At 36.0% G+C, this 144,179-nt stretch overlaps 4 protein-coding genes across 12 annotated transcripts; 1 reads left to right on the top strand and 3 right to left on the bottom strand.

Annotated features, from left to right (window-relative positions):
• Positions 1-299: 299 nt before the first annotated feature.
• LOC101901272 (uncharacterized) lies at positions 300-6,466 on the bottom strand. The gene is made up of 5 exons (XM_005189012.4): positions 6,448-6,466; positions 6,172-6,269; positions 5,691-5,773; positions 786-919; positions 300-602 (listed from the first exon to the last, which is right to left on the bottom strand). Exons 2-5 carry the CDS (start codon positions 6,233-6,235, stop codon positions 515-517), a joined length of 369 nt encoding a protein of 122 aa, XP_005189069.1. The 5' UTR covers positions 6,236-6,269; positions 6,448-6,466; the 3' UTR covers positions 300-514.
• Positions 6,467-14,475: 8,009 nt separating this feature from the next.
• Positions 14,476-44,378, bottom strand: LOC101901435 (neprilysin-3). 3 transcript variants are annotated; one of them, XM_011296480.3, is made up of 8 exons: positions 44,101-44,378; positions 32,743-32,859; positions 27,126-27,279; positions 26,959-27,067; positions 26,581-26,895; positions 26,031-26,525; positions 24,999-25,971; positions 14,476-21,495 (listed from the first exon to the last, which is right to left on the bottom strand). In XM_011296480.3, the coding sequence occupies exons 2-8, from the start codon at positions 32,857-32,859 to the stop codon at positions 21,319-21,321; spliced, it is 2,340 nt and encodes a 779-aa protein (XP_011294782.1). In that variant the 5' UTR covers positions 44,101-44,378; the 3' UTR covers positions 14,476-21,318. The 3 variants fall into 3 exon arrangements, with proteins under 3 accessions (XP_011294782.1, XP_011294781.1, XP_005189070.1); XM_011296479.3 differs by lacking the exon at positions 44,101-44,378 and adding an exon at positions 43,955-44,093; XM_005189013.4 differs by lacking the exon at positions 44,101-44,378 and adding an exon at positions 33,147-33,838.
• Positions 44,379-47,812: 3,434 nt separating this feature from the next.
• On the top strand, positions 47,813-60,530 carry LOC101901601 (transmembrane GTPase Marf). Of its 5 annotated transcripts, none has more exons than XM_059122922.1 (12): positions 47,813-48,003; positions 52,414-52,521; positions 52,801-53,179; positions 54,445-54,734; positions 54,817-55,155; positions 55,311-55,322; positions 55,449-55,565; positions 55,628-56,189; positions 58,727-58,974; positions 59,054-59,215; positions 59,292-59,488; positions 59,557-60,530. In XM_059122922.1, the coding sequence occupies exons 3-12, from the start codon at positions 52,906-52,908 to the stop codon at positions 59,756-59,758; spliced, it is 2,403 nt and encodes an 800-aa protein (XP_058978905.1). In that variant the 5' UTR covers positions 47,813-48,003; positions 52,414-52,521; positions 52,801-52,905; the 3' UTR covers positions 59,759-60,530. The 5 variants fall into 5 exon arrangements, with proteins under 5 accessions (XP_058978905.1, XP_058978906.1, XP_058978903.1 ...); XM_059122923.1 differs by having other exon boundaries at positions 47,813-48,061; positions 55,314-55,322; XM_059122920.1 differs by having other exon boundaries at positions 47,813-48,061.
• Positions 60,531-74,000: 13,470 nt separating this feature from the next.
• On the bottom strand, positions 74,001-142,246 carry LOC101901769 (plexin domain-containing protein 1). 3 transcript variants are annotated; one of them, XM_059123001.1, is made up of 11 exons: positions 141,968-142,246; positions 89,223-89,773; positions 84,572-84,694; positions 84,305-84,497; positions 81,699-81,908; positions 81,479-81,630; positions 81,344-81,416; positions 81,208-81,279; positions 80,897-81,138; positions 80,779-80,793; positions 74,001-74,858 (listed from the first exon to the last, which is right to left on the bottom strand). In XM_059123001.1, the coding sequence occupies exons 1-11, from the start codon at positions 142,059-142,061 to the stop codon at positions 74,790-74,792; spliced, it is 1,794 nt and encodes a 597-aa protein (XP_058978984.1). In that variant the 5' UTR covers positions 142,062-142,246; the 3' UTR covers positions 74,001-74,789. The 3 variants fall into 3 exon arrangements, with proteins under 3 accessions (XP_058978984.1, XP_058978982.1, XP_058978983.1); XM_059122999.1 differs by having other exon boundaries at positions 80,897-81,279; XM_059123000.1 differs by lacking the exon at positions 80,779-80,793 and having other exon boundaries at positions 80,897-81,279; positions 141,968-142,245.
• Positions 142,247-144,179: the final 1,933 nt, after the last annotated feature.

Genomic DNA, 144,179 nt, shown 5'->3' with positions numbered 1-144,179 from the left:
TAAATATGGAAGACGACAAAATTTACATATGACACATGAGGTCCAAACTATCCTTAACAGGTTGAAGTGTAAAATTGTCAATTACCCTTCGGAAACTGGGTTTGATAGTAGTTTGAAAATTTAGAGAAAGCTCAACTCTTACCAAATAATAAAGGAATTACCTAGCATTTTCACATTCCGACCTTCCCAATACTATCATATCAACATTTAATCACATATGAAGATGAACCAAGGGTTTGCCAGGTTAGTCCCTAAAATGAATAAAAGTTTAGACGTCTAGAAACCAACCGTTTCATATCTTCTACAAAAAACAAATCAATTTATTTAAAATTAATTTGAAAAAAAAAAGGCCTGAGACAATATATTTCAAAAAAAATCTTTACATATTGCAAAGGCGAAGAGAAAACTAGAAATTATTTTAAAATAGGTTTAACAATTTGAAAAAAAAAATACATTGTCATCATCTCCATGACCGGCGTAATGATCCATTCGTCATCAGTTTCCAAGTTTCCACTTAGAAGATGCCGTGTTGGGTATTGTGGTAGACTTGACCATTGGTATCGATGACACCATCAGTGTGAACAACATGGCCGGTACCGTAGCTGAAAGAGCACAAAAAAACAAGAAATAAGTAAATAAAAGCGGGAAATATCAACAGCAAAAGAAAATAAACAATTCCAAATAATTTGCCAATTTTTTGTGTGTCAAAAGCGAAAAAAACTTTAAAAAATAAGATTTATTTTTTGCAAATCATACTCACGTTGGCAAGACCTTTGTTTACTTACCCAGCTTCGTTGCCGTGATGGTTGACGGTGTGAGTGCTGAAATAAGCTGGACCACCATCGGATGACACCGACGACGATGACGAGGATGATGAAACATAGGTTTGTCTGCGCAAACGTCTCAAATAATGAGCGGTCTAGATAATTCGTCAAAAAAGAAGAGAAAAACAAACGAAATATAAATTAAAATAAACGCAAATAAATTTAACAAGGTAATGTTTATTTTTATTGTTAGTAATAAAGTGAGGCAATGTGTGGCAATAAACAATAAAAATGATGGACGGGGGTACATTTTACATCGATGACATAGTTTTAAATGTGGAGGAGGTAGACGTTTTCTTTTTCGACACACGTATTCAAACAATTTAACATTAATTGGGTTACTCTAAAAAATTTGGAACAACTGAATTATGAGGCAATAATGTCGATTCATCCATACTTTGCTTCATAGACATACGGCAGATAATATAAAAATGTGATCTAATACAGAACCTGCAAGAATCTACCAGTTTTGCAATTTTTTTTTTCGAAGGGAGCATCCGATTTGATCCAAACTTGATACATGGTAATATTATTTCCAAACTTATATCGAGTTCGGAGATGGCCAAAATCGGCCCACTCCTTCTGGTACCTCCGACTACTAAAACAAAATCTAATGTGAAGATGGAATATATATGACCACTCCTTCTGGTACCTCCCCCACAAAGGGTGCAAATTTTAAATAATCATTTGGAACGAATATGGAAATTTTCAACAAAAATAAAATCCGTTAAAAATTCTGTTTAAATCTTAAATATACCGAATATAGCCGTTATATTGGGGTCTATACGAAGACGTGGATCTTTTGTAATAAGCCATTATAATATTTAAATATGAATCTTGAAAAAAATCCGATGAAGGATGCAGCTAAAATCATCAAAAAAACGAATATAGGGAGTTACCCTTACATTGGAGCTATACAAAGACCTGGATCTGCATAGGCAATTTTTAGTCACAGGCTGTAGTACCTATTAGAAACTGCAAATACGAAATTTCAAACAATTTCGGTGAATATTGTACCTAAAATCAAAATACCGAATATAGGGAGGTACTGATATATGGGACCTATACGAAATCCTGGACCTGGACCTGGCTGTAGTACTCATTACGAATACTAAATACGAAAATTTCAAACAACTCTGATGAATAATGGCCCTGAAATCGTCAAAATATCGAATATATGTATGTATATATGTACACTATGGGCATATGTAGACATTTCTCTTCCAGGGGGTAAAGTGCTTAGAAAGAACTCCTCTTGTGGATTTTCAGAAAATTTCATTGGCAAATTTGGCTACAATCATCAAAACTCGGAAGAGCCCTGTTCGTCCGTCCATCCGTCCGTCTGTTCGTCTATTGTAGCCACGCTAGAGTCAAAATGAATAAAGATAGGAAGCTAAAATTTTGCACAGATCAGTCTTTTGTCTGCACGCAGGTCAAGTTCGAAGATGGACAATATCGGTCCACTCCATCAAGTAACCCCCACAAAATGTCAAAATTTTGAATGATTATAACGTGATGTAAGAATCCGACTGTCTTCAAATTACACACATCAACCCACGTTCCACGAATATGGAATACATCGGTCCACTCTTTCTGGTGCCTACCTCTCAAAAAGTCAAAATTTTGAATATCCATGAAGCTGATAAAACGTGACATTCAATTCCTTTCAGAGTTGGTACATTCCAACACTTCCATCTACACTAAATCCGTTATAAAGACGGTAGAGATCGGATCTCTCCTTCTGGTACCTCCCCCATAAAGGGTCCAAATTTTGAGTATCCATGAAGCTCATAAAATGTGAAATTAACATCCGATTTCATTCAGACTTGGTACATCATAATATTTCCATCAACACAAGATCCGTTAGAGAGATACTGCAGATCGGACCATTTCTTTTGGTATCTCCTTCACATAGGGTTCACGATTTTTAAAAAACAAAACGCTCAAAGATATACCTCAGATTTAGCTATCAGCCAGCCAACTATCAAAGCCAGCCATCAATAAAAACATTCCCACAAAAGCTATAGTTCATTTCATCACAAGGATCGGGCTACCGGTATTTTATTTAGAAATTAACATAAGTGTCCGCTTTTTTTTATGTGGGGGAAATTACTACAATTTCGATTTTCGGGATTTTACTTTTTTCTTAAATTCCCTATTAAATTAGATACATATGTTTAATATCCATATAGAAGTTGAAGGTTCAAAAGTATTTAAAAGAATTTACCATATTGGATTCCAATTAGCTATATAGCTGATATAAAACAATACTTTTTAACACAATTTGATTTCCCCTTAAAAAATGTTTCTTCAAGCAATTTGACACCACAGACTGAAAACTAATTAAAACCACAAATTAAGCTTTATAAATGACTTCACATTTTCAAATGCCTTGCAAGTAATTGTGAAATACGGTACACAAAAAAAAAACTTTTTGACAGAAAAGCCTCTTGTTATTGTGTTTTCAAGTGTCATTTTGAAGTTATTTTGGTTTTCTTTGCATACCCTTAGGCGGCCAATTTAAATGACTATGGATGCTACCTGAAATGGGTTAATTATTCATAAGTGGCACAAACACTTGACCAGTAGAATTTTACAATTGATGAAATGAAGAAGTCAATTGTCATCAATATCAGGTCTTTGCTGCCTAGTGACAAAAGTTAGAGTGTGGGAGTTGAATATATTCAATCAATATTCCTTTATAAGAAATTTTTAAGAAATTAGGAAATTTTTTAAGATTTTTTCTTACAATCATTGTAATAATTCCCAACGATAAGACATCTAATTTTCCTAAAAGAAGACTGGTCATCAAAGCTTAACCTATACAGTATTCCGACTGCAATGTAAGACAACCTATCCATATTAGATAAGGAAAAGAACAATCAACTTTTCAGAATTTTTTTTGACTTCAACTGTCTTATATTTTCCATTTCGCATTGGACCTTAATAAATTTGCTATAAATATTGCGACGAGCCAGGTTTGGACTATATTGGTTGCATTCTTCACTTTATATGAGATATGTGATAATTTGTTGAAGATGCGCGTGAGTTACCAGATATAGTCGACTGAAGTATTTCACTTTCATACTTCATCGAATACAGATAAAAATATTGGTATGGGATAAAATTACAAGGAAATCGAACAATTATATCCAATTTTATGCGAAACCATCAATTCCATATTCATCTCAGGTCTCTGGCTGAGATAATATGAAATTTGAAATATAATATGAAAATGTTAGAATGGGTGAAATATGAAAAGAGTTGGATGCTTATTTCACTTTCTTCGAGCGTTTTGTTTTTTCCAAAAACTTAAACCCTATGTGCAGAGGTACCAAAAGAAATGGTCCGATCTTTACCATCTTTATTACAGGTCTTGTGTTGATTGAAACATTGAGATGTGTCAAGTCTAATTAGAATCGGATGTTAATTTCGAGTTTAATGATCTTCATGGATTTTCAAAATTTTTACCCATTGTGGGAGAGGTACCAGAAGGAGTGGACCGATATATTCAATCTTTACAGTAGTTCTTGTGTTAATAAAAATATTGCGATGTATGTAATTTGGAGATAATCGGACTCTTACATCACATTTTGTAAGAGTTATAATTATTCAAAATTTCGAACCTTTGTGTGGGAGATACTAGAAGGAGTGGACCGATATATTCCATCTTCACAGCAAATCTTGTGTTGGTAGAAATACTGAGATGTGTGAAATATGAAGGGAACCGAATGCTTATTTCAGATTTTATAATCGCTTTGAGTTATCCAAAGCTTTGACTCTTTGTGGGGGAGGTACCAGAGGGGCAAAGCTTCACAGCAGATTTTGTGTTAATAAAAATAGTGCGATAAGTGTAATTTTAAGATAATCGGTCTCTTACATCACATTTTATAGGAGTTATAATTATTCAAAATTTTGACCCTTTGTGTGGGAGGTACCAGAAGGAGTGGGCCAATATATCCCATCTTCAGAGCAGATATTGTGTTAGTATAAATAATAGAATGTGTGAAATATGAAGAGAGCCGGACGTTTATTTCGGATTTTGTAATCATTTTGGTTGTTCAAAACTTGACCCTTTGTGGGGGAGGTACCAGAAGGAATCGTCGGTACTCTACCGTTTTTTATAACAGATCCTGTGTTGATAGAAATATTCAGATGTGCCAAGTCTAAATGGAATCGGATGTTTATTTCACGTTTTATGAGCTACATGGATATTTAAAATGTTGACCCTTTGTGGGGAGGTTCCAGAAGGAGTGGACCGATATATTCCATCTTACCTCCAGACCATGGGTTAAAAGAAATATTGGGATGTGTGAAATTTGAAGATAATCGGACTCTTCTTTTGAAGATAATCGGACGCAAATATTTGGATTTGGAACGTTAGAGCAATATCGGTTTGTCCTTTCTCTTTCTTGCAGTAAATTATTTTCTTTGAAACAATTGACATTTTGTGGGGGTCTTACCAGAAGGAGTACACCGATATTATCCATCTCCGAAATCGATCTAATCTTTATAAAAATATTACGATGCACCAAGTTTTAATCAAATCGAATGCTCCCTTCGAGAGTTATCGTGCGCATCAACCAGCCAGACAGACGATGGACGGACGGACACCTCTAGATCGACTCCAAATGCCCTAAAACGAATTTGGTTCAAAGAGACCTATGATCAAAAACCACTATTTCGATGAGGCACGTTTAGGACATATATCAAATGAAATACCCTCTGTAGCCATATAGCTGAGGGTATACAGAGTCTGTACCAATCTCCCCTAACGATTAATTTTCAATTACCACAGTTTTATTTTCTTGGGCATTGATAATCTCCAGTAATTAAAAAAATACTTTTTAATGTTAATGAACTTACATGTGGATTAATGGGATGCACTTGAGATTTATGGCCCTCAGCGTCCAAGGTATAAAAGGCTTTGGGTATGAAATGGGCAGAATCTATAAAAAAAATAATAAAAAATAAATAAATAGAAAAATCAGTCATTGCCCCCTTTTTCGTTGGCAATGTATTCCAGGAAGTTGTTAAGACTCCATGACCAGTGATTAGATGAAGGTTGTGTATATTTTTAGAATAATAATAGCTTATTCATTATTTCAAAACATTTTTGATTCTCTTCTTAACGTTATTTTCCCATCTGGTTTTTGCGTTTTGTTAAATGCCTTTTGTTGTTCTGAGATGACGTAATTCTTTAGAATATTTACAAATTATTTTTAATTAAATATTTAAATATTGAAGGTGATAATGGAGACACGACAACAAACAGCAAAAACAACAAATGATGCCTTTCAACAACAACTAATCACTGGTCCATGGAAGATGACTCAGTCATTCATACCAGCATCAGCAGAAACAGCCAACAAAACGGCCAACAGACACAGGGCGCTCAAAATGAATTTCATTTTTGTTTTTAACACTGGAAGTTCTCTATTTAACCTATAAGAAAAAATGACAACAACAGCGGAATTTTACTTTACACGTCACACAAAAAATAAATTCCAAAAAAAAAGAAATCACAAAATTCTTTAGAATTTTCACGCCTTTCCAATGAAAACGAAAGACTTAAGACACGAACTTTATTCTGTGGTCTAACCACAGCGAGCAACGAACTTACACTGACAACCGGCAAATGTAAACTAAACCTCATCAATGGTGGCCAAGAATTTTTATACACTTCCAAGTTGAAGTTGATGGCTGTTCGCAAGAAACAAAAACAAAACGAAAAAACAAACGTTCGGAGAAACAAACAAAACGGCAAACAAAAACACGAATAAAAGTCTAGTTGAAAGAAAAGAAAAAAAAAACAGCAACACAAAAAATAACTGAAGATCTGGCCTTTAGTTCTACGCCAGTAATTTGTTTAGCATTGACGTGTTTGTTTGTGTGGCAAAACCGACAAAACGACAGACAAACAAACAAATGGGGGACCCATGCAAATACTAAACCAAAAAAATCCTCTCTATTAAAGAATCTATTGTTTTGTGGAGAGTTAAAACTTTTTGCAAAATTTAAAAAAAACTTAAAATTTTTTTCCCGTGGTTATCTGGTTATCTCCAAAACCAAAAATAAAAAAAAAACGATCAACAGAAAAAAATCCCAAAACCGGTTTGGAGAAATTAAGCCATCCATTATGACCATTCATTCAAATAGAGCAACGAAGATGTCGTTCACACCAAAATTTCCAACGCCAGAAAGAAGAAAGTCCGAATGTGACCTGCAATTTTTGAACAGTTTGAACCACTGCCACTTGTGCGTTGGCCTTTCTCTCACTTTCAGAGAGATTTCAGAGATCTGAAACAATTCTCTTTACATATTTGATTTATACAAAAAAGACAAGACAATTTCTTTCAATGATTTATGATTAATCATTTTTGGATTAATTAACCGTAGAAGAAAGACAATTTTGCAAAAAAAAAAATAAAATTATAAAAATAATTAAAAAGTTTAAAATAACTAATGAGGCAATGTTTGAATCAATCGGAAAGTTTGGAATGATTTATGGTTAAGATATAAAAAAGAGTGACAATTTAAATCAAAAAGAGTCGGAAGTAGCTTACAATATCTATACAGATTTAAAAAGAACAAGAAAAATGGTATCAGTCGGATTTGCCGGCAGATGTATATCCCCAGCCTGGAGTTATGATTATTCAAACAGTTGACTCTTCCCAAGCAGTTAGCCAATATTGACCGATTCCTATTTGACCCAAGACTGATAAAATGTATTACAACGCGTCATATTTGGACTTTATCGAAACGGATTTCGTCCAAAGAGACCTAGGGTCTAAAGGCACGTTTTGGCCGTATTAAATGATTTTTACGCTCTGTAGCCATATGGCTGAGGTTATAATTAGTACCATTTAGTACTTTTCGAACAAATATAATACGCATTTCCAAAAGCACCTCATATCTCAATTCCACACACCAACAGATACCTCAAATATAACCTCAATGTGGACTTTGATGATTCTCACCCAATAACCTCACCCAATACCAAGTCTAATACTTTTTGTACAAATATAGGACGCATTTCCGAACCACTGCCAAATTTCAAACACAAATACCATCAGTAATTTAATATCAAATTTCAGACTTTTACCTTTATCTCTTCAGCCAAAATCAAACATAATTTCATTCAGTACATTTCGTACAATTATAGTACACATTTCTGAAAACACCTCCATATGTCCAGGCTACACATGAACATGAATGACCCTAATATTAAATTTCAGAGTTCAAATTGTACCAAATTTTGTACCTTTTAGTACACATAAGTACGAGTTTCCAAAGCTTCCAAAACTGCCACTGCCAATTCCAAAAATTCAAATTTAGTACATTTTTGTACATATAAGTACAAATATCTAAAACTAAATCTATATCATAATCCTTATCCTAATCATACTCTCCGACAGTAATTTTATTACGAAATTTCAGGATTCCAGTTCAATCGGTTCACCAAATCAAAATTGTACCAAATTTAGAACATTTTCGTATATAGGTACAAATATCCAAAATACCTCTATATCCCAATCCTACACTGCTACACTACAATCAATTTCAGTATGCCAGCTCTATTTATTCACCCAAATCCAATTTGTATCAAATTTAGTACCATTTAATACACTTAAGTACAAGTTTCCAAAACCTATTTCCGAATTTCAGCATTCCAGCTCTATCGGTTTAACCAAACCGAAATTGTATCAAATTTAGTAGCATTTAGTACTTCTCGTACATATTAATAATAATTTCGAAAACTACCTCCATATCCCGATAGGACACTTTACCGTTCCTCCAAATTCGAATTGTTCCAAATTGAGTATCGTTTAGTACTTTTCGTGAACGTATACGTAGAAGAACACTTTTCCAAAACTAACTCTTTACATCGACCCTACTCCTCGGCCTTGATTCCCATTCCAAATGTCAAGTTTTTAACTCTGACCGTTCAGTGATATGAAATTACACATTAGTACATGTTAGTGTAGTTTGTATTCTTTAGTGCAAATTTCAAGTGGCTCTCATTCCAAATTTAATAGTTCTAGCTCTACTAGTTCATCAAATTCAAAAGGTCCCATATTTAGTACATTTTAGTACTTTTTGTAACTTTTTAGCACGAATTTCCAAAAACCCAGCTTTATTACACGCCTACGCACCAAGATTCTATCTTTCGCTTCATTTACCCACTTTTTATACCCTCCATATATACTCGTACCCTCCACCATACATAATGACGAGTATGTATGGTGGAGGGTACGAGTATGTATGAAGGGTATAAAAGTGAGTTGTAACTCATCGAAATAATAATTTTATACATAACAAAGTATATGTATTCATGATCAGCGTAAAATTCTTAGACGATTTGCCCTGTCCGTCCATCCGTTTGTTGTAATCACGCTAGAGTCAAAACGAATAAAGATAGGAAGCTAAAATATTGCACAGATCAGTCTTTTGTCTGCAGGCAGGTCAAGTTCGGGCAACATCGGTCCAAGATATCGTATAGCCCCCATATAACTGGACGGGAGGGGGGGGGGGGTACATACATATTCGGTATTTTGATTTTTTAGCCACATTTTTCAATGGAATTGTCCGAAATTCTACTTCTGAGTACTTTACCCCCTGAAAGAGAATTGTCTATAAAGGTCCGCAATATCGTATTTCCCCCATATATAGTAATAGTGACGGTTGTTTATGCAAGATTTTTTTTTTTTAATTTTTCAAGATTCCTCCAAATTTTGGAGAGTATAAAAAGTTCGGCCCGGCCGAAATTAGCTGTTTTTTACTTGTTAGCTTTATTATGATATTTTATTTTGAAAAACTTTTCTATAGCTTTTGAAAAATCACCCTATATATTCATGATCCGTACAAAATTCCATATCGATTTCTGTCTAGCCGATCGACGAAACCACTCTAGCTTCCAAACGAATGATGTGGGTTCATTGAAATTTAGTAAGATGTTTTTAAGATCCCTAGAACTTTATTGAAAATAGGCCAAACAGGTTCACGTTTTGGTATAGGTCCCATAGAACTGAACGAGTACAGGCAAATTTAAAATGTTTTGGGTGTTTTAGTCACAACTTCAAACCGAATTTTCTGTAAATTGTGAGTATGTAGGAAACATCCTTGCATATATGTCAAAGTTTTGTTATAGTCCCCATATAATTTTACCTCCCGATATTCGGTATTTTCATGATTCTAATCACATTTTTCACGGGAACTGTTTCAAATTTGGCATCTGAATGAAAATATGTACTTCATATGACAGAAAAATGCCTGTACAGATCCACGTACATATATGTTTGTATAGCCCCCATATAATGGTATTCCAACTTTCGGAATTTTGATTTTTTTTTTTGATTGATTGATTTCAGCAGCATTTTTCAGAATTATTTCAAACTTAATGGTTGAAGTTTATAATAGACATCACCAGACAATTGGCTACAGAGGTCAATATTTTCGTATAATATGCAACACCTGATGTGGATTTTTTAAAATTTAAGCGAAATTTTTCAATGTTTTTTTTTTTAATTTAGCAAGTTCCATTCACATGGTGGATGTGTATAAAAATTTGGCCCTGCCGAAATCAGCTGTTTTTTATTTGTTACTACTACCGGAAGTTACTTATCTTTGTGCATTTGTTTGAAAGATAGAGAAGGAATCGAAATAGACCCTAAGATTCCTTTAATGATCCACATAGGATCATATTCTGAGTCCATCGAGATTAAATTTTGCACAAATCATTTGTTTGGACCAAGGACTACCCCTATTGAAATTGGAGATAATCGGTCAAAATGTAAATATAGTTTCCATATAGAACTTCGTTCCCTTCATCTTTGATTTGGTATTTGGCACATACGACCAAACTGATCGGAAATAGGTTTTGATATAGCTATAGCTCTCATATGTATTGTTCTCACGTGTTGTTATTTTTGTTAATAGGCACTCCGTAAAAACGGTAACGGAGGTGAACTGACGAATTTGGGTTTCTCCGATGAAAAAACATTCGTTGTCCAGGAGTATGTAAACAAACAAAATGATCATGTTTACTTGCCGAAGAGGTCAGCTGAAAACGTGCACCTTCGGTTGGCCACAATGAGCGCACAATGGCCACCAAAATTTCTGGATATCAATCCGTTGGACTATTGTGTCTGGAGTATTTTGGAAAGCAAGGTTGGCACTAAAAACACCAAAGTGTCGATCACTTCAAACAAGCGCCGGAAATGGGCCAAAATGCCGCAGAGCAACATTCGGGCAGCGGTTTCATTGGCCGTTTGAAGGCCATAATTCGTACCAAAGGTGACCAATTCGAACAAATATAATCTTATTCTAAATAAAATTTAAAAAAAAAATGCAAAAATTATGGCTTCTGACTTTGTTGCAGTTTTTTATCTCACCCTGTATTTAAGTCCACGTTTTCCTAAAGCGCACATATCCACCGATACTCGGTATTTTGATGACCATAATCACATTTGCCCACAAAATTGTTCCAAATTTGGCATTTAAGGAGATTTGGTAGATGACTATCCAAAAAGTATGAAACTGTCTATAGAGGTTCCCGATTTGGTATGACCCTCATATAACGACATATGGTTTTTTGAAAAGTTTAACAGCATTATCCAAACGGTCTTATCCCCCATATATTAGTTCCTTTCGGCTCTAAAATAAACCCATAATATGCATTCAAAAACGATCATAGTTGGAGATTTTCTTTTCTTACTGGTATGCAATTAAAATCTAGAATATTTTGTATTATTATTATTATATATTTTTTGTCAATTATTCAACTACAACGAGTTTGAACTATTATTTACTTAATCTAATTTGACGTAATATTTCCGGTTCTATCATTAGATTTTTAAAAATAAATATCAGTCATTTTTAATCATGACTTCAGAGAGTAGTCAGTAGTGGCAAAAAACTGTGGTTTGTCGCTTTTGCGCAGCATTTCTGGTCCGTGCCCAATTTTATTTTTAAATTCTACGGGGAACTACATTTCATCAAACATTTCTGTGTATATATGTATTTTATTAAATATGGATATCATCGGGAGAATACTTAAGTGGTTTTGCGACCTTTTGGACTCTAAAAGCGGGGGAAATTCTCAAGGGTTTAGAATATGTCCTATATTCGGAAATTGTAAGACTATGACATAGGAAGAGCTCTAAGTAATTTTCCGATATTAACACATTATTTATTTAAAAATCATTTTAGAAAAATTCCACATGGAACCTTTAGGTATTCTCCTGATGCTGTAATCATTCAGTTTTTAACCAATAAAAGTCTTTTTTTCCAATATATATTGTTTACTTTTTACCAAATTTATTGCGTTCAAATTAAAAATATTGAGATGAGTTAATAACCATTAAATTATTTGAGTAATACACGTGCTATTTCCGAAACAAAAAATTGAATATTTATAGAATGGCATAAAATTTGGATAATAACCTGATTTGTATCTTTTTTTTTTTTTTTTGTAAAATGACAACAAACGGTAGCGATTTACCCCCAAAAATATATATGTCTTCTATTTTGAAATTTATCGGCAATTTCAAATTGATATCTTTGTTACAGAAACAAACAAATATCTGGCATTGAACGGAGATTAAGGGTGATCAGCGGAGAAAAACAAACAGTCTAGTTTATTGCGGAATTAACCGGTAATCAAAAATAGTTCAAAGCTAGATATTTAAGGTTTTATTACTGAAGCAAAATATGTAATACATATAACAAAAGCAATATTGGGCCTAACATACTGTATCCCAAATAAATGTAATGACAATTCTAAAAAAATCGACCAAATTAATACCAGAATATTTTGGAATATGTTTGTGGCAAGTTGTATTTACAAGGTGACATAGTAAGACTAGCTGTTGTTATACCCTCCACCATAGTATTGAGGGTATATTAAATTTGTCATTCCGTTTGTATCACCTCGAAATATACATTTTAGACCCCACAAAGTATATATATTCTTCATCAGCATAAAATTCTGGGTCGATTTAGCGATGTCTGTCCACCTGAACGTCTGTGGATATCACTCTAAAAATGAAGTAGGTTGATAAAATTTTACTCAAATGTATATTATGTCCGCAGGACTTTTGGTATTGGAAATGGACCATATAAGTCCTCGTTTTGGTATAGACCCCATATAATGGTACCTCCATATTTTCTGTGTTTTGGTGATTTAAGCGACATTATTCACCGGAATAGTTTGATTGGTATTTAAACAGACAGAATAGGAAGGTAGGCCCAGGTTTTCATATAGCCCCCATACAACGGTACCTCTCGATATTCGGTATTTTGACGATTTAAGCAACAAGAGTTGTTTCAAATTTGTATTTAGAAATGGTAATAGATTCTACATCCTGTGGCAGAATATTATATTATAGATCCACGTTTTCCCATAGTCCCTATATAACGGGACGGTACAGTATTCAGTATTTTGAAGATATGAGTCACATTAAAGATATGAGCATATTAATGAAATAAGAAAAAGGACAAAACTTCCGAAATCTACCACTTAAATGAAAACTGTTATATGGAGACTATACGAAGACCTGGACCTGCTTACGAAATTTTCTGTCATAGGCTCTAGTATTCACTTCGAACTTCAAATGCCAAATTTTGAAACAATTCCGGTAAATAATGTCGCTAAAATCATCAAAATACCGAATATAAGAAGGTACTGTTCTATTGGGGATATACGTAGACGTGGACCTGCACAGACAATTTTCTGCCATAGGTTGTAAAATCCATTACGAACTTCAAATACCAAATTTAAAACGATTCCGGTGAATAATGTCCTTATAATCATCAAAATACCAACTATCGAGAGTTACCGTTATATGGGGACTATACCAAAAAGTGTACATACATGGTCATTTGCAATACCATAAGTCCTGCAGACATAATATACATTTGAGTAAAATTTTGTCAATCTACTTCAATTTGTACGGATGCTAGAGTGATTTCCACAGACGGACAGACATCCTGGCATTACTAAATCGACATATATATACTTTGTGGGATCTAAAATGTATATTTCGAGGTTTTACAAACGGAATGACAAACTTAACCATACTATGGTGGAGGGTATAAATAGTTTGTAGCAAAGTGATACCGAAGTCGCATAAAAGTGATGACATGGCGGCTCAGAGCTCTTGCGTTCCTACAGGCTTAACGCCACAAAACGTCAGTTTGAATAATCTGGTGTCAATAAAATGAAAAATGAATTATTAATTTTGTTTGAACTTCCCAATATTTATACCAAAATAAAGCGTAAAATTCTAAGACGATTTAAATATGTCCGTCTGTGGTGATCACTATATTTTTCGTAAATGCAAACATTTTGGTCATATGCATATTATGTAATTTAAAAAGGAGTATATCGGTACACTTTTTCATATAACCTCCACAGAGATTTATATTTGATTCGAGAGGGGGCCACACGGGTATCAGCGAGCTCGGTGATTTTTTTAGGTCCTTAAGTATTTTGGAGCTTTCTCCGACGAATTGGCTTCAATTTAGTTAATCTGGTTCTTAGAAGAAGTTCATATACTTTCCAATTTTCTCTTGGAATATACTTACCAAAGACTTTTTATTTCAAAAAAAAAATATATAAACAATAAGAAAACGTTTTTTTTATTTTGTTACTTTTATTATTTATTCCATTTTGTTCTCTTAAGTAAAAAAACTCAACACAAAAAATACAAATGCTTGAAATACATTTTACATCGTTTTTGTTTAGTTTTTTGATTAATTTACATTAGATGTACTGTGGTTACTTACTATTTATATATTTATTATTATATAGAGTAGTATATATGTACTAGTTTCTTCTTAGTTTGGCTAAGGTCTAACATGATTAGATTTGAACGCAAAAATGTAAAGGAACACTGCTTACTATTTTATGTTATCGGTAAATTGTGAAAATCACAAATAAAAAATAAATCGTATAAAATATTATAACTTTTTTACAGCGACGGGTGGAGGGGATAAATAGAGGTTATATTGACCTCTTCGAAATAACATTTTTTTTTTATAATTTCTCTTTGGTACGTAGCATCGTAGATAATTTGTTACCTTCGAAGATTTGTGCTTGTCACATTATCCCATCCACCCTATTATACTTATGATTTTTAATTGGTTTTAAAATAATTTCTTTTGTAAAGGAATTAGAGGGGGGAAACCACATTTCAAAACGCATATGAAAGTCATTAAAAAAATGCCTTTTATTTTTATTTAAAAATATAATTTGGCCTTGTGAAATGTTATCCATTACACCGTTGGGTTTCCAGGCTTACATAGAGATTTTCTTGTATTTGTTCGATTTTCTTTTGATTACTTAAATTATTTTTTGTGCATAATTTCTTTGGTAAAATCACAGAAATTATTAATAAAATATTCTATTGAGTTGATATTACAATAATAACAACATGTCCATTATTGTTATTATTTGTTGCTGTTAATTTGAATACGATGATACGCATTAAATATGCATTGATATTATTCAATAGGAAATGGCATAACAGCTTTCTATGTCGCTTTTTGAACAGTAATGATTCTGAAGTTTTAGCAGTAAATTACAATTGGTTATTTCGAAAAAAACGTGAACACAACATTGAGTTCGGCAGACCTCACCATGAGAACAAGTAAAAAAGCTGCAAGTTCGGCAGGGCCGATCTTTGTATACCCTCCACCATTTGGAAAGATTTTGGCAATTTTCGAGAAAAATAAAATCCGTTAAAAATTCTGTTAAAGTCTTAAAAATACCGAATGTAGCCGTTATATTAGGGTCTATACGATGACGTAGACCTGCAAAGGCAACTTTTGTCATAAAACATTGCAATATTCAAATGCGAACTTGAATAAAAAATCGGTGAGGTGAAATTCGGGAGGTACCGTTATACGTGGACCTGTATACGAAATTTATGTAATAGGCTGTAGTGCCCATTACGAACTTCAAATACGAAATTTGTTACAATTATGGCGAATAATGTCGCAAAAATCATGAAAATACGGAGTATCGGGAGGTACCGTCATATGGAGGCTATACGAAGACGTGGACCTGCACAGACAATTTTCTGTCTTAACTTGTAGTAGCCATTAGGATCTTCCAGTATGAAATTTGAAACAATTCCGGTGAATAATGTTGCTGAAATCATCAAAATACCGAATATTGTGAGCTATCGTTATATAGGGCCTTTACAAAGAAGTGGACCTGCACAGACAATTTTCTGTCATAGGTTGTACTTTCCATTACGAACTTCAAATACCAAATTTGGAACAATTCCCGTGAACAATGTCGCTAAAATTAGCAAAGTACCGAATATCGGGAGGTACTTTCATCATCGGTTGTAGATTCCGTTCCGATTTCCGGTGAATAATGTCGCTTAAATCACCAAAATGCCGAAAAAAGGTAGGTAGGTTATGTGGGGCTATACCAAAACGTGGACCTACATCACCCATTAGCAATACGAAAAGTCCTGCAGACAATTTTATCAACCTACTTCATTTCGTTCGGAAGCTAGAGTGATTTCCACAAACGGACGGACATCGCCATAGAATTTTATGCTGATCAAGAATATATATATTTTGTGGGGTCCAAAATATATATTTCCATACTATAGCGGAGGGTATAAAAACTTACAAAAATGACGAAATGACACGTTTTCTTTACATTTTGTATTTCTAATCCCAAAGAGTGTCTTGAGGATCAGCTGCGGCAAATTGAAACCCCACCCTGTAGGAAACGTCAATGGTGAATAACTTCTCTTGATTTTGTCATCAGTACTACTGACCAAGTTTGTCTTCACTGTTTTTTTTCCTATGGATATTAGAATTACGCCCACCAGCGGCCTTTTTAAGGAGAACTGTCGCTGGGCGTAAAACTGCTTATCTACAAAAAAGTTTTTTCGTCCCATAATAACCTATTGCTTAGCCCCTTGGGCAGATATGAAATGATTAAAGGTGAGAGTACATAAGCAGCATGAAGTCTTCACGTGCCGCACTAAAATCTTGACGTCGTTTTTCCAGCATCTGCTACTCGTAACTCTACTAAAATTACGCGACGATAGAGTGCTCTCCGTGCTATTTTGTGCTATTTAGAACTAAGTTATCGGGCACATAATAACATATAGCTATGCCACTTTGACTGATATATCTTCGGCTCAAATGGAAAGATTAAGGATATGGGAAAGAAAGAACTTGACATCATGTTTAGGAATGAGGGCAACAATTGATGAAAATGGAATATAACGCCATAAAATTCAGCCGGATAGACGTCTTCATGATGAGAAATGCGCTTAACATCCTTGAAAAAAGTCACGACATGGAAAATGGGAGAGTGGAACAATTCCGGGACTAAAGAAGCAAGCATCTGCCACCCGCAATTCTACTAAAATTACACGACGATGGAGTGCTCTACGATGATGATCACTTGATGTACTATCATTACAGGTATCACCGAATCTGCCCAAACTGCGGAACTGTCTGCTTATTTGAATTGACCTATATTATACCATTTTCTCATTGCAAACCACAATCTACAACAAAGAGCTTCCGGTGAAACATCCCTACGTTCAAGGTTGGTGACCAACGAATTGGAACTTAAGATAGGATGAAATATCAGAGAATAATCCTGCACGTCAGATTCGACTTCTGCCGTCACGTGGATTATATGCTGTCAAAGGCCAAAAATATGAATTACTCAAACGAGAGACCATTGCGGATGCGAGGAGGACTGTCGCCGGATGTAAAACTGCTCATCTACAATTAAGTTATCTGGCACATAATAACATATAGTTTTGCCTCTTGGAATGACATATCTTCGGCTCAAATGGAAAGATTAAGTATATGGGAAAGAAGCATCGTGTTTAGGAATGAGGCCAACAATTGATGAAAATGGAATATACAGACAACCACGCTACAGGAACATCCATAGAATTCAGCCGGATAGACGTCTTCAAGCAAGACGTGGAAAATGGGATAGTGGAACAATTTTGGGACTACCAAGAGGAAATCCCCAACATACAAAGAAGCAAGCATCTGCCACCCGCAATTCTACTAAAATTACGTGACGAAAGAAGTGCTTTACGATCATGATCACTTGATGCACTACCATCACAGGTATCACAGAATCTATTCAAAGTGTGGAACTAGCTGCTTTATTGAATCGACCTTTATTATACCACTAATTAGAACTTTCGATAGGATTAAATATCTGGGAATCATCCTGCGCAACAGATTCGACTTCCTCCGTCACGTGGATTATATGCTGTCAAAGGCCAGAAATATGAATTACTCCTACAAGAGGCCATTTCGGATGCGAGGAGGACTGTCGCCAGATGTAAAACTGCTTATCTACAATTAAGTTATGGGGCACATAATAACATATAGCTTTGTCGCTTGGACTGATATATCTTCGGCCCAAATGGAAAGATTAAGGATATGGAAAAGAAGTTACGTGTTTAGGAATGAGGCCAACAATTGATGAAAATGGAATATACAGACAACCACGCTACAGGAACATCCATAGAATTCAGACGGATAGACGTCTTCCTGATGAGGAATACGCTTAACTTCCTTGAAAGAAGGCAATACGTGGAAAATGGGATAGTGGAACAATTTTGGGACTACCAAGAGGAAATCCCCAACATACAAAGAAGCAAGCATCTGCCACCCGCAATTCTACAAAAATTACGTGACGAAAGAAGTGCTTTACGATCATGATCACTTGATGTACTACCATCACAGAATCTATTCAAAGTGCGGAACTAGCTGCTTTATTGAATCGACCTTTATTATACCACTAATTAGAACTTTCGATAGGATTAAATATCTGGGAATCATCCTGCGCAACAGATTCGACTTCTGCCGTCACGTGGATTATATGCTGTCAAAGGCCAGAAATATGAATTACTCCTACAAGAGGCCATTTCGGATGCGAGGAGGATTGTCGCCAGATGTAAAACTGCTTATCTACAATTAAGTTATGGGGCACATAATAACATATAGCTTTGTCGCTTGGACTGATATATCTCCGGCCCAAATGGAAAGATTAAGGATATGGAAAAGAAGTTACGTGTTTAGGAATGAGGCCAACAATTGATGAGAATGAAATATACAGACGACGTCATACAGGAACATTTATAACTCCATAGAATTCAGCCGGATAGACGTCTTCATGATGAGGAATGCGCTTAACTTCCCTGAAAAAAGCCAAGGCGTTGAAAATGGGATAGTGGAAAAATTCCTGGACTACCAAGAGGAAATCCCCAACATACAAGGAAGCAATTATCTGCCACCCGCAATTCTACTGAAATTACTCGACGATGCTGATCGCTTGATGTACTATCATTACAGGTATCACAGAATCTGCCCAAACGGCGGGACTGGCTGCTTTATTGAATCGACCTATATTATACCATGTTCGCATTGGAATTGAATTGTTCGATAAAAATATTGGCATGAAGAAAGAATTGCACTTAAGTCTTATCACAGAAACATAAAAATCAACTCCTATGACAGTTTTCGATCTGAATATTTTGCAAACTGACCAATATACCTCTGGTCGGTTTGTCCACATTTAAGACACATCAATGATGGAGGAAATTGCGGGACCTCTGTAACTTTTACAAGATATAGAAACTTCTGCGTATTTCAGGAAGTGATATTTAAGAAGTGATATTTAAGATTGAATACAAATCTTTTTCGAAAGAAATTTATACTCAGCGTGTTTACTGTTCCAATCAAATGAGGTAGCACCATTCAAAACATTTTCATTTTTTTCAATTACCCACTAAAACTCAAATCATTACTGTTTACACGAAAATGTATCCCGATGACACATATTCCTATTGATCAATTTGTTCGTGTTGCGTTGGGATTTGATAGGTTTTTATTTTGACTTAAAAGGATCTTCGGTTTATTTTTGTGTGTGTGTTTTCATTCTTTCTTTGCTGGAGGATATGTTTACATAACTAAATTACTTTAGTATAATACGGTTGGATAGTATTCATAAATGCTAAATGGTAAAACAAATCCAGACATAAAACTGTAAAAAGGGGAATTGTTTGTTTAGTATTACGTTTAAAGTTTCATTAATTCCATTGATTTTTTTTTTTCATTTGATTTCGCTTTTTAGGCACAAATCTTAACTATTAAAAATACACATAAATATTTTGTTTTTTTTTTTTTCAAATCACTTGGACTTTTACCACATTTGAATGGGAATTTTATTTTATTTTTTCTTAATTTTTGTTTTATTTTTCAAAGAAATTATAGTTTAAGTACAAAAATATAATAGTTTATTTTTTCATGGAAGAAATTTGTATACTTATTTTGTAATGTTTTTCTATACGGATGTCTAGGCAAAAAATCAGAGAAATAATTAGGACCAAAGATGGGAAACATTAGTAAAACTATAAATATTTTGAAGTTACAGGAACCCAGATTTGGTTCCCGTTTTCGCTCGACATCCTCATATTTCAATTTATACATATTTGGTTTTTTTGAAAGACCATTCAGCTAATTGTCCCCATGGAAAAATTAAGAAGGTAAAGTCATATCAAATAAGCACTCCCGTCTTTGCATTTTCTGTAATTTACCTTGTCAAATTTCACTGGATAGAAAGCAGGTTCCCATCTCTGATTTGCGAATGTACAATGAATTCATGAATATTTTGACATTAGGATGTTGTCAAATGAAAAGTTTTGAAAAAATTGTAAACATATGATTGCTTGACTTGACCTTCTTAATTATACCACGATTGTCCCTAAAAGCTGCCAATATGCGACAACTTAAGGTGAAGATGCATAAATCCCTTCTTTGGCTGGCTTCTTCGTAATAGCACAACGTAGCGTAGGGTCGAAATTGAACTAAGTAAACCTACATTTTTTTCTTAAGTCAACGGCAGGCTTTTTCATCAAGGAGTAATAGAGCATAGGGTTAACAAGTGTAAATTATGGGCTGAAATTAAAATAAGCTCCCATGTTCTTTTACGAAGAAGCCTGCCGATGAAAAGACGTTTTATGTATTCTCGCCTCAATATTACCAAATTTATTTCTTATGCTACACACCTTTTATTTGTAGGTTAGGTCAATAGATTTGTTCATTTGATTTAAGATTTGCTCTGTGTAGTTTTTCTCTCGCATTATTTAGTTTCTATTCTTGGTTTTTGTGTTTTTTTTTTATAAAAAAAAAAATATTTTTTTTAAATTTCCTTAATATTATAAATCACACGCACACATTTAATATTATTTTTCTTGTTTCTTCACTAGAATCGTTTGAAGGGGTTTTCAACAAAATAAAAAGTAAACACGTTTATAAAAAAGATGTCTATTCACCGACAATTACGCACATTCATACATACATACCTTTGGTTGTTCTTTAATTATTGTTTTACTTTTTGTTTGTTTTTTGGTACTTAGCAGAAGAAAAAGACGAAGAGTTAACATACAGACAATTTGGAGATAGATGTCGAGGAAACTTAACTTTACCACACAGCACATTTCTTATCAGGATTCATTTTCGACCCGGGCTTACACTGAAACACTTCGGCAAATTCGGGCATATTCGACAGAGTGCCAATGACTCGCAGCCGTGACGGCGAATGTGTGTCTTTTTCCAGCTGAAGCATAATTGTCTCTTCAGTATCTGAGGAACACCAAACCTAGAAGGAGATTAAAATATTAACATTTATTAGCAACATTTTCATAGGCAATCCTTATTATCTTTTCTTAATGTTTGTAAATTTAATAAATAAATTTCAGAATTCTGGCTCTAGTAGCACAATATTTAAAATCTCACAAAAAACACCACTGTATCTGCGAGCAGTTTGGCTTCAGTAGTGACCAACATGCTAAATTTGAAGATTTTATTCCCAAAAGTATAGAACATTAAGAAACATTTTTTAGTAACCCATTATCCCACAATCGTTACAGAGTCATATACAAGGTAGGACAAGTTGACCTCAGTCTTGTAACTTCAAAATGTCTAATACAAAAGCAAAAATGTAGTTTCTTTTTCTAACACTTCAAATTCAAAATGTTTTTTTTTTTTTTAATTTTAGAGAAAATCGCGGAAAATATCTGAAACGTCAAGGAGGTTTCGCACTATCGAACCAAGCAAATTATCCTGCCCATAATAACCTATTCCTATTCGGCTCAAATGGAAAGAAAACGGATGTGGGAAAGAAATGAGGCCAACAATTGATGACAATGGAATTTACAGACGACCGCCCAATAGCAATATCTATAACTCCATAGAACTCAGCCGGTTCGACTTCTTCATGATGAGAAATGCAATCAATCCTCAAAAATTAAGATTCTGATGTAAGAAGACTTCGTGAAGATATTTGTAAATTGAATTTTCTTCAGCACACCAAATTGAAAAGGTTAGTTACACAAATTCGGTTTTGCTAAAGCCCAATGATCAATACCATATGAAACGATCAAGATTGTGTGAATCTTCTGAATGTCCACCGGATTCTCAAAAAAACGATTTTCTCTGCTTGGAGGTATTGATATTCTCTTTGAACCATCCGTACCAAGAGATCAAGCATCTCTGGTCTATTCCACTAATGAAACCACTACCAATCGAAATACCAACATCTCACCCAAATGTCAAACAAGCCGTAAAAAGTCTGTCCCCCAATGTTTATACCCTCCACTTTAGTATGGAGGGTATATTAAGTTAGTCATTCCGTTTGTAACACCTCGAAATATACATTTTAGACCCCACAAATTTAGCGATATCCGTCCGTCTTTGGAAATCACTCTAGCTTTTGAACGAAATGAAGTAGGTTGATGAAATTTTACTCAAATGTATACTATGTCTGCAGGACTTTTGGTATTGAAAATGTTACACGTTTTGGTATATCCCCCATATAATGTTTCCTCCCTAGTTTCGGTATTTTATATGAGTTTAGCGACATTATTCACCGGAATTGTTTGAAATTTTGTGTTTGAAGTTCGTAATGCCTAAGACAGAAAATTGTCTGTGCAGGTCCATGTCTTCGTATAGCCTCCCATATAATGTTACCTCCCTAGTTTCGGTATTTTGGTGATTTAAGCGACATTATTCACCGAAAAATTTGATATTTAAAGTTCGTAATGTATAGTACAGCCTATGACAGAAGATTGTCTGTGCAGGTCCACGTCTTCTTATAGCCCCCATATAACGGTACCTCCCCATATTCAGTATTTTGATGATTTTACTAATGGATACTACAGTCTATGACAGAAAATTGTCTGTGCAGATTCACGTCTTCGTAAAGCCCCCATGTAGCGGTACCTCCCGATATTTGGTGTTTTGATAATTTTAGTAATGGATACTACAGCCTATGACAGAAAATTGTCTGTGCAGGTGCATGTTTTGGTATAGCCCCCATATAATAGTACCTCCCTATATTCGGTATTTTGATGATGCAGGTCCACGTCGTCTTATAGACCCTAATATAACGGCTACATTCGGTATTTTTAAGATTGTAACAGCATTTTTAACGGATTTTATTTTTTTTTTTGAAAATTGGCAAATTCGTTCCGAATGGTGGAGGGTATTCAAAGTTCGGCCCGGCCGAATTTACAACTTTTTTACTTGTTAATTTTTATAAAATATGTTAAGATTTTCTTTGTTGAATATATGAAAATTACTAAATAGTTCCTCGAAGCCGGATAAAAGATTAAAAAAAATATACTCTTAACAACTGACTCACTGGATCCAATGCCTCCATATGACCCCTCATTGACTGCTGACCCTCATGGACCACTGACTCAGTGGTTCCAATGTCTCTATATGACCCCTCATGGACTACTGAATTAATAGTAACATTGTCACTAGTGGTTTTCGAATGACAAGCTCATACAAAATGTCTATAGGAAAAAAGCATTGATTGCCTACACTTGGTCAGTAGCACTGGTGACAAAGTCAACAGTAAGTCAGTAGTTATTTACCATTGGAGTTTCCTACAGGGTAGATTAAGCAATTGTCCTATACATCGTTAAGGGAAGTGGACAACAGTATAGGAGGCCGGTGATTCAGAGTGGTGGATTGAATGATAGTCTGGCAGATGAGTCCAGAGCCCTTCGGTAACTCATATATATCTATATATTTAAATCCTTGTGTTATTCAAGTCCTTGTATTCTTCGTTTTTTAACCCCTTGAGGTGTCTAAAGCCCTTTGGCTTCTTCGTTATTTACCCTTTAAAGTTTTAAAGAAATTGAGTTCCTCGTTATCCAAATCCTTGAGATGTCTAAAGCCCTTGGGTTCTCTTTCCGCGACCACAGGTGTAAACAATGGCCAGGAAACCAAGGACTTCTGGTGTACTTACGCATATCCTGCATATGCTGTTATCTGCACATTAAGACAGTTCAGACAATCTACAATCGCCCGGACCTCGGCTTGAAGGATCGTATTATGATCGGGCAATCGGAAAAAGATTACGGTATATGGTTCTTCATTAAAAAAGTCCCAGTCCCGCTCTCCCCCTAGTACTGAGCGGTCTGTATAACAACTGTTTTCAGTCGGCATTTGTGATAGAAATCCGTCGATCGACGAGTCTTCGGTGGGAATTAATGTTTCACATGAGGGAGCTACAAATGTTTCAGGTATTCGGTCCGATACAAAGTTTTCTACTGGTTCTCCCGTTGTTACCTATAAAACTTTTTGATGGTATGTCACGCGGCGATGGCCACTTCATACCTTATCTGAATATCTATTGGGTGTATATATAAATTTATCCCTAAAACCCTAGTTGTTGCTGTCCTCATTGCACCGCAGATTCGATGGACTTGCTATAATATTTTCCTATTACATTGTTTATCCATAGCTGTCCACCAGACTACTGACACGTATGTTAGGATAGGTCTAGTTACACTTTTGAATTTTGTACTATCTTTACAATGTTTTCCAGACAACAAACATTTTTTTACAATTTTCCGGTTCTTCTTGGACATAGCATTTTTCTCAGAGCGAATGTAACATCTCCCTTGCACTAAAATGGCTGCAACTCTGACATCAATAAACATACAGAGATATAAACCTTGTTATTGACATCACCTTTCATATGAAGATTGCGGACACAAAATCGGTTCACGCATTCCAGCGAACATTAATGACTAACACAAAGCTACTTATTTTTATATATGTAGATAAGATTTTTCCCCAACTACTTACCCTTGCAAATGAAACGAAAAATAATTGCTTATGTGTCAAATTCAAACCCGGCAGTTTAAGGACATCCGCCTCCTTGTCCATGGATGTCTTGAGGAACGCATGGTAGGCAGCCTTAAGGCCACCATTATCGGCAATATTTTCACCCAACGTTTGTTTCCCATTTAAATGGCGACCGGATATGGCATACGATCCATATTGTTTCTCAATACATTCGGTTTTCTCATTGAAGCGATCGATACTCTTGTTGTCCCACCAACGATTAATGTTGCCATACTTGTCGAACTCTCGACCTTGATCGTCAAAAGCATGGGTTAGCTCGTGGCCCATTACCACACCCATTGCGCCGAAATTCAAACTTTTCGGATGATGTCTATCGAAGAAAGGCGATTGCAGGATGCCGGCAGGAAAGACGATTTGATTTTTCGATGGCGTATAATAGGCATTCACCATATGCGGAACCATGCCCCAATTTGTTTTATTCACAGGTTGGTCCAGTTTTTCAAGGTTCTTCTTCAAATTGAAAATGTTCGATTGTATGTTGTTCTCAAAATAGGCATCTGCTGTGACATTCAAATCGGCGTATTTTTTATCCAGCTCTGCCTGGTTAAGTATGTAATCCGGGAAGCCAATCATATCGGATATGGCATCGGCCTTTTCTATGGCTCTTGCTCTGGTTCGGTTGTCCATCCATGAGAGATTTTCAATGCTGACTTTAAAGGCTTCACGGATTTCATTGATCATTTGTTCGGCTTCGGGTTTGGAATCGCCGTGGAAGGCTTGGCGCACAAATATGGCACCGACAGCAAAGCCCACGACATTGCCGGTATCGGCAACACAAAAACGCCAAACTTCCTCACCACCATCGGAGCCCATCAAGGCTTTGCGCACACCCTTGTAAGCATCGCGGAATGATCGCGATAGGCAGGGGGTGAGAACGCGCACAGCCTGCCACACCAGATAATTGTTGAGGGTGCTAAAAGGTAGAAGAGTTTATGGAGTAGCACTTTTTTATATTTCGATTACTTTACTTACTTTCTGCCCTCCACGGTTTTTTCCATCTCTGCAATAATCACTGCAAGCTTTTTCAAAAATTCCGGAGCATAGACAACAACCACCTCCCGCTGAGTGACCCTTCTACCCACCAACTCCATGGCATGATCTAAATGTTCGGTCCAATTTATGAACGGCGCCAATTTATCCAATTCCGACAATTTCATGGGATGATACATGGCCTCCTCATTTCGCCTCTCCTCCAGCGGTATGGTGATATTTGCAATTTTTGTTTCAAAATCCATAACCTCTTGCATTTGGCGCCGGGCATCGGTCTCATTGGCGCCCAACAGCACGCATACTTTGGTCATATACTCAATGTACTCCTTGAGAACTTTGCGATGTATTTCGGTGCGATTTTCATAATACTCCGGTGTTGGCAGTGTCAAACCGCCCTGATCGATTTGTATTATGTGGCGCGTAGAGTTCTTGTCATCCTCGCCAATGGCCCAGCCAAAGAGGCAATTAATGTTATATCTAAAAGTATTCAAAATTAAAAGAGAAATGTTTTGAAATTTTTTCAAAATCGCACCTATTTTGCAGAGTTTTCAAGGTTTTCGCCAATGACCATTGACCCATATTGAAGCCTGTGTGTGAAACATTCCAACCACCAATTTTCCATAGAAACGAAACCATGGGTTTGGCGCCCAACTTCTCCAACTGATCGTTGCGATCCAAACAGGATTCATAGTAGATTTTGGCCTTCTTCTCGGCTTCGGAGGTAAACGATTTCATGGGCCTCTCCAGTATATTCTTAATAATCAACTGATTACGTTGTTCTATGTTGCTGAAGGTACCCCAGGAACTCTTGCCATCTGGTATGGGATTGTTTTTAACCCATTGATTGCTGGAAATAAATAAAAATTAACCTTAAATGTCTGTTTTATGATCAATCGATCTCCTAACCCACCATGCATAGCCATAGAAATCATCACAGGGATTGACACTTCGGTCTATGGAATTTAGTATGTCATTCGAGGCAAATATACAATGCTCATTGAGGCATGGCATCTCAGGATCTGTAATAAAAGGATTGTGGTTAATATTTTGGAAAGTTCTTAAGAAGGTTGTTTTTACCTTTGTGTGGCTCCACATGCAGAATACGTGTGGTTTTCTCTGCCTCTCTTTGGAAAATAACTATCAGCAGGGTGATTATAATGAAGGATAAAACTATTGTTGTTGCCATAAGCCATTTTTCAACACGGTTCCTTGAACGCCAGTTTAATGTTGCCTAGGAGAGATAGGAATCGAAATGGTATAAAAAAATATTTTAGGAATAATTTCCAAGCCAAATGACAGAAGAATTATTTTTATACCCTCCATCATTCTATGGAGGGTATATTAGCTTCATTTCTCGAGATATTCATAATAGACCCTACAGAGTATAGATAATCTGGATCAGCATAAAATTCTACGACAAGCTAGCGATGTCCGTCTGTCCGTTGTAATCTTTCGAAGGAATTGAGATAGAAGGCTAAAATTTTGCATACATGCATATTTTCCTAGTAAGGCCATAAAGATAAATGGGCCATATCGATCCACGTTTTCGTATAGACCCGATATATTGGTACTTCCCGATAGTCGGTATTTTTATGATTTCAGAAACATTATTCACCGAAATTGTTTCAAATTTCAAATTGGAAGATCTTAATGTGTACTACAACCTATGGCAAAAAATTCGTATGCAGGTTCACGTCTTCGTATAGCGCCCATATAGCTGTACCTTCTGATACTCGGTATTTTCATGATTTTTGCCATATTTTTCAGCGGAATTATAACAAATTTCGTATGCAGGTGCACCTCTAAGAAGCCCGTGACATGTGACAAAGCTAATATACCCCCATAGAATGGTGGAAGGTATAAAAAATTGCAGCGAATTCAAAAAAAATTCCAAATGTGTCGAAAATAAATATATATAATTTGATAAGGCCAAAATGTGCCTATTCCTCTTTGGACCAAATCCGTTTCAGGAATTTGGAGTCGATCTAGAGGTGTCCGTCCGTCTGTCTGGCCGGCTGGTGAGCACGATAACTCTCGAAGGGAGTATCCGATTTGTTCCAAACTTGGTACATCGTAATATTGCTATTAAACTTAGATCGAGTTCGGAGATGGGCAATATCGGTCCACTCCTTTCTGTACCTCCTCTTTCAAAAAAATATTTTACTGCATAGAAAGTGAAAGGATGATCCAATTTTGCTCCAACCTTCCTAATCCTAATATTTGAATCAGTTCTAGATCAGGTCGGGACAAAATGGACAATATCGGTTCCCTCCATCAAGTACCTCCTCTGCAAAGGGTCGAATTTTTGAATAATAATACCTCTTACAAAAAGTGATGTAAGAGTTCTATTGTCTTCAAATTACACACATCTCCATATTTTTATTAACCCAAGATCTGGTGTAGTTATGGAATATATGGATCCACTCCTCCTGGTACCTCCCCCACAAAGGGTCAAAATTTTGAGTATCCATGAAACTCATGAAACTGTAAATTAAGATCCGATTCCATTCCACTTGGTACATCTCAATATTTTTATCAACACAAGAATTGTTATAAAGATGGCAGAGATCGAACCATTGCTTCTGGTACCTCCCCCACAACGGGTCAAAGTTTTGAATAACCAAATCGATTATAAAATCCGAAGAAGACATATGGTTCTCTTCATATTTCACACATCGCCTTATTTCTACTAACACAAGATCTGCTGTAAATATGGACCATTTCTTTGGTATTTCTAACACAAGATCTGTTGTGAAGATGATATATATCTGCTAACCCCTTCTGGTACCTCAACCACAACAAGAAACCTGAGTTGAATATGATAAAATTTTCTTGTAATTTTGCCCATATCAATTTTTTCTGTTTAAGATGAAGCATGAAAATGGAATACTTCGGTCAACTATATCCAACACCTAGCGCACTTTTTAATATTTTCTAAAAAAAGTTATCACATAACTCATATAAAGTAAAGGAAATAACCAATATAGACTAAACCTGGCACGTCGTAATATTTATATCACATTTATTAAGGCCCGATATGAAATGGACAATATCGGAACCTACTCCATAGAGAGTCAACAATTTCAATAATCATAAGAGAAGTCAAAATATATTTAAATAATCGAACACTGGCTGAGGGTATACGTCTGTCGACAAAACCGACTGATACTTCTTAACTTGTTATAAACTAAAGTTGATCGCTACACTAATTGATATAGCCCCCATATAACGATACCTCCCGATTTTCGGTATTTTGGCATTTGGGGTTCTCGGTAGGTATGTTATCTTTTTGCAAAAAAGATCTTCTCTATTAAGATCTTCCAGAAAAACAAATCTTTTACCCTACAGAAAGGGGATAGAATAGACCTTGCTTCAATTGTTTATTAATTTCATTGTCTGCTCAAATGGCATTCGTATGTATCACCACCTGCATTTGCATGCTTTGCTAATAATTTATTGTGATTGAATTAGTGCAACAATAAACTAATTATACAATGGCAAAATGTCATTGCAATGAATGAAAGAAGCAATCATTAGAATAGTAGCAACAAAATTGTACAAAGGTACCTCGGTTTTACATTTGCTGCAGAGGACAGTCAACCAATGCAATATTTATGCCGTTCATATGGATTTTTTATAGGTTAGGCAAATTATACAATCAACTCAAGGTAACTTCATTTAAAAAACTAAAATCCATCTCTGCATTTTTCTGTAATTTACCTCCCCAAATTTTAATTCATTGAAAATTGGTTTAGAGACCTAATTAGGGCATTTTTTTTTAAATTAACAAGGAGTAGTTTACCAAAATTTAAGAGGAGGATATTGACAAACTTTGGTTGACAAACTTTTGGCGCTACGTGCAACACACCCGAATCTATATAAAGAAGAAAGTTTACATCGCAAAATAAACAAAATAGAGGGGGCATGCGCGCCTCGCGTTTTATGAGCTTCATGGATATTTATAATTTCGTTCTATAAAATATTTACGAGTATTGTCCTTTAAGGTCCTTTCAAGTCCTTTAATAATCTTTAAAATATCAAGGTTTTTTAATTCATCCAAGTGTATTCTCCTTCTGCTGTCTTTTAAAAATCAAGGACAATTAGACCTTTTTGTGACCTTAAGCATATTTTAAAAATCCACTTATAGTCATTTTAAGTTTTTACAAAAATGTATAAAATATTCACGCGTATTATCCTTTTAAAATCGACAAAATATTAAGGTATATTATCCTTTAGGACCTTCAAGAATATTTTAAATATTCATATTAATTATACTTTTGAAAACTTTAAAAATTAAAGATCTACATTCATGATCCTTCTGGGGACCTCTAAAAATTCTTAAGAAATCCAAGTTTATTGTCCTTTTAGCTACCTTACAAAACACATGATTAGTGTCCTAGTAATTGCATATTAAAATTCAGCCTATTGTCCTTCCAGGAACCTTTTAAAACCCACATTCATTGGCCTTGTTGGGACCTTTAAACATCCAGGTTTAATCTCCTTCTGGGGACCTTTGAAATCCCACGTTCGTGCCCCTTATAGGTCCCACTAAAAATTCATGTCTTACATCCTTTGGTGACCTTTTTAAAATCAACGCAAATTGTCCTACTAGCAGCCTTATAAAAACCTATTTTCTTCTTAGATAATATTAAAAAATCCATGTTTATTTTCCTTGTGGAGAACTTCAAAACCCCAGCTGATTGTCCTTTTAGGGAACTTAAAAATCCACATTCATATTCCTTCTGGAACCTCTGAAAATCGTTTAAAAATCCAAGTTTATTGTCCTTTTAGCTACCTTAAAAATCCATGTTTACTGTCCTAATAGTGGCCTTTTAAAATTCACCCTCTTGTCCTTCTAGGAAACTTTAAAACCCCACGCCTATTATCCTTTTTCGGATCTTTAAACATCCACGTTAAGTCTCCTTCTGGGGACTTTTAAAAACAAACGTTCGTGGCCTTTTCAATTCCCTTAAAAAATCACGTTTTATTCTTCTGGTGACATTTAAAAATCAATGCTTTTTGTCCTCTAAAAAACCTTTCAAAATCCACGTTCATTGTCCTTTTGGGGACCTCTAAACAATCCTTTAAAAAACCACGATCATTGTCACTTTTGGGGCCTTTACAAACAACTTTCAAAATCAACCTTCATTGTCCTTGTGAGGACTTCTAAAAAAGTATTTAAAAATCCACGTCCTTGTGGGGACATATAAAAAATAATTTAAAACTCCAGGTGCATTGTCCTTGTGAAAGAAATCCTTTTAAAATCCATGTCCTTGTGGGGACCTATCATTTAAAAATCCAGTTTCATTGTCCTTGTGGACACTTTAAAAAATCAAAATCGTTCATTGCCCTTTTGGGAGCCTCTAAAAATCCTTTAACAATCCAAGTTCATTGTCCTTTTGGGGACCACTAAAAAAACTTTTAAAAATCCAGATTCATTGACTTTATGAGGACCTCTATAAAACTCTTTTAAAATTTAAGTTCATTGTCCTTCGGGGACCTCTAAAAAATCTTATAAAAATTCAGGTTCATTGTCCTTGTGTGGACCTGTAAAACATTCTTTAAAAATCCAAGTTCATTGTCCGTTTGGAGACTTTTAAATTCTTTAGAGAATATGAAAACGGATTTGAAAAATTCGCGTTTATTGTCTTTTTATGGCCTTTCGAATATGCCTGTATTTGGTTCGTTCATGCTCATTTCAGGTCACTTTTCAAATCAAAGTTCATGGTCCTTTTATGTCCCTTTAAAGGACCTCTTTCGTGCTCATTTTGGGAACTTAATAATCTATGTTTATTAGTCCATGTTGATGGTCCTTTTAGGGACCTTTAAAAGATTTTTTATTAATTGCCCTTTAAAAATCATTCATTGTTCTTTTAGGGACCTTTGCAAAATCCCCTATTCTGAGACCCTTAGGAAACCCTCAATAATCCACTTTTTGTCATTTCAGGGGCCATTTCTGGGGCCAGAAATTTTCGAATATAAAGTCCTTGTAGGGACATTTAAAATCTCTTTTAAAAACCCACAAATTATACTAATTGTCCTGCTACGATCTTTGTAAATCTACAAAAATTGCTTATTATTTTCTTTACATTGTCAGAGAAGGAGCACTCTCAGTTATCTACCAGGGAAATAAGACAAATTAATTCTTTTGCTATTTATTGGTATGTTCCAGAACTGCAAGAATGTAACTTGGTACCATAACGGATTTTCCTTTATGATATAAAAAATTGTAAAATAGCAGATTCTTGAAAGTTCTGAAACAGGGCATATGTAATCACCCATTATTTTTCAACCCTGTGCTAATAGAAAAGGTAGCCCCTTTTGTATTACCCTGTAATGACTTGTTCGACACTTGAGTGGAAAATAAAAAATTCGAAAAGCTCTACCTAATCTTAGAACCTAACACTGACCTTAAAATTCTTTCTTCAAACGTACCATTTTATATTTTTTGATTTCGCAAAGATTTTTTTTAATCGTACCTCGGCGCCCAACGTTGGACTGCCCTGCTACAAATTAAAAACTATGTAAATATTATTTATCGTCTTCCCTAAAACATGTGAATTTTTATTTTTATTTGCCTTGTTTAAACATTTTGTTTGCATTTTCAATTACGAAGTATGGGATTAATGTCGATGCCATTGGCTGCCACAGTACAAGGCATAGTGCCTGTGTACGCTTTTTGCTGTAAACTTACCCGAGCGGTATGATAACGTATCTGCATTCCAGTGCTAATGCCGGGCTCGTTCAATTGAACGCCACCCATGGAACTGCTATCTTCCTCCGAGAATTCTGTCTGCTTGTAGCGCGTCATCTAAAAGAAAGAACAAGAAGAAGAAAAGAGCGCGCACCCACAACCAGACGGACGGACAGACGTGTTGTGAGTGTACGCACAAAATGAATATTAATTTCAATTCAATTCAAATCCAATTACAGACATCACTCAAGTCAAGAATTATGGCTGGGCATGAAATGGTGGAAAACGCAAACTGACAGATGGTCAGAGAAACGGATGGATGGATGGATGGATGGATGGAGGATGAATGTATCATCCATGCCACTGAGATAAACTATTCCGCGGTACACATCGTTCATACGTACATCGAAGCGCCGTTGAAAGAAATTGTAAACAAACATGGCTGTGTGTCACGCAGAGGAACAACCACAACCGGCCTTCCCCTTTCTCCTCTTCTCACAAAAACTTTGAAGGCCTGTCGGTATGCAATGTCGTCAATGATTACAACGCTGCTACTGTGAGTAACTCGTGATCACAAAATTCGATTATTTTCGAAATGAAAAAGTTATCCACGCACAACAACCTCCAACCGAATATAGCTGGCAGAGTGGAAGAGAGAACAGCGATGCCTTCAATATGACCAAACGCTGGAGCTATACTGAGTTCTGAAACAATTTTACCAGCCACCATCGTCAGATGTATGAAATCTTACGGGCAAATACCCTCAAGAATATGTGCAACGTAAGAACAGCTCTACAAACATCTTGTCGCTGTCATTCGCCACTGGAAGTGGGCAAAACACAGAGAAAAGCGGAAAAGGGAAGCAACAGATATCGGACATGATGTTGGCATGTTCCTCACTTCGTTTCAACAGCCTCCCATCATCACTGACTGCTGCCAACAACCAACCACCCACCCACCACCGGCATAACAAGAATTTGTGTTTTGTTTACTTTGCTAATGAACGGAGCGGGCCAATCTGCTTGGCAGTAAGTGGGCCAGCTAAAAAAAAATTATGGAAAGTTATTAAAGAATTTTCGGACTTTTTAAATATTCTACGAGTAATAGGTGTGTCTAGTTACCTAAAATTTCTAATAATTGTTGTAAATTATTACAGAATGGAGACACACCTATTTTTTTTCAAAAACTAATTCAACGATTCCATATGTAAACCTAAAAAACCAACGGTGACCTCAATAGCAAATTTCAGAATGTCAGCTTATCCCAGTAACATTTGGTACGCATATCCAAAACAATCCTCCTCTCTTAATCACACATTTCCAAACCCAACTCAAAACAGCAACCAATTTCAGATTGCTGTCATTTCTAAGCCACTCGTCCGCTGTTAAAATTATTCCAGTGACAGCTCATTATATTTCTTACAAGCGTACAAAAGCATTTTGGTGAGAATTTTCCAGGAAAAAAGTTATTCGTGATGGAATTCAAGCGAGATAATGTGATTTCTCTATATTTGGCTGGAAAACCACAAATGGCTATCGTTAGAGCACTCCAGCATTTAAATGTGAATAAATCTTTTGTGTCTCGTACCATCGGTCGTTACCGTGATACTGGTAGCGTAGCCCTATGTCAAGGAAGTAGACGGAAGAAAACAGCAACATCAGCAAAAATGGTTCGAAAAGTAAAGAAGCGACTTGATCGAAACCCGCATCGCAGTGGCCGAAAAATGACTCGTGGGCTGAACATATCGCAATATTCCATTCGGCAAATATTGAAAAATGAGCTCGGGATAAAGCCATTAATTCCAAAAAGTGCAATAACTTACACCGCAACAGAAAGAAAATAGACTCAAAAGAGATAAAGAGTTGCTTCGCTTGGGCGAAAGTGGTAAACTGCCGAATTTGGATTTCTCCGTGGAGAAAACATTCGTTGTCCTGCAGCTGTAAACAAACAAAATAATCGTGTTTACTTGCAAAAGAGGTCAGCTGAAAATGTACACCTTCGGTTGGCCACCAGAACTCAAGCACCGGCCATGGTGATGGTGTGAGGCGCCATATCAGCCGATGGTCGCTGAACTATTGTGTCTGGAGTCTTTTGGAAAGCAAGGTTGGCACAAAAAAATACCAAAGTGTCGATCACCTCAAGCGAGCGCTTCGCCGGAAATGGGCCAAAATACCGCAGAGCAACATTCGGGCAGCGTGTGACGGTTTCATTGGCCGTTTGAAGGTCATAATTCGTTCTAAAGGTGGCCAATGCGAACAAATCTAAACTTTTTCTAAAATTTAATGCTATTTCCGACATTTTTTGCTTTCATACAATAAAATTAAAAAAAAAAATGTAAAAATTACGGCGTTTTACTTTGTTGCAGGTTTTTATCTCACCCTGTAAACAATTTTATACTACAAGGATTGTTATTGATTGTGAGAAATAAAAACCAAATTTCGTGGGTAAATATGCCCAGGATTATCAAAATACCGAATATCAGTGGTTACCGTTACATGGAAAACGTTGACCAATATGGAAAATGTTTTGCCAGCAGTTGTAGAACCCTTTATGGAGTACATGTACTAAATTGTATACAAATCTACTAGAAAATGTGGCCTAAATCCTCAAAATACCGAATATCCGAATGTAGCGTTACATGTGCTCTATAGGAAAACGTGAACCCAGAATTTTAATGTTCTGGTACCGGAGCTAGAACCCATTACGAATTACAAATACCAATTTATGGACAAGTCCGTGAAAAATAGCTACAACTATAAAAAACCGAATATCGATGGGTACCGTTATATGGAAGATATACCGAAACGTGGATCTTCTAAAAGAAATGTCAAAATATCTCTTTTGCCGAACTATTGTGTTAAAAGACGACTTCCAGTAACAATATTTCAACATTACATCCATGGTACAATGAATAGAAGGTAGGCCAACTTTAAAAAAATTGCAAGTATAGAGGTCTACCTGTTTGGCTTGTAATGTCAGAAATAGTATCAAAACAATAACAAAATCAAACAACTTGTTGCATTTATTTTGAATAAATAATTGAAAATCGCGATAAATGAATGAAAGGTCAACACTTCTTTTCAAAATCATGTACTATATATCTCTAAAGGATTATTTCGCTACAAAAACTCTAGATTTTTTCGATGCATACGTTGAAATAAAGATTTTGAAAACACCCGAATTTGAATATTTTCTGAACAATTCTTTTGTTATTGAAAAGAAAACACATACATAAACAAAAAAAAATGACATATTAAGCCAAGAAAATAAAAAAATTAAAATCATATGGTATCATAGCCCTACCTTGATATCATTGTACCATGATTACATCCATAGTACAATAACTACAAGGGAGGACAAATTAAATAAATTTGAAAACACACAACTCGACGTTAGAGTCTCGCAACTTCAAATAAATAATAGCAAATGCACCAAGTTGTTTGGTTTATTTGACACTTTTCTTTTAATATTTATATATAAAAGAAAATACAAAAAATAAGTAGAACACCGCGGATAGTTAACAGTATTGAGCTTTCCAAAAAAAAGCAGTTTATTAGCAGTTTATTATTTAAAACAATACTCGTGCATACACATGCAAAAACTGTGTATGGGCTTTGACATTACAAGAGTACAAAAAGAAAAAAAAATTGTATTCAGGTAATTACTATGCCCTACCTACAAGGCCTATTTAATAAAGTCACACAGGGCATTACTGAAGATTAACCCACTGGGTTTATTAGGTCCAGTGGATTAATCTTGTGTGTTTAGATATGCCCCTCAACGGATGTTGGTTTACCCATATATACACAACCAAAAGAGAATGCAAAAATAGCCAAATATCAAAAAACCCTAAAATATAGAGACAATTGTTGTTTAAAAATAAGCATTTATTCACATTCCAAGGAAAAAAAATATTTTTTTTGTTATTGTTCCAATGCAAAATGTAAAGAACGCATTTGCGGAAACAGAAGATCTATTTTTGTAAGGTAACATTACGTTTACATATAAAGGGGTTAACCCATACACTACAGAAATGCATAAACTACAGAAATGCAGCCCTGAGGCTATGCCCGCTTCTTGACAGAATCATTTAAAATTATATACAAGAAGTTATTTTCATTTTTTTTATATTTTTCTCATCTTTAAAATGAGTTAAATAGCACGAAAAATAAATGAAATGCCTGAGTTTTCTCCCAAAAATATGATCCAAACTGTTCAATATTTCAACTTCATGGCTAAACTGGTTAATAGCTTTAACGCGCGCGCCGCAATGTATTAGTCTTCCAATCATTGGTTTTGAAAACAATATTTTTCTTTTTTTTTTCAAAACAATATATACATACACAAAGTAGGCAGAAGTCGGGCACACTTATTGTACCATAGATTAACTCACTAGATTTGTATAAAAATTGTCATATCTATTACTTATGCTTGAAAAAATCCTCTTCAAATAGGTTAACCCTACATAAAGCTCTTACATAAACCATTGTAGAAGAATACAGGTTGTCGCATTGTCACAGCTGACAATGAACTGTCAAACTGATTTTTAATGAAAATTGAATGTGAAAGTGTTGAATGAAAATTTTTTGAAATTTGTACAAATTTTTGACAAATGTGTATCATATCAAAGTCCGATGTGCATCGTATGAGAAAACATATAAAAATCTACTTATTTTTGACTAAACATTTTAAAAATGTTGGCATATCAATGTTCCCAAGCATTGATCCATCTACCTAGATTCTTTTACCATGACATAAACACGGCATAAAAGTACGTTTAGATTTAGGAAAGCCAAGCTTCTTCTTATCGATAACACATTTTTTTCATGTTTAGAGAATGATTAGACTAGTTAAAACTATTGATTTCTTATTCTAACACATTAAAAGTAATATGCTACATTGCAAACATTAATATTTGAGTATATATGCGAAAATATATATTTGAGTGTGAAAAGCTTGCTCCCGGCCTTAACATTAGCTGGCAGAGCATTTGACGTCTGCCAATTATAAATAATCTTAAAAAATAAACACAATAACAAGTCTGTTTAGGATATGACAAAAAGAGCACTTACAAAGGTTAACAGAGAATGGTTAAAACAAAATTAAAAAAAAACTAGTTGAATAATTAAATACATTTTGGTTAATAATTCGATCGCTTATTACGATAAGCTTAATTTAGGTAAGTTTTAATAAATCAGCATAGTCTTTTAATTACTCGATCTCAAATGTTAATACTACACGTCAAATAATATCAACTCGACTTGTGAATACGATTTACGTGACGTATACGCCATGGAATTGACATTTCAAATCGAGTGGATTTAGTAGCTCTGTAAAGTGAGAAAAGAAAACCAACCGAAAGGTTTGGCTGTAGATTCAATTCTATTTTGGAGCCTGCTTGGAGGATCAATGTTTTAGTGAGAAAAGAGTCCAATCTCTCTCTTCGATTGTCAACTCAATTCTCTATTCGGTGATGAGAAAAGAATACAACCGCTTCGCTTGGGTGTAGATTCAATTCTATTATGGATCCGGCTCGAAGGACCAATGTAAAAGTAGAATAGAGTCCAGTCTCCCTCTTCGATTGTCAACTCTATTCTGTTTTCGATGAGAAAAGAAACACGACCGATTAGTTTGGTTGCTATTTCAATTCTATTTTGGATCCGGCTCGAAGGACCAATGAATGAGAAAAGAAAACCAACCGAATGGTTAGGCTGTTGATTCAATTCTGATTTTATTTAAAGAATATGTTTCTTACGTACTACTGAAACTAATCTAACTTAACCTAGTCGCAGCCACACAATTGTTCTTATCTATTCTAATACTGAATGGAGAACATTGCAGGGCTGCTTGACATCTCATTCAAGTGGTCTTGTGCATCTACTGAGCGCATCGATATATGTGCGTGTGGGTCATAACCTTTATTATCTCTCGCATTATCGTATGCGTCAGCGCACAAGATCACCGAATTCTTCACATGTGATATTTTATGGCGGCTGGGAAATATTTAATTTTAGAACATTTATCTTTTATTGCTACATTTTCCCAGCGCCTCAATCGCACTCAAAAGTATGTACAAAGTATTTTGTACAAGTTCTAAAACCGGTTGTAAAAATCAGAATCAAACAATACATCCTGATAATGTGGGTTAATCCGGATAGCATTTTGTATATCAACGAGCTATTTGTCTTCTTTGCTGTCAAAGAGTTTTCCGCGTGGAATCCATTAGAAGCCCAAAAGAAAGAAGTAAAAAATCTGTAAGTTCTGGCGGGCCGAACTTTGAATACCCTCCACTATTTGGAGAGAATTTGGAAATTCTCAAAAACAAAATCCGTTAAAAATTCTATTAAAAACTTAAAAATACCGAATGGACCTGCATATATAACTTTTGTCATAAGCGAAATTTAAAAAAATTGCATTGAATAATTAAGCTATAATCATTATAATACCGAATATCGAGAGGTACCGTTATATGGGGGCTATACGAAGATGTGGACCTGCACAGAAAATTTTCTGTCATAGGCTGTAGTATCCACTACGAACATCAAATACCAAATTTGAAAGAATGCCGGTGAATAATGTCGCTAAAATTAACAAAGTACCGAATATCGGGAGGTACAGTTATATGGGGGCTATACGAAAACGTGGACCGGCACAGAAAAATTTTCTGTTTTAGGCTATAGACTTCATTAAAAATTTCAAATACCAAATTCGAAACAATTCCGGAGAATAATGTCCTAAAAGCATCAAAATACCGAATATCGGGAGGTACCGTTATATGGAGGCTATACGAAGACGTGGACCTGCACAGACAATTTTCTGTCATAGGCTGTAGTATCCACTACGAACATCAAATACCAAATTTGAAAGAATGCCGGTGAATAATGTCACTAAAATCAACAAAGTACCGAATATCGGGAGGTACCGTTATATGGGGGCTATACGAAGGCGTGAACCTGCACAGACAATTTTCTGTCTTATGCTGTAGTATCTATTACGAACTTCAAATACCAAATTTGAAACAATTCCGGTGAATTATGTCGCTAAAAACGTGGACCTACATGACCCATTTCCAATACCAAAAGTCCTGCAGACATAACATACATTTGAGTAAAATTTTATCAATCCACTTCGGAAGCTAGAGTGATTTCCACAGACGGATAGACGGACGGACATCGCTAAATCGACATAGAATTTTATGCTGATCAAAAATATATATACTTTGTGGGATCTAAAATGTATATTTCGAGGTGTTACAAACGGAATGACAAACTTAACCTCCATACTATGATGGAGGGTATAAAAATAGTATACAAGTGCATGATGGCAAAAATTGTAAATCATACCTCAAATTCAAGGAAATACACATGGATAATAAAATTGACAGAACATGTAAATGTGAAGAAAAAACAAATCTAAAGCGAGGGTCTTGTAATTTAAAATTTTCTGAAATCAATCACAACAAGTTAGTTTGTTTATTTGACACTTTCCCACACTAGTTTTATTTAAGAGATCACGGATTTTCCACTATATAGAGTATATAGAGTCGATCAGTACATTTTTTGGGGCAAGGTCATTGTTCCGGGATCAATAGATATCTGTTATATCCTCTTGATCTAGTAGAGTACTTTATTAAAAATATACCCATCATCTAATAGAGTGTGCAATTTCAATGTAAGTCGATATCAAGTTTTATATTCTGTCATATTTTCGTATTCCGGGCTCTTATTTAATAAAAACTTTTTTCAAAGAATAACAATCTGCAGATTCGTATAACCATGTTCCACTGTTTATCCATTCAATTTGCAATAGCATACAAATCCTACAGTTCCAAAATTAAAACAAAGGTGACAACAATCTGCCTAACGAAAACTTCCCACCACGGTTTGACGTCAGAACGCGGGCCAACGTTAGCACAACGAACATCGCACAACCGTACATAAATATGTAAATAATAAATAAGGCGCGATAAACGCGAAACGATGAAACTGTTGAATAAGTCGAAATGCCTTTCTAAGTGTGTCTAGGTAAACAAATAAACAAACAGACAACGCACTCGCTGCCCCATATGAACCCAACAAGCAAAAAAAAACAAAACTGTGAATATCCCTCTTTGTAGAGGGACTCCGAGTTTATTGTTGCTCTTCTTCGACTTTTTTGTCCATTGTCTCCACACAGTATTTTGTGTGGCTTTTCTTCTTTCGAAATGATAATTTTTCAATTGAAATAAATTACAATTCTCATAAGAATGACAATAAACAAACACTCACACCCATACGTACATACACGAAGGCGCGCACTTAAATCACAGAACTTTCAAAATATACACAAATATTGCACACATACACAAGGACACATGGTTTGGGAGGGGGATGTGGGTTACGACAAAGAGAAGAGAGTCATATAATTGAGTTAATCTACTAATGGGGAACTGCCAGAGGCTGCACGGTTGCCACTCAAAATTTTTTTTCGGGACCAAAATTCATCAAAAAAAGGACCAAACCAAACAAAAAAGGACCAATTTGTTTGAAATTTCTTGCGCATATCCTCAATGCTTACAATATTATTTAACAAAACATTTATTTAACACAAAAAAGTAAAAATGAAGTGTAAAGATTTCTAAACATTAACAAAAAGTGCTTCAATTCAATTTGCACATAAATACATAAAACAAATTAACATAAAATTTATACAGATATATTGATATAAATGTATATAATAAAATATAATAAAAATAATATAATATGATGGTGATTCTATTCTAAGCCCAGCCTATGTTTTTTACTGACCAAACATAATGAGGCTCTGATTTTTGCGCACAAAGTTCTTTGGACAGCATTATATTATTGATTGAACTGAACTCTAATTTATTCCTTAATTTGGTTTTGATAAGAGAAAGTTCAAAAAATTTACGTTCTGCTGCCGCCGAACTATGTGGAAGGCTCATTAAATCATATACAAAATCAGTCAATTCTTGAAAACATTTCCCATACATACCGTTTTTATATAAACTAACTTTTTCCCAAAATACGAAAACGTCCATATCAGGTTTAAGATTACTGTTTAAAAGTCTTAAGAGTTTCCATTGCGTTAAAATAATATATATATATATCACATTTAATTAAATGAGAAAAATTGCTTACTAAAGGCATTATTGAAGTTTCTGTGTCTGATAGAACTTTGTTGGGAGTAATTATGCATAAATTTTTTAAATCAGTTCTTCCAAAGTCAAACCGTTGCTGAATTTGTTTCAAAAATTCAACGTAAAAGTTTAAAATATTTGTTTTAATTGTGATTCTTTGCGAATCCGTAAATTTATCGCTTTCAAGAAAGTTTTCTGCGCTACTTCCTATAAAAATATTTTTAGCTTGCAGATATTTCGTTTTGTCATGTATATTAAAATTTTCTAGACAATCAATATTTTTTACAAAGTCGTTATGCATAAAATTACTCAAAAGTAGTTTAAAATGTACTTCAATTTGGGAGTACAAAAAGGGTAAGCGAACTTTTTCAGATTGAAACTCTTTATTCAGGGTATTAATTATTTTCAATACGTAGGCCAAAAACAACATGTAAACTTTTAGTTCCGGATCACCCATTGAATTCGCTAATTCAAATGCACTAATGCCACTTACTTCAAGACACGAGGATAAAAAATATAGTCGAAGCGCTTCCCACTGTTCATTAATCCGTGCAATCACACTTTCCAGAGCGAGCCAACGAGTAAAAGAAATTCCAAGTATTTTATGAGGTTTTACGCCACAATAATCCTGAAATTCCTTGAACTCGTTGATTCGCTTTGGGCTGTGCGAGAAAAATTTGTATATATCTCTACACAGCTTTTCAATTTTTGCTGGTAGCTGTTTGCTGGCGTAGCTCGAACACAAATGTAGCGAGTGGCAAGTGCATTTAATGTAAAATATATTAGTATAATTTTTTAATTTTGTTTTCAGCCCATTTAATTCGCCGGCCATCGTATTGGCTCCGTCAGTTGCTAGCCCTATCAAATTACTTAAAGGTACACTGTGCTTTCCAAAAAATGACTTTATCGTTTGGTATATTGACTCAGAATCGCTTTTGGTAAGTTCAACTAGTGATGAAAATCTGTCACGAATGGTATTCGATAACTTATCAAAATACCTTACCACCAGAACCAGACACTTTGTTGTTGATACGTCCGTGGTTTCGTCCACAATCAAAGAGAATTTACACGTTCTGAGATCCGATACTATTCTCTTCATTGCTTCGTTCCCTAAAATCTCTGCTAGCTGGGTCGATTTGGTTCTGCCGCAGCTTAAAGACTGCGCTATTTTTGAGTCCGGACAACACACGGCTAGCAAATTTGGCAAATAATCCATAAGGATAAATGGAAGATTATGTGCCATTATGAACACCACTAAACTGAATTCTGCGTTTCGGATTTGCTTTTCTAAAGTATCATTTTGTTCTTTAAGAAAAGAATCTAACTTCACTTGGCCCTTTTTCAAATCTTTCGCTTTATGTGAACCGTGTTGATTTTCGTAAATAAATTTTTAAAGGCGTGATGAAACACTCAAAATTTCTTTGTATCATACTTGTAAACATTTTCATAAAAGGGACCAAATCAGAAAAAAGTGGACCAGTGGACCAAACGTAAAAAAAAGGACCATTTTTGGTCCAATTGGACCAAAGTGGCAACCGTGAGAGGCTGGGCATTATCTCCGAGAGTGCTCCCAAGATGATAATTTCCTTCTCTCTCTCTATCTCTCTCTCTTTCGCTTGCTCTCTCTCCCACCAAATTTGATTGTCATACGAAAATGTTTTGCATAAATTAAAATTACAAAATCACCACCCCTCCCCCAATATCAACACACACAAAAAAACAGAAACGAAAACAACAACAAAACATGTCAACATATGTTAACGGAAAATTCTCTATTCAAAAGGATTTAAAAGCGGCAACTTTTCAATTGCTGATGCTTGTGTTGGGGAGAATAGAAGCATTTTCATTAATTGTTTGTGAACACATTTTATGAATAGTTAATTAGGTGGCGGCCAATGAAGAGAAGAAAACTGCCAATGAGTAGCTGAGACAAGAGAAAACAAGACGTCCCAGGGGAATTTATAGACTGCCAGACGCGTTACATGTCCCAACACAGCCGACGGGACAGACAGTAATTAAAAGTAGGTGATAGGTAAAAGTTTATGTTTTTGCATCAACCTCCCACCACCTCACCTTTGCCGACATAATTTTCTCGTATACTTGTTTTTTTCTTTTTGTTTGTTTGTTAGTTGTTTGGCCTTAGATTCACTACTACTAATGCTTTGTTAGTTATCTCCTTTTTTGGGGGGATGTGATTTGAAGGAAAATTTTTGATTTACTTTTTTTGCGTTATTGCCACAGAATACTTCCTTGGGTTTTCAATTTGTATTTATTTTCATGGAAAATATTTGCACTTTTTATTCAATTTTCGTTGTTTTTTAAGTTTTTCTTTTTTCTACAATTTTAATTTCAATGGTATTTTCATAGATTTTCTTATCACTTCGACTACTGACTGCCAAAAAAACTGTATTACTTTTCTTTTCGATTTTCTTTTTTGTTTGTGTGGTGCGAATTGTGAATTGTGCGAGAGGAAAACGACTTGTGATTACCGCATTTATCTATTCAACAATTACAATTGATTTCCTACCACCGACCAACAACCAAATTGGCAAAACAAAAACACAAGTTCCGTTATGCTCTCACTCTCACACAACATCGGTTCTATGCTATACGCATGACCCTTTTTCCGGTGCATGGCATTGCCAAATCGAAGAAATATCTGGGGGACGTTATTTTGAATTGGTTTTGTTGGAAATTAAAATTCGTTTTTATAGAAACTATAGAATAATATGGTTGAATGGGCCATGGCACAACAATCACAAAGTGTGGCAAATTAATTGGCTTGTCAGAACAAATAGTTTGTGCGTCATAAACAGAGATTAATACAAGGTGGGATAAAAAAACTGCAACAAAGTCAAACGCCATAATTTTTAGATTTTATTTAAATGAAAGCCAAAAATGTCGTAAATAGCATCAACTTATAGAATAAGTTCAGATTTGTTCGAATTGGTCAGCTTTGACATGAATTATGGCCTTCAAACGACCAATGAATCCGTCACACGCTGCCCGAATGTTGATCTGCGGTATTTTAGCCCATTCATGGCAAATCGCTTGCATGTGGTATTTTTAGTAGCAACTTTGCTTTCCAAAAATACTCCAGACACAATAGTCCAACGGATTGGTATCCGGAGACATTGGTGGTCATTGTGCTCTGGATGAAGGAATGAAGCGAGGAACCTCATTTTGGTACCATTCTTGGGTGCGATGGTGCTGAGTCCTGTTGGAATGTCCAAGGTCTACATCCTCCAGAAAATTTAATTTTCGATTAATACGAGCGGAGAGCGACCATCGGTTGTTATGGCAACCCACACAATCATCATGGTCGGCGCATGAGTTCTGGTGGCCACCCGAAGGTGCACATTTTTAGCTCTCTTTGGCAAGTAAACCCGATCATTTTATTGGTTTACAAACTGCTGGAAAACGAATGTTTTCTCATCGGAGAAAACCAAATTGGCAGTCCACCATTTTCGGCCAACCGAAGCAACTCTTTAGCTCTTTTGAGTCTATTTTCTTTCTGTTGCGGTGTAAGTCGTTGCACTTTTTGGAATTTCAATGACCTTACCCCGAGCTCATTTTTCAATATTTACCGAATAAAATATTGCAATATGTTCAGCTCACGAGCCATTTTTCGGCCACTGCGATGCGGGTTTCGATCAAGTCGAACCATTTCTGCTGAAGTTGCTGTTTTCTTCTGTACACTTCCTTGACGTCGGGCTACGCTACCAGTATCACGGTAATGAGCGATGGTACGAGACACAAAAAATGTATTCACATTTAAATGCTGGAGTGCTCTAACAATAGCCACTTGGGGTTTTCCAGCCAAATATAAAGAAATCACACTATCACGCTTGAATTCCATCACGAATCATTTTTTTTTTCTGGAAAATTCTCACCAAGATGCTTTTGTACGCTTGTAAACAATATAATGAGCTGTTACTGGAATAATTTTAACGGCTGTCGGATGAGTGAACACGAACATAACCTGTTTCATATAATTTTAAATAACTCTGCGTGCATAGCCTCAGGTCAGTTTTTCTTTAGTTGTACTAAGCTGTTCTACCTCCGTATTTTACCATGTTCATAAGTACATTGTATATGAAAAATCAGAGTTGAGAACCTGGAAAATCGGTTATGGGAGTAACATTTTTACATTCTTGCAGGATTTGGAATAGGGGCTGGATTCCTGTTATATGAAAATATGAAATGAGAAATATTTCCTTTATAAAATTTAGCATTTGACATTTCTTTCTTTTATAAAAGTTTTTATTGCACATTTTCATAGAACAAGAATTGATACCCATAGCATATATTTTATTTCTCTGATTTCGTCTTTGGTTAATCACTTATGCTAAAGCAGACTAATATTTGATATAAACAGTTTGCGCCTTAAAGTATACTATGGTATAAACAATTATAAGCATCATTACGGTCGTAGTAGAAGAATACAGGTAGCTGCGCTAACGCTAAGGAACATTGATATGTCAACAATTCTAAAATGTTTTTTTTTTTTCAAATCTAACAGTACGTTTACATATAAAGGGTTAACCCACTAGATTTGGATTAAAATTGGCATACTTCAAATAAATCCTCTTAAAGTAGGTTAACCCTACAAAAAGTTGTAACGTAAACATGGCATAAGTAAATTGTTATAAGTTATCATATTCAAAACCAATCGGAGGTTGTTATGATACGCATTTTTCAACAATTTTTAAAAAAATTGAATAATATTTCATTCAAAACTTACACTTTCAAAATTAGTTTGACAGTTCATTGCATGGTACAATAAAAAGGTAAGGTAGAACTAACAGCTGATTACAATTTTTTTTGTAAGTGTGCCCGACTTCTGCCAATTTTGTGTATGCATTTATTGTTGTGAAAAATGAAAAAAATATTTTAACAACCAATAATTGGAAGACATATGAATTGCTGCTCGCGCATTAAAGCTATTAACCAATATAGCCATGAAATTGAATGATTGAACAGTTAGGATCATATTTTTTAGAGAAAAATCCAGACATATTATTCATTTTTCGCGCTTTTTAACTCATTTTAAAAATGAGGAAAAATATGAAAAAATAAAAACAATAATTTTGAATGAGTCTGACAGGAAGCGGGCATTGCCCCAGGGCTGTACTTTTGTAGTTTTACGAAGCTGTTCTACTTCCTTATTGTACCATGGTTCGTTGTCCCAGCAGGTGGATCGATGCTACTACCTGTATTCTTCCACAATGAATGCGCTTAGGAAAATTAATATGTATATAGATATATGATATATTTCAGTACCTCCATGAATCTACTACTTTTGCCATTTTCTTCGATATCATAGAAAGAAAATCGTATACCGTAGTAAAAACTTTAAAATTTTCGAATTTCTAAAACAGACCAAAAAATCAACCATTCCATAATCATGTCTTATATGACGTATGAGGCTAATATTTTAGTTTTTATATCCTTCCTAGACTTTTATACCCTTCAAAAGGCGTGAAAATAAATAAAAAATTTGGTCAGAAATAAATGTAAATTTCTTGACAGCTGTACGCTCATAAGGAAGAACTACATAATTTATATTTGACAATATATGGACATTATATGATTGCATGAAATTGCTTTTAAAATAGTGCCATGCGGTTACATTTACAAAAGGTAGACAATTAATTGCCATATCTCTAAAAAAATCATATATTTAAAGGAAAGATTTGAAAATGAAAACCCGATAATTTGAACTTTTCCTTTATTTTTCCCTATATTAAGGGACGCAAAACTGGACTATAGAGAGATCATATAAGAACGGCTCTTAATATTTATATCCAATATCTTATCATATATCCCCTGTTCTCTTCTACGTTGAACTCATTTGCTGTTCTGAGCAAACAAATCGATTAGTCAATAACTCATTGTCGGCCTACATATCCCTCACGCTATATGACAGCACACTCAGTTGTCAAATTAAATGTCAGTGGGTTTGTCGGGCAACTATTCGTGTTACATCATTTAAGAAAAACAACTTTCCACAAAAATAATATAGTTTTTTGTTTAATTTGTTTTGTAAAAACACCAAAAACGCATTGTAGAACATTAAATGCTGTTGCCCTTTTCAACACGCTTTGGAAACAGCAACAGCAGTGAGTATTTAAAGACAATAAATCGTGTAGAAAAATGACCGAAGAATCTAATAATCAGGTTAGTTGAGATCCGAGAAAAGATGCAATACAACACATCATAAAACGAAGAAAAAGCAATAACAACAAATCAATAATAAATGTCCAAGTAAAATCGCTTATAATGTTAAACTTTTGCGTAGAAGTGAAATTCCTCTAATATCCTTCATTGGAATTAAAAAGCGCCCATTCCCGTTCCATGCAAGCTCGGCAAAAATCTGTTCGTTTGTGTTTTCTTTTTGTGTATATTCCATTCGCGTGTGTATGTGTGTCGCGTATTTATTTCGTATACGTGTGGCTGTGTGTATGACATATTTGCAATTGGCTGGCTATTGTTTGTGGTGCGCAATATGTTTATGACCAGCCAGCCAGCCAGAGGCAATACACCTCAGCAAACTTATGAATTGTTCTATAATTGTGTGCTCAATCGAATACTCGGTGAAATGGATGGAAATCATCTGCCTATATTTTACGTTTTAAAATTCATTGTTGTTTTCCCTCCTCATCCACAATGTAAACGAATTCTAGTACACAATTATTATTAGAATTATGAACAAATATTGCTCGTAAATTCGAATGATTCCTTTGCTCTTCAAGAGGAGTTCGCATTGTTTTGAAAGTGTGGTGGTATAGCAATGTTTCAGTCACAAAACTCACGTGTTTTTTTGACATCCACACATTGCTGGCTCAATTGAGAGTTGTTCTTGGTGAAATCGAGCGCCGCAAGTTGCATGTTTTTAGGCGTTTTTACGCAACCATAGGCAATGTGTTATGCAGGAAACTTGCAACATTAACATTTCAAAATAATGTTTTTTTGATAAGATTCTATGGTGTCAATTTGTGGCGAAACGACTCTAGCTTAGTAAAAACTCTTCGATTTTTTGCGAAATTTTTTTCCAGAGGTAGGTGTTTTTGCCCTGAATACGGGAAACTTATTTGTTGGGGGACGGCCCGGTACCCCAGATTTTTGAACCGAACGTCCGGGTTCCAGACCCGGGCTACAAGTGGATCCACTTACCCGATATAAAGCATATAGATACTGTTTGAAAGCTTATGAAAATAGCTATCCAACAAGTAGTCACATTATTTAAGGCGGTTATGGTCAAATTATCGATTTTTTGGACCGCGATTTTTTATAAAACGTCGAAAAAGGGTCCTTACCTTTTCAAAATACAATTAAAGATTTTTACTAGAGATAAGCCTTTTTTGGCTTCGTATAAAATTTGAAATTTTTTCTTGGCTAAATCGTATAATCACTACAACTGTTTCCATCATGGAATGCATTTTTATATTTTCGTTTGGGGTATTTATTTTGGTTCCAAAGGGAGAGGAGGATAAATGAAGAGAACGACGATAAATAATAAATAAATAGTAATTATGACTATGGGTCGCTTGGAAATCTTCGTTCATAATCCCTAACTCTAGCTTAGTTCCCTCCGCACATTGGCGCTTATCAAAATAGGGTTGTTTAGATATGTTGAATATAATTGTTAGAAATTCGTACCATCCATTCTGGTAGCCAATTTTCCATATACGTATTGTCATCAAACAAAGGAACCTCCAATATTCGATTGATTACCAAAAATTTATCAATGGAATTTGTTGAAATTTGGTATCAGGGCCTCAATTCTTGTTATGTGTTCTTTATAAAGGGAATGTTTTTCATTTCATATTTTCATAGAACAAAAATCTACTCCCAGGTTAGGTACATGCTGCACAGCTTCACCAGAGTCCACAGCTGCTTACACCTGAGACCATTGGTCCCAGGAAGAGTGAGTGATGATAGATTGGTATGGAAGAAAGGAAATAAATATCTCGTTAAATAAAGAGTTGTTTAACCATTATTATTATGCTTTTGGAAAACCTGAGGATAATGATGGGATGAACGTCTAAGAAGAACGTCAGAGTTTTAATTACCCACATACGAAACAGCTATTTGTTTTTTGCTTGACAGCGTGGGCACATTAGGTGTTCAATCGTTTCTGCCTCTTCTTCGTCCTCGCATAGTCTGCAGAAGTCGGGATCACTATCCATCCCATCTAGAGGTCAGATATTTGATACTGCAATGGTCAGTCAATATGCCCACCTATGAATCGTGGTGGAAACGGACCCACTAATTGATAGAAGGGATTAGGTTCTTTTTATCGATATTGACGGCCAAATTGCTTTAGATAGCTTGCCACCGGTTTCCAAGTGCCATCATCTGTCTGCTTCTTCGAAGAGAGCATTTTTAAACCGATTGAAAGACATAATAGCTTTTAGGTGGTTGATAACATCTTCCATCGGGTGAGTAATCGACCACCTCGAGCTATTTCGTCAACCATTTCTTTCATCACTATAACAAGTTCCTGGTAATCAAAATGACATATACCGCTCAAATATTGAACATTGGAATATTTTCATCATTCCTACATTCCAAATGGTTGTGGATATTAGATGTAACTGCTCTTTGACATGTTTTTCTCGTATATGGACAATTCTATTTTCTGGGCAAATTTGACATTTATTGTTATTCTTTCACCGATACTGTAGCTGAATGCTTTATCAACTTGACGAATGTTGCGGCGTTATCTTATATCAATATCACCAAAAAGCAAAATAGTTGATTGAAGTTTAACTGCACAATTTCATGCAGTTCCTTCACTACCTGCTTAAGGTGCTTGCGATATACGTATATGTAGATTATAAACAGAAGGACTTGTACTGTGTTTGGATTTGTATTATTATTCTTTGATAAGATTTTAATGACATTGACAAGTAAACATGTAAAGTATAAAACCAAACATTCAGTTTATTGCCTTGGCAAATTTACAAAGCATTCATATCAACGATACACACAAAAATGCATTTCGTAATTTTAAGAAAAAAAAAAAAACATTTTAATTATACAGGGTGAGATGAAAAAACTGCAACCAACTTCAGACTGTTGTCATTTCTAAGCCACTCGTCTGACAGCTGTTAAAATTATTCCAGTGACAGCTCATTGTATTGTTTACAAGCGTACAAAAGCATTTTGGTGAGAACTTTCAAAAAAAAAGTTATTCGTGATTGGCTGGAAAACCATAAAGTGGCTATCGTTAGAGCACTCCAGTATTTAAATGTGAATAAATCTTTTGTGTCTCGTACCATCGCTTGTTACCGTGATACTGGTAGCGTAGCCCGACGTCAAGGAAGTAGTCGGAAGAAAACAGCAACATCAGCTGAAATGGTTCGAAAAGTAAAGAAGCGACTTGATCGTAACCCGCGTCGCAGTGGCCGGAAAATGGCTCGTGAGCTGAACATATCGCAACCGTTCGGCAAATATTGAAAAAAAAGCTCGGGGTTAAGCCATTGAAATTCCAAAAAGTGCAAGACCTTGCACAGCAAAGGAAAGAAAATAGACTCAAAAGAGCTAAAGAGTTACATCGCTTGGCCGATAGTGGTGAACTGTCGAATTTGGTTTTCTTCGATGAGAAAACATTCATTGTCTAGCAGTTTGTAAAAAACAAAATGATGTGTATATTTGCCAAAGAGATCAGCTGAAAATGTGCACCGCTACACCGATATCAATCCGTTGGACTATTGTGTCTGAAGTATTTTGGAAAGCAAGGTTGGCACTAAAAATACCAAAGCGTCGATTACCTCAAGCAAGCGCTTCGCCGGCAATGGGCCAAAATATCGCAGAGCAACATTCGAGCAGTTTGTGACGGTTTCATTGGCCGTGATTCGTGCCAAAGCAGATCAATTCGAACAAATTTAAACTTATTCTTAAATTTGTTGCAATTTCCAACATTTGTTTGTAGTGTTTTTTTTTATCTCACCCTGTGTTCATTAGTGTATAACGTCGTCAGATGTTGAGTAGCAAGATGCCATCGGATAAATCCCTTAGGATAATCTTAGTTGTCGTCAACCCAATTGTATTCCATTTCTATTTTATTGCGATGTCTTGTTTCGTTCAAAAGTAATTTGATATTTGTTGCGAAATTCTTTCAAATGATTCATTTTTCTAATGCATGCCTATGGTCTGCCTATTCCCCCTTACTGTCACATAAACACACAACAAAATACCCCCAGCTATCTACATATACAAAATGTTTGGCATTTGTGTTAACCCATTTACTATAATTTTCATGGATTTTAAATACTAGAGAAATTATAGACCGTCATATACTGAGAAAAGAATTTTTAAGATATTAACAAAATTTTGATTTGAAAAAGTTAAAATGGTAACGAATGGGTTAATCATCAACTGCGTACATATTTATTATCTCCACACTATTGTTATAAATATTTATTATCAATAATATTCATTGACACCTTTTCTGTTTTTTGTTGTTATTTATACCTATTTTCTTATTATTATTTTTTGTATTTTTCTTTCTTTTCTATTTTCAGTTTTAATAGTAATTTAAGAATTGCATCCATATTCACATTATATTCCAACAAATCAGAGTACCCCAAAATAAGCTAGTGCACGGAATAAATTCTCAACCTATTTTTGTTGTAAATAGAATAGAAGCTGCATAACGTTATCAAATTGGGAAAATAAACAAAGCAAAAAAACATTACCTAAATCTTTTGGTTTACACACTTTGATTTCTATTGTTTATGGAGTAAATATTTAATAATCAAAATTGTGTGCTTTTAATGTCAACTCAAAATTTATAGAAATTTTCAAAATTTGTCAACAGAAATCAGAGTGCCCCCCAAAAAAAAGAGTTCTCTATTATTTAATTCGATTTGATTTTATTATTTAATTTATTTTTTATTTTCACTATTAAGTTTAATTTTTGAGACTATCATAAAGAAAACAAAAGTAGAAGAAAAAAAGATAAAGATAACTGCTCTTTCATAATTAAAACAACAAAACGTTTATTTTCGTAAATAATGGCGGCCTATTTGAATCGTACGTTTTCAATGGTCACTGGTAATGGCGGCGACGCCGGCAACTCTTCCAATAATACGCCCCAAACAAACACAAACCACCACCACAACAAATCCATGAATTACGATCCGACGGCAATGATGTCCGAAAATCGAACAATGCATATCAATGCCGATAAATCCCCATTGCAGGTATTCGTCAGAGCCAAAAAGAAGATCAATGATATCTATGTGGAGATTGAGGAATATGTTGCAGAGACCACAACATTTATTAATGGTAAGTTTAATAAAATTATTTTATTTCATTTATTTTCATGTTTTTGTCAGATTTTACAAAGGAATAACAGTGGAGTTTGTAAATTGAATATGAAGCTGATAATGGATTATGGTTTGGTTTAAGGATGTGCAGATACACAGGAGTCGACAACTGCTTCACTCGGGGACCTTTGGTCCATTGTGTTTATCATAGGAAGAATAAAGTTATTGGTGGTAGGAGAGATAGAGGAGTGACAAGAAAATAATGTATTTATAGAGAGAAGCATCTTTAGCAGGGTAGTGTGCCAAGCCAGGCAATACTTTTAGCAAACTTGTAGATGATGGTGGGATCTATGTTTGAGAAGAACGTAAGAGTTTCTATCTCCCACCTACAGAATAGATGACATGGGTCATGGGTTAAGTAGGTGTTCAATAGCCTAACTTTTCATGAACCTCACATAGTCTAAAGTCAGATATGAGGTCAGATATCTGATACTGAAGTGGCCAGTGGCTACCGCGATTCTTTGGCTTTAAATATCCTGCTGCCAGTATCTAAGTATCATCTTCTTCCACCTGACATAATAGCTTATTGATGGTTTTAAATTCTCATTAATCAGTAGGTTAATCGAATGGGAACCACCTCGTGCTAATTCATCACTTCATTCCCCACTATATTTCTATGTCTTGGTCTATGAACATGGTCTGCGGTGATGAGAACAGAGCTGAATGTGCAGGTCAACGGAAATATAATTCGGAACACAATCTATGCAAAGATTGGGGTCACATCCGACAGCATGTTCAAGTCGCCATTAGGGAGTTTCGTCAGATATAAATTGAACAAAATGTGCGAAAAAACCCACCTTGCGTCATACCCGTTTTGATCTTGGGGTATTTGGTCAATTAGCTCTGAAATTCGACGAGTACTTGCCTTTTATTAAGGTACTTTGAGAGCCAACACTTGACATTATTTGGGAGGTTGGCATTCATGAATTCAAACCGAAGTAGATGAAATTTAATATTTTGGAATCGTAATATGTAGACCATATCTTCCCTAAAATTGTTTAATAAAGATCAAGGTTTTTGAAAGACCCCCATAAAATGGGTCCTTCATTGTCGGTATTTTGAAGGTCTACAATTAAATATTTTGTAAAGAACTATCTGGAGAAAATGTTTAGTACACTTTTCTTTAAAATAAAACCACAACATGATTGTCGGCTTCATATAAAATTGTTCAATCAAATGTTACCTTTATTAAAATTTCTAAACTAAATCATTAAATATTTGCAGCTTTACATGCCGAAGCAGAAATTGTCGACAAAGCAGAACGTGAATTATTCGAAAGTTATGTCCTGAAAGTGGCCGGCATTCGTGAAGTTTTGGCTCGTGATCACATGAAAGTGGCCTTTTTCGGCCGTACATCGAATGGAAAAAGTTCAGTGATCAATGCCATGTTGAGAGAGAAAATTTTGCCCAGCGGCATTGGTCATACGACAAATTGTTTTTGTCAAGTGGAGGGCAGTGATAGTTCAGAGGCGTATTTAATGAAAGAGGGTTCCGAAGAGAAACTCAATGTTGTGGTAAGTTAAAAACAACCTAAATATTTATTTCAATTCCATAATATTAACTACAACTTGTATCGTCTCTTAACATTTTTTGTAGAACATCAAACAATTGGCCAATGCATTGTGCCAAGAAAAGCTAAGTGAAAGTTCCTTGGTACGCATTTTTTGGCCACGCGAACGTTGCAATCTGCTGCGTGATGATGTGGTCTTTGTTGATTCTCCTGGTGTTGATGTCTCAGCCAATTTAGATGATTGGATTGATAATCATTGTCTGAACGCCGATGTCTTTGTTTTGGTCTTGAATGCCGAATCCACCATGACCCGGGCCGAAAAACAATTCTTTCACACAGTTTCACAGAAATTGTCGAAACCTAATATCTTTATTCTAAACAATCGTTGGGATGCATCAGCCAATGAACCCGAAAGTCAGGAATCGGTAGGTATAATTACATTGAATTTAAGAAACTCAAATGTAGTTGATGGCATTTTGGTTTTCTTTTATATATTTTTGACTATCCTTTTTTACTACATTTTGATTTTGTAAACTTGAAAAAAAAAATAAATAAATATAAAACTACAATTCCAACAAAGGAGCTCGACAAGGTAAAGATTAGTATACCTGTTGATGGATGGCTAGCTTTTGATTTTCTTTAGAGCTTCTAAGCTTTTTATTGCTTATATTTTTAAAAACCTATTAAACTATCAATGTTTTTCCTTTAATTCCTCTAGGTAAGATCCCAACACACAGAAAGATGTATCGATTTCCTAACAAAAGAGCTGAAAGTTACCAATGAAAAGGAGGCAGCCGAACGTGTTTTCTTTGTATCAGCTCGTGAAGCTTTACAGGTAAGAAATGAAACATCTTTTTTTGTTGGGATAATATTTAATATTGCATTATTTTGTGACAGGCCCGCATCGAAGAGGCCAAGGGCAATTCCCCCAGCCAAGGCGCCATTGCCGAAGGTTTTCATGCACGCTATTTCGAATTCCAAGATTTTGAACGTAAATTCGAAGAATGTATTTCAAAGAGTGCCGTTCAAACGAAATTCGAAAAACACAGTTCACGTGGCAAAACATTATCGGGTGATATGCGTTCGATGCTGGACAACATCTATGAGCGCATCACAATATTCCGTAATCTAAAATTGGATCAGAAGACATTGCTAAGTGAACGTATCCAAGGCACAGAAACTGAAATGATGAATGTTACACGTGAAATGAAGTTGAAAATTCACAATATGGTGGAGGAAGTTGAACAGAAGGTGTCCAAGGCACTTAACGAAGAAATCTGGCGTTTGGGCGTATTAATCGATGAATTCAATATGCCCTTCCATCCCGAACCATTGGTCTTGAATATTTACAAAAAGGAATTAAACAGTCATGTAGAAGCTGGTTTGGGTTCGAATTTGAGGGCACGCCTCTCGATGGCATTGGCCACAAATGTTGAGGCGGCACAACGGGAGATGACAGGTATGTTGTTTCAGAAATTTATTTTACTCTTTATTCTAATATGTTCTGAATTTTTCCCGTATTCCTTGAAGTTGAAAACCCCATCCTAGAACTCTTCAAAATGATGGCTATAATTCTTTCCTAATGGTTTTGAAGTTCAAAACTGTTTTTTAGCAAAACTTGGGAATTCTAGGGATCTTATCTTAGAACTCTTTAAAATGATAGGTTCGGTTAAAGAGAGCCTAGTTGTTTTAAAACAACTACTCCACTCGGAGAACTTGTGTTTTCTCTAAGAGAAAAAAATAACACGAAGGAGTCAACGTTTTGTCTTTAGCCACTTTAGTCTTCTGGCTAATCGGAGTATTCCTGCCGTTTCAGTGTCGGAGAATGAAAACATATCGTTCAGGATTTGCTTCGCATTAGCTTATATTTCACACCGAACTCCGTTGGACAGTGGCAGAGTAAATTTTCGACCCTTTCAGTTTCCTCCTCATCTTGGCGGAGCCTGCAGTAATCGGTGTCGTCACCCCACTACTAAGTCATGGCCCTTATATAACAGTTACTAGTGATGACTTCCACCACAATTTTAAGATCTGATTTCGGCATGAAGATGAGCAACCTTGATATCTTCCCGGAGAGTGTTGAACTAATTTTCTTCGAGACATTGCATCCCCCTTCATTAGCCAATTTTGTTGAAATCTCCTGGAGTAATGTTAATATATTTCTCGGAAGAAATGGAACAAGGGTGGTTTTACATAGTTGTCGATCTCTAAATTGATTGATTTGGATCCACGTCTTGTTAATTCATCTGCTGTTCCATTACTAGATATATTGCAATGGACTGAAACCCAACAAAACTTAATGGACGACTTTGCTTTTTCCAGTGCATTCCAAGACCCCAAAACTGTCATAAGTTTAACGGTACATGAATTTAGTGCTTTCAGACCCGCTTGACTATCGGCGTACATAGTCACCGAGCCGTTCAGTTCACTGTTCGCTGTTCGCACTTTCTCAGAGTTTTAGCGGGTCCAGACGTCTCTGTTAGGTGATATATAAGCACTGACTTTGACCCCGGCTCATATGTGTTCCACATACCCTAGAATCGCAGAATGTCCAAAGGACAAATAGATTAAAGAGATATAAGTTAAGAAGGGTGCCTAGTGCAGTTTGGGGTGCACTCCGAAATTCACTTCTTATCAATAGAGATACCACTCTTGAATCTTTTTAATGCTTCTGGGATGGGGAGAGAATACGACATACTTGGCTACCGAGATACTTGCCTTCTAGAAGTTTTCGTTGATTGTTTAAAATTAGCACCTTGCATTTGATCTGAGATTGTTTGCAGGAACTTTCCTCCAATCCTGATTTGAATTCTTTTCGTAAAACCAGAAGTGGCTATCATTAGGGCACTCCAGCGATGGTCGCTCTCCACTCATATTAATCCACCGTGGCATCAAAATAAATGACGAATATTATCGTGAAAATATTCTGAAGGGTGTATTAAAGTCTTGGGCACGCAAACATTTTGGCCGCAGACATTGGACATTCCAACAGGACACAGCACCATCTAAGAATGGTTACAAAATGAGGTTCCTCGCTTCTTTTCCAGCGCACAATGGCCACCAAAATCTTCGGATACCAATCCGTTGGACTATTATGTCTGAAGTATTTTGGAATGCAAGGTTGGCACTAAAAAATACCAAAGTTTCGATCACCAAGCAAGCGCTTCGCCGGTAATGGGCCAAAATACCGCAGAGCAACATTCGGACAGTGTGTGACGGTTTCATTGGCCATAATTCGTGCCAAAGGTTACCAATTCGAACAAATCTAAACTTATTCTAAAATTTGTTGCTATTTCCGAACTTTTTTTTACTTTTATTCAATGAAATTAAAAAAAAAAAAAGTAAAAATTATGGCGTTTAACTTTGTTGCAGATTTTTTATCTCACCCGTAGCTTAACGTATAGGAAGAGAACGGATAGTCTGATTTGGTTCAAACTTTGTAGATCGTGATATTTGCATTACCGCAAGATCGGATGCGATAACGGACGAGATCGGACTACTCCTTCTAGTAACTCCCCCACAAAGGGTGCAAAATTTGTAATATCTAAAACGCTCATGAAATGCGAAATATACTGAGATTCTCTTCAAACTTCACACATGCCAATATTTTTAACATTACAAAATCAGGTGTAGAAATGGGGTATAGCGGACCACTCCTTCTGGTATCTCCCAATCAAAGAGTAAAAATTTTGCAGTGAAAATCAGTGAATAATAATTTATAGTGCCTACTAGATCTAAAAGGAACATTCATTGTCATTTAGGCGCAGAGGAATTTATAAAGAAAATATCCTAATTATCCATCCCTCCAAAAAGTTATTATCCCTTCCTCATTAAGTCTATTTCACTATCTTTCAACCACAAATGAACTTTATAAAGAAATGTCAGTTTGTTTATTTTTGATCGTAAAAATAAGATTAGATTATTCTCTTCAAAACTAATTTCATTTATTCATATACAAATCTGTAGAAACAATAATTTATTTATGTTGTCTTCTAGATCGCATGCATGCCCTGGTGCCGAATGAGAATCTATTGCCCCAAGCACAGAAAATCGTTGCACGTTCACAGCCATTTGAAATGCTCTACTCGTTGAATTGTCAGAATTTGTGTGCAGATTTCCAGGAAGATTTAGAATTCAAGTTCTCATGGGGTATTACAGCGATGATACAACGTTTCACTGGCAAAGTGAGAGAGCGTAACAGCAAGAAACAACCAGCCATACTCAATCGTCAAGGCAGTATTGTGGTAAGAACTTAGTGGTGATAAAAATAAAATGAAAACGACTTTTAAATGTTTTTGTATTTATTTTTATTTTGTATCACAGAATCCCGTTTCGCCCCTTACACCAGTAAATGATACACCATTGTGTCTTATACCCACACCGGTGGGCGGCATTAGTCAAGAACAATTGTCACTGATATCACGTTTTGCATTAACCTCAATTGGATCCCAAGGCACTGTGGGTGGCCTCATTGTGGCGGGCATTGTAAGTAATAGCTGTGGACGAGAGTGACTGCAATAAATTGTAATTCATTTTCATTTTTCTCGGCCACAAATTTTAGATGCTGAAAACCATTGGCTGGCGTGTCTTGGTAGGTGTTGGCGCCCTATATGGCTGCATCTATTTGTATGAACGTTTATCCTGGACAAATTCAGCCAAGGAACGTGCTTTCAAATCCCAGTATGTGCGTCATGCCACCAAGAAATTGAAAATGATTGTTGACCTAACATCGGCCAACTGCAGTCATCAAGTGCAACAGTAAGGAGGAATTGTTGTGTATTGTTGTTATTTTTCTAAACAATTTTGTTTTCATTTCTATTTTGCAGAGAATTGTCAAGTACATTTGCCCGTTTGTGCCGCACCGTTGATACTGCCACCACCGACATGAATGAAGAACTTAAGACCCTTGAAGCCCAACTCAGCGTCTTGGAAGCTAATCAAAAACAATTGAAACTCTTACGCAATAAAGCAAATTACATTCAAAATGAATTGGAAATATTCGAAACAAATTACATAGCACCCAACTAGCAGCCAGTTGCAACACATGTGATGTCGTCACTTGCTTAACCAATCTGATCTTAAGAAGTTTATGATTTAAGTAATTCATTCAATGAAAATAATTCATTCATTAAGATTTTGTAAATTAAAATAAGAATTGTGTATGGCTGTAAAGGCGTTGGTGGGAGGAAAAGAAACAAGTCATTGCATGAAGGAAATGAGATTAAAAAAGAGGGAAGAGCAAAAAGGATTAATGATATTGTTGCACATTTATCTCATTATGGCATGGATTTCTCCTTAGAATTACGACTCTGACAAAACACAACAAAAAAAAAAAAAAAACACATCTTTACAAATTTCTCCGCGCAGTTAAAGATTGTCTTTTTTATTTTCTCTTTTTTTCCTACAAAAGAAAAACAATTTATTTTTTGGATCGATTATTATGTGCTCATATTTATATTATTGTATTATTATTTCAAATCCCATCTGAAGACCACCCCCCTACATTTTGGTTTCTCTTTAACTGAGTTTCATATATTTACACCATGCAAACAAAACCAACTTTGGTCCGTGTCCAAAGAACGATGTTGATAACAATAATAATTTCTAATATTTTTACAAATGTATGTAGCTTAATATCTGATTGTGTGTAAAAGGAATTTCGTTTAACAGAAACTTGTTTTGCTTTATTTTTTTTTTCTTATTTACAATTATATTTGAGTAAAATGTTTGTTGATCTTATTTAAATAAAGAAAAAATATGTTGTAACAATAAAAGAAATAACATAACATTAAATTGGAAATCCAATTGTGCGTTCTGTTTTTTATTTCCATAGAAGGCGAATTTCTTTGTATCATTCGATGAAATTGAATAAAGAAACTGAAAGTATTCAAAAATGTGTGAGCGATTATTAGTCTACGTAAACTCAAAATTTACTCTGTTCCAAAACCTGCAAGAATTTTACCGATATCATAAAGCGAAAATCGGTTATTGCTGTAAAAACTTTTCAATTTTTGCAGACCAATTGCCTTTAATGACATAATTTAGTAAGTATTACCATAGATTAAATAACGCATAGACACAGGAAGTGTTGTTTTATTTCCCTACCAGTTGAGTTGAAAACGGAAGATGCCTGGACAAACCTTCGATCCATTGTATTCATCCTAGTAATAAAGTTATTTGTGATAGGAAAGGTATAGAAGCGAGAAGGAGAAAAATGGATTTATAGAGAGAAGTATAGTTAGCAGGGTGGTCTGCCTAGCCAGGGAATGCTTTTAGCAAATAGCCTATGTATCTTATTGGATAAGATGGAATGGATCTGCATAGTAGGTGTTCAATCTTCTCTACCTCTTCTTCATCTTCACATAGTCTGCAGTAGTCAAATTGCAAATGGTTTTTCTTAATCATAACAGCCCAACTCCTTTTTAAAATTTTACTCAAATGTATATTATGTCTGAAGGACTTTTGGTATTGAAAATGGGCCATATAGGTCCCATATAATAGTACCCGCTATTTTCGGTATTTTGGTGATTTAAGCGACATAATTCAACGGAATTATCTCAAATTTGGTATTTAAAGTTCGTAATGGATACTACAGCCTATGACAGAAAATTGTCTGTGAAGGTCCACGTCTTCGTATAGCCCCCATATAACGGTACCTCCCGATATTCGATATTTTGAGGATTTTATCGACATTATTCACCGGAATTGTTTCAAATTTTGTATTCGAAGTCGTAATGGATACTATAGCCTATGACAGAAAATTGTCTGTGCAGGTCCACGTTTTGGTATAGCCCCATATAACGGTAGCTCCCAATATTCTGTATTTTGATGATTTTAGCGACATTATTCACGGGAATTGTTTCAAATTTGGTACTTGAAGTTTGTAATGGGTACTGCAGCCAATGCCTGATGCCTAGCCCTACATACGGTACCTTCCGATATTCGGTATTTTGATGCTTTTAGCGACATAATTCACCGGAATTGTTTCACATTTGATATTATTTGTCTATACAGACAAATTGTCTGTGCAGGTCCTCATCTTCGCATAATCCCCATATAACGATACCTCCTTTTAACGGATTTTTTTCTTTTTTTTTGAAAATTAGCAAATTTGTTCCAAATGGTGTAGGGTATTCAAAGTTTGACCCAACCGAATTTACAGCTTTTTTACATGCTTTAGAACAAAATGTATGCTCTCAGTTTTAGAATGAAATAAAACTGTGATTAAAAAAACTCAAGTTCTCAACAATACAAAATACACACTTTAAATCATAATAAAAAATATTAATTTTTTTATATTGTATTTTTTGTAATTTTAGAATGAATCATTGCTCTACTTACCAAACCTCTTACATTTCTTTCAATAAAAACACACATGACAATTTAATTTGATTTTTTATTACAATATATAATATGCATGTTTGTTTGTATGTGTATTAAATTACATTTCATGTTTTTTTTAAATTATTTTTTGTTGCTTAAATTTTTGCATTAGTCGTAGTTGTTTCTTTATTATTAATTGTAGTTAATAATTTATGTTTACGCAACCTTTGACCTTCTTAATTAAATGGCTAAAAATTATACTTACAAATACGTACAAATGTGTATTATAGGGGTGCTATAAATTTTATATTTTATATTTATTATTTTTTATCATATAGTACATACATATGTAAAACATTGGACCAAAATCTTCATCATTGATGGTTTTTAGATTACGATACCTTTTATCGGGGGAAAACTTGATATCAAACAGGGAGAGTCAAAATAAAACAAGTTAACTCGAAATAAAAATCACGTTTTGAGGGAAAATGACCTTAGGTGCTCAGAGGATAGACTCAGAGGTTTTTTTTTTTTCATTATTATTTTTCAAATTTTTATCATGCGTATTTAAATAATCTTAGTCAGGTTTGCAAAAAAATACAATTACATGAAAGTCACAATTCATGCCAGTTGAAAATAAATGCAATCGGTGCTGGAAAAAATGGACAGAAAGCTGGGCGGATATTCATAAATGAACACTGAAAGTATCGCTTTTTGCATAAATGAAAAAGGTTATATCTGTATAACAATAAAAACTCTCCTAATCCAAATATGTTGAATACCTCTGATATCAGAAATAAAAACAATAATAGTTCCATTATGTAGTTTAGATTTTTTCGCAAAAATTATTTCAAAAAATTCGTTGATGAAAATAAAGGTAATAATAACGGTTAAACTAAATTTAGCAAGTAAAAAAACATTAACATCGGCTAGACCGAAATTTAAATATCCTCCACTTAACTAAATATTCAATGTTCTGCCAATGGGCTAGAATCCATTTTGAACTAAAAATACAAATTTTTATCAAAATATGGAGTGTCGGCAGGCACTGTTATATGGGGGGTATACCAAAACGTTCAATGTTTCGCCACACGAGCTACAACCCATTACGAACTGCAAATACCAATTTCTGGACAAACCCGTTACATAAATGTGGCAAAAATCATAAAATTGCTGAATATCATTAGGTGCCGATATATGGGGGCTATACCAAAACGTGTGCCTTTACATACAATGTTTCGCCGCCGGAGCTAGAACCCATCATGGCCAACAAATCCCAATTTTTAGACAAATCCGTAAAAAAAATCGTGACAAAAATCCTCAACATACCGAATATTGAGAGGTACCCTTATGTATGGGGGCTATACCAAAACGTGGGCCTATACATACAATGTTTCGCCACCGGAACTAGAACCCATTATGACTTACAAATACCAATGTTTAGACAAATCCGTGGAAAAGTGTGCAAAAATCAATAAAATACCGAATATACCAAAACGTGGACCGATATATATCATTTTCAATATCTTATAGGCACAATACAAATTGTTCTGCTAAATTTTGATCTACGTCGGTACCTACGTCAAATAATGTGGGATGTATCGTGATTTCAACGGACAGGCGAACAGACACACAGACAGACGGACCAATCCCACGGCAGCGGGTTCTACGACATCGGATTGACCCGAAACAACAACACTTCAGTTTCGGCCAGCGGCTGCCAACCCAGTGTATACATGTTCGTGTTTGTTTATTTTTCTTTATTAGGAGCAGCACTTCCCAGAATGCTTACTCCGGATTCTTTTGGTCCGTGTCGGGATTGAGGAAAACCGCGGACCATGGTTCTGTACGGTTTGCCAAAACATCATCCACCATAGATCAGTCTCGGTGCGATGTAATGGATGCGGAGGATGGGTGGATTTTAGGAACTGTTCCGGTTTAACCCGGTTGCGAGACTATAGCGATAGGGACTATGTTGCATCGTGCTGTACCAACATCGTTCCCAGTGAGTCCACGACCTCGTCGTCAACTTCTGAGTTGTCGTCGGAGTATGGGACTCCCCCGCAGTCTCCAGAACAGCAACCTTCACCGCAGAACCTAACGCCACATGTTGCTTTTCAAATTCCGGACAGTGCATCATTCTTGCAATTCAATTGCAACGGACTCCGAGGTAAAATTGAGGAGATAGTGGATTTTATGAATCGGAGGAATATTAAGATCGCAGCGGTGCAGGAAACTAAGCTCAATGAAAACTGTAGCTTACAACGTTGAAAAGGTTACAACGTATTGAGGAAAGATCGCACCAGAAGTGGAGGTGGGGGATTAGCGTTCCTGATACACCATTCTGTTCAATACAGACCTATCTTGCTTGTGCTAGTCTCTAGTGACCTGTACATAGCAGTCAAGTGTGGAACTGCCAAGGTAGAGGTGCTTAATGTGTATATCCCGCCGGTTAATAGCTGTGAACCGCGTTACTTGCCTAATATAACCCCACTTTTGGAAGGCAATAACCTCCTTGTACTAGAGGATTTTAATGCCCACCATGAGTTGTGGCATTCCGTCCTAGGTAATGACTAGAGGGGATCAGCGTTGGCAGAGCAGATTGACTGCTCCACATTTTGCACGGTAAACGAGGATGCCCCAGCGGAATAAGAGGATGGTGTCACAGTTCGCCAGATATAACCATTGTGTCACCCGGTCTGATAAATGACGTGACTTGGCAACCCGTCATTTCTCTTGGCTCAGACCATCTCCCGATAATCGTCTCCATAAGTAGGTCGCCCGATTTCATAACCTCTGAACGCCGCACTTTCCTTAACCATGGGATAGCCAACCAACCTTCGCTTCATAGAACTGCCCAATCCCCTACTGATGTTCGTGTAGCAGAAAGGATTTTCCTTGACATCATTAAAGCTGCAGCCGCTCGCTATATACCTGCTGGTCGAATACCCGAAGTAAGACCAAATTTCCCAGCAGAGGCAATGTGACCCTACGGATCCCAGAGTCAGTGAGCTGAAAGTGGAAGACAACAGGTTGATACAGGAGTATAGGCGGAAAAATTGGCTAGACTATCTGAAGTGTTGCAAAATTGGAACCTATTTGAGTAAACTGGGGGTAACGGTTATGTCACTCTCGATTTCTGGGAAAAAGGATGATAGGACAGCAGTCACATTTAACGACGTAACGGTGACTGATCAGAAGAGGTGTGCTGACCATTTCAACCGCCAATTTGTCGAGCACCCCGAGAGTGATAGGGCGAGGCGAAGAGTATAAGAGCTCTTCCTGCCGACGATGTACCTCCACAGTTTACGATGGATGATGTTGCTGGGCCCGGACGAAATATCAATGGTAATGTTGAAGCCACTGGATATGCCAGGAACCAAAGTCCTTAACTTGTCATTAGTCACCCACATCGTTCCCGAAGCCTAGAAAATGGGCAGGGTGGTCCCGCTACTGAAGCCTTCCAAGGAGGCCAGCAAAGACGAATCATACAGGCCAATTTCGCTTTTGTCGCCAGCATTATCAGAGGAAGCTATTCAGTTGCTAACCATTAACACGGTTTGGATGACTGAACGATCATGATGTCGGGTCCTATAGTTCATGAGGAATATAAAAATAACCGCCACTAAATCGACGGTCACAATATTTACCACATGGACTGCGGAGATGAGAACACAGCTGAATGTGCAGGTCGAGGGGCACATAATTCCGACCACCAACTACTAGAATATTCAAGTCTTCCGCGCAAGCCCAGCTATCTGCGATAAAAAGAAAAGTAGGAACAAGGTCCTCAAGGCGCTAGCCGGCAGCACTTGAGGTGCAGATAAGGAAACCTTGTTGACCTCTTATAAAGCGATATGTCGGTCTGTGGTTAGCTATGCGGCTCCAGTGTGGTCTGCGAATACGAGTGCAACGTAGTGGAAAAGTATTCAGACCTGCCAGAATGCCGACCTGAGAACTGCAACAGGGTGCCTCCTCATGACTCCTGTGGACCATTTATATGAGGAGACGAAGGTTCTTCCCTTACGTCAGCATAATCATATGCTTTCGTTGCAGTACCTGCTTAAGTGTTATCGGGGGAGTCATCCTAACCACCATATGGTTGACAGAACTCCCCTTCCAGGCGTGTCAGGAAGGACCTGCATGATCTAGAAAGGGAGGTCCAGCGCTACAAGAGGTCTAGAGGTTCTCTATCAAGAAGCCTATTAGGCAGGTCTGAATGGCATTCATACAGACGCAGTCGCAGATGCTATTAGCAATTATAAAATGAATGCCGTCCTCGGAGTCCACCCTCCATCCATTGAAGCTGAAGAACGTCAGCTGCCTAGACAAACCAGGGTAGTTTTGGCGCAATTACGTTCAGGGTGGTGTAGCCATCTCAATTCGTATTGAGCACGAATTGACGAAAATGTGCGGAATACAACACGCTGCATCTGTTTAATTGTCCAGCCAAGCCTACCCAACTCAGTCCAGAGGATGACTGGCAACAGCACATAAAGGTAGCAGAATTCCCAAACCTGGACATTGAGGAAGAATCGTATTAATCAATATAAAAACAACGGAGCATGTTAACACTGCTTTTCCGCCGTTCGCGGAAGCATAGCTGAGTGCTACCGGACGCGTCCACGGGTTGCGGATAGTGGGACGCCCGGTAGATATATCGGGTAGCTGCGAATCAAATAAGCAGTCGCGGACAGCTCAGCGGTTTCTAGGGGGAGAGTCTCGGACTAAATACCCGAGTGCCTGTGATCCCTGGACTCGACGAGGCGGCACTGGCGCCCCTAAACTATCCAGTCAACGGCCTGGTCCACCGCAACGGACTCCCTAATGCTGGGGTGTTAAAGGTTTGCAGTCAGGGTACCGACTGTATTAGAACGGTTGCCTCGTCGATACCTGGGCGCATCGACGAGTAACAGGCTTAGCTGCCAAGTCCTTACCATGATATGGAGGCTATGTCATGGCGGACCTCGTCACCTCCAATGTCCCGATAACTTATGGAGAACAAAACTAATCAAAAAACAACAACAAAAACACAAACATTAACCGACAATCATTCAACCACCTCTTCGGAGGTGTCGACCCAGGACATGGCCATGGACAAGATTTTAACTTCGGGCGGGGACGTGACTCTGGAAACGTAAAGAGACATAGTATGTGAAAGCATACAGCGACAGAGTGAACAGTTGTCCGCCCTTCTAGAGAAGACCACTCTAAGGCTCAGCCAAGAGAGTGTGCCCTCCGGCTTTGGGAATGACTCACCCCTCTCTGATGAGGAACTTGACGTCACCGTCATACCCTCATCCTTGAGGAGTGAGTCAGCTTCAAAAACTATAGAGAGCACTCAATCTGCTGCCAAGGGGGGGTCAACTCCTGTGGAAGGGGTTACATCGGTACCTACCGATGCGACCAACCTCCGGATCGAGGATGGCGTCGTGGAAAGGGACACTGATGTTCCAACCAACCGCGATGCCTCCGGATCGAAGGAGGTAAAAATAAGGAAGGGTTACAAACGGTCGGTGAGGTACTGTAAGAGCTTCATCGGTCGCGAACCCTTACAAATTACAGAGAGGGAAAAAGCCCTGATTAGGGTGAACATGAAGGCAATAAGGAAGTTCGAGAAGAACCATCCGGAAGTGCCTAAATGTACACTTGAAAAGGACCTTGCCTCTCTCTTTACAGCCCCCGCTAACAAGGTAAGTCCGTCTGAGGATAAGCCAACTAGTGGGGCTGGGGTGAAGGGCAACACCTCTCCCGGCGGTGGAAAGACAGCTTCGGCTGTTGCACCACCAACGGAATCTAGTGTAGCCCCCACCACTTCTAACTCAGGAAAACGGAGGAACAAAAGGAAGGACGCCCCTAACGGAAATCCTGCCCCGGTGGAACCAAAGGAGGCCAAATCCTCTTCTCGGGTAACGATGAAGAGAGGACGGTCAACGGAGGAACCACATCCCGAGGCAAAGTAACCGTTAACGGGCAAACTTCCTCCTCCGCCAACTGCGGCTTCTACGCCAGTAGCTGCAGCTGGTAGGGAGGTAGTGGCAAGGCCGGTGCAAGCAGCCTCAGTGGACCCTAGGTCTGCTAAGGCGAAGCCTGCTACCACCAACCCACAACCTTCAAGCCAGACATCAAGGAAGAGGAAACACTCCCAAACCCTGTACCCGGACAATCTCCGTGTAGCGGTCATCGACCGAGCTGAGCCGGAAGGCAAAATCAGCGAAAGTCGGTGGCTTGTCATTTAGGACCGTCTGAGGGAACAGGTTTTCCTGGGGGAGGATCCTTCTAGGTTACAGTTTGGCAGTGCTACCGTCTACAAGGGAGTGAAGGTCATCTGCTGCGAAAATGAGGAGTCAAAGAACTTCCTCGTGACCGCAGTAGCTGGCCTTCAGGAACTTTGGGATGGAAGTGCACTTGCTGCTGTATCCCTGAAGGATATCCCCTGCAGGAGGATTTTGACAGCATGGGTGCCGCCGCCCTCTGTGGACCCGGCACGCGTGCTGATAATATTGGGGAAGCAGAATCCCAATCTCTGCACGGACGGCTGGCGTTTGGTTGGCTCAAGTACGGAGGGAGGGGGCCTGGTCATAAAGGTTTCTGTTGATACTGCTGGCCAGGAATACCTTCAGGCTCGAGGAGGGAAATTGCACTTCGGCACAGGATGGATTCGGTTCCGTCTAACGCCGCCGTCGCAGTAGGAGAAACGAAGCCACAGCTGCTTAGCATTGTGCAGATTAACCTGCATCACTGCAAGGCAGCTGGGGCTGAGCTTCTCCTATCCCTCTCCAAGCTTGAAGTTGACATAGCCCTGGTCCAGGAACCTTACATTTTTAAGAATAAGGTAACTGGGCTAGGGAGTGAGCGGTACATCACCTATGCCACCTCCAATGGGGAAAAGGTTAGAACGTGTATCGTCGCTAAGAAAAACTTAAACTTAATCTTCCTCAACAATTTCAGCGGAGGAGACGCCACGGCGGTCAGACTGGAGACTAGGACGGGCAAAACACTATTCCTCGTCTCCCTGTACCTTCCCTTCGAGCACCCCGACCCACCAGGCCAAGTGGTAGAGGAGCTGGCCTCAGTACTGGGAGGAAAAGGCGGCCTCATCATTGGATGCGATGCAAACGCTCATCACTCTCAATGGGGCAGTAGTAACACCAATGCCAGAGGTGAGTACATTTTTGATTTTATCTTATCTCATAATCTCAAAATCTGTAACCGGGGAAAGGAGGCGACTTTTTGTATTAAGAATAGGGAGGAGGTCATAGATCTCACTCTCACTAACATGGATGAATCACTTATACTGAACTGGAAAGTTTCGACTGAGTGTTCCTTCTCGGACCACCGGAAAATAACATTCCAAATTTCGGTAGAGGGATTGAATCAAAAACCGCATAGGAACCCGAGAAGGGCTCGATGGAATCAATTTGCGGAGCATACCGCACGGATGCTTAAGTCCACTGGTGATTTTCCAGTGGCCTCGGCATCGGATGTGGACGACTCCGTCAAGTTGCTAACAAAGATCCTGATCGGCAGCTATGAAAGAGCCTGTCCGCTAACCTTCCCGGGTAAAAGGCACCAGCCTGTCTGGAGGTCGAAAGACCTAGCTCAGCTCAGGAAGACTAGTAGACGACTATACAATAAGGCCAACAAGACCAAACTGGGTACGGACTGGGAAGCTTATAAACTAGCCTTCAATAAGTACAACAGTGAGATCAAGAAGGCCAAGAGACGGTCTTGGGTGTGTTTCACCGAGTCCATAGATGATGTCAACGCAGCCTCCAGATTCCGTAGAGTACTTTCAAAGGACCCAAAATCCATTGGAAGCATAAAGCGGACTGATGGTAGCTGGACTGACTCAGGTTTAGAGACTCTCAATCTATTAGCCAGTACTCACTTTCCGAACTGCTCTGATGCGGTATTTGACCGATTGGCAACACGGTCTAGTCAGCATAGTGGGACGGAAGATGTGAATCTGACTAATAGTATTGTTAACACCCCCAAGATTTTGTGGGCCATTAACTCATTCAAACCTTTTAAGTCACCGGGTCCAGATGGCATTATCCCCGCCATGCTACAGCATGCGTCGGCGGAGATAATACCAGTCCTGGAGGTGATTTTTAAGGCTTGTCTGCGTCTTTCTCACATCCCACTACTGTGGAGGGAAGTTACAGTCACTTACATTCCCAAAGCTGGGAAGCCAAGCCATGTTCTTCCAAAAGACTACAGGCCTATTAGTCTCTCGTCTTTTCTATTGAAAACGCTAGAGAGACTAATAGACATAGAGATCAGATCTCTAATACCCCTGACCTCCTTAAGCACTGCTCAGCACGCCTATATGAAAGGCAAATCTGTTGAGTCAGCGCAGCACGACGTCGTGGGTTATATAGAGAAGAACCTGAACAGCTCATGTTTCACGTTGGCGGCCTTCCTCGATATCGAGGGGGCCTTCAATAATGTTACATTAGAGGCAATTCACAGTTCTCTCGAAAGACTTAGTGTGCCACCACTTCTCGTCGACTGGATTGATGTTATGCTCAGCAGCAGAATCATTAACTCTAGCATCGGGGAGTGTTCTGTTAGGAAAACGGTCACTAGGGGTACCCCACAAGGAGGCGTTTTGTCACCACTGCTTTGGCTTCTGGTGATAAATAACATTCTACTTGATCTGGAACACAGCGGAACAAAGGTCGTGGCTTACGCCGACGATGTGGTCCTGCTGATTGCTGGGAGATTTCCGCAAACTATTACGGATCTTATGCAGGGAGCTCTGGTTAAACTCTCCAGATGGGCGCGCTGCAATGGTTTAGGCGTGAACCCATCTAAAACTGAGCTCGTACTTTTTACAAGGAGGCGGAAAATACCCGTCCTCTCTCTCCCAATGCTGGATGGTGTAACTCTAAGCCTTTCTTCGGAAGCAAAATATCTCGGTACCATTCTAGACCAGAAGTTAAGCTGGAAAAGGAATATCGAGGAGCGAGCGAAAAAGGGCTTAAATGCACTTTATTCCTGCAAGAACTCCATAGGAAAGAGTTGGGGGCTTAAACCCCATATTATCCGATGGATATATGAGTCAGTCGTCCGACCAATCCTTACCTATGGCGGACTTGTGTGGTGGCATTCCTTACGGAAAATCACCTTCAGCAAGAATATTGACAAAGTACAAAGAGTCGCATCGCTACTAATTACAGGAGCGGTCAGGAGCACGCCACAATCCGCTCTAGACACCCTACTCAACTTAAAGCCTCTAGGCTTATTTGTAGAGGAACTAGCTGCTAGGTGTGCCCTGCGACTCAACGAATTGGGACAATGGCGGAGTCAACCCTTCGGGCACTCTGTCATTCTTAAGTATGTGGAAAACGTAAGTAATCAGGCTATAGCTAGTGACTATATACTCCCTAGGCACAGCTTTGATCTACTTGACATCCGCATACCAAACAGGGATATCTGGTCCCATAGCACGCCACCTTTCGACGGTATAGCTGTCTATACTGATGGTTCAAAGATGGAAAGTGGAACGGGTGCTGGAGTCTACTGTGAAAGCCTAAGTATCCGAAGATCCTTCAGGCTAAACAGCGATTGCAGCGTTTTTCAGGCAGAAATATTTGCTGTCAGAATGGCCATAGAACTGCTGAATAATAGAATTAACGAACTGGATGGACCGGTGACTATATATATCGATAGTCAAGCGGCCCTAAAAGCTCTAAATTCTTTCACAATCAAGTCTATGGCTGTTCTGGAGTGCAAGAATGCCCTGGAAAAGTTTAAGTCAGTTGTCAAGCTCTGTTGGGTCCCTGGACACTGCAACATATCTGGCAATGAATCTGCCGATGAATTGGCCAGACGCGGATCTGAGTCAGTAGATCTAGAGATCGAGAGCTCAGTGAAGCCACCTTTATGCCACTTCTTTCAAGTTCTGCATAAACACTATCTTGGAAGATTTCAACAGAACTGGCTATCTGGAAGGGGATGCATCATCTCCAAAAAGATTTGGCCGGTGAACTCCGAACGGAGATCACGGTCACTCTTGTCCATGACGAAGTTGGACTTGAAGCTTGTGGTGGGCCTAATTACAGGTCATTGCAACATAAAGGCCATGACTTCAAAATGGGGGGGGTGACGACACTGAATACTGCAGGCTATGTCAGGACGAGGAAGAAACAGAAACGGTGGAACACTTACTCTGTCATTGTCCTACCCTTATCGGAGTAAGACATAGGCTTCTGGGTAAGCACTTACTGCCTGACCTGTCATGCCTCTCCGAAACAGAACCAGCAGTCATTCTTCAATTAGCCAGAAGACTAAAATGGCTAAGGACGACACGCTGATTACACCGTGGACGCAAACCCACTAGCTCTTCTAATTCTTCTAAATCTTATTTTCTACACTAACTATCTTTCTTACCTCACTTCCACTTTTTTCTAGACTAGGATGATCACAATGGGCCAGTAGGTCTCCGAGTGGAGTGGTTGTTGTTTTTACACAGCCACACATCCTTTAACCTAACCTAACCTAACACTGCTACAACAACAACAACGACCATTTAATAGATATAAACCGTTTTAGACCTAATACTGGGAACTTTTGGTTAACTCTCAGGGTCACCAATGCCCAAGAAAAGGAAACTACCTTAACTCTCACTCTTTATCTCCCAGAAGATTCTGGATGATGTGGTTGGACCTTTATTTGAAAGACATATATTTTGAAACTCGTTTGGACTACCGATTAAGGTGGAAGAGGAATATCGAAAATAGCCCAAAATGGGGTCCAATTAGATCATAATCCTGCCATTTATATGTCTAATGAAAGTTTGGATTGGATTGGGTTTGTTGACGATGTAAAGATAAATATGCGTGTAGACAGATTTTCAAAACCACGCTGTATACACGTTCAAATTATACTCAGAAACTTGGTATAAAACATGTATTCAATAGTACTTTTTAGAAACTTTCTAAACTTCCCACCACATCTCTTTTTTCAGCAATACACGTAAATGCATTAAATGATTCAGACGTTCGCCCAGTACCAATAAATTGTAAATAAACAATGTATATATATTGTACTCTATACATAACTACTTTGGTTATAAAAATTTTGTGGACCTATGTGTATATGTTTCATGTGAAAAAAATGTTTTCAATATTTTTTCCATTCAATTCTAAAACTTTAATAAAGACATTTGGTTGACATAGAACCGCTGCGTGATTTAATCTTTCTAATACAAATTGCGCTTTTTATAATATATAGCACAATATAACGCCTGATTTGAAAACTATTCCATAAATCCTTTAACGACGTTAATCCATTGCAATTCATGATTTCAAGTAGGCTGATTGGCTCCATTTGCATGTTTACTGTGCAAAAACTTGCCGAGGCTCACCATGATAATAAGACAAAGCCAACAGCCCGTTGTCTACATGTTTATTATATTCAAATATAACCGCATAGTACAAAATAAGGATATTTTTGAGCTCCCAAACATCTATGGTAAGTCATTTTAAATCTAAAATTCAGCCCCTCAGTAGCATAAATGTTCTCGTAAAAATTAGAATAGATTTTTTTGGAATCATTCATGGGTCGACCCAAAATGAAGCCAGACTAAAATAAATGTGGTTTACCAAAGGAGATTGTATGAGTAAATTGTTTAAGCGCTAAGACGATTGGACACAAAAATACTATTGTTATATTTACGAAAAACTTCGTAACCCAACGTCTGATCAACCGCGATTTAAAGTCATATACCACTTAAATATCCTCACCGTAAATATAATAGTGTGTGAAGTTGTTAATTGCATTTTCACCTCCCCTGGTGCTTTTCAAAACATAAAAAAGTACCCAATTCAAAATAAAATCATGCACAAAAATAAAAATTAACATTTTGTGTTTTTTTGTTTTCAAATATTTTTTCTTTTAATTATTTGAAAAAGTTAACTTAATACAGAGACACATACAGTTATGTTTTTTTTTTGTAGTTGTAATTACATAATAAACTCAAGAGATTTTTAATATTACAAATAAAAATTATAAAAAATCACAATATTTTAACTAAAAAATATTTTCCACATAATTAATTGTTTATGCAAACAGGGACAGAGAAGGAAACCTAACCAAAAAAAAAAGGAAATGGAATAGAGTAGTAGCAAAGGATAAGGAGTACTCATTGAGAAAGTTATAAAGTTGAAAGCAAATTTGCCAATGAGCAATAAATTTTATATGTATACATATATATAAAGATAAGAAAATATTACAATACAAATGATTCTTATAGTTATAAAAATAAACATCTTACACGAAATCCATATTCTTCTTCTCCTTCTTCATTATAATCATCATCATTATCATCATCTTATTACACATCTGTCTCACAATGTCTTTTCTTCTTCTTTGAAATAATTATTACTTGCGTTTGTTGTTCGTTTCTTTGTTAAAATACATTAAAATATATATTATTTTCGATTTTTTGTTACAAATTCCACTAAAGAAAATTCAAAGACTGGGTGGGGGGGGAGTAAGAGGAAAAATAACAATAACATAGATGGGTCCATAAAACGAGATTTGTTTTGAGACCATACAGCAGAATGATTGGTTATTTTGTTTTTGGTCAGAGATATGTAAGGAAAAAACAATAGAAAGAACAAAATATTGCAAAACAGTTTGGTGTCAGCAGTTTTAAAATAAACAAGAAAAATAGTACAAGAACGAGAACGAGAGAGAAAGTCTAAAATTAAAATTGTTTAATTGTCTACATGTGTATCGTTGCAGCCGTGTAACGAGCTTCGCCGCGTCTCCATGACCATTGACTGGGACGATACTGAAATAGAAGAAAGCAAACAAAATAAAATGTTATTTAAAGTGTTTGGAATTAAATTATAAAACTAGATAACAGTAATAAATTATTAAAAGCTAATAAAATGATTGAAAAGTTGTAATTTGTTCACTTCTATTGCATGAAATGTAAATGGAAACATCAATGTGCAGGGGGAATTCTTTGAAGAGTTTTTTGGTACAAAAAATGAAGATGAAAATATTTCTTTCACACATAATTTTCCGACTAAAATAACTTAAAAATATGTTACAACTGCAGTGATTTCAGCAATCTTTTCCTACAACGTTTGCAGACTGCCGGACAAGAACTGCCATACCAGCCCCCATTTAATTACAGAAGGACTATTTAGGAAAAACAAAGTTTGTTCAGTGTTTTCAGAAAATAGGGACAGAAAAATCTTTATTAGTTCTACAATAAAAACTCCATCTAGATTATAAATAACGAACTAAGGTTTAACACGTAAAAAACCCGTAGTTCAGCCGGGCCGAACTTTAAATACCCCCCACTATTTGGAACAAATTTGGCAATTTTCAAAAAACAAATAAATAAATAAATTAAAATTCGTTAACAATTCTGTTAAAATCTTAAAAAACACCGAATATAGCCGTTATATTAGTGTCTATACGACGACATGGACTTGCAAAGGTAACCTTTGTCATAAACCATTACAATATTAAAATGCAAAACTTGAAAAAATTATCAAAATACCGAATATAGGGGGATACCATTATTTGGGGGCTATACCAAAGCGTGGACCTGCACAGACAATTTTCTGTCATAGACTATAGTATACATTACGAACTTTAAATACCAAATTTGAAACAATTCCAATGAATGAATAAAATCATCAAACAAGTAAGCAAAGGCTACAGTCGAGCGGGGCCGACCGTTGAATACCCTACAACACTATAATAAACGATACAGTTTATATATATTTCCAATTTAATTAACGAAATAGTCAGAAGTGCGTCTTTCCTGTATTTGTGAATTCTCCAAAAAGTCACTGGAATGGACATTTTCGTATTTTGACTACAAAAGTTGGCAAACTCCTTCACACATTGAATATTTTTGGATGGCCATCCAAAACTGCTTGGCTTTTGAAATGTCCGGTAACCCCCATTCAAATGTGCGTGAGTATCGGGCGATAATTACGACCTCCTGACAATTTTGCAGTTTTTTGGTCCATTTCAACCCCCAAATATATGGCGATCATCTCCAAAAAGAGTAGGCTTCTATTCTGACCCTCCTCTTATCTCCATGCAAAATTTCGTAAGGATCGGGCCATAAATGCGATCTGTATATGATATCCTGTTATCCTAACTACTTAGTTTTGTTAGCTGTAGAAATATTACCAAATGTTTAATTCAAAATGAAAATATGACAAAATTGAAAAAATATGAGAAAATTTTACAAAATCAATATTTTCATCTTAAAAGAGATATTTTTATGCGATTTTTTTAGACGTTTTTTCTTTCCTGCCAAGAGGCCATTCTGAATTAATGAGAACTGTCGAAATCAGTTCAGCCGTTCTCGACATATATGAGATCTTTCAAGCATATCTTCTTTGATAGACATATATATCGCACATATTTTGCTATATATCCGATTTGTTGGATGTTAACATCAATCTAAAGATCAGAAGTAACCTTGTCATGGCTTTGTGATTTCGCCGGGATTTAAAATATTCGCGGTTTAATGAAAAATTTGGAATTTTTTCAACACAAAAGATATGGCATATTTTACCCGCTAAATATTATCCGATGACCACCCAAATTAGTAGGCTTCTTCCCCGCCCTAAACTCTATCTACATGCGAAATTTCGCGTCGATTGGTCTATAATTGCGACCTGTATAGCTACTGCAAAATTCGACATTTTTTCAGTATTTGGTCCATTTCAACCCCTAAACATTTGGCGATCATCTCCAAAAGCAATAGGGATCTATTCTGGTCCAAGCCCCACCTACATTCTAAATTTCGTGATGATCGGGCCATAATTGCGACCTGTAGAGTGATTACAAATTAACATGGACAGACGGACAGACGGACGGACGGACATACATAGCTAGATCGACTCAGCTCGGCGAGCTAGGAAGATCCATATATACTTTCCTATGTGGGAAACCAATATTTCGAGGTGTTACATAATTTTTGGCCCAATCAAACTTATAATACCCCCAACACATAGTGTTGTAGGGTATAAATACTGAATATCGGGAGGTACCGTTATATTGCGGCTATACGAAGACGTGGACATGCACAGACAATTTTCTGTCATAGGCTTTAATATACATTACGAACTTCAAATATCAAATTTGAAACAATTCCGGTGAATAAATCACTAAAATACCAAAAATAGGGGGTTATAAAAAAACATGGACATACACGGCCCATTTTCAATACCAAAAGTTCTGCAGACACAATACACATTTGAGTAAAAATTTATCAACCTGAATATAAAGAGTTCAACCGTCGCTTTAGAATGTCCAACTCTGTTAATTTTAAAGTAGCAGAAAGGTTTTCCGACACATCATAAAATCTACAGCCGAATACCCTACATAGGCTTGGAATTGACTAATTCCGTCAGCAAAAAATCGCGAGACTAGCCAAAGAGTTTGATGAGTTCCATCGTTCCCACACTACGGATCCCAAAGTCTATGTATTGACTGCTGAATTCAAGCGGTTGGCACAGTAGCATTACAGGAACAAGTGGCTAGACAATTTGAAGTGTTTGAACCGGTATGAGTAAGCTGTGGGAACAGTTAAATCGCTCTCGAACCCTGGGAAAAAGTGTAATGGGACCTCTATCACATTTAACGACATAACGGTGAGTGAATTTTAAATATTTTCATCGACAGAACAGTGTTGGCTTCTTTGTTCGGGATACCGTAGTATTTTGTTGTTGCAAAATTGTCAGGCTTTATCCCTTTATTGTTGTTTTTATAAAAACAACGTTTGTTTATTAGTGGAGAACGATGGTAATGTTTACCAGGGGGTAAGGCAGGGAATACCTAGGTTTGGGGAAGAGCCACCAATCCTCATCAGTTCCCTTGTTTTTTGTCTGGGATATTCTCCCCAGAAGTTATTTTAAATTTTTTTACCCAAGTGACGAGATCGTAGCTCAATAGAAGAGGAACCAAAGAATTAAATAAAACTAAAATTCTTTTGGAAAGTCTTCTAAATCTTACAACCGCACTTATAAACATTTACATCTTTCTCCACTTGTTATGCTTTCGTTCAACCTGAACGAAGTAGCATAACCATGTAAGTTGGTTTTGTCTGTTACAACAAAAACCCCTTCGTCGACCGTGCCTTGTCTATTAATAGAACAGTGTTGGCTTGTTTGTTCGGGAAACCGTAGTATTTTGTTGTTGCAAATTTGTCAGGCTTTATCCCTTTATTGTTGTTTTTATAAAAACAACGTTTGTTTATTATTATTATTATTATTATTATTATTATTAATCGACAATATGTTGAGCAACCCTAGAGCGATAAGGCGAAGTGATCTCTTTCTGCCGAGAAAACACCACCACAATTTACGATGAGTGGTGTTGCAAATGTCATCCGAAACGCTAAGGCATCCAAAACGTTGGTCCGGGTTGAGTATCTCATAAAAGTTACCAGTAGCTACCTACATAGTTCGCGAAGTCTAGAGAATGGGACGGATGGTTCCATTACTGAAGCAAGGCAGCAAATACGAATCATTTGGGCCAATATCGCTTTTCTTGCCAGTAGCAAAGATATTTGACGCGTTATGCTAGGAACACAATTGGAGCGAACGACGAATTTTTTCGCGGCGTATGTTCGTCGTCAAAAATAAAACACATATGTGTATATGGAAGTGCACACAATCACGGCGCCGGCGAAAATTTCGTCGGTCGCCGCGAACTCAATTAGCTTTATTTCTATTTCATACGCCGGCGACCGGCGAACAAAACAGTACAAGGTGGCCATACTTGTACGAATTTTATGTGTTTTAGTAAATAAAGTTACTATCTACTTTAAAATTTGTTATGGTCACTCTACTATCTGTTATTCGTATAAAAAAACATAAATAATTTGTTTATTTATTTGTGCACTTGCGCCTGAGTGAAGATGGATATCAGTGAATTTATAATAGAGAAGATGGACATAACTGAAATTATAATAGAGAACGTAGAATTATGAGTTCTTGTATAATTTTCATTGTAGTCAACAAATGAGCAAAAAGTAAACAACTTCATCAGCTGTTTTATAATTTCGTCGGTATTGTGTTCCATACGACGAATTTTCGCGGCTCATTTTGTCGCCGCGTAGGGCGAAATTCGTCGTTCGCTCCAATTGTGTTCCTAGCTTTACTCCTCCCCAGCATCAGAGGAAGGAATTCAATTGCCACCCATCAAAACGACAACATAGCAGCACAGCAGCACTGCTAAGACTAGAACGGTGTTGGTAGCCCTTAACATATCAAAGGCATTTGATGCAGTCAATCCGATAAGTGTAGAAAGACCTACCTAAGTTTGAAACGTTGTACAGTCAATTATAAGAGTGGACGCCAATCGTAGGTAGAATTCAGGAACAAGAAGTCCTAGCCTCGTAGAGTGAAACAGGGAGTTTCGCAAAGTGGGATGATATCTCTGAAATTGTTTAACCTTGGTCATTCCGGAATTTCGGGACCTCCAGACGGCATCGAGATCGTATACTATGCGCATCGAGCAATGTTAAACACCTATCTCGCAGAATTTGGCGCCTACTTCCACGCAAGGAATATGAAAATATCCGCCATTAAATCAACGGCCACACCTTTTACCGCATGGTGTGCGGAGATGAGAACTGAGATGGATGTGCAGGTCGAGAAACATTAAATTACGACCAGAAAGTACCCTAAGATCATGGGGGGTAACATTCGACAGAATGTTCAAGCCGTCCGCGCAAAATCACTGCTATACGCAATTAATTTAATTTAAATTATTCTGAAAAACGTCGGCTACCTAATCCAGGCCTGGCAACGTTCAGGTTTAAAACAATTGAATGGAACAGAATCTAGGAGACGACATAGAGTTCGTTAGGTAAACGAGTGATTGTGCGATCTTAGCGCCGGGTTTGAACTTGCAACAGCGTACATCGCTATTTCAGAACTCTCTGGTTCGTTTATTAGTTAGCATTTATTTGCGTCCCATATTAGGCCTATACTAGAAAAGGGTTCAGTGTATGTATTATGGCTTTGAATCAGTGCAAAAATAATTTGTACTTGTTGAACAGAGAGATTTTCATTAAAAGTAAACCTATTTTTGTTCAGAACTATTATGAACATTAAAAATATTAAATGATAATTAACCCTTTTTGTTTTATTTAGAATTTATATCTTACTTTGGCGCGAATCTATCAGTAGAATGTGTCAGTAGATTTTAATTCTTTGTATGATATCGTAGATTTTGGATTTTAGATAAAAGAATTGTTCGACGAATATTTCTCATAACAATGTATAGCACACATTAAGTATTTATAACGATAATCAGGATTCTTCAAATGAACCCTCTGGGGTCAGAAGTAGAATACCTCCTTTCAAGCTGTATTTTTAATCAATTAATTTTAAATTTAAATTCTACAAACATAAATTTCTCAGGATAGAATATCACAATAGAATTCGGAAATTTGAAAAGAACAATAACACAAAATGCTTAAATGTAATTACATGCACAGACTGATTGAACTCAGAATGATCAGGTCTAACATCTATGGTGAACGTATAGTGGTGCTATATATAAAAGAAGAACTAAAGCTATTTTTTGTGGTTAGTAGTGATGTACAAATGAATATCAATCAACGAATATGATGAGATAGATGGTGATTATGGAGTTACAACAAATAAACGTTTAACGCGGAAAATTGTAGTTTAGCGTTTTTTTCGCTCGATAGTTTTACAAACCTGACGATATTTGGACTGCATGTAATAAAATACACAAATAACAGTTAGTAATTAATGGCATTTAGAACCCACCCGAAGCTTATAATATCAAAACCGAGTTGTTGTGTTTATCACTCACCTGTATAAGCAATTGTCCACTTTTCGTGTGTGGATTCCGGTAGGCATATAGCACCCACAAGAGAACGCAAGACACCAGGCAAATCGGTATGAAGAGACCCAGCGTTAGGCTCATTTTTTGTGATGGTTCCGCTTCCTCAGCCATGGATTTCATTTGTGTTCCAGCCAGGGGTTTCATTTGTGTACCATTGTATTGATATTCAGTATTACCACTGTCCACGGGTGCGGTTGTTGTTGAGGATTCTAAACCAGAAGGATTATATGGTTTAAATGGATGGGTTGTAACATCTTTGTGATTTGTATTGGTGTTACCATCTGTGTGAGTGTTGTTGCTACCAGCAGCTGGGCAAGTTGATGCCGTCACAATTTGGAAACGTTCACAGGCTTAAGGGAGAGGAAAATGGATATTTGAAGAGAAAATTCCGTTAACAATTATTTCAATACTTACAAAGTGTTTTCCATTCTTGTCTCTTGCGATCGGTACCGGTTGAGCATCTGTTTGCCGTTGGACACCAGAAGCACTGCAAGGTACAATACAAATTGAAGCTATATAGTGAATGGTAAACAATGTTTCTGTACTTACGGTAAAATCGGTGTTATGATTCAAGCACGACGCACAATCGGTATATTGCAAACATGTTGGCAAGGCGGTGAAATAAATGATTGTGGCATTTGTAATCTGTGCATTGCCAAAGCTAACACGATGATATTCGTAAATTGTCTTTCTGCGGGCATCTGTAAATTCGGAGGATTTATTTCAATGAAGTCATATTGTTGGGGCTAAAAGTAATTGTAATACTCACTGCCAACATCTTGATCCATAATATAGGCATCGGAGAGTCCAACCTTGACGGGATGTTTGTCATCTTGTATGGCATTAATGAAAATTGGCACTTTGTAATAGGTGAAAACGATATCGCCATTTTTGTGTAGTGTAGCACTGAACGTGAATTTACCGACATCTTGTTTGTCCTGAAGAGAAACATTTTCCCAGATGACAGTAAATGAAGAACCTGAAAAGAGAGGAATGTGTGAAAGATAAAATTAAATGCTGAGATGATAAGAAATTTTTAGGAAGTAAATGCTCAACTATGTTCAACCTTTGAATAAGGGATTACAACCACAAAAATTGCTAATTCTGGGATTATGTCTATATAAGACCTGTTGGCCACCACCTCCCATTTCTAAACAAGTCTTGTTCAGACAGTTTTCTGTAAAAGATCTATCTATATAGGTCCATTGAAGATTTGCAACATATTGATACAGAAGATTATAATCTACTGTTTAAGAATCATCTATCTAAAGCTCATTTGAAAGTTTTCCATCAGTAAAATATAGTATATTATGGTTAAGATATTGTACCAGATATGTGACTGATTTCATTTCAGAAAAGTGCAAATGGGTACATGACAAACCAGATACGGATAACTCCACTAAAGGATCAAGAATAGAGATTGGAAGAGAGTATTTCCGAATTGGACGTCAGTCTACTTAAAATAATTTGCAGTATATTCCAGTCAAAAATGTTTCCAATATTGAAAGCATTGCGCATGCTTAAAGTGGTCATATTCTGGGTACCTTGTCAGATTACAAATAGCTGACGAGTTTGCTTGTGGAGGATCTCAATGAAATGGGACATTGAGCTATTATGTGAGAAAAATTCATTCCTTTTCGAGGAGGCAGGCCACAGATAACAAACGGATTCTCAATGTAGGACATCAAGGGTAATCTGAACGAGCCTGTCCTAAAGTATAACTAACTCCCTACTCTATGTTAGAATAAGGAGGAATTAGAAACGAAGTGTTATGCAAAAGTTTCCTATGATCTATAGATAGAGATATTGTACAGGGTGAGATGAAAAAACTGCAACCAACTTCAGACTGCTGTCTTTCTAAGCCACTCGTCCGATAGCTGTTAAGATTATTCCAGTGACAGCTCATTATATTGTTTATAAGCGTACAAAACCATTTTGATGAGAATTTTCCAGAAAAAAAGTTATTCGTGATGGAATTCAAGCGTGATAGTGCGATTTCTTTATATTTGGCTGGAAAACCCCAAGTAGCTATCGTTAGAGCACTCCAGCATTTAAATGTGAATAAATCTTTTGTGACTCCTACCATCGCTTGTTACCGTGATACTGGTGGTAGGAGTAGCACGACGTCAAGGAAGTGGACGGAAGAAAACAGCAACATAATGGTTCGAAAAATAATAAAGCGACATGATCGAAACCCGCGCCGCAGAGGCCGAAAATGGTTCGAGAGCTAAATATATTGCAATATTCCATTCGCAAATATTGAAAAATGAGTTTGGGGTAAAGCCTTTGAAATTCCAAAAAGTGCAAGAACTTACACCGCAACTGAAAGAAAATATACTCTAAAGAGCTAAAGAGTTGTTTCGCTTGGTCGAAAGTGGTGAATTACCGAATTTGGTTTTCTCCGATGAGAAAACATTCGTTGTCCAGCAGTTTGTAAACAAACAAAATGATCGTGTTTACTTGCCAAAGAGGTCAGCTTAAAATGTGCACTTTCGGTTGGCCACCTGAACTCAAGCGCCGGCCATGGTGAGGGTGTGGGCCGACATAGCAGCCGATGGTCGCTGTCCGCTCGTATTAATCGACCGTGGCATCAGAATAAATGTCGAATATTATCGCGAAAATATGTATCTGAAGGCGTTTTAAAGCTTGTGCACGCAAACATATTGGCCACAGACCTTGGACATTCCAACAGGACTCAGCACCATCGCACTCAGCACGCCCCACCCAAGAATGGTTACAAAATGAAGTTCCTCGCTTCATTTCTAGCGCAAAATGGCCACCAAAATCTCCGGATACCAATCCATTGGACTATTGTGTCTGGAGTATTTTGGAAAGTAAGGTTGGCTCTAAAAAAATACCAAAGTGTCGATCACCTCAAGCAAGCGCTTCTCCAGGAATTGGCCAAGATACTTCAGAGCAACATTCGGTCAGCGTGTGACGGTTTCATTGGCCGTTTGAAGGCCATAATTCGTGCCAGGGTGACCAATTGGAACAAATCGAAACTTATTTTAAAATTTGATGCTATTTCCGACATTTATTTGTTTTCATTCAATAAAATTTAAAAAAATGTAAAAGTTATGGCGTTTGACTTTGCTGCAGTTTTTTTTTTTATATTGCCCTGTATACACGAAGTGCTATACCCAATTTTTCTTTTTAATTTTTTGATCAGGGATGAACACGTGTAAATCACATGAATAAATTTTCTTTCTATATTCGATTTCCTAGGATTGACACAATGGACCAAAAGTTTCAGAGTGAAGTGGATGTCGATTCCTGCTTAGCTGAACATCTTTTAACCAAATAATTGTAATGTATAAGGAGCTGTTTTTTGTCAGTTTCCAATACAATACATAATTTCTCTAAATAATCTCTTACCTGTATCGTTAAGACGCACAAATGAATCATTCGAAAGACTTGTATCGAAATTTGCCATCAACGGTGCAATATATTGTGTAGCAGCCAACCAAGAATGTACATAATCGCCGGTATAGATGAAGCCACCAGTGGCCACAGTAACATTTCTCACGGGATGGCCATAGAATGGGAAATCAAAACTCAATAAAACAGTCTGAAAAAATAAAACACAAATTTATGTACATTAAATCTGAATGCTAATCATGGAAAACGAATTTGTTTCATTACCATTGCTCGGCGATGAGATTGTGATAACATCCAGTTGGGTGTAATATTTTTAATGTCATTCCAGTATTTGTCGGCTTTATCTTTGTCGGTATAGGTGGTGCTGTTGTAGTATTGATGGTGGTCCTGAAAAATATCATCGGAACAGAAATTTATTACATTTTTTGAAAACAAAATCAAAAGCAGAAATAAATGGGTTAGATGGATTCTTTATTAATGGAGTATGAACAAAAATTCCAGGCAATAAATCTGCATTGAAACATTTTACACAAATATGTGCACTGACATTTCTATAACCCCTTCTATTATTCATAAATTCCATCCGATGAAGCTTTTGCCTAACATTGATTATGATTTTTATGACTGTGGGTTATAGTTTTTTTTTTTTGTTTAATTCAAATGCCGGCCCCTTTAAGGGGTGAATTGAATACAATTGTTATTTATGCGGTTTTGCTGCTAACCATGACATTGCGGTAATTGATGAACATCTTATTGTTTTATTAAAACAATAACAACTACGATGTATTAACTTATTCATTTCCACGTTGTTTGCAAAGAAAAGTACAATGGCGGAAATAAACCCTTGCCATTTTATGTAGATTTTGGCCATGTTCGCAAGGGCAATAGGGAAGGGAGTACCACTCGGAGCCTAAACTTAAAATCATGATATTATTAGTCAAAAATTGAAGAATTAAGGACAGACCTATTTCCTCCAATATTGCTATCTATACCGATTTATCTGTGATAGACAAAGGGAAGAAACAAATATCTGACACTCAGAGCGATCGATGCAGAAAGCTAAATAAATATCAATGAAGGCATACAGATTGCGGATAATTTAATGCAAACGCCAGGCTATAGGTAATAAACGTTAGGTTAGTTCTCCATCTTTTCCAAAATCTTGGATATCTCTCGAAAAAGTAGTATGGTCATTTAGTTTTGTTGTTGTTGTATACAGTTTGGCTGCTATGTAAGGGTCCTTCCTGAAGTTATAACAAGTAAAAAGCTGAAAGTTCTGCCGGGCCGATTTTTGAATACCATCCACCATTTGGAACGAATTTGGGAATTAAAAAAAAAAACGTTTAAAATTCTGCTAAAATCTTAAAAATACAGATTGTAGACGTTTTATTAGGGTCTATACGACGGCGTGGACCTGCATAGGTAACTTTTGTCATAAGCCATTAGAATATTCAAATGCGAAACTTGAAAAAAAAAATCGGTGAATAATGTAGCTAAAATCATCAAAATATCGAATATATGGAGGCACCGTCATATTGCGGCTATACGAAGACGTGGACTTGCTCAGACAATTTTCTGCCTTAGGCTGTACTATCCTGTACTATCCATTACGAACTTTAAATACCAAATTTGAAACATTTCCGGTGAATATTGTCGCTTAAATCACAAAAATACCAAAAAAGAGAGGTACTATTATATGGGGGCTTACTAAAACGTGGACCTACATGACCCACTTTCTATACCAAAAGTCCTGCAGACATATTACACATTAGAGTAAAATTTTATCAACCTACTTCATTTCGCTTGGAAGCTAGAGTCATTTCCACAGACGGACGGACATCGCTAAATCGACATAGAATTTTATGCTGATCACGAATATATATACTGAATAACAAACTTAATATACCCTCCATACTATGGTGGAGGGTATAAAATTATAGGAGGAGCTGTTTTTTTTTAATTATTTGTGTGCATGGGCTGTCAGAGAAACTGGGCCACATCAATAGGATATGCCCACAAGTCTATCCGATGAATACTTCTTGGATTATTTGAAAAACATTTACAAATGCGAATGTCGTGAAGGTTTTGTAGGCAGAGAGGGAATCTGTTAGTGCTACTGGGGACAATTTAAAGACGTTACAATATATACACAGGACGTAGTTGTAGTAGAATGTGTATGCCTATGAAAGTGCCGCTAACCGTCCAATATCGCAGTACGATGTTTGCATCTACAGCCTTTTATGGGTGTGTAAAACGTCCGCTGATGATCTATTTTTTAGCGTTCACTATCGATGAACAGTTGAGGTCCAATGGAATGATGTCGTTTGGGCGAAGATTCACACCTGCCACAATGTAGCCCTGAGAACTGCGACAGGGTGCGGAGGCTAAGGTACTTCTTCACCCTGAGATGTCAAGAAAGACCTGCTCGAAAGGAGGTCCAAGGTACTTTCCTTACTTTAGTATAATCATCATATGCTTTCGTTGCAGTACCTACTTGGGTACTATCGTGGGAGTCATATGGTGGATAAATTCGAATGGGTAATAGGAATTGACCTGCAAAATCTACCCCAATCACTCCTGAAGATCTTCGGTTACAACCCGCGGAGGTAGCCGAATTTTTAAATCTGGAGTTAGAGCCTAATTAGCAGAATTCAAGCAACCTCTGTAATGTGAGCTCTCGAAGGCTCATACTCATTGTTGTTAATTTCGCAGGTGGCTCTGGAAGCAGTTATGGCTAGTCAGCAGCTGCTTAAAAAGTCTCTTATCGATATCGTTGAAGGGTACCCAACTTTAAAAGAAAAAGAAGCTCCCTTCTGTCATTTAGTAGGTCCGATCTAAGAATCATGGTAGGAATAATGACTGGTAACTGAAGTATCAGATAACTGACATCAATAGGGAATAAAAATGTTCCAGACTATTGCAGACTATGTGAAGATGAAAAAGAGGTAGAGTCGTATGAGCACCTACTATGCGGATGTCCCATGTTATCCAATGATTGTGAAAAGCATTTCCTGGCTAGAAACCGAAAATAAGCTTGTAGGGCGCATGATTAAAGGCAACTGTAACTCACGCTCCATGACTTCCTAATGGGCAGGAGATTATACGGAATTCTGTAGTCTCTTTCCAGGTAAAGAATAATCAAAAAGGGTCGAAAATTTGCTGTGTCTCTGTCCAAAGTTGTCTATAAAAAGCTCAGGCTTATTTCCAGCTTATACTCCTTTTCAGAACGAAACCAACACGTGCAGGGTGAGATAAAAGAAACACTGCAACAAAGTCAAACGCCATACTTTTTACATTTTTTGTTCTAATTTTATTGAATGAGAGCAAAAAATGTCGGAAATAGCATCACATTTTTGGAATAAGTTTAGATTTGTTCGAATTGGTCACCTTTGGCATGAATTATGGCCTTTAAACGGCCAATGAAACCGTCACACGCTGCTCGAATGTTGCTCTGCGGTATTTTGGCCCATTCCCGACGAAGCGTTTGCTTAAGGTGATCGACACTTTGGTATTCTTTAGTGCCAACCTTGCTTTCCAAAATACTCCAGACACAATAGTCCAACGGATTGGTATCCGGAGATTTTGGTGCTCATTGTGCGCTGGAAATGAAGCGACCTCTTTGGCAAGTAAACACGATCATTTTGTTTGATTAAAAACTGCTGGACAACGAATGTTTTCTCATCGAAGAAAACAAAATTCGTCAGTTCTCCACTTTCGGCCTCGCCAAGCAACTCCTTAGCTTTTTTGAGTCTATTTTCTTTCAGTTGCGGTGTAAGTTCTTGCACTTTTTGGAATTTCAATGGCTTTACCCCGAGCTCATTTTTCAATATTTGCCGAATGGAATATTGCGATATGTTCAGCTCACGAGCCATTTTTCGGCTGCTGCGACGCGGGTTTCGCTTCATTACTTTTCGAACCATTTCTGCTGAGGTTGCTGTTTTTTTTTCATCCACTTCCTTGACATCGGGATACGCTACCAGTATCACGGTAACGAGCGGTGGTACGAGACATAAAATATTCATTCAAATTTAAATGCTGGAGTACTCTAACGATAGCCACAAATATAAAGAATTCACACGATCACGCTTGAGTTCCATCACGAATAACTTTTTTTCTGGTAAATTCTCACCAAAATGCTTTTGTGCTCTTGTAAACAATATAATCAGCTGTCACTGGAAAAATTTTAACAACTTTCGGACGAGTGGCTTGGCTTAAAATTGGCAGCAGTCTGAAGTTTTTGGCATTTTTTTCATTTCACCCTGTACATTCGCCGATCAGAAGACCATCCTTGTCGCATTCATCCTTATCCCAAATCCAATAAGAAATTTTCTAATTTCCAATATGAACACAATAGACCATAATATGTGGAGAAATTGCCTAACCTAGTGGATTACCTAAAAACTACAAGATCCCTATATGGATATTAAATGTATCCGATATATGTCTCAATATTGTCCTAGACTCTGGGATATAAGGTACGTATATGACTTTCCCAACTTTATCGGAAATACAACGACTTTTGCATATTTCGAAAATTGTATTTTTTTCATGAAGAAGTGAACCGCATTCATTTTTGGTTATAACCAAGACAAAAGGTTCCATAGAGGTGTTTGTTAATATAAATCCAAAATCCTCTTCTGAATGGAACAAAAGTAATTTTTTCCGAAATTCGCAGAAGCTCGTATCTTTCCGCTAACTAAAAAACTATTGGCTGCATTTTGTTTTCATTATTTTTCTAAAGAAGCTCTTCCAGTAGGAAAAAAACATGAACATACAAACATAAATCCCTTACAAAACGATGTATGGCAATGTTGACTTTACACACACACCCATAAACAACACATCACAATTTCAAATCATCGTCCATTTCCGGCCTCTCTCCCTCTCTCTCTCTCTCTCTCTCGCATCAACTTACCGATGTTGTATCCAAAGTGCGATTTGTCTTCTTCAATGATTCCAAGGTATCTTCTTCCGGTACATCAATGGTGTCTATGAGTTTTTCCAAGTCCGTTTCTTCGGTACTATTTGTTGAACCAGTCACGGGCCCTGTTGCTGCAGCAATTGTTCCGGCAACAGTGGCGGCGACACCTGTTGCAGCTACTTTGGTAGCAGACAGCACCTTTTTGGGGAATTGATTTGCATTCTTTTTGGCTTCGTCCGATGATGTGGCGTCGGCACTCTTTGTAATATCTGTGGGAACCGCTGTTGCCGCTGTTGTTGTGCCGATTTTATCGGTCATATCCTTGCGCTGACCTGTTCCATTGACACCCAACAAAGGTCGACTACTGGGAGGCACTTGAACGGATGAGGTGGAGACATCAGCAGCCTTGTCTGTTGCAGACACCGATGTGCTGCCGTTAGCATTTTGTTGCTGAGCAACGGCAGCAGTAGCAGCTGCAGTACTTGAGTTTGTGGTTTGAACACTTTGGTATTGATTTTTAATATCTACAATGGGTTTTTTGTCATCTGCAAGTGAAAAGGTTGAAAAAAAAAGAGAGAAATGAGTTAAAGTTTGAATTTAATAAAAATATATGAATGTATTTAAAAAGGAACAGTTAAATTAAGAGTATATGTGGTAATAAAAGTACTCGTACGTTTTGGAAATAATTGGCACACGGTTATGTTCGCAGCTTTAATTTTTTCGACATTTCTATTTTTAGACTTATGAGATTTCATAATGTATAACTGTACGTATGATGATTGCTGTTACTCATACGCAACATGGGGCAACAACTTTTGCGTTTCATTATCGTAAAGAGTACTTAAATAACTGCAAAACGGCTAAAGCAAAAATCTTGAATTTTAGACGTGATTTTAGAAATTTTGTACTAAAAGGTTACGGAAAGTACTAACATGTACTAAAAATTTAATACTTTGTTTTGAAAAAACCTAGAAATGACCCAGAATTCTGATGTTTGGAGATTCGAACTTTAAGGTAACAAAAAGTTATGAAATGGTACTAAACTTCGAAAACGGATAGAGCTTATAACTTGAAATTTTGTATGCAAATCAAGGTTGGACTTAAGTTTGACATATGAAGGTGGTTTGGGAAATGTTGTTAAAATATTGTGGTTTTGTGATAAAGAGGTGGTTTTCCAAATTTGTACTACAAGTGCACAAAAAGTACTACAAATAAAAAAAGTTCTAAAAATAAAAAAGTAATAAAAATACTGTATTTGGTACAATTTGATATTACGTGAACAGATAGTGCTTGAAAAGGGAAATTTGGTATTGGGGTCGCTGTTCATGTGTAGCCTGGACATATGGAGTTGATTTTGCAAATGTGTACCACAATTGTACGAAAAGTTCTAAATGGTACTGTATTTGGTATTGGGTGAATGAGTAGAGATAAAATTCTGATATTTGATGTAGATGTCACTGTTGGTGCCTGTGATTGAGATATGGAGGTGGTTTTGGAATTGTGTACTATAATTGTTCGAAAAGTACTAATTTTGGATTACTATTGGTGTCTAGGATGGTAGGATAGTTTTGGGTAGAAAAATTGGATGTGGACCATTTTTTGCAATGCTTTTACTAACATCCCCCGGTAAAATTCAAAATGAAAGATTTTGAAGACTTTTTGGAGAAAAAATGGAAAACTTTTTCCTTCCTGCCCTCTGTTTTTTTTTTTTTTTTTTTTGGTTTTTTAATATTCCAGACTTAACTTTAGACAGTGGTGCGACCGAAAGTTTAAGTAGTCATGACCCTTTCAGAGAGATAAGAGGAGGCGGCCACAGACCTTTTCGTGAATTTATCGATCAGAATCGATATTATCTCAAAATTCCTCATGTACTTCAGCCTCAATATGATCTGTCTGAATTTGGCACGACGTCGAAAGTCCTTATCGATCTTGGTGTTTGAAGGAAGATCAGAAACTACTTCAAACTTAATAACAACTGCAGCGTATTTTAGGCAATTGCTGTTGGTAAGCGGAAGCAGTGAGCTGATCTGACTGGCAACTATATATGTCAATGTTCAAGCGGGCCTGAAAGCACTAAATTCATGTACCACTGAATCTTTGGCAGTTTTAGAGTATAAAAATGCTTTGGAAAGACCAAAGTCGTCCATTATGTTTTGTTGGGTTTCTGGCCATTGAAGCATCCCTGGTAATGAATCTGCAGATGAATTGGCAAGACGTGAATCCGAGGCAATCGATTTGGAGATCCATGGTGCCACCTTTTCCGAGTGATATATAAGCATTACTCCAGGAGATTTCAAAAAACTGGCCAAATAAAGGAGGATGTTATGTGTCCAAGAAAATTTGGCCGGTACTCTCTGGAAAGAGATCAGGGTGGTTCTTCTCCACATCAAAATCCGACATAAAACTTGTGTAATCACAAGCCAATGTCACATAAGGGCCATTGCTTCCAAGTGGGGTGACGGCGACACCGATTGCTGTAGGCTCTGTCAAGATGAAGAGGAAACTGTACCGGTAGAGCACTTACTCTGCCACTGTCAAGCTCTCTTCGGAGTGAGACATAGGCTTATGGAGAAGCAATTTCTTTACGATTCTGTTTTCATTCTCCGAGAGCGAACCTTCGGTTAGCCAGATGACTAAAGAGGTGAAATCAAGACGTTAACTTCTAAATGGATATCAAATCATTTTTTGTTTCCTTCTTCTCGGTTTCCCTTTTTTTTATCAAAATTAGGATGAACACAATGTACCAGCAGGTCTCCGAGTTCATCCTAATTTAGGAAAAAAATAAAAAACTGCGCATCCTTAAGACTAACCTAACCTAAGACAGAACCCTTCACCGTCATCATGAGTTTTCCGTCTCAAAATCAGTTGGTTAGAGAAGGATATGTTCTTCTTTGCTTCTGTCAGACAACAAAAAATGTCCCTCATGATTCCCAAGGGAACGCACCCTCGGCGTAGACCCTCACTCTCTATCAGGAATTCCCTCTGTCCCTGTTAATCACTCATTCGGCTCGTCTGCCATTAAATATTTCACAAAAGTTAAAAAATGTTGTTATCCTTGATGGTTGAGGATATGTTCCTTTCTTGCTTGTGTCAGACAAGAAAATGTCCTCCGAAATTCAGCAAGGAAAGCTTTTCCAGCGTAGACTCTTATTTAAATGACATAGATAAAGAGTGTACTCGCAGGAGCACTCCCAAGCGATAGAAATTCGGATCTAGCTCAACAAAAATGACAAAACCTTAAGGATCACCCGCTAGAAGTAGTGTCTGGTCGATTTTGAGCAAAACATACTCGCTCATATTCGAGTGACATAAAAAAATAAAATTTTCTCTATTTATTTTTTTACTCGCAAGAGTACTCCTGCGGGCATACGAGTACAGTGCTCTGGATTAGCGGAACTCTGGATTTAACATAATATCGACTATTAATATATAAATGTATATACATATACAAAATCGATTTTCCTTAATTAATTGCGGAATACCCAATACCATATGGTCCTATTTTTAAAAGCTTTATTCCAACACACCATAACGCATATCCTGCTCCAACACATAACTCAAAAGTGGTGGGCGTCATTTGCCTATTTTCCATAATCTGTGCGAACTTTTACAACGCAATTAATTTGATGCGTTGAACATAATCAAGCAGCTGTGCTTTTCTGTGACGGGGTGAGAGAGGAGGTGGTGGGTCATATTAAGGTCAGTGCGTGTTTATTTCCATTAAAAATGTATTTTGAAAATTATACCCAACCACCACGTTGTCGTCGTCTTCAACCTCTTGGCTTCATTCTGTACACTCTATTCATCAGTCAGGTCGTCAAGCGCCAACCACCAAATAGACTAGCGGGGCCGGCCACCACCTGGAAACGCCATGAGTGGCAACGGCAATAAAAACGAAAAAAAAAAGAATGGTGGCGACATATCAACGAAGACGACGCCGATGACCTTTTGTAACTGTAACTGTGGCAAAAATACAAAATGAAACATGGAATAAAAATCGATTTTCTAATAACATTATATTCGGAATGGACTGACAAAGAGTGGCCTACTAGACCCCAACCAACTATGTTTTCGGTTTGTTGCCTATTTTCAGTGTTCTGGCTTCCCATTGCTCGGCGTGGGTGTGTGTGCGAGTGTATGAATGATGTAATTATAACAGTACATTCACAAAACGGTCGCGGCGCTGCTGTTATTAACAAAAAATCTTTTCATAGTCTTCTAATAATGGAAGACTGGCCTCATAAAAGGGTCACTCTTGAAAACCTATGTTACGGAAATACCTACTGTGCGGTGGTGGTCCGACCGACCGGCACGGCTCAAATGTGTACATAAATTAACTCAGCTGTTTTAATAGGATTATGTTTAGATTTTGCAAACCTCACACACGCACAGGGACACATATTACTATTTAAATTTCCATTGCAAGGCATTTACATACAAATAAAGGCTATTAAAGAATAATAGAAGTGAATAGTAGTCAGTTATGCCCTAGTGGAGGATGTATTAAAAAATGAAAGAGAAAACATTTTGTTATGCTAAAATTAGGTGAAATCTGAAAACAAAGTGTGAGACATATTATCTTACAAAGTATAAAAGCATGGGTGTGAATGTTCAAGAAACAATTAAAATAAGTATAAGATTTATTGGCAAATGAACACTGGAATACCGTCGTATACGTAGCGTCAACACTCATACGCATAGGTGTACAAAAAATACAATTTCAACTATCTGGCTTAAATTGTACAGGTAAGTGCCCGCTACAGCGTTTTCGAATTTGACAAAAAATGTTAATCAAAACCTCATACATCGTACTTAAATTCCAAACTTTTAAAGATTTATATATCACTCGGAAAGATTAATAGGAAAATTGCCATTTCGTTTTTTTTGAACAATTACAGTACGCTTTGGCAATACCCCCACCAGATCTCAACAGAGAGCTCAAAATAAAAATTTGAGAGTTCCAGCGCTATCACTTCACCAAATATCAAATTTAGTTCCAATTAGTACTTTTCGTACAATTATAGTACACATTTCCAAATCACCGCGAGATACCAACAGAGACTTCAATATAAAACTTCGAAATTTTAGCTCTATCACTTTACCTTATTCCACATTTAGTACCATACAGTACTATTCGCATAAATAATGGCCGCATTTGCAATCCACTATTTAATCCCAAAGTAATCTAAATATCAAATTTCAGAATGTTATCTCTATCTCTTTACCCAATAAAAAATTTAGTACCATTTATTACTTTTCGTACATTTATAGTACAAATTTCGCAAATATTTCAATTCTAGATACTAGTAGAGTAGATACCTCTATATCAAAATTCAGGATTCCAGCTGGTACTATTCGCATAAATAATGGCCGCATTTGCAATCCACTATTTAATCCCAAAGTAATCTAAATATCAAATTTCAGAATGTTATCTCTATCTCTTTACCCAATAAAAAATTTAGTACCATTTATTACTTTTCGTACATTTATAGTACAAATTTCGCAAATATTTCAATTCTAGATACTAGTAGAGTAGATACCTCTATATCAAAATTCAGGATTCCAGCTCTATTGCTTCACTCAATACCAAATTTAGTACCATTTAGTGCTTTTCGTACATATATAGTACACATTTCCGGAAGCACCACCAAATATCATATCACCATATCAAATTTCAGAATTTTATCTCTATCCTTCAACCAATACCAAATTTGGTACCGTTTAGTAATTTTGGAACTCTTATGATACGCATATACAAAACCATCTCCATATTTTAATCACAGACACCAACAGAGACCTCAATATCAAATTTGAGGATTCCAGCTTTATCCCTTCACCCAATAACAAATTTAGTACTTTTCGTTCAATTATAGTACACATTTCCAAAACCACCTCCACATCGCAATTCCAGATACCAACAGAGACAATAATATCAAATTTTAGGATTCTAGCTGTATTCCCTCACCCAATACTAAATTTAGTACCATATAGTACAAATATAGTACAAATTTCCTAAACAACCTCTATATGTCCAGGCTACAAATTATCAGCGACCCAAATACCAAATTTTCGATTTCAAGCACTATATGTTCACTCAATACCAAATGGTACCAATATTGTACCATTTTGTACTTTTCATGCAACATTCCTCTTCCACCTCTTTATCACAAACCTACCACCAACAGGGACTCCAAAACGAAATTTCAAAATTCCATTTTCATCCGTTTTTACTAAATCAGTCTGTTCCAAATTTAGTATAGTTCGCACCCTTAGTACACATTTCCAAAACACCATCATACTTACATTTCAACCTTGATTCTCATACCGAATTTCAAAATTTTTCCGTTATCATGATACCAAATGATACCATTTTAGAATTTTAGTACCATTTTGGAACTTTTTGTAACCTTAAAGCTAGAATTTCCCAAACCCTTTGGTACATCTGTACTGCAATCCATCTGTGACTCTCATTCCCAAATAATACAAAGTATTATTTTTTTGGCACATTTTACTACTTTTCGTACCCATTTAGCACGAATTTCTAAAAACCCTGCCTTATGACACTTTGATGCCCCAAAACTGGCAATCGAGCGAAATTAACTCTACCTCCAGCCGTTTCGTCTGCACATTGATTATCAGTCAGTTTTTTTTTTTTTCATTACTCCCCCAAAAGTGTATACTCAAACAAGATGGTCAAATTTTAATTAGCTTTTTTTTATAATTTTTTAACAAAATAACTTTTTATATTCATTTACTAATATCTGACAATAATGAGAAATGCTTTGGTATCTTTTTGTATCCTAAAACTATCTTTGCAAACAAATATCATATTTCCCCATCATCATTTTTCCCCAAATCAGAACTTTCTCATAAATCCTTTAATGGCAAACAATGATGTCTATTATCACTCAATTTAAATTTATTAACAAATATGGCGTTATAACCCAACCTTTGTTTGTTCAAATTATGAAGTCATAACACCACCACCAACACCATCACTCTTTAACCTCCCCAACACATTTTACTATCATCAATCCCCCCTTCCCCTCCATAAATAAAATAACAAATATTTAGTTAAATTGTTTTCCATTATCTCCTTATAGTTTGGCACAGACACACCCCCTTCATTGATACCCCATGCCATCAATTTATCTGTTTGTCTGTCTGCAAAGATAGTTAGGTTGGGTTACTGGAGCAAAATATAACAATGACCCCCACACCAACCCCAATTGTAGAGCAATAAGAGAAAAGTTCTTCGTTTCAACAAAAAAAGAAAAATGAAACTATGATCAAATAAAATTATTTCGAAATCTTTATCAAGATATGACAAGAACAACAAATTGAAATAAGTTAATGTTGCGAAAGGAAATTGGGGTCATGGAAGTGTTGTCGGTTGGTCAAATAATTTGAACCCGGTCAACAGCAACCGCAGATTCCCGCATACATACCTACGCACATATAAAAGTGCTAAAAATAAATTGCGAAAATGTGTCACAAAACAATATTAAATAGCTCTTCCTCTCTTTCTCCCCCCCCCCCCCCTTTTCTCTGTCACTAATGGGTCAATAACATACAAATTGAACCAATTTCCCCCATATATGTATAGACAAAAAAAAAAAAAAAGACAAATAAAAACAAAACATAATCATATTAAATGCTAACAACAATTGTGATGATGATGACACAGTACAGTGTGCAAGTGACCAGGCGGGGTGAGTAAACTGCTCACAACACAGTGAGCCAAACGGTGTTGAAACTATTGGGGGAGAAAGTCACATTTAATTGTACTGGTGGCGGTGATGAGAATTAAAAAATTATTGAATTTTATTTTGAAATGTTCAATATTTTATAGAGTCACTAAGCAAAATATGTGCAGTACTCTAGTGCGTATTGGTGGTGTCATAACGTATACGACACGTGCAGTACACTTCACTATAAAAAATCGATCAAGTCAGGTCTGGAAGACTATTTTATCCAAGTTTCAGAATATTAATGAGCTAGGATTCTGAAATTTGTAATTATAGTCATTGATGCAGGATAGATGTACCACATGGTCTTTGGAAATTCGAACCTAAAGGTTACGAAAAGTTCTAAAAAGGTACTAAACTTCTAAAATAGTGCCATTAAATATTACGTGAACGGGTAGAGCTAACAACTTGACATTTGGCATGAAAATCAAGGTGAGAACGTAAGTTTAATATATGAAGATTTTTTGGAAATGTGTACTAAGTGTGGGAACTGTACCAAATGGTACTAAATTTGGATCAGCTTGGTTTAGGTTGAACGGATGAAGATGGAATTATGAAGTTTTATGAAGTCGCATTTGGTGGTAGGTTTGTCATAAGGAGGTTGCTTTGGAAATGTATACTACAAATAAAGTACGAAAAGTACTAATTAGTACTATATTAGGTCCAATTTGATATTGGTTGAACAGATAGTGCTTTAAATCTGAAATTTGCTAAAAGGATCATTGTTCATGTGTTGCCAGGACATTTGGAGGTTGCTTTGAAAAGGCGTTGTAAGAAAGTACTAAATAGTACTAAATTTGGTATCGGGTGAAGCGATAGGGCTGGAATCTTCAAATTTGATATTTGGATCTCTGTTAGTAAATCGAATTGAGATATGGAGGCGGTTTCAAAAATGTGTACTATAATTGTATGAAAAATACTAAATGATACTATATTTGGTACAATTTGGTATTGGGTGAACAGATAGTGCTCAAAATTTGAAAATTGGTAATGGCTGTTCATGTTTAGCAGGGACATTTGGTTGTGGTTTCGGAAGTGTGTACCATAATGGAAGGAAAAATACTAAATGGTACCAAATTTGGTATTGGACTGGAAAAAATTAAAATTTGATATTTAGATTACTGATTGTGTTTGAGATTTGGCGGTGGTTTTGGAAATGTGTATTATAGTTGTACGAAAGCACTAAATGGTACTATATTTGGTACTGGATGAAGGGATAGGACTGGAATCCCCAAATTTTATATTGAGGTCTATGTTGGTATCTGGAATTAAGATATGGATATGGTGATTATAATTGCACGAAAAATACTAAATGGTATTAAATTTGGCAGTGGTGGAATTTGAAATTGAGGTCACTGTTGGTTTCTAGGGCTTACATACGGAGACGTTAAAATAGTTTTGAACAGAAACATTGCATGTTGGTCCATTGTGCAAAATGAACGATTTTGAAGATGTACGAAGTTTTGATTAAAAATGTTTGGCCAACTGTACAAATTGTGCATTTTGAGTACTAACAAGTAAAAAAGCAACTTAGTTCGACCAGGCCTAACGTTTACAACGTTCCACAATTTTGACGAAACTTGAAATTAAAAAAAAAATCTGTTGGAAAATACCGCTGTACGAAGACGTGGACCTACATAAGTAATTACTTGCCAATACGAAGTTTGAAATAATTCTAGTAATATCAAAATAACGAATAAAGGGAGGTAAAGCTATATGTGGGCTATACGTAGAAGAGGCCCTGCATAGACAATTTTTAAAAATAAGCTGCCTACTAGCAAAATACGCAAGTCTTCAAAATGTTAGCCTTCTGTCCTAATTTGTTCACAAGATTTCGTGATTACAACAGACAGAAAGACGGACATTTCCACTTAGAATTATACACCGATCCATAATATATATTCATTGTAGGGTCTAACATAAGTATTTCACTATAAAGAGTTTTTTTTTTTAATATTGTGGTGAGCGCCTAAAAATATGCTATAAAATTATAAAGATAAATGTGAAGAGAGTTTCTTTACATACGACCCTAACATAATGTGTAAACCAGCCTCTAGTAAACTCTGACAATTTTTAATCCAAACGTCCATCGACTTCCATCTCATAACTGCGATTGCTACTTTGTATCCAATTCGAATTTCGATTTCGGCCGTGTGGATAAAAAGTGTCATCTCGAAATTCCAATTAGAGCTTATCGCTCTATTAAAGGGTTATCGATCGATAAAACGTTTGGAAATGTATAACCTGCCAGGTTTTTAACAAACGTTGCAAATTTTTTATAAAATTCACTCCACTGTTCCGCAAATAGAGCTATTAGTATGGCATAGAATTTGGAACACCATCTTTACAATTACACTTTCGTTTATATCTCGCATTTAGTTCCACATTTGTTTGGCGTGCTGGGGGCTGGAGGACGACAGAGATACCATTTCTAGTTACAAGTTGCCATTGTCTTGTTAGTTTGTTTGGTTTTGTTGTCATCGTTTCTATTCAATTAAAAGATGAATAAAACATTACAAAACGAAGAAGATACACACACACAACGAACAGATAAGACAATCCAGTAACTTCTTCTTGCGAATGAGACAAATAATAGGCAACAATTACATTCAATGTGGAGAATAAGCGATAGACAGACAGAAATACTGACTGACTGACAAACCGGGCAGAACTGGAGAGATAGTGGTGGGAGGTTGATGGCATTTGACCAGAATGAATATCGCACGAACAGAATGTGATGAACAAAAGCTGTGGGGCGGAGGAAAAGGACGAGGATGGATAGTTGTGGCGGGGTGCACAAATATTTGCACAATAAAGAAGAATACGGCGAAGAAGCCGACGACACCAGCCTGGTGGCAAAAATCGTTTAGATGATCACAACAGTGTTGGAATGAAATTAATGCAAATTTTCGTTTGTGTAATTGCTGCTATGTCTATTTATTTACATTTTGTATCGTTTTTTCCGAATCTAAATAGTGACAGTAAAAAAAAGCAACAACAACTTGTATATATTTCTGTTGTCACAAACGACAAATAAAAAAAGAACGCAAGAAGGAAAATGCATAACAAATAACCACAACTGACCTTCGTCAGAGAGACAGACAGACACACAAATACCTGACCCAATTTTTTAGCCTTACACAGATGGCAGTGTTTTTTTTCTTTCTTTCATTAGACAACTGTGCTTTATTTATTTAAAAATGGTGGGCGACAAATGCAGTGTAAGAATACAATTAACTGAAATTCTTATGACACAAAAAGTTGACCAAAAAATTTGTAATATGGGGTCATCATCGATTATCGTTGTGTACTTTGGGTCGTATGATTAGTGTCAAAACGTATACGACAATAGTAAAAAATGCCCATACTGAAAATGTCTACTAGATGGTAGAATTCTATTCGAGTGTTTTGGGTTTTATTTTTAAAACGTAGAAAAAAATACTTGAAATACTGGTTAAGCCTTATATAGAGGCTATTCCGACATGACCCATCTAAGGATTCCAAAAATTCTTAATGTAGCAGAGGTAGGCATTAGAAAAATCCAAAGTTTCAATACTTTTTGAAAAAAAAAATGGAATCCATATCTATAAAAGAGGATAATGTTTGTACGTTTGATTGTTTGTTTGTAATTTATAGACTCAAAAACTGTTCAGCGGTTTGTTTTTCCTAAAAATTTCCAGATATCTTACAGCGTTGTCTGAAAGTAACATAGGCTATATATTCTTTTGAAATTCAACTTGGAACTGGAGATATAGCATCAGAATCGGAGGAACCTCCAAAAATTTTAGATTTTGTATGCACATACAGGGTGATATAAAAAAACTGCATTAAAGTCAAAGTCGCCATAATTTTTACATTTTTTAAAGCAAAAAGTCAGAAATAGTATCAAATTTTAGAAAAAGTTCAGATTTGTTCGAATTGGTCACCTTTGGCATGAATTATGGCCTTCCAACTGCCAATGAAACCGTCACACTTTGCCCGAATGTTGCTTTGCGGTATTTTGGACCATTCCCGGCGAAGCACTTGCTTAAGGGGATCGACACTTTGTATATTTAAGAGCCAACCTTGCTTTCCAAAATTCTCCAGACACAATAGTCCAACGGATTGGTATCCGGAGATTTTGGTGGCCATTATGCGCTGGAAATGAGGCGAGGAACGTCATTTTGTAACCATTTTTTGGTGGCGTGAGTGCGATGGAGCTGAGTCCTCTTGGAATGTCCAAGGTCTGCGGTCAAAATCTTTGCGAGCCCAAGGCTTTAATACACCCATTTTGTAATAAACACGATCATTTTGTTTGTCTACAAATAGCTGGACAACGAATGTTTTCTCATCGGAGAAAACGCAATTCGGCCAAGCGAAGCAAATCTTTTGAGTGCATATTCTTTCTGTTACGATGTAAGTTTTTGAACTTTTTTTGAACTTCAATGGCTTTACTATAATCTCGTTTTCAATATTTGCGATATTTTCAGCTCACCAGCCATTTTTCGGTCACTGCGACGCGGGTTTCGATTAAGTCGCTTCTTTACTTTTCGAACCATTTCTGCTGATGTTTCTTCCGTCCACTTCCTTGACGTCGGGCTACGCTACCAGTATCACGGTAACAAGCGATGTCACGAGACACAAGATTTATTCACATTTAAATGCTGGAGTGCTCTAAAGATAGCCGTTTGTGGTTTTCCAGCCAAATATAAAGAAATCACACTATCACGCTTGAATTCCATCACGAATAAATTTTTTTCCAAAAAATTCTCACCAAAATACCTTTGTACGCTTGTAAACAATATAATGAGCTGTCACGGAAATAATTTTAACAGCTGACGAACGAGTGGCTTAGAAATGACAGCAGTCTGAAGTTGGTTGTAGTTATTTCATCTCACACTGTATGTTTCCATTTTGTGGAACTCCGATATATATTTTTTAATATAATCCTTCTCATGCACTCTATAGCAGCGTTCGAAAATAAACAGTATGGTACTGTACCGTAGTGTTCTGTGCCGTTCCGAGGTGGAGTGGTACACTAAGATAATGTACCGTACCGGAGCACAACCATTAAAAAATATTTTAGTGATACTGTACCGGAGCACAACAAGAATCGTACTGTACCGCAGTCGGAGCACTAAAAAACGTAGTGTTCCGCAGTCGAAGCACTAAGAAATCGTAGTGTTCCGCAGTCGGAGCACTACAAAATCGTAGTGTACTGCATGGCGGAACATTAAAAAAATAATGTATCGGTAGTGTACCACATATGTGTTGTTTACGATTTGTGAGAAAAATTAGATGTTTTATGTTTTTGATAATGCAAAAATTACTAGCATAATTCAATATTATGAAAATAAAAGCTGGATTTATTTTATTTGTCATGTATGTTTAGATTGGTTGCAAGATTGAAGAAAGTAGAAAAATATGGGAATAGGTGGAAAGAATAAAAAAGGACCAAATCTGAAGTCATAATAATTTGTATTTAACCATTCAAAATTGAAATTTTCCACGAAAAAGGGTATTTTATTGGTTGCATTGCAATGGGTTATTATGCAAATAATTTACCTGCTATTTTGTGGTACCGAAAAATGAATGAGTGTTGGTGTAAAAAATTAAATATTTTACAGTGTATGGCTGAGTGTTTAAAATCAGTTTTATGATTTCGATTTTTTAATGTGGTCATGTGCTACACTACGATTTTTTAATGCTCCGATTGCGGAACACTACGTTTTTTTAGTGCTCCGACTCCGGTACACTACGATTTTTAGTGTTCCGACTGCGGTACACTACGATTTTTTAGCGCTCCGACTGCGGTACACTACGATCATCGTTGTGTTCCGGTACAGTATCACTAAAATATTTTTTAGTGGTAGTGTACCGGAACACTACCGCTAAAATTTTTTTTAGTGATACTGTACCGGTACAGTACACTATGTTAGTGTACTGTTTATTTTCGAACGCTGCTCTATAGTAATGTTATTTGGTATAAAACTGTCTCCGTCAAATTTAGTGAAAATCGATTTAGAATTGGATATGCCTCCCATATATTAGTTTCCTCTGAAACCAAATGTTGATTGGTGGTATGGTCTACTTCAAATAAATTCTTTTGTTAGTCGAGTTTTACTAAATATGCCTTTCCCTTACTGGTTTAATTCTTGAAATGGTTTTATTTTTATTTAAAAATCACAAAATATTCGAATATAAAATTTTAAAATTGTATAAAATTAAAAAGGGTAGCGAATCGCCCCGGGTCCAGCTGATAATATACATTTTTTATTTTATTTATTTTTTTTTTTTTTTTGAAAATTGTGTACTGCCATCTTTTATCTAATAATTTTTTTCTTTTCTATATTTTTCTTATGCAAGGTACTTGACTCTTTTAAGTATTCAAAACAGATAAGATAAATTCGAAAACAATCACTTTAAATGTCTGTTTCGGAACAAAGTAATGCCAGGTAGATGTGGAACAACACTTTTTAAAACGACACAGATATCAACCCCCATTGTGGAAATGGGTAGGGGGTGGTGCACTTCAGAAAACACTCATAATTAAATTAAATATTTTAATGGACTTATACAATCAGATGAAATGTCAATTAAGTTTCCGTTCTCAAAAAAAGCACATTGATGACATTTCTACGAAGAAAAACACTTTTGTGTTCCGCTGGTAGCGGCGGAGGGGATAGGCGGGGGCCAGCCAGGTGAAATGCCAGCGACAATATCGAAATGAATTAAGTTCTACACGAAAAATTAATATTGTTAATATTAATAAAAAAAAGCCTAAATGAAATAAAAGAGGTTGTTCTATATATTTCCATCAATGACGCGGCAAGGTCACGGCACATAGTTAAGCAAAAATTTACAAGTCATAAAAAACAATTTCAATAATTAACCAGATAATTAAGAATTCAATAAAATTATTTCCCCAATTAAAAATATATAGGTGTATTGAACAGATATTAAACTGTTTGTTAATTTCAATTCAATCCCATAAAACAACAATGGCTTCAGGGTTCATATTATCTCGAACACAGGTCAATGTAAACAATACACAAGCCTGCAAAACCTGTTTTATAAATTTTGAGTGTATTAACGCCACATGAGTTACGTATAATCATACTACCCCTGATAAAATTGATAAGTTCTTGGAAACAATTAGCCAATAAAACGTGTACAATTATTGCACTGTAAGCATAAGTGAATTTGACATTCTTTAGTTTGACTTTATTTTATTTTTCCAGTTAAAACTGTCTGGAGCTGAGTATACAATTATTTACAAAAGTGTGTTAATCAAATTTCATTTAAAATAAACTTATGCTAACACTGCAATAATTAATTAACAAATAATACCTGTAGAATAAGTAAATTAAAAATGTAAAAGTTAGTCTTAGTTCCATCCTCTTAGTCGCAAGTCGACGAATAAATAAATAAAAGAAAAAAAAAAAAAAGAAAACAATTTTTTTTTAATAAACATAATTAATCAGGTTATCTAATTGGCGCAGTCGGTAGGATCCTTTAGGAATTAAAAAGGATCCAGTGAAACGTACCTAAATTATAAATAATTAAATAAATTCTGCGAATCCTACGGGACCCTCCAGGATTATAAAATAAACATTAGTGCAGTGAATAATTAAAAAAAAAAAAAAAAAAAATTAAACACCACTAAAATAAACAATAGTGCAGTGAATAATTCAAAAAATTGAACACCACTAAAATAAACAATAGTGCAGTGAATAATTCAAAAAATTGAACACCACTAAAATAAACAATAGTGCAGTGAACATTTAAGTTAAGTGGACACCACTAGATAAAGGAAGTCAATCCTTTTTTTTTTCTTTTAAAAGTGTATTCGCAAAGGCAAAAAGTCTTCGACAAACGAAGAAGAATGGAGGAACAAGCTCACATCGCATCCGTAAATGCGGCAGAAGAACTAGCCAGAAAGGATCAACAATTGGAACGGTTACGCCAAGCATATCTAGAATTGCAACAGCAAACACAAGAACTACAACAACAACAGCGTAACCCGGTGTTATATGATACACAATCAAATAATGCAAAAAACAACATTTTAAAAACGATAAATCATCTACCCATTTTCACCGGCACCGGAGAAGTAACGGTGAACAGCTTTTTTAGTAGCACTGAATACTTGCTGTCAACTATACAAGATGAAAATATTAAGAAGGAGGCCATAAGAACAATATTCTATAAAATAATCCAGGGACAAGCTAAAGACGTCATAATAAACATACCCACACCGGACAACTGGCAACTAATCAAAGAGACTTTAAAACTAAGGTATAGACCGAACGTGGAACCACACAATATATATAGGATGATAGCCAACTTAAAAGTAAATTCGGTAAGTGAATTAATAATAGAGTTGCAGAATCTAAAATATAAGGCAGATGAGTTAATAGTTTATTACCGAAATGACCACTATATTGACTTATCAAACGTGGACAGTCTTTTAGTAAATACAGTTAAGGAAATGACACAAGGTACACTGTTAGACAAAATTTACGAAGAAAGAAACATTAATGATATATTAAAAATATTAACAAGAAGGAGATTTGAAGACACATGCATTAGGCCAGAATATAGGAAGTTTAGGACTAAAGACGACGTAACATTTAGACAAAATCGGTCGCAAAATAGGAATAATTTTAATCCGCAGATTAACAGTAATAACCAGGGATATAATCAACGGAATTGGTTAGGACAAAATAATTTTAGGTCGGATATTAGACAAGAACGAAATAATAATGATAATAATAAAACCTATAATAATAATAATAACGATAACTATAATAGGAATAGAAACTTTAATCATTCAGGACAGTATAGAGTCCAACAAAATAACAGTTATAATAATAACTATAATAATAGGAATCAAAATGGAAATTTTAATCATTCAGGACAGTATAGAGTCCAACAAAGTAACTATAATAATATGTCGGGAAATTTCAGAAGGTTTCAGCAACAGGTAGGAAACCCTAGGCCAAATTTCAGCCAAAATCGCTTGAATCAACCTAGGCAAGACCAGCAGGAACCTATGGAAATAGACAATATAGAAGTAGATAATTATCGAGTAGTAGGAAACTCTGAACCAAATTTACATCAGGATAACGGACAAGACCAAAGACAAAATAATTTTTTTCGGAAACAACCTCCGATTGTTTACCTACCATAACCATTACGATTAATAAAAGGAAATATAAAGCTTTGATTGATACAGGCGCAAACTTAAGCCTGATTGACAGTAAGGTAAAAGATTTTGAACGAGTTTTACTAAAACAACCTATAGAATTTAGCACCATAACTAGGAAGGACATAATTAAATTTGAAGTTATAACTGACGCACCTATGGAATTTAACTTACCAAATTATACAAAAATTAAGTGGAAAATGCAAGAGTTAAAAGGAAGAAAGTACAATTTTATTATAGGAGTTGATTTACTAAACCATTTTAACACGATGATAAATTTAATAGACGGACACATAACATTTAATAACAAGATTACAAAATTTTTAATTAATCCATATAAGGATTTGGAAATATGTTCATTGGAAAAACTGGAAGTTGACTTGGACAGAATTCAGTTGAATCATTTAAATGCAGAGGAGCATTTAGAAGTTACGAGAATTTTAAGAAGATTCGACAAAATATTTTTTAAAGAAGGGGACCAATTGACAAGTACAATGACAATAAAACATGAAATAAGAACGACAACAAATGAACAGATAAATTCCAAATTATACAGATATCCGCCACAACATGAAGAAGAAGTACGACGACAGATCAGGGAAATGGAGGAACAGGGCATAATTAGGAAAAGTTGTTCAAGATATTCAAGCCCATTAATAGTAGTACCCAAGAAAATAGATAATTCTGGAGAGCGTAAATATAGATTAGTGGTAGATTATAGGAAGCTTAATGAAGTGACGATCGATGATAAATATCCACTACCGAACATAGATTCAATTTTAGATAAACTAGGACGAGCACAATATTTTACTACCTTGGATCTAGCCAAGGGATACCATCAAATTCTAATAAGAGAACAGGACAGAGAGAAAACAGCTTTTGTGACACCTCACGGATTATATGAATTCATAAGAATGCCGTTTGGGTTAAAAAATGCCCCAGCGACATTCCAACGATTAATGAATGAAACACTAAGAGATTTCATTAATAAAACATGTGTAGTTTATCTGGACGATATACTTATTTTTAGTACTTCTCTTAAGGAACACGTTAAAGCCATAACGGACATTTTCACGGTATTGGAACGGGCAAATTTAAAAATACAAATCGACAAATGTAATTTCATGAAAAGAGAGACAGAATTTTTGGGGCATATTCTGACAAAGGAAGGACTAAAACCAAACCCCAATAAAATTAAGGTTATTCAAGAATTAGATTTACCTAAAACAGAAAAACAAATCAAAAGTTTCCTGGGGTTAACGGGATATTATAGAAAATTTGTGAGAGATTATGCTAAAGTCGCACAGCCAATAACAAAATACTTAAAGAAAGGTGTAAAAATAAATTTAAGGGACCCTACATACATAGAAGCTTTTGAAAAATTAAAATCTTTAATTAGCTCTCATCCAATTTTAAGATACCCAAATTATGAAAGACAATTTACATTAACTACAGATGCGTCGAATTACGCAATCGGTGCTGTCCTGTCACAGGAGGGACATCCAATTTGTTTTGCATCAAGAACGCTTAACAATCACGAAAGAAATTATTCGGCAACGGACAAAGAATTTCTAGCAATATTATGGAGCGTTAATTATTTGAGACCATACCTCTATGGTCGAAAATTTAAAATACTTACGGATCACCAACCCATCAGATTTTTACACACAAAATATAGAGGGAAAGACATGTCACCCAGGCACCAGCGATGGTTTTTGAAATTAGGAGAATACGATTTTAATATAGAATACATAAAAGGCAAGGAAAACAAGGTGGCAGATTTTCTAAGTAGAATTGAGAAAGATAATGAAGATGATACCATTTCAGATAAGGTACAAAATTCGGAGAATAATTCAGAATTGAGAATAATAAATAATATTGAGGATGATGATGATGTATCAATGATTACAATTCATTCAGCTGATGAAAATTTACAAGATCATTTCTTTATAAAAGAAGAAATAGTGAATAAGTACAGGACACAGATTATACTTACAAATGATAAAGTTCAGGAAATAAAACATTTACATAATAAAAGTATAATTTTCATAGCGGAAAGTGATTTTCACGAAATGGGGGAAATATTTAGAAAGTATATTACCAAAGGAAAAATAGGTATATTTTCGGAAGTATCGGAGAGAAGCTATAATACTGTTCAGGAAAAACTAATAGAAATGTACTCTAATGAGAAACAAGTGGAATTTATTAAATGCACTATCAGGGCTCAAGATATAGAAACAGAAGTGGAGGCGGTGAAACAGATATCATTATATCATGTAAAAGAAAGTATGCACTCGGGCATACAGGAAACCTATAACCAAATAAAAAATAAAATTTATTACCCAAGATTAATGGAACTAATTCAATTAGTTATAAATCAATGTGAAGTTTGTCAGGAGATAAAATATGATAGAAATCCAATTAAATTGAAATTCTCATACACAGAAACACCGTCGACGAAAAACGAAATAATACATATTGACACATATGTGATTAAAAGATTTCATTTTTTGACAATAATTGATAAATTTTCTAAATTCGGTGCAGCGTATCCATTGAATGATAGAAATCATTTAACAATAATGGAGCAATTAGATGATCATTTTACAAAGGTAGGGAAGCCAAGGAAAATAATAGCCGATAATGAATTTAAAACCACTAGATTAAAGGAATTCTTAGACAATGAAAATATAGAATTGCATCTGACCAAACCTAATAGTCACACGGGAAACGCCGACATAGAACGATTTCACAACACAATTGCGGAAAAGTTTAGGATAATGTATAAAGCAAATAAGGAAATACCGGTGAAACAATTAATTCAGAGATCAATTAGAAATTACAACGAACGATATCACTCAACTATTAAATGTACTCCTAAAGAGGTTCAACAAGGAAAAATGGATGAAAATAAAGTTAGAAAGTATTTAGAGGACAGTAAAAGAAAAATAATAGATAAAATAAATAACTCTAGAGAAGATTATAAGGAAAATAGAAAAGAAGGGTTTATAAAAAATTATAAGGCCGTCCGACATAAGGAACAACCGAAATATAAAAAGACAAAACTGGAGCGAATACATCCGTGCAATATTAAAAGACCTTTGAAATTTGCAGATTTGGACAATACTGATGATACTAATATGGATACCACAGACTAGAGGGATAATTACTACAAAATTTCTGACAGAACAAAGAGGATATATGGACATTTGCATGGGAAATCAGAAAATTGTTAATGAATCGGACATAATTTTACATATAATCAATCTTCACGAAATTGAAACAATTTTAGATGACATAACAGATAACATTATTCTAATGAAAATCGAAAACAAAGAATTACTTGAGTTAGAACTATTAGATGCCAGAAATAAATTAATGACGTTGATACCCAAACAAAATAGAAAAAGACGTGGACTAATTAACGGTATAGGAAGTATGACCAAATGGTTATTTGGGACGATGGACGATGAAGACAGACGGAACATACAAGAACATCTTCTTAATATTAATGAAATTAAGGAAAATAATAATCAACAGATTGTAATTAATGATTATTTCAATATAACTTTAAGTCATTTAAAGATGGTAATTAAGAATGATAGAAAGAAAATAGAACAAGAATTAAACTCTATAAACAAATTTTTAGAGGAAGAAAATAATAAAAGTTTATACTTAGAACAATTGACTAATATACAATTAATTAAGAATAAGATAGAGCATTTGCAAGACAACGTAATTTCTGCAAAATACGGGATTGTACACCCAAGTATTTTAACAAGTAGAGAAATAAGAAAATATGAAATAGATTATAACAAACTTAAATATATTCAGTTTGGAACAACATTTCTTAACAACTCTTATCTTGTGTTTGGAATAAAAATACCTAAACAATTTATAACAGTAAAATTAAGATTTATTGTACCAATACCAGATAATGAAAATAATGAAATAGAATCTAATATGGAAAGATTTTTTGAATTTCAAAATAAAACTTATAAATTTGAAGAGAATAAACATTTAAAAGATTTAAAGTTAAGTCATCATTGTTTAATAAAGAATAATTGTCAATTGATAAAAAATAAAGACTTTGAAATTATACAGTTAGATATAGACACAATTATAATTAAAAATGCAATAAACACGACTGTAAATCAAACTTGTAACTTTGAAAAAATTTTGTTAAATGGAAATTATTTAATTAATTTTAATAATTGTTCAGTTAGGATAAAAGATTATTATTTTTCAAATATTGCAGAAATTACAAAAGAAAGACAAATAATTGAAAATACAAACAAAACTCAAAATTTTAAACATAAGATATCGTTCGAACAAATTGAAAAAGAACATCAATACAATGTAAGAAATATCGGAAAATTAAAATACCACACTAAAATAACATATGTATGTAATATTTCTATAGTAATTGTAATAATTATTTTAATTTTTATAATCATAACAAAACATAAATATATAACTGTAAAATTAAATAAAAGAATTCAGGAGAATTCTAGTCTAAAGGGGGGAGTAGTTACGTATAATCATACTACCCCTGATAAAATTGATAAGTTCTTGGAAACAATTAGCCAATAAAACGTGTACAATTATTGCACTGTAAGCATAAGTGAATTTGACATTCTTTAGTTTGACTTTATTTTATTTTTCCAGTTAAAACTGTCTGGAGCTGAGTATACAATTATTTACAAAAGTGTGTTAATCAAATTTCATTTAAAATAAACTTATGCTAACACTGCAATAATTAATTAACAAATAATACCTGTAGAATAAGTAAATTAAAAATGTAAAAGTTAGTCTTAGTTCCATCCTCTTAGTCGCAAGTCGACGAATAAATAAATAAAAGAAAAAAAAAAAAAAGAAAACAATTTTTTTTTAATAAACATAATTAATCAGGTTATCTAATTCATGCGAATACTTGGAACATGAGTTTTATATTCGTTCAGAGAATGAGGTTGCACACAACTTAGCTATCTGATAAACATGATAAGCGAAAAAACTAAAGAGACAAACATATCTCCTCTTTATTACTTTAACAGGATGACCCACTCCACTTCTTCTCGGTTCTCCTTCCATTAGTATTCTAAGGACCCTGTAAAAAATCTCATTACCAAGTAATGGGTGTATTAAAAGAACAAATGAAATGTTACGAACTACAACAGAAATGTTTCGAATCGAATTAAAAAAAACGAGTAGAAACGGATTTGCAAGTATCAACTTAGTTTATGTGAATTACATCTAAAAAGCTCACAGTAATACAACCACACACTTCATGCATTACAAGAACGGTAAAAAGTACTGAACTATTTTTATTTTTTGACCTCTAAAATAAATATATCGGGGTTTCTTCTGCTCTGACCGAGAACTTCAAGAATATAGAATTATTCACTACTATAACAGATTTTTCCTTTATGATATCGAAAAAATGCAGAACTAGTAGATTCTTCAAGTTTTTAGAATAGAGCATCCGTTTGCCGAGGTTGAGTGTTGAACCCACAACCTTCGTTTTTGTTACTCATTACTTGGTAATGAAGAAAATATTATTATCACTATATAGGGTGAGATGAAAAAGCTGCAACCAACTTCAGACTGTTGTCATTCCTAAGCCACTCGTCCGACAGCTGTTAAAATTATTCCAGTGAAAAAGCTCATTTACAAGCGTACAAAAGCATTTTGGAAAATAGACTTAAAAGAGCTAAAGAGTTGCTTCGTTTGGACGAAAGTGGTGAACTTCCCCGAAATTGGTTTTCTCCGATGAGAAAACATTCGTTGTCCAGCAGTTTTTAAACAAACAAAATGATCGTGTTTACTTGCCAAAAAGGTCAACTGAAAATGTGCACCTTCGGTTGGCCACCAGAACTCAAGCGCCGGCCATGGTGATGGTGTGGGCCGCCATAACAGCCGAAGGTCGCTCTCCGTTCGTATTAATCGACCATGGCATCAGAATAAATGCCGAATATTACCGCGAAAATATTCTGGAGGGTGTATTAGAGCCTTGGGAAGGCAAACATTTTGGCCGCAGACCTTGAACATTCCAACAGGACTCAGCACCATCGCACTCAGCACGCGCCACCCAAGAATGGTTACAAAATGAGGTTCCTCGCTTCATTTCCAGCGTACAATGGCCACCAAAATCTCCGGATACCAATCCGTTGGACTATTGTGTCTGGAGTATTTTCGAAAGCAAGGTTTGCACTAAAAAATACCAAAGTGTCGATCACCTCAAGCAAGCGCTTCGCCGGGAATGGCCAAAATACCGCAGAGCAACATTCGGACAGCGTGTGACGGTTTCATTGGCCGTTTGAAGGCCATAATTCGTGCCAAAGGTGACCAATTCGAACAAATCTAAACTTATTCTAAAATTTGATTCTATTTCCGACAATTTTTGCTTTCATTCAAAAAAATTTTAAAAAAATTATGGCCTTTGACTTTGTTGCAGTTTTTTTTATCTCACCCTGTATATATGTATAAAATTTTTGTTAGAAGGATACAAAACCTGAAAAGTATCTTTGGCATCGCCCTTTATTGCTTTTGATCAAGATCAAATTTTCTGAGAAACACTAACGAACTAGGCTCCAAAAATAAAGCGGAATATTAGGATACTTTAAACTCACAGAAAAAATATTGATATCAATTTTCCCATTCGTTTCCCTGAGATAAAAATATAGTCTACTCGTTTGTGTTTACAAGGGAAAACCAGCTGGTGACAAAGTTCAAATAATAAAACAACGGAAGGATAGATGGAAACTCCAACACTCTATCCGCTCCTTGACTCGGCCACAATCAGAAAAGTTGGCTATAGAAAAACCCCCGGATGATAGACAACTAGAAATTGGATTTACCCACAAGATGAAACATACAATTTCTTGTGAAATTTAAATCATGTCATTTGCCGCCTCTCAGGCTTATCGACAATAAACAAATATTTGTTGTTGTGTTTATTTTTAAGCTTACTTTCAGGCACTGTGTTCACGTGTATTTTTTTTCGCATTATTCATATGTCTGTGTATATATGTTTGTATTCCAGCTTAAATAATATCGTTTCCGATGAGTGTTGGTGTTATTGTTGTTGTTGCATTTTCACATCAACATCTCTCCGGGGCGAACTTGAGATACTGTCAGAGGAGAAAAAAAACCCTGTGTGTTTTTGCAGAAAAAAAGAAAAAAAATTTTTATTTTTTTTAAAGCTACTCTCCTCTTCGCCACTGTTTGTTTCAGAGCCAGTCTGATAAAGAACTAAATTGATGCCCCAATGGGAAATCAGATTTAATTTGTAGTGGGTGGTTGGGTGATGATGACAGAGAGGTTCACAATTTGAGTCGTTTATAATGACAGACATCAGAGATTTGTTGTTTCTCTTTACCACTGTTTTGACAATTATTTTCTATCTTCAAATATTGATTGACGGAAAATGTGAAAAAGCGAAATCTCTCTCGACGATTTTACTGTTGTCATCGGAAAAAGACAAAAGAGGCACCACACAGTGATTTGGAATCGTTTTTACTTGTGCAAAATTATTAATTTTGGAAATTCGTACTAAAGGAGTACGAAAAGTACTAAAATGTTCAAAAAATAATACTTTTAATTGGAAAAGCGGAATGAGCAGAAATTTGGAATGAGAGTCACTGATGAAGCGCAAGATAGTTTTTGAAAATTCCAACATTGAAAATTTCGAACTTCTAATATCGTACCATTTGGTATTACGTGAACGGATAGAGCTAAAATTTGAAATGTGAATCAAGGTTGGAAAATAAGTTTAAGATATGAAGATCGTTTTGAAAATGTGTACTAAGTGTGCGAACTGTACGAAATGGTACTAAATTTGAAATAGTTTGATTGAAATTGGGCTGGAATCTTCAAATTTAATATAGATGTCACTGTTGGTATCTGGAAATGAGATATTGATGTGTTTGGAAATGTGTACTATAATTGTACGAAAAGTACTAAATAGTACTAAATTTGGTATTGACTGAAGAGATAGGGTTGGAATCCTGAAATTTTATATCACTGTTGGTGTCTTTAAGATATGGAGATGTTTTTGCAAATGCGTACTATAATTGTTCGAAAAGTACAAAATGGTACTAAATTTATTATTGGTTGAAAGAATAGTGCTGAAATCCTGAAATATGTTATAGATGCCACTGTTGGTGTCTGTGGTTAAGATATGGGTGGTGGTGGGATAGAAAAGTAGAAAATGTCCCAAAATTTTGCAACACTGTTGGTGTCTAGTATGGAAAGACGTGAAGGGATAGAGCTGAAATTTGATACTGAGATAGAGATATAGCTGGGATAGAGCTGAAATTTGATGTTGAGGTAACTCTTGGTAGGGTTAACATATGGAGACTTTGAAATAGTTTTGGACAGAAAAATTGGATGTGGGTCCATTGTGCAGGGGTTTTAGCAATGTCCTCCTCTTTATGTTCTGAATAATCACCACAATATATAAATTATAAGGACTGTTCTATTATAAATTCATTCTCAGCCTTATGGCTACAGAGGGAAAAACGAAATAACGGTTTTAGGCCCTAGGTCTCTTTGAACCAAGTCCGTAGTCTGTCTGTCTCGCCGACAGGTGCGCGCGAAGGGAGTATCCGATTAGGTCCATACTTGTTGCATTGCAATATCTTTGTTAAAATTGGATCGAGTTCGGAGATGGGCAACATCGGTCCACTCTTTCTGGTACCTCTCATATAAAAGGTTACAGAAAATAATTTACCTCATGAAATTAGAAAAAATATTCCGATTTTGTGCAAATCACAATATTTGTGTCAGTGCTGGGTCTGGTGCGAAAATGGACAAGTACCTCCCTCATAAATGATCAAAATTTTAAAAAATTGTAATCCTTAAAAAAGTGAAATAAGAGCCCAATTATCTTCGGCATATCCCAATATTGCTGTCAACACAAAATCTCGTGTGAATGTGGAATATATCGATTTACTATTTCTGATAGCTTTTGGTACCACCCCAACAAGGGGTCAAAATTTTTAATAACCATGAAACTCATAAAAAGCAAAATGAATGTCCAATTCCTTTCAAACTCGGCATATCCCAATATTTTTGTCAGTGCTTGGTCAGAAGCGAGAATGGAAAATATCGGCCACTCCATCAAGTGCCTCCCCCATACAGGGTCAATATTTTGAATAACCTAAACGAACAGAGAATACGAAATAAACATTCGATTCTCTAAAAATTTTAAATATCTTAATATTTTTAAAAACACAAGATCTGATGTGAATATGGGATATATTGGCCCATTCCTTCTTTTAAAATTTTACTTGTCCCAACATTTTTATTAACAATATATCTTCTGTTAATAGGGGATATATTGACCCACTCTTTCTGGTACCTCCCCCACAACGAGTCATAATCTTGTATAGCCTGGTGTGAAGATGGTAGATATTGGTCCACTCCTTCTGGTAGCTCCCCCACAAGGGGTCAACATTTTGAATAACCAAAGCGAGTACAAAACACGGAATCCATCCGATTTTCTTAAAATTTCACTCGTCCTTTAATTGTTACTAACAAATTATCTGGTGTGAATATGAGATATATTGACCCACTCCTTCTGGTACCTCCCCCACAGCGGGTCAATATTTTAAATACCCATGAAGCTCGTAAAACGCGAAATGAGCATTCGATTCCTTTCAAATTCGGCACATCTCAATATTTCCTTCAACACAAGATCTGTTGTAAAAATGGTAGATATCGGTCCACTTCTTCTGGTAGCTTCCACACAAGGGTTCAACATTTTGAATAACCAAAACGAACACAAAAAGAGAAATAAGCATCCGACTTTCTTAAAATGTTACTCGCAATATTTTTTCATAACCCATTATCTGGTTTGAAGTTGGGATATATCGACCCACTCCATCAAGTACCTCCCCTACAAAGGGTCAAACATTTAGAATAGCCTTTCAAACTGGGGACATCTCAATACTTCTATCCAAGCAAGATATGTTGTAAATATGGTAGATATAAGCCCACCCTTTCTGCTACCTCACCTACGAAGGGTAAAAATTTTGAATGACTTCAGTTAAAATTTCACACAACCCAATATTTCTACTGAAACAAGATATGGCGTGAAGATGGAATATATAAGACCAATCTTCCTGGCACCTCTCCTACAACGGGTCAAAATTTGGAGTAACCCAAATTCTCATAAAATGCGAAATAAGCATACGATTCATTCTAAGCTTCACACATTCCAATATTTCCACTAACACAAGATCTGGTGGTTCAAAATTAGCAATACTATCCGAACAAACCTCGCTTAAGTGACTACGTCCTGAACTGACGATTATCCAGCTTTTAAACTCTCTTTGGGGTCTTCTACGCTCCGAACAACCCCGGAGAAACATAATAAATAAATTATTTTTTAATATAATTGATTTTTAAATGTGTCCCATTTGACTGCTGGTGTTGTGTTTTAATCAACCAAAAAAATCCCCATTTAATGGCGGATGATAGATATGGAATTTTTGACACGACTGATATTAACACAGTTTCTGTTTTCTCTATTCCCAAAAAATCCGCCACGATCTGGCTTACATGTCATACTGACGTCTTTTTTTCATTTTGCATATTTTGTTCTTTAAAAAGACGTTTAAAGTTTTCGAAAACAAAAGAGGCGGTTGGTAGCACACATTAAGGTAAGAGCACTTGGATACTAAAGAAAGAGAGAAACAGAAGACAAGCAGATAGAGGACGTAAAAAAGCCAGTATCTAATTTACATTCATTCATAGCCATAATAACAACAACAACAGCAACGCTCATCAAGAAAACATTTATAGGCACAATTATATTTTGAAAACCCCAATCCCCTCCGAAACTTGTCCCCTATTTGGTTTGGTTTCACTTCACCTCATCTGCTACAAACAAACAACAAAGCAATGGCAATGTGGTTTAATTCTACAAACGTGTCTTGGTGTGTGCAAATGTGTATTTGTATGTGTGTCGGTGTGCGGTTTGTTGATACCTATCGTGTTTTATAGTCGCACTAATCTACTTTATTTTACACCTGAATTCACATTTTTGTATTTTGTTGTAGATTGTTCGTCGGGCCCCCTAGTTTTTTCTATTTCTTCTTCGTCTTCGCCATTCTCGGTTTTATTCTTAATGAAGTTTATTTCAGAGTATGTTTTCCTTGTACGATTTTCTTGCACGATTTCCTCCATCAAGCGTAAATATTGTCCGTTACATTTTATTTGAAGTATGAATGTGTTGCTGCTGACTGTGCCTGTTCGGTGTGTTGCTGCCAACTTTTCTAGACTCAAGAAATGCTTGAATGAATCACTAATATTGACTCGATGTGGAAAATATTTGAAAAAGAAAAACCATGGTATTTTTCATTCTTCCGTAGAATGTGGGAGTACCGCAATTATTTGATAAATTAAAGCCATGTCGAAATTAACATAATTTAGGTAAATGTTCCAGAAGTCGAATTAGTTGATATGCCTTACCATAATGCCTTCTAATGTGAAGCCAACAAGCTTAAGTTTGATATTGAACGGAATTTCAATATATAGGGGCGAAAAAATTGTGTCTGAACCGATTTGACAGATGGTATATATCATTTGATACAGCCAGGTGCCTCATTGTAATAACGGGTTGGACACTATGACATAGACTTATGAATGCTCTCACCGCTTATCATTGAATAAAGTCGGATCAGCAGATGTCGTCTATGTCGTTTTAGGGGTATGAGTGAAAATATTGAAGTCACTCTAAAAATCTTAAAAATATTAAGACCTTTAGGATATTTGACAGTTGAAAAAAACAAGAAATGCTTGAATGAATAGCTACTAATGACTGGAAAAAAAATATTAAAAAAAAATTGACAAATTATTTGATAAATTATCACTTGATACAGCCCCATCATAACAAAGGGTTAGACCCTATGACTCTTTGGACGAAATCGGTTTCAGTACATTTGCGATGTCGATCTATCATTTCTTCGTCCGTCATGTCTACTTTGATCCAAACTTGAAACATTATATTTTATTGCTAAAATTTAATCGAGTTCCGAGTGGGACAATGCTAGTCTACACATTCTAATACCTACAACAAAAAAGTTTAGAAATTTCCAAAAGAAATTATGCCCATCTCATATGGGGCAAGCGGAGTAGTCCAATCTCGCGTGATGATAGAATCTGTTCATTAATTATACCCTCAGTACACAGACAGAGGGTTTATATCTTTGACACGGCCAAAGCAAGCCTCATTGTAATAACGGTTTTAGACGTCGGATCTCTTTGTCCGCTTCAGAACATTTGGGGTCCGTCCGTCCGTCTGACTGTTGCCCCGATAACTCTCGAAAGGAGTATCTGATTTAATCCAAACTTTATACATCGAAATATTATTAACAAACTTAGAGCGAGTTCAGGGATGGGCAACACCGATTCACTCTATCTGGTTACCTCCTACACAAAAGGCCAACATTTGCACACAAATTAATTAACCTTATAGAACAAGAAGGGATCATCTAATTTTATGCAATCGATTAACATTCTATTTTTTGTACCTGTGCTAGGTCAGTTCGGAAAATGGACAACATCGGTTCACGCCAACAAGTGCCTCCCCCACAAAGGGCCAAACAAAATCTTGAATAATTATAACTCTTATAAAATTTGAAAAAAAAAAAATATATTTCTACTAAACAAGATCAATCATGAATGTGGTATATTACCGACTGCTACTTCTGGTACCTCCCCAACCATGGGTCAATAATGAATTTTTGAATAATTATAAATCTCATAAAATGTTAAATAAGAATCCGAATGTCTTCAAATTTCCCACATCTCAATATTTCTATCAACACAAGATCTGATATGGAGAACATATATATCGGACCACGAATAACCATGTAGCTCAAAAAAACGCGTAATAAGCATTCGATCACTTTTAAACTAGGCACACATCCTAATATTTCTGCTAACACAAGATCAAGGGTGAATGTGGTATATTACGGAGTGCTCCTTCTGGTACCTCCCCCATCGTGGGTCAAAATTTTGAGCAATTATGAGTCTCAAAAAATGCGAAATAAGCATCCGTATCTCTTCAAATATCACAGGTTCCAATATTTTTGTTGGCACAAATCTGGTGTGAAGATGGGATACATCGGCACACTCCTTCTGGTACCTCCCCCGCAAAGGGGACAACATTTTAAATAACCAAAAGGCGCATAAAATGCAAAATAAGTATTAGATTCCTCTCAAACTTGACGCATATCAATATTTATATCAACACCAGATCTGGTGTCAAGATGAATTATATCGGCCCATTCCTTCTGCAACCTCCCCCACAATGGGTAAAAAATTCGAATAATCAAAACTCAAACTCGGCACGTCCCAATATTTCTATAAACACAAGATTTCGTGTTAAGATTAAATATATCGGTCAAGTCCTTCTGGCACCTCCCTCTTAAATGGGTTACAATTTAGAATAACCAAAACGCTTATAAAATGTGAAATAAGCTTCCAATTCATTCCGAAATTCACACATTTCTATATTTCTACTAACAAAAAAACTGTTGTAAATATGGTAGATATTGGCCCAGTTTTTCCCGTACCTCCAACACAACGGGTCAAAATTTCGAATAACCATGAAGCTCATAATGCGCAAAATGAGCATCCGACTTTTCTCAAACTTGGCGCATTCCTATATTTCTATCAACACAATATCAGGATGAAAGATTAAATACTTCGGTCCACTCCTTCTGACAATATTTATCGGCCTATCCCTTCTGGTACCTCCCCCACAAATGATCACAATTTTCAATACATATATCTCTCATAACTTGCGAAACAAGTCAAAATTGGAAATATTCGATTTTCTTAAAATTTCTCACATTCCAATATTTTTTAGCAGTATTAGATGAAGCGGATCATATCGTTCCACAATATCTGGCACCTAGGCACATTTTAACATTTTCCAAGAATATTTTGCGTATAAAGCGAAAGAAGTAGTCGATACTTCAGTATCTCATTGAAATTGATTGATGAATTAACTCGAAGAATTTCTTAGTCGATTGATCTACCGATTGATGAGAATGTTTAACCACTAACAAGCTATTATGTCAGCTGTTTCTAAAAAAATTTCTCATCGAAAAAGCTAGAAGATAATAGCACTTAGCAGATAGTTTGCAGGGTATCTGAAGCCATCTTGAGAAAAAACAAGTTCCCTTCTAGCACTTAGAGGAACTAGTCACTGCAATATCAGACATCTGATCTCAAGATGGGATAAGTGTGTTCCTGACTACTGTAGATTATGTAAAGATGAAGAAGAAATTGAGACGATTGAAAATCAACTTTGCAGTTGTCCCATGTTATCCAACAAGATGCATAGGCTATTTGGCAGGCGAAAGAAACTCTAACGCTCTTTTCAAACATAGTTCTCATCATCATCCACAAGTTTGCCAAAAACATTCCCTGGCTAAGCAGATCATCCTGATAACTGCACTGTACCCTTACTTCTCTTTCTCATTTCCATATCTCTCCAATCACCAAGAACTTTATTCTTCCTAGGATAAACACAATGCAACAAAGGTATCCTTCGGTGTAGCTGCACATTCTTAAATCAAAACAACCAAAGTCTAAAGAAATTTTCATAAGAAGTTTCTATGTTGCCCTTTATATCTTCTCAATTTTTCCAAATATAGGTCAACCCATTTAGCAAAAAAAAAAAATAATGATTCGACAATTGACCACAGACATTTTTAAATATGTCAACAAAAGTATGTCAATTGATTCCTTATTTCGATTGAAAATAATTCAATTTGATCAAACGGCAATAAACGATCAGAGTGGTGGCAAACGTCATCCATTAAATTCCCCCCATTAACAGCAAATTTTTGACAAAGGTGTGAAAATTGAGCATTTGACATTCCGTGCACACATATATAGAAATATTTAAACGTTGTACATATATGTATTTACTTTTATTGCCATACTCAAATTAACTCGTATGTATGTGGATTTCTATGTAACGAACGAAGAAGCGTGTACCAATTGCGGTTAAATAGATCGAACTAAGGTAATTTGATACAAAAAAATGTGTCAGTATTTTTACAGGCAAACATGGTTAGAATGAATGATTTTTTATTTGTCATAGCAAATTCTGTGATTCAAATCAAGCGATTTAATAATGAAGAACACGAACAGTTTTATATGAGGTTTGTTCTAGCTTTTGCCTAACGTATGAGTATGTACATTTTTAATATATAATATTAACTTGTAACACGGAATTATTAATTTTTTTAAAATGTAATTTGAAACTGAAATATGGGAACCAATTCTGTATGGCCTATATATAATTTATTTTGAGAAAACACACGGCATATCTACTTATTAAAACGTGATGTTATTTGAATTCGGAACCCGAATTTTCAATGTCATCTTATTTCGGGTAAATAAAATAAAATCAAAACAATAACATATTCGTGGATCACACCTTCCCTCTCTTCAACCATCCTCTTATTTCTTAAACTTTAGGATGAACACAATGGACCAGCAGGTCCGTTACAAAGCAAGTGTGCATTCTTTAACCTAACCTACTTTGTTGGATAAATCCATAATTTCGCAGCTTCTTCCATTACCAAATAATGGGGTTCCTAATCATTTTTTTGGGAATCGTAACTACCTACAAATCTCACACTAAGTCATTATTTTTTCCAGAACATTCCGCCCGAAAAAGGTAGTCATTCATCGTCTCAAAGTAGAAAAATAAGCGGAAAACGCATTTGTTTTACTTTCAGAATTAATGTTCAATTTTAGCTTCTATTTTGTCTTCGGACACTTACGTTCTGTGCCAACGTTATTCTTTACTTGATAATGAGAAAGTAAGTTCTTTTGCCTTGTATTTTTTTAGTAATATCCCACTCCTGGTAATGTACAAGGTGGCGAAAAGTAATCCTCCTATCAGAAAATGCTATAAATTTTACGATTGGTCCCTAATGTCTCAATTAAAGCCAAAAAACTTCGCAGTGTCTATCAAGTAGAAGATTGCGCAAAAGTAAGCGCAAAAGCGCCACCTTGTAACAGGTAGTTTGTTTACACTACCTTTTACTGTTATTCGGGTCATACAGTTTCCAATTTTTTACTGAATTCTGGGATAAGAAGGCAATAAGGAAAAACTCTGGTAAGAAGTTCTCCTATCATTTATAAATATGTGGACTGATTCTCCACACGTGGAGGGGATCCCACCCGACAATCTACACAGGTGCCGTATTGCTTATGGGTTCCTTGAGAAAGAATTTTAGGAGATCATGTTTCAATTTGGACATAAGATATTCTTAACAAGTAAGGAAGAGTCAAAAATCGAGCGGCGTTGACTATATGATATCCTACACCTCTATGCGTATTTAGTAGGGCTCCTGTAACAAAAAAAAACTTATATTTGGAATTTATGTGAAGTAGATCATACCAACTATGAACCTTATTTGAATGCGTATCATGGCTCTAGAGTAGTCACACATTTTGGGAAGCATATCCAACTCTGAATCGATTTTCAACAAATTTGACGGATGCATTTATTTGTACCTCTAGTACCAAATAAAATTGCTGCATGATATGAATTCGATATGTATTATATTAAAAAAATATATATATTGGATCAAAAAATATATACTGGAACGAGTTTCGTCAAATGGAAAAATTCGGTTGAATATAAAACACTTTATACAATTTGGGCTGATATTACATATATGGTGGACAATAACCGTAATATCGGTTGAAAATATGTCTGTACCGATCTCAATAAAATTTGGCAGATGTATTAAAGTATCATTGTTGTGGAGTGCATATTACGCATGTGAGGGATATGGGGGCTATAGCTATATCTGAACCGATCTACACCAAAATTTGATGTACTTGCTTCCAGACTGAATTCCGTCAGATGTGCAAGAATTCAGGTCATTTGGACGGATACTGTCAATTTGGTGCTCAATTAACCTGAAATCGGTTGATTATGTATATGGAAGCTATATTCAAATCTGAACCGATCTTGATAAAATTTAGGGCACTTATTTCTGAGCTGTATTTGATATCTGGTACCAAATATCATTCTCGTGGAATTCATATTACGCATGTGAGGGACTTAAAACTCCAAATCGGATGCGACATATATATGGGAGCTAAAGCTATATCTTAATCGATTTTCACCAAATATAAAGTTCTTGTTTCTAGGATGAAATCAGTCCGAATTGCCAAGATTCAGTTCATTTGGGCTGATATTAGCCATGTGGTGCACAATAAACCTGAAATCGAATAAAGATATATATAGGAACTATATCCAAATATGATTTGACCTCGATAAAATTTGCGGAGGTATTTTTGAGCTCCATATGTTATCTGGTACCAACTATCATTCTTGTGGAGTGCATATTACGAATATGAGGGACTTAAACACCAAATCGGATGAAACATATATATGGGAGTTATATCTGAAGCGATTTTCACCAAATTTGATGTACTTGCTTCTAAAATGATTTCGGACAGATGTGTCATTTGGTGCACAATTAATCTGAAATCGGTTGAATATATAGGAGCTATATCTAAATTTGGACCAATTCTCACCAATTTCAATAGGTTTCGTCCTTGGGCCATGCAAATGTTGTTTGAAAATTTTCATTTCTATCAGATAATAATTGGGACCTGCATTTTTTTCTGGACTGATATGCATACATCGACTCAGAAAGTGACTCTATGAAGGTCCTCAAAAGTAACTATGGGTCTATCTCAATCCCTTCTCCCCGTTACAAACAAATACACAAAGACATAATACCCTTGCAACTATGTGGTGTAGGGTATAAAAATGTACAGAAGTCATCTCGATCGAGTGGTTGAGGTGAGAAGTCACTTGCCGCTCGACTTCGTTTTTTGGAGGACTGAATAAAATATACAAAAATTTTCAGAAAAGTAGCGCCTTGTCCACATCCTTGTTCTCAACATTTTTTGACAAGAATTTCACTTTTGAAATGTCATAGAAATGTTCGAGGGAAAATTCTCCCATATATCCGATTTATTTTGATCGAAATGATTTTTCTTACCCATGTCTCGGCAAGGACCTCTCTAAGAGATCTCTGAAAGCGAATTTGAAGGATAAGACTGAAACTAAGGTTACTAAAGAAATTTGGAGAAATTTTCTCCCATTTGTCCAACAAAGTTATCTGGGTCGAAGGGCAACCTTATACCCGATACACAGAGCCACCGATCCAGAAGCAGAGAAAATATGCTCATATATATGTATAAGAGTCCACTCGATTGAATGGATCCCTCACTTCAACCATTTCGTTGAGGGTCCCCCTTGTCACCATTCCTATTCTCCACCATCTTTCCGATATTCCAAAAGAGAGGCTTTTGGAATATCGAGGTATTAGACTAAAACATGGGTACATACAGATGCACGAATAGAAGTTCTCATACATGCCCGATAGCTTTATTTCGATCGAAATTACTCCTCTTCGCTATCTTTTTCGACAAGGACAAGGACTTGACATACTTGAGAGCGAATTTTGGGAAATAATAAAGGAAGGAAAGGAATCATAGGAATGTCTCCAAATTGCCCAATAAATATATCTCGATCAAAGGGATTTCCTTTCCTGAATCAACAGTAGTGAGGGTGTTGAAGTGCGTTGTTGGCTACAACCGAACGAGAATATTAAAAAAAACAAGATTTTTCAAAAAAACACAATCAAAGGCAGGTGTCTTGATCCTTCCGAAACTGAAGGACCCTAGGAAGCCAAAACCGACAAAGTTTGCTTCGTCGCCAAGGCAGTTGCCATTTGTGGCTTCCTAGGGTTCTTCCGTTTCGGAAGGACCAAGCCACCTACCTTCGATTGTGTTTTTTAGCAAATTCTTGATTTTGTAAAATATTCTCGTTCGGGTGTAGCAGTTGACTTAGATAAAACCCTTTTCAAATCTCAAAGAAGTCGAAAATTGCATACCCTCTTATAGTAAGTGGCAGGAATCAAAAAAGAGACCTTGTAGGACATTTTTTTTTTCAAAACAGCGTGAAACTAATATGTTGATAGAGAGAATGACGAGTAGTCAAAAAAAAGTCAGCGTCCTTAAAGGGGACTCTTGGCGTTGATCTTCCACATCATTTGAGCCACCTGCGAAAAAACACATCATCCCCAAGATATACCTCTATCCCCAGATTGCTTGTCAATTTGTCACCCATTTTCGGATACCTTCTACCGGAGTTCCGACGTCATTAATACTCACTACATTGTAAAACATTGATTTAGTTGGTGTAGAATTTCCTACTTTGATCGTTAAATTCCAATTTTTATATGACATTTCTTCTTAGCATCTCAAAAGTCTTAAGAATTTCTAAATTCTTGTCGTTGTGTTTTAAAATCTTTGCATTCTAATTTTGTTTGTACATATGGATCTGTTTGCTTCAACTTTTTTTGCGGCTATTTTTTTATAGCAAAGATAGCTTCCAAATATAATAATAGCCTCTTCTCGAGTTTGAACGTCTTCTGTGTAGAATTCCACTATAATTCTATTTAAATAATATACAACTTTGTGGGCAAAAAAAATGACTCAGCTTTTTCTTTTCGTTCCATATGAGCGTGTTTAGAAAAAAAAAAAACTCAAGAAAGTCAAACAAAAAAAAAAAAAAAAACCATAAAAATTGTTTCTTTATTCGCATTGAAATATTTCTTGACATAAAAAAAAACTCCTGTCGCCCGACCATAACCATAAAATAAGTATTGATATCGGTTCTTCTTCTTCTTTACTCCCACAATGACGACAGCAATTTGAGTCTAAGAATGGAACAGGTTTGACGCGGTGACTTTTTTGTTTTTTTTTTTTTTTTGGTTTTTTGTTTTATTATTTTTTACAAAGAATCACGAAAATTAAACAAAACAAGAATAAAATAACTAATTTTTAACCAGAAATATAATGTTAGTCATATATAGAAGAGTTTCAACAACAAATGAAACCAAACTTGTCACATGTGTACGAGTATGTAAGAATGTATTAAGAACGTATCGTCTGAACATGAAATTATAAGGGAATAAAAAAATCTCATGATGAGACTGAAATATAGCCCAAACGAAACGGCTGAAGCTAGAATCTAGAAATTTTGCACAATTCGCAAAAAGGGCACAAAAAGTACTAAAATGTACTAAAAATTGAATTTTTTTATTGAATAAACGGTGATAAGGAAAAAAACTCACATGATATTGTATGAAATATAGTTCAGACGAAACGGCTAAAGCTAGAATCTTAAAATTTGACACGATTCACAGAAAGGGTACGAAAACTACTCAAATGTAATAAAAATTGATTTTTTGTATTGGATAAACGAAATGAGCTAGAATGAAATTCGGAATGAAAATCAATAATGGAGTGCAGAATAGAAGAACCAAAGAGTTTTTGGACATTCGAACTTTAAGGTTACGAAAAGTTCAAAAATGCAACTTATCTTCTAAAATGGTACCATTTGGCATTATGTCAACGGATAGCGCTAAAAACTTGAAAGTTGTTATGAAAATCAAGGTTGGAAGGTAACTCTGATATATACAGGTGGTTTTGGAAACGTGTACTAAGTGTGTGCGAACTGTACTAAATGGTACTCAAATTGGAACAGTTTGGTTTAGGGAGAACGGCTGAAGCTGGAATTTTGAAATTTAGTATTGGAGTCCCTGTTAGTGGTAGGTTCGTGATAAAGAGATGATTTTAGAAATGTGTACCACAAGTGCACGAAAAATAATAAATAGTACTATTTCGGTACAATTTGGTATTGGATGAAGAGATAGCGCTTGAAGTCCGAAATTAGGTATTAGGGTCGCTCTTCATGTGAAGTCTCAAATTAATTATTTGTGTTTGAGATTTGGTTGGAATTGCATCCTATACTTGTACGAAAGTACCAAGTGGTACTAAATTGGACATTGGGCAAATGGATAGAGCTGGAATCCCGAAATTTGATATTAAGATATCTGCTGGTATCTGGAATTGAGATATGGAGGTGGTTTTGGAAATGTACGAAAGTACGAAATCATACTAAATTTGGCATTGGTTGAAGGGATAGGGCTGGAATCCTCAAAATTGATATTGACGTCTCTGTTGGTGTCTGGAATTGAGATATGAAGGTGGTTTTGGAAATGTGTACTATATTTTTACGAAAACACTAATTGGTACTAAATTTGGTATTGGGTGAAGGAATAGGACTGGAATCTTCAAATTTGATATTGAGGTATCTGTTGGTATATGGAATTGAGATTTGGCGGTGGTTTTGGAAATACGTCCTATGTTTGTACGGAAGTACTAAATGGTACTTATTTGTTATTGATTGAAGAGATAGGGCTGGAATCCTCAAAATTGATATTGAGGTCTCTGTTGGTGTCTGGAATTGGAATTTGGCGGTGGTTTTGGAAATGTGTGCTATAAACGATCGAAAAGTACTGAGTAGTACTAAATTTGATATTGGGTGAAGGGATTGAGGTAAAACCGTGAAATTTGACGTTACGATATAACCGTTAATGTCTTCGATTGAGATATGGAATGGTTTAGCAAGTGGATACTAAAATATACGAATAGTACTAAATGGTACTAAATTTGGTATTGAGAGCTGGAATTCCGAAATTTGATATTGAGGTCTCTGAGGGTATTTGGTGTTGAGATCTGGTGGTGGTTTTGCAAATGCATTTTATAATTGTTCAAAAAGTACTAAATGGTTCTAAATTTGGATAACTGTTAGTGTCTAGAATGGAGAGATGTATATTGGTTTGGATATGCGTACTAGATGTTACTAAATTCGGTATTGGGTGAAGGGATAGAGCTGAAATTTTGGTTTCTTGGGTTTACATATGGAGACTTTGAAATAGTTTTGGGCAGAAAAACTGAATGTGGGTCTATTGGGCAATGGTCTTACTAATATCCTCTTACAATATAACTATCCCTAAACAATACAATTTATCTTCACGCACAAGAAAATTTAACAATTCTATCTTCTTGCTATTAAGATGTTTCTTTTGGCACAAACTTTTCTTTTCAAATCTGATTGATATGCCGTCTATTGATATACACGATCTGATTTTAACCTATTTGAACCAACTTAATCAACTCGCTTCCACTTTTGACATTCGTGCTGCGAATTTTAATTCAATGAAATCTGAAAATGCCGCATGAATATCAATAAGACAGATGGACGTCGTTAACTGACCTAGAATTTTATGCTGATCGAGAATATCCAAAAAAATATAATTTATGGAGGCTCTGTTTTGTGGCGTGACAATCTGAAACTTTCCACGTTTGCAAGATTGTATTTTTTTCGTATTTAAGTTATGGACACAATTTTAAAGTATTATGATTTTTGAGAGGTTATAGCGGATTTCTCATTATATTGATTGGAATTGTGTTAAAATCTCGCACAAGAAAATTGAATTCCTAATTGTATATGCCTCTCCTTAATCTCAAATGTGAAAAATTGGAGAAATTAAGAAATTCCAGTAAATTTGTTCGGCTCCAACTCCGACACCACCACAGATCTGTTCCGGTGCAATGTAATGGATACAGAGAATGAGTACACTTCAAAAATCGTCCCGGACTTGGTTGGTGGCGTGACTACAGCGAAAGGGATTATGTTGTGCTACAGCTAAATAGTACATTCGGATTGGCCGAACTTTTAATACCATCTCCCATTTTGAAGAAACTTCAAAAAAAATTCGTAGAAAAATACATCTCAAATGGGGGTTATACGAAGACGTGGATCTGCATAGGCAATTTTCAGTCATATGCAGTAGTACCTATTACGAACTGCAAATACGACATTTGAAACAATTCTGCTGAATAATGTTGATAAAATCGTCAAAAGACCGAATATCGGGACGTATTGTTATATGGGGGCAATACGAAGACGTGGACCTGCATATGTGATTTTTTGTTATAGGCTGGGTACTACAGCATTACGAACTTTAAATACAAAATACCGAATATTAGGAGGCACCGTTATATGGGGACCATAAAAAGACGTGCATGGGCAATTTTTTGTCATAGACTGTAGTACGAACTTCAAATACAAAATTTGAAATAATTCCGGCGAATTCAGGTGGATCTGCAAAGGCAATTTTCTGTCACAAGCTAAAGCTCCGAACGAACTTACAATCCGAAATTTGAAACAATGCCGGTGAATAATGCCGCTAAAATCATCAAAATACCGAATAGTGGGAGATACTGTTATATATGGGAATTTGCCAAAACTTAGACCTATATCGACTGTCCTACGCATTGATGTTTCTTACATAATGGGAACACATTCTGCCAATTTACAGCAAATTCGTGTTAAAATTGTGACTCATAGCACCCAACAACCTTAAATCTTTTGTTATAGTTATATGGGGGGGCTATACCAAAACGTGGACCCATATGGCATATTTTCAATACCAAAAGTCCTGCAGACCTAACACACATCTGAGTAAAATTTAATAAACGTACTTCATTTCGTTCTGAAGCTGAAGTGATTTCCACAGATGGACATACAGACGAAGGGACGTCACTAAATCGACATAACATTATTTTAATCCTCCTATCAGAAAATGCTATAAATTTTACGATTGACCCCTAATGTCTTAATTACAGCCAAAAAACATCGGAAGTTTACTTTTGCGCCACCTTGTACATGCATATGTACTTGACAGACATTCCGACATGTTTTAATCAAGACATTGGGGGCCAATCGTAAAATTTATAGAATTTTCTGAAAGGAGGATTACATTTGCGCCACCTTGTATATATTTTATTGTCTCTTAAATGTATATTTCAAAGAGTTATAAACAGAAGGATAAACTTAATATACCCTCCACACAATGGTGGAAGTTAATTAAAGATAATTGAATACCTTTCTATCCAAATAATATTTAAAAACTTTTACTATTTTACACACACACACACCTATTCACATAAACCTAACGGCATTTAAGAAAGTGCATCTAATTTATGAGTGTTTTAATAGTTTTTGTTTTCTTTCCTTCATTCATGTTCTTGCTCTCTCTGTTTGTCAAGTACTTGTTTTAATCGTTTGTGTACAACAACAAAAACATCAACAACAACAACCACATCAAATGTCCGCGTGTCTGTCTTTCGGTTTAGTGTGCGACTAGTCGTGGACAATAACAAAGAAACCAATTGATAAGAGTTCATTTTATGGTTCAAATGGAAATTTAAAATATGTATGTTTACATTTTGTATAATTATTAACAAAATAAAAAAAAAAACAGCAACAACAACATCAACTACTGGTGCTACTGCATTACTAGTCTAGTGAAGCAGTAGCAGCAACAGCAGTCAATGAAACCGCAAATAATAACAATAACAACAAATGGAACATTATAAGCAATAAAACACTTGAGTTTTGATAGTCAGATAGTTGGACAGACGGACGGACGGATGGACAGACGTAAAAAAAGTCCATGCCTTCTTGTTGTTGTTGTTGCGTGCGTACATAAATAGCCTATGATTGCAGTAAATACAGCTGTAACAGCAACAACAACTCATAGTTTATGAACATTGTACCCATATGTAATTTCGTTATCACAAAATCCCCTCCTAGACCGACTGAGTAGTTAGACTCGGTGATAACTACCGGTTTAATTAGAGAAATGCATTTATTTAGCTGACTGACTGACTGACTGATAGACAGACAGACAGATATGTTTAATTTTCCTATTGACATTTGCTTGTCATTTGCATCGATGATTGGTCGCCGCCGGTCTTATCTTCGATGTTTTGGAAAAATAAATGTTTATCAAATTGTGTTTTCTATTTTTAGAGGTGCTGAATATTTCGCCATGTTGTGATGTGCCTGGTGTGTGAAATGGAAGAAGTATACAATTCATGCAAAAAACTAGTAAAAAAAGGCCAAAAGTCGGCGGACCATCTTTATGATACCCTACACCACTTTTCATATTCAGTAGAGCTAACCATAACAAATAAACGTTTTTATGGAAAGCTTATGAGATTTAAATCATAATCATAGTTGGTATAATTATAGCTATAATTTAAATCTGAAAGGATCATGTATATGGGAGATATATCCTTCTCTGAATCGAATTCTAGTAAATTTGACGGAGGCGTTTCTTTCTGAGCCGATATTCATCAAAACTCATCTAATTTGGGCTGATATTACACTATGTAGGCACAATAGACGTGAAATCTAAATCTGAACCGATCTGAATCATTGTAAACTTTAGCAAAGGTATTTCTATGCTGTATCTGATAGCTGGCACCAAATATCATAGTTGTGCAGAGCATTTTACGAATGTAAGGGACTTAAATAATAAATCGGATGAAACATATATATGGGGGTTATAGCTATATCTTAACCGATTTTAACCAAATTTAATATATACTTTCTTCCAGACTGAATTCGTTCTTATGCGCCACAATCCATTCAATTCGAGCTTATGTTAACCATTTGGCGAACAATAAACTTGAAATCGCGCCTGAACCGGTTTCGATGAAATTAGCATAGGTATGAGCTGTATTTGATATATATATATTTTGTCCTGTGGAGGACAAAAATAACAAATCGTATAAACAATATATATGGGAGCTATAGCTATATCTGAACCGATTTCCGTTTGTGCCAAATTCCATCCCATTTGGACTAATATTACACATTTAGTGCACAATAAAAGGCAAATCGGACGAAGATATATAATGAGATATGAATGAGAGCTATATCAAAATTTTGACCGATTATCTCCAATTTAAATAGGGTTCGTCCTAGGACCAATCAAACGATTTGTGCAACATTTAAAAAATATATGGACAGACAGGTATCTCACGAATAAATGACTTAATGCGTCAATGGAGGCGGGCTCATTGGTATAGACAGCGGTTTTAAAAAATAGTCTAAATTCCCTATATCCCACGAACTGTTGGCCAATTGACCGGTTCTGAATGTGAAATAAAATGTTCACCGAACTCGCCTCCTCACTAAGTACATTGCTACGCGTGCTGTGTTGTTATTGTAACAGTTACACATATTTTGTTGGACTTTTGCTAATCCGATTATAACGACAGGTACCAAAATTCGGTTACTTTCGTGGACTGCAACCAAAAAAGGTCTTCTGGAGTGAGTGGAATGACTCCGAGGACGGCAATCATACTGTTATTCTTCATGGTCATACTGATCGAAAGATATCGAAGAAAATTGCAAAACCTCTAGATTCTTGCAGGTTCTGGAACAGAGCAATTATTTGGCGCATACGAAGTGAGGCACCAATCGGGGTACATCGGATCCAAGTCTGACAAACAATTAAAATGTGTTTGATACAACTTAGAGACCTCCTTTTTTACTTTTATTAAAAACCTAGCAAAAGCACCTATTATCACAAATAAAGCTAAAAACCTATTATTTTTTACAAGAGCATGTGTAGAAAAAAATATTTGTTTTATTTTAAAAAATATGTTCCAGTTATTCCCCCTTCTGGTATAACACAAAAGATTGTATAAGTTCTTACATGAACTACTAATCGTATTATTTTATCTTCGATAAAGACGGCGAGTTTCGAACTCAAAATGTTGAGTTTTGCAGCAGGACACACTCATTTTGTTCCATTGTTTTCATTACTTGGTCATGAGGAAAATAAGTTTTATACAGGTACTTTTTTTTATTGGTAATTCTGTAGATAGTTTGTTTACATTACATTCTAATAAGTTATTCGGCGAATACAACTTCCAAATTTTTGTTAAGGATGATGAGCCTTTATAGGAGAGGTGCCAAATTAAGTCAGTCGGAGTTAAAAGCTTAACCATTATTCAGAAAGAACACAAAAAACGTATCACAATGTCCCTTGTAGATAAATGTATTACAATGTTCTACATTTCTACATACATTTGTACAAAAATCTCTGACTTTGACAACTACATACAAATATGAACCAAAAATGTGCACTAAAAACACACTGCCACTCAACACGCGACCTAGGCGAGCTACGAACCACCCACAAAACATAAAACCTTTAATTGTGTTGTGGTTTTGTTGGGTTCCCTTTAAGTAGAACTAACGAACGGACAACCAACCATATTTACATGTCAACACCTCAACAGCTACAGTCCATTACAACTTTCTCGGAAAAAAGTGAAAACAACATGACAAGTAAAACAACAACAGCAAATGTAGGAAATTAGTTCATACAATCTTCAAAAAAACATAAAAAAACATGACTAATGTACACAATAGCTTAGTAAACATAAATACTACAGACATTTAAGGTTGTATGTAAATTAAAGAAGAAGAAAATTTATTTGCGGCGCTGTTGTAACGGTAGCATTAATGGACGGTCGTATTCCTCTTCCGTACGTGGCAGTGGAAAAGAAACCACAAATATGGAAGTGTAATTTACATAGCCTTAGGATCGATCCATTGTCCATGGACAGTTATTACAATATTATAAAGAGATTAAAGAATACCCTCGTTGTGCCTCTAGCCGCCGGTCTATTTTGCTTTGTGTGGCTGATACTAAGCACCACTACCACCACCACGACATGAGTGAATAATAGATTTTCGACTTTGATTTCAATTAGCCGTTTATTATTTTCATATGTGGTTCAAGCGAACGTTTATGGCTCTTGTACACACATACCTAATCGCATTTCCTCCTAAGCAAAATCATAACCGCCATTTCAACCTCTTCCTCTGCGCTAAAGCTCGGCTGGCGGTCTAACCAAAAAAAAAAAAAGAAACAGAAACAAAACCTCCACAGATTTCTTCATCATTTTATTGAGCGGAGCATTGAGAAGCAGAAGAAAACGAAGTAAAAGAAGAATTGAAGTACCCGTATGGCCAACATACTGAACACACTCACTCACGCGCACAGCATATTTACTTCCCATTCATTTTCGTCAAAGGTAAACAAACTTTAAATATATGTGAACAGAAAAACAGGCAGATAGGCAGGCAAGCAGGCAGGCAGACAAACAGTGCAGAGCCTCTTACAAACATATTATGACGATGACGACAGACGACAACAACATAAATCCGATTGTAAAGTTTTTGCTGTGATTACTGTTGTTTTTGTTGTGGTTGTTTGCTTAAGATTTAGTCAACAAAACTTTTTTAGAGCTTTGCCATGTTACAAATTTTTGGAGAAGCCAACGCTTGGCCAAGCAGTAGCTCGTAAGATTCTTGTGGTTTCAATTCGATACAGGTGTACAGAATGTATGTGTTTGTATTTAGGAATGCGGTGGGAATTTTAATACAATATTGACCAGTAGCCATAAAAATGAATGGAAATCAAAAAAATATAACGGCATGAGTCCAACCGCACCAAATCTCCATCAAGAGAAAACCTAAAATTATATTCATATCGGTTGAAAAAACTTCGCCAGGAAGTTTAAAATACTTATAACTGCGAGGCATAAGTTTATTAGCGGGACTATCAAGATAGCTAAATGTCAAAATCTGTAATTTGCCAAGTGACACTTTTGAAAATTTGTGAATAACTGCCGGGGTTCAGTCATCGGGCGGTACTTGGTATCACTGTTATTAGGAACTTGTGTTTTAAAATTTCAATAAACATCGTGAAAAATCTGGCTGAAGACATCAAAAAACCGAATATAAGGATTACCGTTATACGAGAACTACAGGCAGACATGTACCCATATAGTCGATTTCCATCAAGAGACGAGGGTAGCCATATTTCAAACCATTCTATTGAGAGGTCAGAATATTGGAAGGGTCTGTCTGTTATGTGGGGGCTATAGGATAATGTAGACCTCTAAGGACAATTGTTTGCCGTAGGACCTCCAAATATATAATTCCGTATACATACAAAAAGGTAGATCCATAAGGACAAATCTCTATCTCTCGGCTTACCGACAGATATGTAACCTCAGACTGCATCGGATATCCACTTCGCTTTTCATTAGATGTGGGATTTTTGAAAAATATTGAACTTTTTTGGGAGGTACTATAAGGAGTGGAACTATATTTTCACACCCGACGCATGTTTCAGCACAACCAAAAGGTCTCTACTCTTTGTATGGGATTTATATATTTTTTGGTGATTTTAAACTTTTATGTGGGAGGTATTAGATTGTATGGACCGATATGGGCCAGAGTTATGGAGCACACCATTAAATAGATGGACATGCTAAACAGACTCCAAATGACCTAAAACGGAATTTGGTCAAAGAGACCGAAACATACAGCTACTTTACTCGAAGACCTTTGGACTATTGTGTTCATCATAGGTAGATAGATTAGAGACAGGCTAAATAAACAGATAGAAGACATAGATGCGACCCATGCCTAAGAAAATGTTAAGAGTTTCTATCTCCAACCTGCCAATTAGCTTTTGTCTCTTGTTTGATAACCTGTGCATCTGCATAGTGGATGTAATCCGGAACATTTTGAGGCAAGACAGATTCTGCAGAGGTCTGTTAAAATGCCTACAACCACCACCTAACTAATCGAGGAGAACAGGTTGTTATTCTCGAGTTCGCCCGAATCTAAGGCAAGATTGAGATCGACCATATGACCTTAGATCCGATTTGCAAGTTCCACCTCTTGCCAGTTTCGGCGGTGAGGGGCTTCTTGAAATAGTTGACATTCTCATCAATTGTAAAATTAGTCGTCTTGGAAGCCCCTTGAACTACATTATCAGTCATTTCATTCACCATAATGTCTCATCAAGATCCGTAGACTGTTTCTTGAAACACATAACGACATTTTTGGAGGTCAAGTCCTACTATTTTCATTTCCAATTACATTCCAGGTTAGCAGAGAATGCAGAAGGTCACTGCGATATCAACGGAAAGTGATAACACGTCGTTGTTGTTTTTTTAATAGCCAAACAATGATTGGTTTGAGATTTGCTAATATAATTCTAAATCAGGTTGAAAAATTCGACTACTTTCGCGGGATATAGCCAAAAACCTTCTGGAGTGAGTGTGGTGGGTTTGGCAGGGGAATTACAAAGAGGTGCAGCGTATTCTGCGGGCCTGTATTTTCATCAATTCGAGTCCACTAAGAGTTGAGACGACTGCACCATCCTGTACGTAATTGCGCCAAACACTACCTTATTCAGATACGCCTACTAGATTTTCTGATCTAGAGGCTCTCTCGTATAGTATTGGACCTTCCTCCTCGAGATTGTGTATGTCCTACCTTTACATGTTAGGTTAGGGCTGGGTTAAGTTGAAGAGAGATAGCTGAGAGTGTAGAGATAGCTGATAAACTAACTCGGCGGAGCTTCCAGTCTTCCGTGGTAAACACAAAAGACTATATCATACTCCCTTATTGGTACATGACTGTAGTATAGGAAAATCTGACCAGTACTTTCGACTAGTAGCAATTAATCCCTAATTTCTGCCGGTAAAGCTGAGATAATAAGTATATCCTTTACAAGGAAATTTGAGTATGGTGATATTAAACATTGGAGCTTTGTAGCATTCCTCGCCATTTTTAATCGGGGACAAATGCTCTGGACTTTTGCTTTTGAGTTACAAAGACTTATTTCCTGTGGAACATTTAGAACGGAATAGCTTTTCAAAAGGCCCCAACTGGCTGGAGATAATATTTGCTGACAGATATATTTTTTGTGCCCGACTTTTAAATCGAAGTCAAATCAGTTGGATATTTTATTTCCTTTTGTGTGGATGTTTAGCTCTGGTTATCTTCCCAAAAGGTCCCAACTGGCTGTAGAATATTGCTGACAATTTTTTATTTCATCCGGAATTTTATACCATGCTTTTGAGTTACAAAATCTTTTCTACCTCTTTTATGCGGGTCCTATATTTAGCTTCTCAATAGGCCTCAAATGACTGTAGAATATTTCTGGCATATCTTTTCATGTCAATTCTCACTTTTGTTTGATATAGTCCACATAGCATTTTATTTCTTCTTGTTGAACTTTTTAGGAAAAATTTAAGGTTCCGCTGGTCTCAATTGAATTTGCTGCCGATTGCATTTGATTTAAAACTCAATGACTGCATAGTTAATGTTGTCGGTGCCCTCTGCAGATCATTGTGCATCCCAATGAACTGAACTCATTGTGTCCCAAATGAACTGAACTCCGAAAAAATATCCACGCTACATTTTCAAGGCCACACATTAGAGAACAAATTAAAGAAACAACATATTTAAAGAGTCCATCCCCGATAAGCAGAAATTAAATAAAGCAAATATGTAGATTCGTCGAAAGTTTCCATCCCCGATAAGCAGAAATTAAATAAAGCAAATATGTAGATTCGCCGAAAGTTTCCATCCCCTTGCTGACTTTTGGACGAGAGTGTTTTTTATCCTTTTTCTGAAAGAAACTTCAAATCCAAAGATAATTGATATTATTTTGTCCCTAAAACCACAATCTAAAAATAATAAATAACAACAAGCAATGGAATTTCGGTAACTATGGCAATCGAAAAGTAATGATTACCTCATAATTTTGTTTACTTCAAAAGATTTTTGTGATATTCCAATATTTTGGATAATTTTAAGACGTTCTATTTTTAAGAAACAAAAAAATACATTGCCGTTTCTTTCCAAGAATTCCTATTGTAAAATATCACATTATCCGCTTAGACAAAATGTGGTAATCTCATAAAAAAGCCAAATGACCTTGATTTCAATTTTTACCCCCCATTTGCATGAAATCAATACGACACTGTTGTGCTGGTTTATGTCATTAATGTAAGCTTATGCCATTTGATATTTTGAATTGACCTTCTTAATGGATTTTATCTTTGTGATGCATTCAAGTGTGGTACTCGAAGAGCCCTTTATGGGCATGACAAACCAACTGCCCCCTCCCTCCACCACGAGTGCGTGTGTATGGGTTTTTATAGTGTTATTGAGAATTACGATTCTTCATTCAGCTCAGACAGAAGCTATGGTCTTAGCTAGCAATTATGTGAAAAATATGTAAAATATAATCATAATCCAATAACAGCAAACTATTAGTGCATAGATTCCAACACTTGCTGCCGATGACGAATAGAGCAAAATGGAAAAAAAGAGCCAGCCAGCCAGCCAGCCAACGGAGCAGTTAAGCCATCATCATGAACGTTGAACATTTGAAGGAGACACGATTATTGTTTGTTGTTTTTGTAATGGTTATTGTTGTTTTATAGCCTGAGCAGCATAACAACAAAATGTCTATCAAGTGCATCATGAATGGATGTATGAATAGATGTGTGGTGGACTGATGGTTTGTATTGAAAGGCCGAACAACCGACCCTGCATCCAGCAATCATTTGGCCAACCAAATGTCCGTCCATTTATTTTTACATTCGATAGACATGGAGCGATAAACGATTAACTTGCCAGGCCAACAACAACAACAACAAATACCAACTTGTATCCAATGTTTTGCTTAGCGCTCAATTGCATTGCATTACATGACGATGACGAAGACTACGACGATGATGATGGCTGGCTGGCTGGCTATGGTGATGTTGACTTTGGCCACTGATGATGAGCTGCTCAGCGTTCATTCAGCTGTGGTAATAACAGTAACTGTGGCACCAAATGTTTAAGGCTTTGTATTTGCTGTTTATAAACCATGAATAATTACAATGATCATCGCCATAGGCATTAGAATAATAAAGAGCAATGTGGAATAAACTGGCAAAACGAAAATAGACTTTAAAAGCAGTGGCGATGAACAGAGCTTATTATGGCGTCGTGGTCGTTGTCGCCGTGGCCACCATTGAATATATTTTGTTTACAATCGGTGGTGAAAAAAAATGCATGCTCGTTGATCAGCCTGACTGCCTGTCAGGTTTGTTGGGCAGTCGTCAGTCATGATCATCATCACCACCAGCGTCATATGCATATTCTAGATTCAAATAGACACACACACACACTCCTCTCATCTTTTCACTGTCATCCCACCAAATTATTTTCTTTCACGGTGACGATCAATAGTACCTCACAACATCTACATTCCTTCTGTCCAACCAAATTCTCTTCCATAATTGAAGCAGATCACAATCGTTGACAACTCGACTATGAATGTGTGGAAGAGTGCAAATGATGCCTTTGATGGTGTGCCTTTGTTTAATGGAATAAAATTGCTTGAATTAAAAGGGGTACAATGTCTGCGACAAAAACAGAAATGGGGCGCGGGGTTGTATCCAGAGAATGGGAAACAGAAGAATAACAATTTAAATTAAATTGCGTCTTTATCTGAAATGAATGTTAAGTGATTTAAATATGAGTACGTCGAATGGAATAGAATAATACCTCCAAAATGGAATACTCACAACATACCGCTATGTGCGATTCTGGTGCTTTGAAGAACAATCATCAATCAAACCTAGTTACTTTGGCGTTGGGTTTCTTCCATAAAAAGAGATACGACAATTGTTGATTGAACATCTTTATAAGGTGTTGTTATTGTTAATTGGTGACAAGTTTCTAGTTCTCTCTTTTTAAAACAATCGGAGGAAAGTGGGCCAGCGATGACTGATGTATTTATTGACGTGTCAACGACAATCAACGAATGTGCCAGGAATAGGAAATAGGCAAGGGTATTGCTGTGAGAGCATCAAACGTCTTCAACGTAGAAAGGGGTATTAAAAATTCCTTTTCTATCAAAAGAATGGAAACATTTATATTAAATATAGCAATCACGATGCCCAGAGTAAATGGGTTATTTGTTCCAAAACGAAATCGACATTTTCTGAACTTAATGGACGCTACCAAGGATCCGGAAGAACCGAAAGATAATAAGCAATGAGTCTGAATGTAGAGTATGTCCAATAACTTCCTAGAAGCGTACAACAATACCACTCTCCCAACGAAAACTGGCTAGTCTGGTTGACAATGGTCTGGGGTACTCCCTGCAAAGACAAAACTTATACTACTCACAAAGAAATGTAAAATAGAAAAATTTTCGCTGTCAGTACTAGATGTAGTTGCACTGAATCTTTCCTCCTGTGCTATGTTTCTCGGTACGATCTTGGACAGGCTTTTAAATTGGAGCAAGAACATCGAGAAGCATACGAAAATTGGCCCTATTTGCTCTCCATTCATGTAGGAACGCCATAGGGAAAAGTTAGGGGGCTTAAACCTCCTCAATCTGTCTTGGATTTGCTGCTCAATTTCCAGCCACTTAATATTCAAGCTCAACTTCAAACAGCAAGAAGTGCGCTGAGACTACGGGAAGCTGGAGGACGATATTCTTCACATTTTGGTTATGCACGAACCCTGGACATACCAATAAGTGATTACATGTCCACTATTTTTGACTTCAATTCTATTGATAGGGACATCCTGGCAGGTGGCGAACCTCCTCTGGACGGTCTGATTTTTTATACAGGCTCCAAGATGGATGAAAGCACAGGTGCTGGCGTATTTTGCCCTAACCCAATCCTTAAACACTCATATAAGCTAAATGGCAACTGCAGCGTTTTCCAGGCGGAGATTCTTGCAATCAAAAAGACAGCCGAAACGGTAAGAGAAATTAGCAATAGCATAGCGGTCCTTAAAGCTATCAAGTCAAGTGCCTTAAAATCGAGACCCAAGAAATTCCTCACTGAATAGCAACATAGTGCGGTTAAACCACCAAAAATCTTTTATGTCAGCGGCTTAAAAAAAATCTCATCGAAGAACATGTAGAAAGATGACACTTAGAGACCTGTTCTAGGGATTCTAGGACCATTTTTTCGATAATCCCGGGAAGAACAAAGTCCTTGCTATCACTTGGGAACTCTGATCTAAGGATGGCAGTCGGCATATTGACTGACCAATACGATATCAGATATCTGACGCTAAAATCCAAATTGTTTTCTTATTTTTATACTTTTCTTGTCGGCCTTAGATCGGAGCTTGAAGTTTTCTTCAAAACAATAACTTCCTTAATCAGGTTTAAACCAACCATTTCTGGATAAAAATTCCAGAAAAATAGTTGAGTTTCCACTAAACAACATTTAATTCATTAACTCTTTACATATTTTGTATAAAACTTTTAAAATTCAAAAGACATCGACATTCTACGCAATTTTTATTGATGGACATCAGGTGTCAATGCAGTTTAGTCTCAGTCTCGTGAGAGAATAGTAAACAAAGGAAAATAACAACAAACATCAATAAATAAGATAACCGACAAGACAGGAGAGAACGAAAAATGACAACTCAACACTTTACAACACTAATTTCTGCTGCAGTCCTACAAACACTTCTGCCACCGCTGCACTACCCGTATTTTTCATTATTGTTCGGTTTCTATTATTTCTTTACATGAACTAAATTTTGGAACCAAAAAAAAAAACGAAAATGGAACAAATTTCAATTGTTATTTACACTAAAATATATGGAGAATAATCAGAAAAAAACAAAAGAACCAAATCAACACAGACACACACACTCACACCAACACAATGCTTCTCATCAACAAATGTCTTTGCTAATATTTTCCCATTTTATTTTGTTCATTTATCGTACCACCACAAAATATACTAGATATATTCGTTTGCATATTCAATTATTTTCAAAGTTTTATTTTTTTCTTTTTTGGAAATAAATTTTATCAAAAACATTTTTGTGAATTGGTAAAATGAGACTTGTTGGCAGAGGCAGGTTGCCTGATTTAATCGTTCGCGGTGGTGGTGCTGGTAGCAATTGCGCTAACAATGTAGATAGCAAGTAATAATGGTGATGGTATGGTAATGATGAAGATGATGTAGTTTCGTCGTCGTCGAAACAACCAACAAAAAGCAAAATCCCCAATAATTTCACTTCAATTTTTTACTTGCACTTAAAATTCTTCACTTTTTTATTTTTTCCTGTTTTTCTCCTTTTTTTTTCTTATTGTTATTGCGGACGCACTTACTTTCTTCAATTGGATTGGTTGCACATAAATTTATGCTGTAAATAACTAGAAAAAGTGTAAAAATTCCCACAAAACCAGCACCGAATTTCGCCATCGTTTACGAGAACAATCAAAACGAACGAATGAACAACAAAAATGTTTAATAATTTGTCTTCTTCTTTTTCTTTTGTTTTTTTTTTTCTTCGTCGTATTATAACAATTTTTTCTTGTTTGTTCCGTTCTATTAAATATTTTTTAAGCTATCAAAACCGACTACGCCAACTGACTGAACTCAAAGAAAATTGATTGCAATTCATCGGCTAGGGTTGTGTACGTCGAGTTTCATGTAATCGAACCGAAAAATCGAATAACCGATTTTTTTGCTTATTTATTTTGTAGAAAGTCTCGTTTATATCGAAAGTGTTTTAATAAAACAAATTATTACCTATGTATTTAATTCAACCCATGATACAATAAAATCAAGATAGGGCTATGATACCATATGATTTTAATTTTTTTTATTTTCTTGACTTAATATGTCAACTTTATTTGTTCATGTCTGTGTATTCTTTTCAATACTAAAAAATGTTCAGAAAATATTCAAATTTGGGTGTTTTAAAAATGCTTATTGCAACAATGGTTTAAATAAAAAGGTAAGTCGATCATATGTTTACAAGTTTTTCGAATTTATTCACTTGACAACATCTCATTGTCTAAATTTATATTTATAAATCCATTGTATACACAAAAATCAGAGATGGGAACCAGTTCTATATTCTGTGAATTTTGACAAGATAAATTACAGAAAATGCAGTGATGAAGATGACTTTACCTTCTTAATTAATTAATGATTGCAACGTATCCATAAATCAGTTTTGTAGCCCAATAAAACTGTAGAGATATAAGGAACATGATTTTTAAAAGAAAATTTAACCTCTCATACAATTTTTTCGGTTTTCAATTATTTATTCAAAATCAATGCAACAAGTTTGATTTTATTTGTGCCAAACAGGTAGGCCTCTATACTTGCAATTTTTTTCAAAGTTAGCTTACCGGAAATTTACCGGGTTTTGTCAGCTCTTTGGGTGTTAAATGTGAAAAATATCGCAATTGGGTTATTAAAGAAAATCGATATGAAGTATTGATGCCGAAATACCGAAAAAATAATGAGAGACTGAACAATGCTAAGTAATTAATTCTTAAAATATTTTTTAAATCAATTTTCGAGCGTGATTCTTTTCATCCAGATTCTGTTATTTCTCTTACTGTCTTCGTTTTCTTTCGAAATCGCCAAAAATGTTTCGTCCGTTATCAACAAACCGTGTGCGGTGAAAGCTTCACGCACACGTACACGTACGATTTTGATGTCATGCATTTTGATCGTCTACGGGACACTTTAAAGGTGGGAATACGTAAAGCGCTTATTTGGCTGGCTTAAGTCATCGGCTGACTTCGAACAAAATCGAACTAAGTCAACTTAAAACTCCTTTGTTCCTCTACGAAGAAGCCAACCGATAACTTAAGCGAGCCAAATAAGCTCTTTAATTATTCCCACCTGAAGCCAGTCAAAAAAGCTTTTTACGTATTCTTTTTTTAAAGGTGCGTTTGTACTACGATAACCAATTTTCTCTTTATGATATGAAAGAATATTGCAAAACAAGAATATTCTTGAAGGTTCTGGAACAAAGCATTTATTTCACATTCGGGATCAAGTAATTGGCCATCTATATCGTGCCATTTATCGCCCAGTCAAAAAAGCGTTTATGTATTCTTACTTTAAAGGTGCGTTTTTACTACGATAACCAATGATTATGATATGGACGAATATTGAAAACAAAAATATTCTTGCAGGTTCTGGAACAAAGCATTTACTTCACATTCGGGATCAGGTAATTGGCCATCTATATCGTGCCATTTATCGCCCTAACGTGTGATTACATAAACAGCTGTCTTCGCATGGCATATTCTGTAATATATTATAAATGTATGCCGTCGTTGCCCCTTATAATTTGACATTAATATTCCTAGTCATAATACCAAGCTGCTTATGTACCCTCACCATTAGACTATTTTTGTTAAAGTTCATTTCTATGTAGACGAGCTCGCTTCAATTGACGCATTTGAAGATTACATTAAAGCATTTATTCGTGAAATACCGGCCAAAAAATTGGAAATAATGTGCCAGAGAAAATTTGGGGCTTTGTCGGAGTCAAAAGTTGCATAAAATAATCTT

Source organism: Musca domestica, unplaced genomic scaffold, assembly GCF_030504385.1.
Source record: "Musca domestica strain aabys unplaced genomic scaffold, Musca_domestica.polishedcontigs.V.1.1 22, whole genome shotgun sequence".
NCBI classification, from domain to species: Eukaryota; Metazoa; Arthropoda; class Insecta; order Diptera; family Muscidae; genus Musca; species Musca domestica.
Note: the sequence above shows the minus strand (reverse complement) of the source record. Positions and strands in the feature narration are given on the sequence as shown.

Bases quoted from the DNA above. Each gene is read 5' to 3' on its own strand.
- LOC101901769 (XM_059122999.1), bottom strand. From the start codon at position 142,061: ATGGCGAAATTCGGTGCTGGTTTTGTGGGAATTTTTACACTTTTTCTA. The intron at 89,774-141,967 runs GTAAGTGCGTCC...TTTCACTTGCAG, and splicing joins AACCAATCCAATTGAAGAAA to ATGACAAAAAACCCATTGTA. The intron at 84,695-89,222 runs GTAAGTTGATGC...GATATTTTTCAG, and splicing joins GCACTTTGGATACAACATCG to GACCACCATCAATACTACAA.
- LOC101901435 (XM_005189013.4), bottom strand. From the start codon at position 33,182: ATGTTTGTTTACAATTTCTTTCAACGGCGCTTCGAT. The intron at 32,860-33,146 runs GTACGTATGAAC...TCTTTCTTTTAG, and splicing joins TCTTTCAACGGCGCTTCGAT to ATGACGCGCTACAAGCAGAC. The intron at 25,972-26,030 runs GTAAGTAAAGTA...TCTACCTTTTAG, and splicing joins AAAACCGTGGAGGGCAGAAA to CACCCTCAACAATTATCTGG.
- LOC101901272 (XM_005189012.4), bottom strand. From the start codon at position 6,235: ATGAAATTCATTTTGAGCGCCCTGTGTCTGTTGGCCGTTTTGTTGGCT. The intron at 920-5,690 runs GTAAGTTCATTA...CGAATTATCTAG, and splicing joins TGCATCCCATTAATCCACAT to ACCGCTCATTATTTGAGACG. The intron at 603-785 runs GTAAGTAAACAA...GTGCTCTTTCAG, and splicing joins CATCACGGCAACGAAGCTGG to CTACGGTACCGGCCATGTTG.
- LOC101901601 (XM_059122921.1), top strand. From the start codon at position 52,906: ATGGCGGCCTATTTGAATCGTACGTTTTCAATGGTCACTGGTAATGGC. The intron at 53,180-54,444 runs GTAAGTTTAATA...AAATATTTGCAG, and splicing joins GACCACAACATTTATTAATG to CTTTACATGCCGAAGCAGAA. The intron at 58,975-59,053 runs GTAAGAACTTAG...TTTGTATCACAG, and splicing joins ATCGTCAAGGCAGTATTGTG to AATCCCGTTTCGCCCCTTAC.